General features: G+C 30.2%; 19 protein-coding genes across 25 annotated transcripts; 9 read left to right on the top strand and 10 right to left on the bottom strand.

The window, feature by feature from the left end:
• Positions 1 to 392: 392 nt before the first annotated feature.
• Positions 393 to 2,499, bottom strand: LOC135961075 (nitric oxide-associated protein 1). Its single transcript, XM_065512545.1, has 2 exons — positions 2,013 to 2,499; positions 393 to 1,962 (listed from the first exon to the last, which is right to left on the bottom strand). Exons 1-2 carry the CDS (start codon positions 2,482 to 2,484, stop codon positions 467 to 469), a joined length of 1,968 nt encoding a protein of 655 aa, XP_065368617.1. The 5' UTR covers positions 2,485 to 2,499; the 3' UTR covers positions 393 to 466.
• A 1,193-nt stretch (positions 2,500 to 3,692) lies between these two features.
• lolal (lola like) lies at positions 3,693 to 10,384 on the top strand. Of its 2 annotated transcripts, none has more exons than XM_065511623.1 (4): positions 3,693 to 4,099; positions 7,521 to 7,908; positions 8,927 to 9,013; positions 9,265 to 10,384. In XM_065511623.1, the coding sequence occupies exons 2-4, from the start codon at positions 7,807 to 7,809 to the stop codon at positions 9,457 to 9,459; spliced, it is 384 nt and encodes a 127-aa protein (XP_065367695.1). In that variant the 5' UTR covers positions 3,693 to 4,099; positions 7,521 to 7,806; the 3' UTR covers positions 9,460 to 10,384. The 2 variants fall into 2 exon arrangements, with proteins under 2 accessions (XP_065367695.1, XP_065367696.1); XM_065511624.1 differs by having other exon boundaries at positions 3,693 to 4,020.
• A 3,639-nt stretch (positions 10,385 to 14,023) lies between these two features.
• Dlip3 (Dorsal interacting protein 3) lies at positions 14,024 to 17,197 on the top strand. The gene is made up of 4 exons (XM_065512208.1): positions 14,024 to 14,426; positions 14,560 to 14,685; positions 14,819 to 15,005; positions 15,061 to 17,197. The coding sequence occupies exons 1-4, from the start codon at positions 14,396 to 14,398 to the stop codon at positions 15,740 to 15,742; spliced, it is 1,026 nt and encodes a 341-aa protein (XP_065368280.1). The 5' UTR covers positions 14,024 to 14,395; the 3' UTR covers positions 15,743 to 17,197.
• Positions 17,198 to 20,879: 3,682 nt separating this feature from the next.
• Hsf (Heat shock factor) lies at positions 20,880 to 31,002 on the bottom strand. Of its 3 annotated transcripts, none has more exons than XM_065511095.1 (10): positions 30,836 to 31,001; positions 29,670 to 29,891; positions 29,058 to 29,166; positions 27,612 to 28,975; positions 27,211 to 27,551; positions 26,993 to 27,098; positions 26,088 to 26,198; positions 25,585 to 25,663; positions 25,436 to 25,507; positions 20,880 to 24,139 (listed from the first exon to the last, which is right to left on the bottom strand). In XM_065511095.1, exons 2-10 carry the CDS (start codon positions 29,772 to 29,774, stop codon positions 24,039 to 24,041), a joined length of 2,388 nt encoding a protein of 795 aa, XP_065367167.1. In that variant the 5' UTR covers positions 29,775 to 29,891; positions 30,836 to 31,001; the 3' UTR covers positions 20,880 to 24,038. The 3 variants fall into 3 exon arrangements, with proteins under 3 accessions (XP_065367167.1, XP_065367169.1, XP_065367168.1); XM_065511096.1 differs by having other exon boundaries at positions 24,029 to 24,169; positions 30,836 to 31,002; XM_065511097.1 differs by lacking the exon at positions 26,088 to 26,198.
• A 1,159-nt stretch (positions 31,003 to 32,161) lies between these two features.
• LOC135959627 (coiled-coil domain-containing protein 25) lies at positions 32,162 to 33,082 on the top strand. Its single transcript, XM_065510613.1, has 3 exons — positions 32,162 to 32,320; positions 32,384 to 32,475; positions 32,536 to 33,082. Exons 1-3 carry the CDS (start codon positions 32,248 to 32,250, stop codon positions 32,995 to 32,997), a joined length of 627 nt encoding a protein of 208 aa, XP_065366685.1. The 5' UTR covers positions 32,162 to 32,247; the 3' UTR covers positions 32,998 to 33,082.
• Positions 33,056 to 41,215, bottom strand: LOC135959626 (G protein-coupled receptor kinase 1). Its single transcript, XM_065510612.1, has 16 exons — positions 41,061 to 41,215; positions 40,518 to 40,680; positions 38,273 to 38,349; positions 38,136 to 38,209; positions 37,972 to 38,073; positions 35,800 to 35,874; positions 35,643 to 35,704; positions 35,516 to 35,567; positions 35,249 to 35,440; positions 35,003 to 35,158; positions 34,607 to 34,933; positions 34,435 to 34,535; positions 34,142 to 34,360; positions 33,875 to 34,081; positions 33,653 to 33,815; positions 33,056 to 33,577 (listed from the first exon to the last, which is right to left on the bottom strand). Exons 2-16 carry the CDS (start codon positions 40,628 to 40,630, stop codon positions 33,392 to 33,394), a joined length of 2,106 nt encoding a protein of 701 aa, XP_065366684.1. The 5' UTR covers positions 40,631 to 40,680; positions 41,061 to 41,215; the 3' UTR covers positions 33,056 to 33,391.
• Positions 41,216 to 45,321: 4,106 nt separating this feature from the next.
• On the bottom strand, positions 45,322 to 59,302 carry gek (serine/threonine-protein kinase gek). Of its 3 annotated transcripts, XM_065513954.1 has the most exons (18): positions 59,166 to 59,302; positions 58,441 to 58,683; positions 58,106 to 58,377; positions 56,783 to 58,045; positions 55,991 to 56,598; positions 55,780 to 55,922; positions 55,276 to 55,453; positions 55,097 to 55,203; positions 53,168 to 53,280; positions 51,872 to 52,010; positions 51,306 to 51,814; positions 50,539 to 51,244; positions 48,498 to 48,701; positions 48,242 to 48,427; positions 46,863 to 46,956; positions 46,568 to 46,782; positions 46,291 to 46,403; positions 45,322 to 46,209 (listed from the first exon to the last, which is right to left on the bottom strand). In XM_065513954.1, exons 1-18 carry the CDS (start codon positions 59,179 to 59,181, stop codon positions 46,159 to 46,161), a joined length of 5,160 nt encoding a protein of 1,719 aa, XP_065370026.1. In that variant the 5' UTR covers positions 59,182 to 59,302; the 3' UTR covers positions 45,322 to 46,158. The 3 variants fall into 3 exon arrangements, with proteins under 3 accessions (XP_065370026.1, XP_065370025.1, XP_065370024.1); XM_065513953.1 differs by having other exon boundaries at positions 46,568 to 46,773; positions 51,306 to 52,010; XM_065513952.1 differs by having other exon boundaries at positions 51,306 to 52,010.
• Positions 59,303 to 59,869: 567 nt separating this feature from the next.
• On the top strand, positions 59,870 to 61,517 carry tsr (Cofilin/actin-depolymerizing factor homolog tsr). Of its 2 annotated transcripts, none has more exons than XM_065510545.1 (4): positions 59,870 to 60,024; positions 60,768 to 60,958; positions 61,026 to 61,131; positions 61,196 to 61,517. In XM_065510545.1, the coding sequence occupies exons 1-4, from the start codon at positions 60,022 to 60,024 to the stop codon at positions 61,340 to 61,342; spliced, it is 447 nt and encodes a 148-aa protein (XP_065366617.1). In that variant the 5' UTR covers positions 59,870 to 60,021; the 3' UTR covers positions 61,343 to 61,517. The 2 variants fall into 2 exon arrangements, with proteins under 2 accessions (XP_065366617.1, XP_065366618.1); XM_065510546.1 differs by lacking the exon at positions 59,870 to 60,024 and adding an exon at positions 60,657 to 60,680.
• Positions 61,257 to 63,176, bottom strand: Acsf3 (Acyl-CoA synthetase family member 3). Its single transcript, XM_065510543.1, has 2 exons — positions 62,901 to 63,176; positions 61,257 to 62,846 (listed from the first exon to the last, which is right to left on the bottom strand). Exons 1-2 carry the CDS (start codon positions 63,169 to 63,171, stop codon positions 61,723 to 61,725), a joined length of 1,395 nt encoding a protein of 464 aa, XP_065366615.1. The 5' UTR covers positions 63,172 to 63,176; the 3' UTR covers positions 61,257 to 61,722.
• Positions 63,177 to 64,112: 936 nt separating this feature from the next.
• On the bottom strand, positions 64,113 to 66,739 carry thoc5 (THO complex 5). The gene is made up of 5 exons (XM_065513356.1): positions 66,580 to 66,739; positions 65,794 to 66,501; positions 65,522 to 65,728; positions 64,655 to 65,191; positions 64,113 to 64,589 (listed from the first exon to the last, which is right to left on the bottom strand). Exons 1-5 carry the CDS (start codon positions 66,664 to 66,666, stop codon positions 64,350 to 64,352), a joined length of 1,779 nt encoding a protein of 592 aa, XP_065369428.1. The 5' UTR covers positions 66,667 to 66,739; the 3' UTR covers positions 64,113 to 64,349.
• A 720-nt stretch (positions 66,740 to 67,459) lies between these two features.
• Positions 67,460 to 70,768, top strand: Efr (ER GDP-fucose transporter). Its single transcript, XM_065510544.1, has 6 exons — positions 67,460 to 67,492; positions 68,307 to 68,402; positions 68,478 to 68,694; positions 69,007 to 69,138; positions 69,909 to 70,094; positions 70,167 to 70,768. The coding sequence occupies exons 2-6, from the start codon at positions 68,320 to 68,322 to the stop codon at positions 70,560 to 70,562; spliced, it is 1,014 nt and encodes a 337-aa protein (XP_065366616.1). The 5' UTR covers positions 67,460 to 67,492; positions 68,307 to 68,319; the 3' UTR covers positions 70,563 to 70,768.
• Positions 70,769 to 73,705: 2,937 nt separating this feature from the next.
• LOC135961099 (uncharacterized) lies at positions 73,706 to 75,030 on the top strand. The gene is made up of 4 exons (XM_065512588.1): positions 73,706 to 73,893; positions 73,984 to 74,063; positions 74,133 to 74,299; positions 74,956 to 75,030. Exons 1-4 carry the CDS (start codon positions 73,754 to 73,756, stop codon positions 75,016 to 75,018), a joined length of 450 nt encoding a protein of 149 aa, XP_065368660.1. The 5' UTR covers positions 73,706 to 73,753; the 3' UTR covers positions 75,019 to 75,030.
• Positions 75,031 to 75,147: 117 nt separating this feature from the next.
• snama (something that sticks like glue) lies at positions 75,148 to 86,380 on the bottom strand. Its single transcript, XM_065512587.1, has 13 exons — positions 86,077 to 86,380; positions 85,753 to 85,984; positions 85,499 to 85,675; positions 85,282 to 85,427; positions 85,040 to 85,201; positions 84,542 to 84,975; positions 83,992 to 84,425; positions 80,187 to 80,321; positions 79,749 to 80,105; positions 79,613 to 79,687; positions 79,490 to 79,552; positions 79,314 to 79,421; positions 75,148 to 79,237 (listed from the first exon to the last, which is right to left on the bottom strand). The coding sequence occupies exons 1-13, from the start codon at positions 86,240 to 86,242 to the stop codon at positions 77,095 to 77,097; spliced, it is 4,632 nt and encodes a 1,543-aa protein (XP_065368659.1). The 5' UTR covers positions 86,243 to 86,380; the 3' UTR covers positions 75,148 to 77,094.
• A 4,217-nt stretch (positions 86,381 to 90,597) lies between these two features.
• RpS26 (ribosomal protein S26) lies at positions 90,598 to 91,381 on the bottom strand. Its single transcript, XM_065513608.1, has 3 exons — positions 91,234 to 91,381; positions 90,878 to 91,055; positions 90,598 to 90,808 (listed from the first exon to the last, which is right to left on the bottom strand). Exons 1-3 carry the CDS (start codon positions 91,234 to 91,236, stop codon positions 90,648 to 90,650), a joined length of 342 nt encoding a protein of 113 aa, XP_065369680.1. The 5' UTR covers positions 91,237 to 91,381; the 3' UTR covers positions 90,598 to 90,647.
• Positions 91,382 to 91,929: 548 nt separating this feature from the next.
• Positions 91,930 to 99,022, top strand: TM4SF (Transmembrane 4 superfamily). The gene is made up of 5 exons (XM_065512002.1): positions 91,930 to 92,405; positions 93,327 to 93,515; positions 93,661 to 93,846; positions 97,351 to 97,551; positions 98,644 to 99,022. The coding sequence occupies exons 1-5, from the start codon at positions 92,340 to 92,342 to the stop codon at positions 98,857 to 98,859; spliced, it is 858 nt and encodes a 285-aa protein (XP_065368074.1). The 5' UTR covers positions 91,930 to 92,339; the 3' UTR covers positions 98,860 to 99,022.
• A 6,937-nt stretch (positions 99,023 to 105,959) lies between these two features.
• Positions 105,960 to 107,429, top strand: LOC135961027 (uncharacterized). Its single transcript, XM_065512488.1, has 5 exons — positions 105,960 to 106,098; positions 106,164 to 106,182; positions 106,267 to 106,404; positions 106,842 to 106,881; positions 107,018 to 107,429. The coding sequence occupies exons 1-5, from the start codon at positions 106,033 to 106,035 to the stop codon at positions 107,238 to 107,240; spliced, it is 486 nt and encodes a 161-aa protein (XP_065368560.1). The 5' UTR covers positions 105,960 to 106,032; the 3' UTR covers positions 107,241 to 107,429.
• A 1,784-nt stretch (positions 107,430 to 109,213) lies between these two features.
• LOC135961633 (heme A synthase COX15) lies at positions 109,214 to 110,998 on the top strand. Its single transcript, XM_065513160.1, has 3 exons — positions 109,214 to 109,392; positions 109,455 to 109,723; positions 109,801 to 110,998. Exons 1-3 carry the CDS (start codon positions 109,279 to 109,281, stop codon positions 110,651 to 110,653), a joined length of 1,236 nt encoding a protein of 411 aa, XP_065369232.1. The 5' UTR covers positions 109,214 to 109,278; the 3' UTR covers positions 110,654 to 110,998.
• A 1,728-nt stretch (positions 110,999 to 112,726) lies between these two features.
• LOC135960302 (mucin-2) lies at positions 112,727 to 117,272 on the bottom strand. Its single transcript, XM_065511561.1, has 5 exons — positions 117,167 to 117,272; positions 115,562 to 115,687; positions 114,740 to 115,460; positions 113,966 to 114,503; positions 112,727 to 113,892 (listed from the first exon to the last, which is right to left on the bottom strand). Exons 1-5 carry the CDS (start codon positions 117,204 to 117,206, stop codon positions 112,843 to 112,845), a joined length of 2,475 nt encoding a protein of 824 aa, XP_065367633.1. The 5' UTR covers positions 117,207 to 117,272; the 3' UTR covers positions 112,727 to 112,842.
• An 8,220-nt stretch (positions 117,273 to 125,492) lies between these two features.
• Fmo-1 (Flavin-containing monooxygenase 1) lies at positions 125,493 to 129,457 on the bottom strand. The gene is made up of 4 exons (XM_065511596.1): positions 128,969 to 129,457; positions 127,481 to 127,652; positions 126,409 to 126,944; positions 125,493 to 125,741 (listed from the first exon to the last, which is right to left on the bottom strand). The coding sequence occupies exons 1-4, from the start codon at positions 129,347 to 129,349 to the stop codon at positions 125,574 to 125,576; spliced, it is 1,257 nt and encodes a 418-aa protein (XP_065367668.1). The 5' UTR covers positions 129,350 to 129,457; the 3' UTR covers positions 125,493 to 125,573.
• Between the last annotated feature and the right edge of the window lie 2,959 nt (positions 129,458 to 132,416).

Consider the following 132,416-nt stretch of genomic DNA (forward strand, 5'->3'; position numbering starts at 1 on the left):
AATAATTGAAAATAACCGTTTCAACCAATTTTTCAGGAAATTTAAATTTTGACTGATTATAACTTTTTAGAACAATTCGTTTTAAAACCAGTTTCAACCAATTTTTCAGCAAATTTAAATTTTGACTGATTATAACTTTTTAGTGCAATTCGTTTTAAACGAACGACTTGTCAAAACTTAGTGATCAAAGTGTCCTTAAAGCAATAGTGTAAACATAATTTATTAAACTTCGCTAATTTAGAAATTATTTGATTTCCATTGATGTCAAAATATTTTGGAATTTAACTTACCACTCATGGTGAAGGGTATAATAAAATAAATACGATTTTTGTTTAAATCGACATATTCTCATAAACTATGCAAAAGACAATAAATTAATAGAATGTATACGATTTAAAATTATATAACAATTACTGCTATTTTATTAAAAAAAATTCTTAACAAACATCGTAATAATTTACTAATATCATTTTTTGAAAACAAACGGTTTTGACGTATTATAAGCTAAAGAATTTCGTATTCTTTTGCCAATTAATCGTTCGGCATATGGAACTAATGATGGCGTTCTTAGGTATATACCTTTTGCGAGTGGTGTCCAAGCTCGGAAAATACAATTAACATCTACTGGGATACGTAGGCCGACCCAACCAGACGACGAGAGTGTAATGTCTCCTGAACAATTAAGTTCTTTAGATTTTGATTTTAAAATGTATCCTTTTACAATTAAATCCTCAGTGTGACACTGTAAGCCTGGCCATTTTTGAAGGCGCTCCTCATTTCCCATTGGAACTTTTAAGAGTGGAGAATTTAAGTATTTCTTATAAATGTCCAAAGCATGATCGGTTTCAACAATCATTGTTGGAAGATCAAAGGAAGCAAATACAAATATTTGAACCCAATCCATGTCAGTTGAATCGCTTCTAATGAAGTCAAGTCTACCTAAGCCAGCTAGAAATAAACTCATTCCCGGCTTTAGGCGATAAGAACGAGGAGAAATCATTTGCTTTGGTTGTAACTCTCCTAACTCTTGCGGTGTTAGTAAATTGGTTATTTGTTCGGGATGCAAAACACCTGGTGTGTCATAGACCCATCTAGCCTTCTGATATTCTTTACTTCTCTCATTGAATGTTGTTATTGGTTGCGTTCCCTTACTCATAGCAAAGACGTCATCGACTTCGTCAGTGTTTTCAACAAAAGTGCGGCCAATCGTGCCTACTGGTACAGCATCAGTTACGTTTCCCGATTGACGTGCACTTTCTATTCGTAACTTTTCATTTTCGGCTTTTACAAATTTCTCAGAATTTAATCTTTTAAAACGTTCGTAAACTCGAATTTCCGATGGCCTGTGTATTGGAAATTTTATCATTTGCAGCGTTGTTCCAGGCCATGGACAGGTAGTAGCTTTTCGTATTAAGTCCGACGATTTGGGACGACTATAATCTGAATTCAATAAAACGTTAAACAACGAACTTTTACCCACATTTGTACACCCCAACAAATAAACGTCTCCTTTATATGCCCATATTTTCTGCAACTGTGTAATGAGTTCTTCAATTCCATACCCAGTTTTAGCTGAAATCAGACTCACATATTTCAAATTCAATCGATCGAAACCAGTTTTCAAGATTTCTTCCTTTAAACATTGCTTTATATGATCCAAATAGCTGTTACTATCTCGGGGCAAGAGATCAACTTTATTGCCGACAATAAAAACGGGCCTTTTAGGTCCCAATAATTCATGCAAGCCAGGCCATATTGAGCAAGGAAAATCGAGGAGGTCAACCATTACAATAGCCAAAGCGAATTTATCTCTAATACTAGATATTGTTTCGATGTAAGATTCTGGTGTGACTTCTAAATCTAAAGCTATATTGTAGTTTTTTAGAAAATGACATCTTTGACACGTTATGGTTTTAAGTTCATTTTCCGTTCTTCCCTTAAAAATTTCGGTTGGTAAAAATCCTATAAATAAAATTAGTATTGTTGTTTTTGTGTGAATATAATAATCTAACCTGGACTTGTCTGATAATTACAGTGTAAAATGGCACCACATCCATTGCAGGGTACATTTGAAGCAGGTATAGTTGGATCAGCTGTTCCAAACTTATTTTCCAGCTTTAATCCATTTATTTCTTCACTTGTCTCATTATAATATTCATAATCCTCCATCCAATCTTCTGGTCCTTCCGAACCATATGGATTTAAAGTTTTTTGTTCGTTTTGATATCGTTTTAAACTCTTTTTTACATTATTTTGAAGAGATCTTTTAAGTCCATAACTCATGTATTTCTCTTGAAGCTCTAAATGGGAACTGTAAAAAATGTGATGATGGTTTTCATATCTTTGCTGAAAATGCATCCATGTTTTTTGACGCAGACTTAATTTTGATGAATTTTCGCTTAAATCCGTAGATAGGAAACGAGTCACTTGTTTAGCATTTTGTATATTCTTGACATTACATAGAATTGAATTCAACTTAATCATTGTAATTTGACTTTTTCATTAATTATTATTTATATAAAAAAAATTAGCATCTGGTATAGAGTTGTGACTGTATTGGGTATTTGGGTAATCAGTACTTAATACTATTTATTTTGCCGGTACTCACAACTTCCATATCAAGGCGTATTCATATAAGGTATACTCGTCCCTAAAACAAATACAACTATACAAAAATAACATGCATTTTGTTTGTGTTAAACACCCCAACTATCCAAAAATAATGAATGAATAAAATATATAAAAAAAAATTTTACACGCATGTTTAAAATTTGCATTATTTTTTACTTTTTAATCTTTTTTACACATTCTTTAATTTTGTCACTTTCCAATGCAATCAAACATAAACACAAATTTTGACAGTCGGGGTGTAAACGGCTGATCTAACTAATACCTTATTAAATATACCTTGAACTAGTTCGTTTTTGTTTTGTATTGAAAAACTAAGAAATTTTAGTAGTTTTTTTTTAATAAAATCCGAAAGAGTACATCTTAGGGTTCTACAGTTGAAAGAAAAATTCGAATTTTCAACTCTGCTATTTATGAAAATTATAAAAAAAATGTCTTCGACTTTTTATCATGTTTTAATAAAAATTATATGATTACTAGATTTATTGATGACAAAAACGAATTTTTAAAATTTTCGATTATTCTACTTTTTTAGTTAGCCTTTTGTTTGACTTATAGACAGCATCTGGCGGTGTAATATTATTATTGTTGATGACGTTTATTTTAATTTCACGATGCTTTGACTAAAAGTCGGTGTTATCTCAAACACCACTATTGAATTTGACGTTTGCTTATATTTAAATCTTAGATATTATGTTACCCCCGTCTATACTTGACAAATATTTATCATAACAATTAATGACGTTTATTGTCAAGACAAAGTTGTCTGCAAAAGCACTAACAATTTTGTCATAACGAAGCAATAATACTAATAAATGGAGACTATACCAAATAAATTGTTATCTTGACAATTATTTTGAAGTTTATGATGGGGATTAGGTTAAAATAGCATGTTCAAAATATATTTAGGAACTAATAACTAATTTTAATTACTAATTTATTTATTTTTATCCAATGAAAATCGCTAGAATTCCCGCAATTAGATAAAACTTTGTTCCCTTCTAATCCGATTTTAAAATCGCTAGATCTGACGAAAGAATCGCTGGATATCATCACTGTACACGACTTTCATTTTGTTTTTCTCCTTCAATTTGAAAGAGCCGGAACGGATTATCGGAACAATTTACAGAAAAAAAATCTGAAAAGAATATAAAAAGAACTTGGACAAAAAAAGTACATAGAAAATATACATAATTATATAAAAAATAAACATCAAAAAAGTAACTTTGTTTTGCAAGTGTTAAGCCGAAATAAGTTTTCTTTTGAAAGGAAACAAAAGAAATTTCGAGTGAAAGAAGTGAAGAATATTGGAGCAGACTACAAACGGTGAAAAAAGTACAGTGAAATTTTTCTGAGAAAAAGAAAATTATTGATGTGTTAGTGTGCATTGAGGTAAACGAATGCAAGCGACAAAAAGTACATGTATATTTTTTTTACAAATAATTAAAATAAAGAAGTATATATTGAAAAGGTAAGAGTTATTTAATTGAGTAGCATGAATAGCCAACAAAAATATGTATGCAGCTAAAGTACACACTTTTATAGATATTGCGAAAGAAATGAACCGTTTTTGTATGACGATGTTTTATTTTTTATTGGTGTACTTTGTTGTTATTAACCAAAAAAATGAGTAAAACAAATGAGTTTGTATTGTGTATTAATGTGTGTGTGTATTTTGTAATTTGGAGTACGTACGCAAAAAAAGTATTTTCATTAGAAAAAGGGAGCCCCAAATAAGAGAGAAAGAGAACAAGAGATCATCTTTAAAGACAACCATCTTAAAGTTACCAGACTGTATATAGACAAAATTTTCTTTTTTCACATTATCGAAATAATTAATAAATTGTTTTAAAAAAACTATTATTTTTTCTCAAATGAATTTGAAATGCAAAACAGGACGCTATATGTATTATTTACCATTCCCGCAAATAGACTTTATCATTTATGTAGGCTTAAATAAATTAAATTTATGTAAACAAAGATATGGTAGCTCGTTTTTAACAAATACCTACAAAAACATATACAAATGAGCCCAAGGCGACCTAAAAAACATAATTTCTACTTTTGAATCAACAAAAAGAAGTTGTTTTTCTAGAAATGTAAGTTGGTTGATTAGTGTGAGCTTTATTTAACAAAAAAAAAAAAATCAACTAAAATAATATAATCAGGCAACTAACTATATTTGGAATGAAATTGCTTAATTTGTAGTTTAAAAACACCAATGTATTTAAAGGGGTACTTTGTTTTATTATAATTATTACTCTTTCTTTTTTTTACCTTCCACGTTTTCCTTTTTAATTTCTTACAATTTTATTTTCAATTGCAATTACATACGTAAGTTTACATACACTGTGTGGCAAACGTGTGTGTGTTTAAATGTGAAGTAATGCCATTTGGTATTTTACAGTCGCTGTTGCGAAATATACAGAATATAATATCAGTGAGTTTAAATTAAAGAGAACTGTAATTGTTTCCATATTTTCTTTCTTAAATCCTGTTTTTGTTGTTTTATGTTATTTTAATGCATCAATTCTCTTGTATGTGGGTGTTTTTCTTGTTGTTGTTTTCTTTTAATTTTAATATTGTGCAGCAATACCTAAATGAAGAAGTTAATATAGAATGCTGTAAAATATTCATACTCAGGTCCGTTAATTTGTTTAGTTACTTGAAACAATAGCAACAAAATATGTTTACATATAAAAACAAGAAAAAACACAACAAAGTTTTGTTTTTATTTGATACTAATTAACGTTTGTCCATGTAGATAGATACATATACATATGTAAGTGCATTTTAGAAGAAACAGAAAATATTCGAACAAAAATATTGATTTTTTTCTGCAAGTGCGCCTCCTCCTGCACATTAATCGCAAAAGAAAGAAGAAACACATAAAGTGCAAATAAAAAAAATTAACTATGAAAACTATGCCAAGACACACAAACATACATATATTATATGTATGTATGTACATAAATTTACCAACTGACGAAACAATTAAAATAGTTGTAAACAATATTTTCATCGTCATCATATTTGTTTTGAAAATAACTACCTATTACCTACAGCTATACTAAACTTTCATAACGTATGTAACATACTAATACATAAAGTCGTAAAAGTCTAAAAGACAACTAAATCTGTACCCATACAGATACGTATGTATACGTTCACATTTTTATATATTTCATTTCATGCAAAATCGTGACCACCGAAATTCGATATTTTAATTTCTTTAGAACAAATATATTGTCATATTTTATTAAACAAACCTTAATTTAGAAGAGATCAGACCAATGTTATATGATTTGACGTGGTTTGTTTTCTTACAAAAGACCATCACATCAAAAAAGGATATTTTGGTTTATTTCGGAAATGGTATTATGTATAGCATAAACGGTATTCGGTGTAAATTTGATAAAGCTATACATATTTGATTACAGAATCTATTAATTTATTAGAATGTAAAAGGTATTAATTAGTATTTTATTTTAATAATTTATTAATAGTAATTTAGAAATAACTTGAACAATTTTCAAATAAAAAAATGTGCTACTCATATTTATAAACCAAAGAAATTGTGTAAACTCGAATTAAAGATTTTGTTTAAATGTTATTAATGTCTGCATTGTATCATATCGACTCTATATAATAAAAAATATTCTTATTGATGTTTAATGTGTACATTTTCTCTTCGTACTCCCCTAATAAAGAAGAAAAATCAAACAAAACAAAAAAAAAAAAAAAAATGCCTTTCACTTTTCAAGGCAATTTCTGCACTTTTTAATAAAAAACATTTAAATGTATCTCACGCTACGAGAAATTTGATAGAAGCTCATACGATTAGGTATTAGGTATTTTAAAGAAGATATTATTTCAAACAAATAATACATATTACAATTACAATTGCAGCAAAAAATATATGTATTTAAACAAATTCTTATTAAATTGTAGTTTTAGTTAATTTAAACATGATGCATCAACAATACTTATATGAATTTATTTGTACATACAGTGGTGGCCTTATAATTATAAACAACTTTGCAGCGTGTTTCACCGTTTTTACAGTGTATCTGGGGTCTAACTATGGCTTTGTTTGGAGGACATCTTACATACATACGTTTTTTCATCAAATTGAAATTTGTTAAACTTGGAACTTAAACGTCGATCCAGGGAACTCTATTCCAGTAACGTGAATCTTTTCTAAGCATTTCCATTGCATTATTCCACGATACATATTTATTTTTTTGAGACGTGGTGTTTTTTGTACAATGCGTCTTATTTTTGTCCGTGTGGATATTTCTGCGTTTATTTGCTGTCCAACATCAGTTTAATTCGCGCGAAGACAAAAATTGGTTTCTCTTACTGACTTTACAAATAATTCTATCTTCTGCTGGAATAGTCTTTCTTGCCCAAGGATTCCTGGCTGGGGCTTCAAACTCCATTGCCCTATTGTACAAGTGAATTGCACCAAATATCATTTAGTTTGGAGTTGTTCTGTTCATTCTGATAACACTGTACAATTAACTCCATAATTTTTGGAGTACAGGAAAATTATTATTGAAAGTTAACCTATTGCTTTTCAAATTACACTCAGTTTGTCACTAGTAATAAGATAAGTTTTTCTTAATCTTGATTTTTTAATAAGTAAATTTTGAACTTTACGTTTTATGCTAGATAAATAGTAGATAAAAGAAATAGCACTGCGTATATACATATTTTTTAAAAACATCCTTTCAAATTATAATGCCACCACATATTTTTTTTTTTTTTTTTTGTGAATACATATTATGTTCAACAATAAAGATTTAAAATTTATCTAAAAATAATTACTATTTACTATTGAACCTACTTATTAATTCTACTAGTAATTTTTGATATATAACTCATTTCAGAAGCGTTTGTGGATTGTATGTAACCAAAGTATAACCAAAGATCATTGATTTCTGACTATCGATATTTACACAACATATTTCTATGAGACGTACATATATTGAACATATTTACAGTAAAATAACAACAACAACAATAAATCTTTGGTCTATTCTCCTAGCTGTGGCGCCAACCAATCGAATAACAGGAAAGATCTTGCTAAAAGTCTAAGATAAATAAAAAAGGAATTACTTTCATATAGAATTTACATAAAGATTTACATTTTAAAAACAAATAAACGGCCTTTTAATGATGTCGTCCGATCAACAGTTCTTTTTAAAATGGAACGATTTTCAAACGAATATGGTGACATCGTTTCGGCACTTAAGAGATGAAAAAAGCTTCACAGATGTAAGTATCTACATTAAATATGTATTAATGTTTGTTGTTCGTAATTAATAGATACAATAATTAATAACGATTTAATCACATGTTCTATGGAACGTGAGTGTTTCTTTGTAATGTGTGGACCTATAATTTTTATATTTTAGACATACATACATATATGTATATAAATATAAATCCACTGGTAAAAAGTGTATTTTTATTACAATATTTTATGTGTTATATTTACATTAAGGGTCCTCATGTAAACGCTTATATGCCTCGTAAACTGTGCAATCTGTGCATTTTTATACTCTCGCAAATGAACTGTCAAAAAATGTATGGAAATTCGTTTGCACAACTCGGATAAGTTTGCGCGACAATTTAGACTCGCAAACTTGAATTTATTGTGCATTTGATGAATCAGCTGCTTTTGTTTACTTTTATTAATAAGAAATAAAAATCAAATAAAATATAAAAATTTTGAGCATGTGAAAATTGTGTAACTTTAGAACAGAATGATTGTATTAAATGACATTGTATATGAAAGCATTAACCAACAGCTAGAACATAAATAAAATCTTACAAACTATGTATATCACCGTTTGTTCCAAAGATTTAACTTTCATTCAACATTTTTAAAATTAAAATTTATACAATTTGAAAATTTATTTTTTAAGGCTTTTGTTGAATTTATTTTTATTTGACATTTGTATCAAATAGAGAGAAATTTAATGTATAAACTTGCACAAAATTGAAAAGGTGGGTTCATGAAACACGTCGCGCAAATTTGCACAATTGAACAAATGGGAAACTTAAGCGTTTAAATGAGTACCCTTATTATATTTAAGTGAAATGACACGTTGACATAATTATTTAGCACCAGCAACGCATACCGGCCACAGTTATTCCTAAATACAAATTATGTACTATTATGAACACATTTCGATATTAAACTCTGTCGGTTACTGATCGAGTGCCTGAAATTATACATAATAATGCTACAAACATGAAACTTTCAATTAATTATGTTTATTTTTTTTAGGTAACTCTTGCCTGTGAAGGACAAACATGTAAAGCGCATAAAATGGTCTTATCGGCATGTAGTCCGTACTTTAAGGCATTGCTTGAGGTAATTATATATATATATATATATACAGTCATAACTCAAAATATTAAATTTTTAACATTTCCCAGACTAAAGACTTTATAATTTAAGTTACAAAATATGTTCTACAAAACATAAAAGCATGATATAAAACGATAACATTTTTGTAAAACCAAAGTACAGTTATGTATTTAATATTAATTTTTAAAATGTTCTTTTGAGTTGCGAAAGTGTTTCCGCAAATATGTATAACTTTTTATTATCTTTTTTTACAGGAAAATCCATCCAAACATCCTATTATCATACTCAAAGATGTTTCCTACATACATCTGCAAGCTATTTTAGAATTTATGTATGCTGGCGAAGTGAATGTGTCACAAGAACAGTTACCTGCATTCCTAAAGACAGCTGATCGCCTTAAGGTGAAAGGTCTAGCAGAAACACCCAGTTCTATAAAACGGGAGGGTTGATGGTGGTAAACATTCAATACTTTTGAGGTCCTTGAAAAAGATCTACCTTCCACAAAACCAACAAAACAAAAAATAAGCAACAATACATTTAAAATGCAGCAGCACACGTACACCCGCAAATTTTCTTCACTATGCAATGAAACACACATATAAATTTTATCATTGATCCTCCTTTAAAAACATCTCTTATAACTTGCTCTTCTCTTTCATTCTTTCTCTATCTCTATCCTGACTGTATAAGATTCATTTATCAAAACATCAATAACAAACACCAGCAAAATATTATTTAATTGGAATTTAAAAACTTCTAAAAAATATTAATACATAATTCTATATGATGCAACAACCAACCTACAACAATCTACAAAATTATTATTTATAAACATGAAACTGCAAAAAGTTGCTCTTAAAAAAAAACTTCATAAAAACAAAACATTTTATAAACATTCGATAAAAAAGAAAATATCTTAGGATTCTTATAAAAAAGTAAAAAAAACTCAAATCCATTGCATTCAATTTTAAGTTTTGCTTCTTCTCAAATCTGTGAAGTATTTAGTTTATTTTCTCTTATAATTTAATATTTAATTTGACATATACATAATATCTGTATGTTAATTTCGTATTATAAATATTTTTCATTTCCTTTTTTTAATTTAATTTATAATTTTTATAATATTCCGTGTTTTCAAAATGAAACGTTCTTTTTTACTAGTACTTTTTTATTTTCTCCAAAAAAAAAAAATTGTATTTCATTTCTCAAAAACTTAATCAAGTATATTTAACACTTGAATATTATCATTTAAATATTAATTAAAAGCATAAATATTAATTTTAATTACTATATATTATATATAAAAATGTGAAAAAAAAATAAAAATAATTTAATAATGGAAATAATACATACAAACTTAAATATAAAATAAAAGATTTAAGTCCACTCTTTCAAATCAAATTAAATTAATTTTTATGCTCAATAAATGTTTTCTTTTTTATGCATAAATCTTCAACAATTTCCAGGGTCTAATCCAAGACATCATGCGTTGCAATAAAACCAATATATCATCTGCAAAATTATGAAAAAAGTAGTGGTAACTTCACGTCTTTTTAATAAACCCAATCAATATAGTTAAATGTTAATGAATTTAAACCAAATGATTTTAAATTAGGTCCATAGTTCTGCTCATGGAATAAAATATACATAGAAGCGTTCAGTCAAAAACTATTGTTCACTGAAGACGTTTCTTTATTAATAGAACAGTAACTCAAAACACTTTTCGGTCAAATACAGTTTAATCATTATTCGTATCGTTCGATTGTTGTATTTAAGGAGTCCTTCTCAGGAGGCATTTATTATGGAATATTAGATCCAACCATAAAAAGAAAGAAAAATAACACACAATTATTGATTTCCCAACCATTCGAAACAACCCAATGATCAAAGTTTATTATACTAAAAATTCAAATCCCAGTGAAACTTCAACATATGTTCAGTATCGAAAGTACTGGAAGGTATCTCACGTGATCGAACTCTAAAAACAGCTTATCTTAACAAAATGTGAACCTCATGCAAATCGATTCCTAAAAGCAACCACGTTATCTGGTATTTATGCTTGTATCACCCATCACTAAACATTCACCCTTATCATGGTTGGTGTAAACGTCTTACGCCTACGACTGTTTCGTACTAGATTAAATGCAAACTGTTACTTTAATCTAGTACAAAACTGTCGTATGACGTTTACGCCAACCACGATAAGGGTGATTATAAAAGAGAGTCGTTTTCGCAAAATTACGAAATCACAAAGATGAAATCAAAACAAGTAAGATATATTCGGCTGTGCCAAATCTTATATACCCTTCACAAAATTATACTTCAAAATAAAAATTTTTAGGTAAACAAAATTTATTTTTTTTCTGTTGTTTTTTTCATTTTTTGTAAAAAAAAATTTTGGAATTTTTTTTTTTTAAATTTTAAATTTTTTTTTTTGGTTTTTAATTTTTTTTTAATATTTAGCGAAAAAAAAACTTTTGGTGACAAAAAAAATTCGGGTTAAAACATATTTTTCCGATTTTGACCCATTGTAGCTCCAACTTATTATGGTCTTATATACGTCGTTGTTATTAGATATCCATATTGTCTATATTAATGACTTAGTAATCCAGATATAGGTCAAAAATCGAGGTTGTCATGGTTTTTTCCTTATATCTCAGACATTTGTGGACCGATTTTCTCGATTTTAAATAGCAACCGAACCGGAAGAATTCAGGAGATATTGATGTATGAATCGTGTAAGTTATTTGGGGGCTTCGGAAAGTTGATTTCAACAGACAGGCGGACATGGCTTAATCGACTCCGCTATCTATAAGGATCCAAAATATATATACTTTATAGGGTCGGAAAATTATATTGTGGAAATTACAAACGGAATGACAATGTATGAAATTTTTTGTTTTCAATGGAATAGCTATATAAAGGTAAAAAAATACACATTTTTACTTGAAAAACTATATTCATATTTCATACGTTTTACAACCCACATACATATGCCGAAGTGGGTATTTTTATACCCAATCCACAAAATCTTACTTGTAGCTTAGGAAAGTGGGCCTAATGGTTATTTTTTTTTCTGATAGAGGACATCCAAGGCTACTAGACATAAGGAGGGCATTGGGGACTTCCACTCCCCTCGTTTTCTAGATCCATTTATTTTTGTATTATTATAATGATGTGGGGGCACCCCTATATATACGATCCACCAAATAAAATTTTTTGAGTATATTTAGGAGTTAAAAAAGCAACTTTTAACAGGTATTCTAAAACGATTACGAAAAAAATAAAAATCGCTCCACCCTAATATACATATATATTCTCACAAGGTGAAGGAGTAGAATCTACGGCTGTGGTTTGCACCATAGAATAAACGCATAGAACGGAAGGAGAGAGTAAAATATTACTCTCTTTTCACACATACGGGTGATACAAAAACAAAATACATGCAATACATTCTCATGAATTAGGTTTCTGACAACCGACTTAGGTTTTTGGCTCTCAGTTACCTATTTAGTTGTCTATGGTTTGCACTATTAGCCCTCAGGGCTAAATTTCATAAAAATTGGATAAAAAAAAAACTAAAGCACAAAACTAATTGCATCCTATATTGCAAAAGAGAAATATAGCACAGAATATACAGAAGTGTCAAATTTGACGTTTAAAAAACGCCAAATCAGATGTTAGGGCAGTTCTTATAAAAAGAGATAGCAATATATTTTGTACTACAATATCAGTGATGTGTTAAAGCAACACGTTATATACAACACGAATTTGGTAGACAAAGAAATGTGAACAAAACAAACAAATAAATTTGTAAGACAATTTTTTCGTAGTCTGTCTTACCTAGCGTTTACACATGCAAGTAACAGTTCGAAAAACACAATACATTCACACTTTTGCACTAACACAAGCACACATGCAGCCACTTACAGCTCACTGCCTAGTGAATTTCGATGGACAGTGATTTTTTGACACTTACTGCAATAAAGTGTCAAAAACACAAACAGAGTTGCCTAACTAAAAAAATTTAAAAAAAATTACTGGATTGTGGTAAAATAATTATTATATTTTTAACTTATTTTATGTATATTTGTAAAAAAAATTGTTTTTTCTCTTCAAATATGAATAAAGAACGCTATTAAATTAATTTAAGAGCACTAATCTCATTAAAGTAATAATAATAATTATTTATAACAATTATTTCCCTACAAATATATGTATGCGGTATCCTAGGCAACTCTTAATAATAATGTGTTTACGTTTTGACGACATTTTTAAAATGAACTTTTACTTGCATGTGTAAACGCTCAAGCAACTTGTAGACATTTCGATGTATTTTCGACATTTTCGATAATAATACGTATTCTCAACTTTCCTCAATCTACTTGCATGTGTAAACGCACCGTTAGTACAATGTACTTAGTATATTACATCTTATAATCCATGTTCACTGTTTTTTTATGCCGACCACTGATCGAAGGCACTACAAAGTACCGAATTTTCCATCACTGTTTTACTACTATATTTTCCATCACTATTGTGAATGCTTATTCTGAGTTTCTCTAAAGTTGCCATATTATTAACAGAAAAAAATGTAGTTTACTTGTTTTTATAAAAATTATGTTTTTCTTAATAATAACCTAATAAAAAAACAATTATATGACCGCAGGTGTATGTAATATATCAAAAATTGTTCTTTTTCGTTTCAAAGTAAAATTATTTTTGTATAAAAACATCGATTTTGTTCACAACGCAGTACAAACAGCTGAACTAAACAGCTGATTTTCCATAAAAAATAATTCGCCACTCATGCAAATATCAAACTCCACACATAAAAATGTAATATAATATAAAGTAGTCTAGCCAGTCGTGTTTTTTTTTAATATGTAATACTTTACCCTTTCGTGGGTGATATACATATCATGTCTGATATCAATATGTGAAAAGGATTTTATTTTCAAAACTAAATTTAAATATTAACGATTTATTGACAATGACGTGCGAAGCTAAAAATAGTCTTGCCAACACTGGAAACAATCTAAAAGATGCAAATATTTTATATATGAAAAGGACATGCGCGTATATGTCACAACAAAAATAACAACACGAAGATGAGTAAAATGTCACAATTGTAGAATACTTGTCAAACAAGAGCCAGAAGAAATACATAAAATACATTCATATGTGTGTATTTATGTATATGCATGCATATGCAGAAAAGATACATTCGAAGAAACATTAATTCTTTACCAGGATCAATCAATACTCGTACATAGTATAAAGTAATAGGTTTTTTTTGTGATTTGTATTGTTGTTTTATATCTTGCAAAAAAGTGCAACAAACTTAAAGGTGAATAGAATTAACTACTACAAGATTTATTACAAATGGATCGTGAAGGATACGGACCTGAATTTGGTAAGTTTGTCTGCAAATGTCGGTAAAAAAATTAAATTTTTCCCATAAGGGAGGAAATTTTATAATTAGGAGGGGATGGTCATTTTTAATTCTAATTAACTTACAGATAATTTATGATGGTTTTTAATTTTAGATGATCGTTTGATAAAATTGGTTAAAGAAAATGCTGCCATTTACGATGTCAGCCATCCTCATTATCGTCGAACTCCAGTCCGTATGGCAATATGGGATAATATTGCTAAGGAATTGGGAGCACCATGTAAGTGAACTTTACCATTTTGTTTGTTCTGACTACAAATGTTTAAGGGTTGTAAAAATGTTTGTGCCGGGTGCTTCTTTACTTTATTTGTTTCTTTGTATAATGGTTGTTTGTGTATATTCTTACAATTTAGCTCGATTTTTACAAACAAAGTGGAAAAATATACGATACAATTATCTACAGGAGCAAAAGTGCCTCGAAACAGGCACCGTTAACACAAACATAAGGAAAAGAAGGTTCACAGAAGATTTGTCGTTTCTAAAGTATACAGCTTATCGTAGAGATGGTATAACGCCAACAAAAACGAATTGCAACGGATCGTAAGTGAAATATAAAATTAATAAGGCAATATAAACGAAATCTTATTTGTTTTAGTGATGACAGCAACAGTTATATGTATCCCGACAATTTAGCATCAGCCAGTAACACATATGAGGTTATCGAACTGGACCAAAGTGAAGACGAAGCCGATGACTTTATGCCGGATGTTTCGGCATTTTTAGCTCCAATGAATGATATAACGCGAAACAGTCCACAGGATCCGTATGGTCAACCGGATAATCCAGAAGAGGCTAGTGGTATAACAACAAAGATTGAACCCAAACCAGAACTAGAAGTAACAATACAACAATACCAAAACAAATCAACGAAAAATTTAAAACGTTCCGTTTCACCGACGAATTCTCACTCTTCTTCACGATCATCACCACTGCTAACACCAATTTTAACAGCTCCAGCGATAATCAAAAATGGAAGCGACAAAAAAAGTATAAGTAATGGTAACAGTGAATTCTACAACGAGGTTACGATACAGCCATTACCACCAGCTTCACCATTGAAACGACAATTAACTTTGTCGCCCCACGATCAAATATCTATAAACAGTGGAAAGCGTAAAACAACTCCAACACTGGTACCAATAAATAACGATGCAATTGAATTATATTGCCTCTCATTGGTTGATTGTTTTCGGGCTATGCCACGTTCGGAAAGAGAGAGGGTTAAATTCGAATTTGCTAAAATCCTTAAAGACGCTGAATATAAAGACCAAATGTAAAATTCGACTTGACTCCGAGTATGAAATCTTTAGTGCAACAATTTTTATACTATAGCGGTATTCACAATGTAGAGTACTGGGCCTGGCCTGGTAATGTAGTAAAACAGAGAGCACATTAGCACATACCAAAAACAAACTTCTTTACACTTTTGTTTTACAAAATACATGAGTTACTTTTTGTTTGATATTTTATGATACTTTTTTTTAAAAAATTGTTAAAGTAATAAAATGTTTTAATGAAAGAAACAGCCAGGACAAATTATTTATAAATGCAGTAAATAGCATGAATACCATTTTATTGTTTGCAAAACAAACAGGTGCGTTCTCAAGTTTTTTACTAGAGCTCCACATCATGAATACCGCTTATGTATTTTTAAACCATTCACGTGTATCAATAATAAACCAGCTCTTTAAAAATAAATTTGTCTTTAGCATAAGATACCAAAGAACAGCATTATACCTATATAATATGAATTTATTTATAAGAGCATGTCATTAAATTTTAATTACATTCTTTAGCATTACAAATAACAATCGGCGGTGTTCTATAAACCGAGTGCTCTACAAATCGCACGATTGGAATACATACATATATATGTACATTAGGAGTTTAACTTATTTATTTTCAATAACCTAGACTAGATGCCATAATCGGTCACAAATTTCTACTTAAAATACACATGGAATAAACAAATACATTTACAATTTTTGAAAGTATATACTCTTATGTATTGAAACCGTATAGTAGAGCATAAACAAATTTGCGGTCGTTTTTGCGGTCGGGAACACATTGAAGTTCGGTATAAGCAATAATTTTAAATTTTCTGATATAAAATGGTTAAAGAAAGAAAGAGTCGAAGTTTACCCGTTTTACATTTTTTTACACTAAATATACATTCCATGTTTCAAAAAGTTTAATAGTATACTACATCAATGTCAACTGCGTAACGATAAAGACGAATTTTGGTTAAACCCCCCATGGGGAACACATTTAAGTTCGGTATAAGCAATAATTTTAAATTTACTGATATAAAATGGTTAAAGAAAGAAAGAGTCAAAGTTTACCCGTTTTGCATTTTTTTTACACTAAATATACATTCCATGTTTCAAAATGTTTAATAGTATACTACATCAATGTCAACTGCGTAACGATAAAGACGAATTTTGGTTATATACATCATAGCTGTAACTTGTGAATAAAATAAAAAATAGAAATATTTTTTATATTTTAGTTTTTGTTTCCAATTATAAATATTTATTTTCCAAATTATTTATTAGTTAAATAAAGTATTTGTCTAATTTATTAATAATATTTACAGTTAAATTTATGCATATTTGTATCTTTTAAACCAAATAAATTATGAATAAAATCATTTTATATTTTGACTAAATTATATTGAGATTTTTAAGAAAATAATAAAATTTAATATTTCATTTAGATACAAACAACTAATTTATTTACAATATTTATCAAACAAAATACAAAAAACTAAAATTATTCAAAAAAAAAATAATTGAATATAAATAATTGTAATAAAATTTTAAAAATATTTTTATTTCTCACAAATTTGAAAGAAAGAAATATATTTTTCCAAAAATTACTTGATTGAACAAATGATATTATTATGCAAAAATATTAAACCACTGGCGTTCTTTTATTTTCAAAACTATTCGATGTGTATAAAGAAATAAATACGCCGTAGGGTTCCAAATGGAAAACTTTCCGGGGAATTACGATATATGTTTCCTTATTAAAGTTTCAGTATTATTTCCTCATATATAAAACAGATTCGTTGAAATTTGTTGCCAACATTATATCTATAGAAGTTTTCGATACTAGCAACAGAAAAACAGTTAACTCCGAAGACTTACTATTTAAGTAACCAACGAAAATTTGTCAGTCGCAACAGAAAAATTTGGTCATATAAGATTGAATCATTTATTTATCAACAAACAAATGAAAAAAATTGTTTATTTAAACCAGGAAAATTAACATTTCTCACAAAGATCGTTTTCATAATCATCAGAAGAAAGATCTTCAGTGGCACACAAAAATATTTTTTTATAAAATTTTTCAAAAATTGTTTGTTAAATATTTACCCTCTTATTCATAATTAATTTTTAAAGTTAAAAATCGATTTTTGGTATGAAATATGAGCGATCATAGATTGAGCTTCTTTTCCTTAAAATCGAAGTATTTACAAAGTTATTAACGATTTAAGATACTTGAGTTTTTTTAAATAAATATCGATTTTTGGTATGAAATATGACTGATCACAGATTGAGCTTATTATCCTTAAAATCGCAGTATCTAACGAGTTAGTAATGATTTAAGATATTTGAGTATTTTAAACTAAAAATCGATTTTTGGTATGAAATATGAGTAGTGATAACAGATTGAGCTTATTTTCGCAGTACATATTTTCAAAGTTATTATCGATAAAAAATATTTAAGATTAGTAATCACAGATTGAGCTAATATTTAAAACTGATGATGAGGGATTGAAAGCATATTGGCGTAATGTTGAGCTAGATTGTTTTCTGACCATATTCTTGAAAAGGTTGGGTGAATTCCAAAATGTATGTATGCAAATGTAAAAAGTCGAGCGATTCTTAACGCAACCGTGTAAACTTTGATAATGTTTCATATCGCAAAATGTATCAAAAAGTAAAAAAGTAAATTTTAACTATGCGTTTGCATGCTTTGTCACCCGTTTTGTATGATACATTGCTCATTCTTCAATATACATATAGTTAAGGTTTATAAAACAAAATTTCCATACAAAATTAGCTTCATAAACTGTATTCAAAAATTTTTTGTTGAATTTTAAAATATTTCTCTTTTTTTGGAAAAATAAAATTATTCAAAGAAAACTGCTTTGAATAAAATCTATCAATAAATTTTCGAATAAGTAGAATAATATTTTATTCATAATTTATTGAATAAACTAATCTAAAATTAAATTTTTACTATAAAAATATAATTTGAAAATAATTACATGTTTATTGTTATGTGTTAACTAATAGTGACAATAATAATTTTAACAGACAGTGTAACTATTAGCCTTGGTTATGCCTTAACCAGACTTCGTGTTAATGGGGGTAAGTTAAATTTTTTTAATTTCGTATTCTATTGAAATCAAATAATATTTAATGTTTTGTATTGTAAATATATATTTGTTAATTAGTATCCTATTTTGAATCACATAAAATGATTTCAATATAAATTTATTTTTTCAAATACAACTAAAATTCAATAATAATTAAGTTTATGCAAATATTTGAAATTAAAATATTCAAAATATACAGCTATGATATAGGACATACATATGTAGCAATTAAGTAATTTATTACGCCCAATATTAAATAATTTATTTAAATATAAGATAGAATAATAAGAATAAACTGTGTGTTTGCTGGGACTTCATTTAAAAATAATAATTTTGTGGTGCCATAAATTTCGTTAGTTAGAATTAATTTATTTTGTTAAAATTCTTGTTCTTGGCAGAATTAAGCATATTGTGCGCTACGCTTTTAATGTTAGACGTATAATTCATATTTCTAACTATGTTATAAGATTTTTAGAATGCTCATTTAATAATTATATCGTTATTTATTATTCTTCTTAAGAATTATGACAAATGGACATTTGCAACTTTGATCAAGATTTTCCTTTACACTCTCAACAAGAAACCCTCAGATTATTATTCCGAATATTAGATATAGTATCTGTGAATGGTCTTTTGTTGTTGTAGCAGCAGTGATTGCTGAGTTGACAGCACTTGGCCGAGTGAACTCGGGTCATTCTGGTGCGTAGAACCGGCTGTCGTGGGAATGTCTTTTGTTGTTAGAGTAGCTTGGTATTAGAATTGTTTACCTATTGACCTTTGCATGTTTTCCCACTCGAATAACGAATTTAAACTTAAAATTTTGGCTTATTTTTATCTTCGTATTTAATATTTACATAATTCTGGAATCATCTCATTTAAAAAACAATAATTAATATTGTTTTTAAACTTTGTTATTAATCTTTTACATAATCCCTTATAGCTTTTTAGAATTCCTCCTATTACTTTGGGACACTATATCGTTTGGTATTTTCTTTTTATACCCTTCACTTTCGTGAGAAGGGTATATATAAGTTTGTCATTCCGTTTGTAATTTCTACATTTTTCATTTCCGACCCTATAATGTATATATATTGTAGATCCTTATAGATATCGGAGCCATGTCCGTTTGTCTGTTGAAATCAACTTTCAGAAGCCAAGAATTGCTTTTTAAAATTGAGAAAATCGAAAACCAAGAAAACCTCGATTTTTGAACTAAATCTGGATTACTAAGTCATTAATATAGACAATAGATATCTAATGATAGATATTTCAAATGACGCATATAAGACGTTATATAGTAAGTTGGATCTACAATGGGTCAAAATCGGAAAAAATATTTTTTAACCCGAATTTTTTTTCACCAAAATTTTTTTTTTTCACTAAATATTTTAAAAAATTAAAATACAAAAAAAAAATAAAAATTTAAAATTAAAAAAAAACAATTCGAAAAAAATTTATTTTCAAAAAAATGAAAAAAAAATTTTGTTTGCCTAAAAATATTTAAAATTTTTATTTTGAAGTATAATTTGGTGAAGGGTATACAAGATTCGGCACAGCCGAATTTAGCTCTCTTACTTGTTAATTAATCTTTTATTAGCTGGCTGGGGAGCCGTTTGTACAAGTTTTTGATTTTTTACATATGTATATAAATTTAAGAAAATATTATTATACACGGAGGATTATTCTTTGTAATATATATTTTATTGGGCGTGAAATTAAATCAATAAATTCCAACTTATACCCGCGCATGGGCATTTTTCAATATTTATTTTTTAAAAACAAGATATTTTTAAAGATCCAGGGAGGTATTCAAAAAATTGTATGTGTGAAAGTTCGTAATGTATAAAAATATTGAAGATCTCACGCGTATGAGTATTCAAATTTATTTCAAAATCAGCCCAATTATGAATAAAAATTCCCCGGGAGTTTTTCCCCTTTTCCTTATTCAAATTCAATGGGGAAAAAACTCCCGGGGAACAAACTCAACTATATACTTACTAGAAAAAAACTGCTAAAAATTAAACATCTTTATGTTAGGTTTTCATATAAAGTGATGTACATTAATCATACATTTTTATTTATTTTATTCAGTGTTTTATTAAAAAATACCTAATTATATATAATAATCTTATGATTAGTATTTATTTTAATTTTTTTGTGATTAATAATCAGTATGGTTTTGTTAGTTATAATTTTATTTAATAATATTTTCAATAGTATTAATTTTATTAACTTTTTAAACGTTTTAAAACTTTGTCATTAATTTTTAAAAGTATGTATTAAATAAAACATAAGGAAATATAAAAAAGCGTATAATTCTATAATTTGCAATTTATTTTTAAAATTTGCATCTCAAATGTATGTAACTCTAAACATATTTAAGCAATGTAGCAGTATTTTTATTCTTATTAAAAAATCAAATATTTCGTAAGCTTGTCCGTTCGTTTGCTATTTTTTACAATTTTCTTTCCAAAAAGTAGTAGTAAAACTACAGACAAACAAACAAATTAAATATTTTATTTAAAAATTAAATGAAAATAAATAAAATTGTTACCATATCTGCTGAACTCATTAAAATATTTCGTTTCTATTATTCAACCAGTAGCTATATTTGGTTGTGTGGAATCTTACATACCCTTCACTAAAATAAACTTCAAGATAAAGATTGAATTGTTTGGTGAAAAATAAGTCGAGTTAAAAGAGATTTTTCCTGATTTTGACCCATTGTAAGTCCAAAATACTATGACTCTGAAAAGGCCTTTCATTGTCTATCATAAAATATTCATATTGTCTATATAAATAATTTTGTAATCCGAATATAGATAAATAAAAAAAGTAGGTAAAATATCGAGGTAGTCGTGGTTTTTTGCTTATATCTCAGCCTTTTGTGGGCCGATTTTCCCGAATAATAGCAATCGAACCGGGACTATTGCGGATATACTGATATATGAATCATGTAAGTTATTTGGGGGCTTCGTGAAGTTGATTTCAACGTACATACGGACATGGCTATATCGACTCCGCTATCTATAACGATCCATAATAGATATACTTTATGGAATAGCAAATGAGAAATGTAGAAATTACAAACGCAATGATAAACTTATACATACCTTAAGAGTGCAAAAGAGATGTACCCCAAACTATTTATTTTATGGTATATTCAACTTACACCACTTTTGCTACATTCATTTGTTATATTATGTTCTGTGCAAAATATTTTTTCAGCTCCACCTACTTTTGAAGTTAGCTTACCTCACTTTTGTATTGATAATGATAATTTAAGGAAAGTACGTATGTAACACTAGAACAGCAACTAAAAAAATTGTGGGTTACACAATATTATTTTATACAAATTATTTTCGAAAATTGTGTTAAAATTCGTAATCACAAGCAATATCAACATCTAGAATTTGACGTCGGTTTTAAAATCACCAAAAATATTAGCTGTTCTTAAATCATCAGCAACAGCGATATGCGATGTTACGATTAAAATGTAAATGTCGTCACATTCATTTAGTTATTTACAAAAGTAAATTTATAAAATATTGGATATTATGCGCGAATATTGATTGAAATTTCGTTGATGGTCGGTCGAAACATTATATTAAAACCAAATATGTTGGTATAATAATTATGGGGTAATACTCGTGGTCTTAGTATATGTTTAGTTGAATTTCAATTCATAATTCTTTCCAAAAACACATACATAATATCGATGGCTTAATATAGAAAGGTCGTATCTCGTTTTTTTTTTACAAAATCGAGTTTTTTACATATTCTGGTAGACATAACTAAAATAGACCTCCCTTAAAAAATTCAGTTTCTTATGTTGACGAATAACAGATTTATAGTAATTATTAAAAAGCCCTAACTCATTTAAAAAATCGTTTGAAAGAAAAACCCCTAACTCATTTAAAGTTGAATGCATATTTTTGGTTTATATTAAAACAAACGACTTTTCTAAAAATATTTTTTTAGTTGTTTTTTTTTCAATTTCACTTTCTGATATTATTGAGTTTTTTTCCTTCTCCTGTAAAGTAACTAAAAGTTGAGATACGACCTTTCTATATTAAGCCATCGATATGTACTTAGTTAGTATATGGGCAAAAACACAATTATGTTTAAATTTGAGTAAATTTTGTTCAGAAACAAAAAGTAGTACTTCAGCGTTTAAATTCCGTTGACGTGAATTACTTTAGTAGGGCCCAAAAGTTATCGCGGTTTAAAATTTTTTTTTTAAAAAAAAATAATTTTTTAATTTAAAATTTAAGTGAAAAATTAATAGCATCAGCGTGAAAATATATTTTAAACTCTATTATAACAAACTCAAGAATGAAACTCAAAATGTTTAGTCTTCTATATTACATGCATTTTACAAATTTTAATCGCGAAAAACACGAATTTAACGTTTTTTTTCTCTTTTTTTCACCTTCTTGGATCCGCGCGTGGTCTTAGATATGCATTAGCAAAATGTGTTGGATTAAAATTATGAATCGTTTTCCGCTTATAAACACTTATTTAAATATATTTAAACTCTATCATTTTAGCTTAGTTTCAACCACCCATCCACGATGTTTTATATGTATGTACTATTTTGCAATTTTGTTGGAAAATTATTAGATATTTTGTCAAAATCATAAACACTTAAAAAAATGAACAGTAGAGGTCGGTTACATAGATTTTAAAAGAATAGTGTTTCTGCCCATATATATTTCGAATAAATGTTCATATTATTCATTAAAAAATAAAACTTAAAATAAACATAAACAACAAAAAACACTTAACGTACATTTCAACATATTTCCACCAAGTTATAGACTATAAATATTTTAAAACTTTGTATAAAAAGTTAAAGTTAATTTCAAAATTAATTATGAATATAACTGTAAATACATATGCATATACATATGTATGTGTCTGTCTGTGATGTATATGTGTGTGTGTATCCTATTTAGTTATTTAAACCTAATTATTAATCATCGTCTGAATAATAATATAATAATAATAAGTAGTAAAAAAATTTAACATTAGGGTTTTTGTGTGTATCCAGAATATAAATACATAGAATTCCTTTGTCTCATCAGTAATTTGTATGCTTCGTTATTGATTGATTATATTTTTGTTATTTTTGTAATATGTAACTGGCATTCATAACTTCGAAATATCCATTTATTTACAAGATTTTATTCATGATACGGTGTATTAAGGACAGAATTACTGCTATAGTCCAGGTTAGATTGTTGTTGTGATTGCAATGAAGAATTCGGGGACATGTTGACATCAGCTGGGGAAAAAAATTACAAGTTTTGTTTAGCTATAACAAAAGAACATTGTTGTTGTACATTAAAAAATATTCAAAAACAATAAAGAGATTCATAATTTATGATGCACTATGAATGAATGAGTGTATAAATTACCTAAAATGTTTGTAAGCAAAATCCCCTACCTTACTTAAAACTTATTGAAGATATGTTATTCAAATAAACTTTTCTTGTAATACAAAGTTGTTCCTACATTTGTAATATTTTCACCATAAAAAAATAAAAGTTCAAACCATAGAGAAATTCACATAGAGCAGAAACTAAAAAAAAAATTACTCAAAAAATTCACATATGTACGCCTATAGAGTGGAAATATAAGAGTATCTGAAAAATGATTTGATATTTATGTTCCATTCAGAGGGTACTATATTTAAAAAAAAATTATAAGTTTTTTCGAAACATCGTTGCCCAAAATATCGAACGAAATAAGGGTATATCGTACGTGATATAAAACGAAAGTAATTTTGAGGTACATGTAGAAATATGCGAAAATTTGCGAATCGTGAGAGGCGTTATGCTTTCTATTAATTTCTTACACAAAACCAAATATTTTTCCTTTACAATCCGGCATATTTAAATAAAAACAATCTTTGGATGATTTTATAATAAATAAAATCAGAGTCAAATTCATTTCATACTACCTGCTAATTGTGGGACCTTAGTTTTTGCCGCAATCTTAGATTAAAACATACCAATTTAATTAGAAAATTAAATATATTCAGTTCAAACTATTATTTTTGCCCTTAAAATGTTGTAATAAGCTCTAAATACTTTCACATAGCAAAATTTTAGTGTTTTCTGCTATTCAATTCATCTTGAAAAAAAGTTTGAATGGCTTTTGTGCTTTCAGTCGTGGTTGTCATTCTCGTGGAATAGCCCATATACGAGTTTTCATTTGATTTTTTACTAATCCATTCCTACCACTTAGGATTTTAACAACTGAGTGAGGTCTTTGACATGAGAGTTTCCGTCCATGTGCATTTACCTATAGTTGAAAACTTTTGCAAGTTTTTAATATCACAAGACTTTGAAAAAAATTAAACTGTTTACATATCCCGTTTGATAGAACCTTAAAAACAAACAACAAATTGTGGTGATAAAAATAATTACATAGATGAAGAATGTATTATGAAGAGTTTGACAGCAAAATCTCATTTTCGGAAATAATAAATAGTATGTGTTTACAAAATGTAAATAATGAAAACTTGACACATGCATACCTAGTATGCATATGTCAAGTTTTAATACATAGTACATACCATCTAAATCATTTTGATCATTTATAATATCGGATAAATCATACATTGGTTGGTATGTCATCAATTCCGATCCTAAGTAAAGTAAATAAAATATGTTTTATTTTAATGTAATTTAATTGTATATTTTATGATTGAGAATAAGTATTTACCTTTTTTATCATTGCTATAGCCACCGTCATTGGTTAAATGTAAACCATATGGTCCCAAAATATCCGAATCAGTAAAGAGCTAAATAATAAAAGATTGTACATAGATACATATGTATGTAAATAAATGTTGTTTATACGTTTATACATATATGTATGTATACAATTGTATGTATTTAGAAATGAAAAAACGTTTTATGTCTCTCAAAATGTTTTATCAATATCCGTATAGTAGGTTAAATATCAGAAATGATTATTAGATTGTAAACAAGAAAACAATGAATTATCTTCAAAGGAAAAAAGAAGAATAAGTAAGAAGAATAACAAAATGACATTTAACATTTAAAAATTTGGAAAACAACCGTTAGTTGTGAGAAAACAAAACAATTGATTGTAGCATCTGATTTAAAGTGATTACTTTGCGAATAACCGAATAGTACTGATTACTTTAATAAAGGGTTTCTTGATTTTTGTTTTAATTCATTGTTTTTTTTGTTAAGGCTGACCTTATTGAGAATATCCTCTTCCATAGCTGGCGGCAAAAATATTCGATGATTATTGTTCTCAAACGCATTGAGTTTTGAATTCTGTATAGAGTTGATTCCGTTTAAAGGCATCTTTATCATTTAATGAATTTTTTTTTTTATATTTATTGAAAAATATTTTTGATTTACATGGGTTTTTAAAGGATTAGTTTATAAAACATGTAACATTTTTTTTTGTAATTATCATAGGATACGTGTACCGTATCATTTGATTTTTATGTATTTATTGTATTTATTAAGTTGAGAAGCGGTCGTGTTAGAACAATAATGTGGAATCCATTTATAAATTACAGTTATATAAAATGAAAAAATGAACGATTTATAAAAAAAAAGAATGGAAACAAGTTGAACAAACAGCATGTGAAAACAACAAATTAAGCAAGGAAATTATTTTTGTTTTAACTTACTACAACAGTGTTATTCTTTCAAAGTTAACAATATGTAATATATATACATTTCTTTAAATACATACACAATTTTCTAAATTATATGTATGTACATAAATATATGTATGTTTTCAAAGGAATTTAAATTCTGTTTTAAAATATTTATAAGTAAAATAAAAGCGAAAAAAAAAATCAGAAAAATTTAATCCATATGTAGATCTTGGAAATTTCATAGCAAATCCCTAAAAACATTTGTAATTCTTCATTTGATTTTGTTTGGTTTAAACCTCTCTACTACTCTATATCATTAAATAACGAGTCGTTTAGGAATTGTAAAATTTTGTAACGAGTTTGTTCAATATCATCATCATTATCATTTTCATTTGAATTGGAAATTTGTTTACTGCCAGCAGTTAAATTGTTAGCATCCCCATAATTTGTTTCTTCATCATCTTGTGCATTTAAAATAGGTAAACTTACACCTAGCAACGTATTGTGATCCAAAGAGTAAACATCACTACGGAGTAAATCTTTCAAACCTTCCAGTTCGTCCTGCACAATGTCTATGTGTCCGCTGACTTCATTACTATAAATTGTAAAAAACGAAGAGGGAAAAAATAAACATGTTTAGTATTTTTTTTTTGTCGAATTCTAATGTGCAACTAAGATTCCTCTCAGTTACGAACTCAGTACTCAACCGCATAACATCTGGATTGTTCTTGTATTTGGTGAGAGCCATGTTAGTGCCATTGTCGTTTTTCAATGTAGACGGTGATGACGAACTGGCTACAGCCTTTTGAGAATTATTATTATTATTATTATTGTTGATGTTATTATTTGTCGATGAAATGGCTGCAGCAGCAGCGGCGGCAGAAGTAGATGGCTGTGATCCACAATTTCCTGATGATGATCCAGACAAATATGTTGAAAATTTGCCACTGTTAACAGTAGAATGACCAAACTGCTGTTGTTGAGTTTGTTTGAAATTGTCATTGGCCCCAATGTTACTATTCTCTTCGGCAGACATTAGGGAATTATCCTGAGAAAAGAAATTTAATTGGGCAATTCAAATGTTGGACTTTTTACTAAATTTACTTACTTCAAATATATCAGCCGGTATGTCGTTAGTAATGAAACTGTTTGGGTTATACAAGTCGGTACTGTTGCCTGACAGTATGTCGTTTTGTGCTGGCGATGTTGTGTTTGCAGATGAAGTTGGAGTATTGATAAAAAAGCTACCAGTGTTATTGGAATTTGACTGGCGTGAATCTTCGCTAAAATTGGGAGAAATCAAATTTGGATCCGGTTTTAGACCACGATTATCAGGATAGACATTTAAGAAAAGCATGGGATCAATAGCTGCATCTTGTTCTGATTTAATTTGAATCGGTTGTGGAAGCTGATGTGCTATTTGCTGTTGTTGTTGCTGTTCCTTTGTGGATGTTTGTGGTTGGCTGGCAACACGCTGTACTTTTGCACCAGAGGGACCAGCCACTTTAACGCGATTTTCTATTTCGTATTCATTTTTGATGCGCCTCTGGCGATTTTTCTGTTTTAACATTTGGCTGCGAGCCATCTCCTCACGCACCATCGGTGTTGTTAGCACATTATCTTCATTGTAGCTAACGGGACTTATTTTTGTTTCTTGAGGTTGTGCATCGGGCACCTCAGTTATGTGGTAAAATATTTTTGAACCGTCATTATTAATGGTATGTATAAGTCCATCATTGGCAGCTGCGACAGCCGCAGCGGCTGGGCTCAAATAGCCACTAGCATCTTCAGTACTTTGATTAGAGAAGTCATAATTTTGAGAGATCATACTAACACTTGACTGTGGACGTTCTATATTGTGTGGTGAATGCGCAGCGTCGGGATCTGTTGAGGGTGTTGCAGGTGTAGCAACTCGAGCAAAGGGGCTATTCGGCAACATTAATTCGGGTTCAACTTCAGATACTTCATCGAGCAGTTCTTCGCCTAACTCATGAATTACCGGTCCGCATTCCGATTCCGATTCACTACCCTTGCGCACTTTAGACTTGTCCGGTATGTCATTAATCATTAACTGCATGTGCCGCTTTACACTGGTCATATTACGCTGTGGCTGTACAATCGTTATTAAAAATTGTATTAATTTATTTACAATCTGCTGTTGCTTTGCGTGTTTCTGCCGCAAAGATGCAATTTCACGCCATAAAGCTTCATTTTCCTGTTTCATTACGGAGAAACGAGAATCCAATGAATCTTGTCGTCCACGCATGGCCTTCACATCTTGTAAAACTTTTGTTACAGCTTCAGGCTTTAAAGCAGACTTCTCATCAACAGATTTTGTAGAAGCAATCTTCCGTTTAATGTGTTCCAGTAAGTATGGGCAATTCCGTTTAAAACAGGGATGCGTAAATTCCATTTCATCTCGATCAAACTTTAAACCACCATTATCAATGGAAGTTATTTTATGAAAACCATCTGTAGTGTTTAAAGAATAAAAGAAATTAAAGTCTACCAATCTTCTAGAAATAGTTTAAAATATTATTGAAATTTTACTTACACATATTCAATTGTCTTATGAAGGAGGCCATATTATTGTGCTTGTAATTGAGAGGTAACAATTCGCGAGCAAATTGGGCCTGATTTTGGATAATGAAACTTCGTCCATCCTGAAATAAAAAAATGTAGAACATGTTGAATATAAATACATATTTCTAGTTTTATGTATATTTCTGTGGTTTCAACTTAAAATGTTATATTATTGTTAAATATACGATTACATGCAGTTAAATCAAACATTTTGAAATTATCTTATGGCATAGACCATGAACTGACATGTTTCTTTTATATAGTATGTATGTAGGTACATAGTATTATGTGTTATATGGTCTTGAATCCACGATTTATTTAATATTTCTGTGTGAACTTTGTTAACTCGCGTCTACCACATTAATTTTTTTAACAGCAAAAGTTTGCCGCTGTTGGGGTTTATTTAAGATAATATTGTCGTTTTACATTTTCAGGTTTTGCGGCAGGGGAGCCATAAATTGTACTTTATATATTTAATTATATGGGTGTTCATTTGTATTATTTCTTTCACAATTTTATTTTACCTCATTAGTATTACTGAAATAAATAAATAAATACATATTTAAAAAAAAAATATACATACCTTGCTCCAACAAATGAGATTATTAGTTTCCGGATCTTCAACCAATCGCCAAAGCTTGGCCAAAAAGGCCGGCACACCAGCGCCCGTCTCACTGAATGTATGCATCCCTTTTCCTTTTGGAGAATTATTTTCTAGATTTGGCTCTATTTTGAAAGTTTATTTCATAAATCTCTAGACACTATATGATTTCTTATATTTACGTTTGCCTCTAATAAATAACAGCTATAAAGGAAAATAGTAAATATGTAGTTATATATCAACATTTGCAATTTCATATATATATATATGCATTAGTATGCATATATATATATAGATATATATACGTGAATACATATATGCATGTATATAATTTTAAATTTCACAATATACACTTATGTACATTATATATGTAGTATATGTAAATCTCGCTCATTTACTTCAAGACTGCCATAAATAAAAATAAACGAATATTAATTTTTAGTTATTATTTTACATTGATATCATCTGAAGTGGTGAATATATGCATTTTTACACAAGATAAAACAAGATAGCTACAATGCATAATTCCCCACCATTAACAGAAAACTCTTTTTTGATTTATGACAGTCTTGAAGTAAATGAGCAAGCGATATGTGTGCACAAAGTATTGTGATGTGAGCAAATTCAATTAATGAATGGTAACTGTATACATTTGAATGAAGATATATACACGTAAAACCATGTATAAACGAAAAATAATAATTGTAATTGCCACTGTGTTTACATAAATACAAATCGAAGTAAATAAAATATTTTAAAATACAAACACAGAAAATGTAATACACATTTCTATATTTTATAAATAATTGGTCTAGTTATCATTTTTGCCTTGCATACTTCACAATAAAACATAAATAAATTATTTTCTTTTGAATATATACTTTAATTTTACTAAAAAATATAATTAACAAAAATTTAACGAAACTAAAAGAAGATTTATTAACGCACAATAAATATCCAAACGAAGCAGCACCTAAATTGATTTTGTTGCTGTCAACTTTGTAGTATTATAGTTATTAACAATATGCAATTTAATGGCTACTAAAAAAGTCGACAACATAAGGGGCGATGATAAATATGACGACGAAACGAACTAACGAAGGGAAAATTTTCTTATTTTTATCATGATAAATGGCTTAATTTCTTACAATTTTTAATATAACTTGATATAAAACAATCTGAATAGACTTTATTTAGCGGTTGTATAAAAAATTATTAATTTTATTAGCCTTGAATTAAAGAAATAATTTTTTTTTAACAGCGTAGTTAAAATTTTCACAAATTCGTTTTTCTTTACACACGTACTTTCAACAAATTAATATGGTTGATATATTCAGTACTAAGAAAAGGGAAAAAATCAATTAGCCTAATAAGGTACTTTTTACATAAATATGGTTGGTAAAGCGAATGAAGCCAGTAATGCCAACTTATTGCAAATCAATGGCAAATATCATATTTTACTTTAAATATGTATACAATCTATCTAAATATACATATATCTATCAATATATAACGTTACCGAGTGACTAACTCATCCAACATCGCCAAACCCTTTGTATTACAAATAAATGAAATAAAAATAAGGTAAAATTTCGATAAAATATACGACCCAAAATACACATCTAAGTAAACAATAAACTGAATTTTCATTTTTGTTATTTAAAATTTTTCTAACGTTATTTGCAATAATAATTTAAGTAGCGCCACCTAGTAGTAAGTAGGGAAGCAGCAAACTAACAAGAATTCGTAAAATTAACAGCAACCATGTAATAGCTGTTCACAGCTGTGTTATTAGTATTGAGTCGCAATTTCCTCTCCGTTGTAATTTTGAACCCTACAGTCACAGTCATTTGATGCATCATCTGATGGGTACTGCTCAGTATTTCCCATCATTTTATTGAGGGCAATATGACAAAACTGATGTAACCATTCCTGTACGTGTGACATGTTTTCTCTTTCTAACTATTGTTTTCTCTTTCCAACTTGTGCCGTGTTATGCATGTGTTGGTAAATGAATTTCTAGTGTATTAGTTTCCATCAGTCATTTCTTGTAGGGAAGTTACTCCCGTCGTGAAAGTGTGTAACTTAGTGCAAATTACGCGAAAATTAATTTTTTAAAAAAAATGTATATTTATATAGGTATTAATAATAATTTTGGAAATTGAAAAAATAATTTTAACGAATAATAAAAAAATAATTTTGAAAAATTATATTTTAGAATAATTTTAATGCAGTCGAATAAAATGCTACTAAAAACTTGAAAAACTCATAAAAAAAGTCCATCGTAATAATTTTGGAAAATTTAAAAAAGACTTGTTTTATTTTTAATGAATAATAAAAATAATAATCTTGAAAAAATAAAATCGCTAGAATTTCCCTAATAATAGCTAAAATACCTTTTCCCCCGCAAAATTGGTTTCACTGACGAAACAATGTCAACAAAAATTTTTGTTGAGGAGTTTCGGCGATTAGGACTGAATAAATAGTGACAACACTGTTACTTTGTGACATATTGTGATTCTTTCCTGAGCTGTTCAATTGAATACAAATTTAAGTAAAAATGGTTTTTTATTTTAAAAGTAATGTGGTTGATCCTCCAGCTGTCTTGTATATGGGCCGAGACAAACATGAAAGTATGTAAACAATTTTCTTGAGTAGAACTTGTACATTGTTTCTTATTTTACAAAAATTTACAGATGAAGACTTGATCAGATGGGGCTGGCCTGAAGATGTTTGGTTCCATGTACATAATTATTCATCCGCTCATGTGTATCTTCGATTGGAAGAGGTAACGTGTAAGAATTTTATGGATAAATGAAACATGTAAAATAAATAAAATATAACTTAGGGGCAGACCATCGATGACATCCCGACAGAAGTTGTAGAAGACGCCGTTCAGTTAGTCAAAGCCAATAGTATTCAGGGTAATAAATTGAATAACATAGATGTCGTATATACAATGTGGGAGAACCTTAAGAAAACTCCAGACATGGAAGCTGGTCAAGTGGCCTACCACAGTGAGAAGGCAGTCAAAAAGATACGGGTGGAAAAGCGGCGCAACGACATAGTTAATCGACTGAATAGAACCAAAACAGAGGAATATCCTGATCTTAGACAACAGCGAGAGAAACGCGATTCTTTGGAGCGACAAGCACAAAAGGCCCAGATTCGATCGCAGAGAGAAATCGAAAAAGAAATTGAAAAACAAAGACAACAAGAGCAGGAACTCAAAAATTACACATCTTTGCTAAAGTCTGAAAATATGACCACCAACTATGACAATGGAAACGATTCTGATGACTTTATGTAACTACTTACATATATAATATTTTGTGTTATTTTTCCCCCCAAATAAATAAATGTATGAATTCTGTTTTTTTTCATTTTGATTACTAGATATTTACTTTTATTACTTCTGACACAAATGCGTTTTTACGTGTTTTACAAGTTTTTGTTAGTGTACAGGATTTTTAAGGGATTATTTTGGTTTTCTATAACCGCACATTTAATTGGCATTAATTTAGTTTTTTTTTCTTCTAATATTTTTTATATAAATTTTGAGAGAAGCGGCATTATACCGCCATAATGATCATATTTCATTGTTGATTTGTGTGTACTATGATAATATATTTATATAATTTTTCTCGTTACGAACTTAAAAATATAATTTTCGGTTGTTGTTTGTTTTAATACTAAAGTTGATGCTAATTTGCACCATTTGCATTTTTTTGCATTGAATTGCCGCCACTTATTATGTACATCGCTTTGTTGCCATCACGTTCGCTTCCATAAATTTTTCCAGCTTTTTTCGCCATCGAACCTAAAAGTTCTTGAGACACTTTGTGCGCTGAACGTAAAGAATAGGCCCATTCTTTAAGACCGATTTCATCCTAAAAGTAAAATATATTATTAAATAGTTACACATAGTTACATATACTTAATATCTGAACTTGTGATGAACTTACGGAATTTGTTAATAAAATGCGACCATCACGCGAGCCATCGTTGACTCGTATTTGAATACATTGTTCTCCCTTGTATGTCACAAAGTCTGAGGATATGTCCTCAATTTGATCCATAAATATCAATTCGGGTTTGTTATTGCCACTCTCTGAATGCAATTCCAACCTTAAGAGATAAATTCATTACTTAATAGTTCATTTTAAACATGTGGTCTATATTCTCACCGATTGGGATACAGTTTGGCATATTTTGTTTGCCAAAGAGACGCAAAGGAGCCACCATATTTTTTTATGTAGCCGTGCAAAATACAATCCGATTCTTTTTCGTCGGCATCAAAATGCATTTTCTGCTTGGCTTTTTTCTTCTGTTCAATTTTGTCCGTTTCCTGGTTAATGGTTTCGTAAACAGTTTCTATCACTTCTTGCTGCCATCTATGAGTATATGACTCGTTGTTATCCATTTGCTTACAATTTTGTAATCATTTCGCTTACCTTTCTGATATTGTTAAATTGAAATTCTTATACAGTTCCTGATCAGATTCTGTGAGTTTGATGCCCTTGGTATCCTCTTCATCAAATGACCCAATATCAAAGGCGTCAGCTGCATTAACCTCCCCACGAGGTGGTATCAACGGCGGTGTATATTTATGCATGTACACCTGATGCCAATCAATGCCAGAAAAGAACGGGTGGGATTTTACTTCTTCAGCCCTGAAAACGAATAGTGAAACAATTAAATTAAATCCAATGGAATAGCGAAATCAATAGAATAGAACAAAGCATACCCATTCCCCATACAACCAAGACGTTTATCAACATCTCTCTGAAGCAGTAATTCTAATAAATTTTTCAGTTCTGGACTAAACGTATCGGGAAGTTCAACGTTCTAGGTCAATTAAAAGACAATGATATGTATAAATCGTTTAGCATTTTTCAATACTTTAATTAATAACTTACCATGGTGAGAGTCATTTTATCGATTTCATGCTTATCTTTGGTTTTGTGCTGTCTAAAAGGTGAATGACCTTTGAGCAATTTGTAAAGCATGCAACCGAAACTAAACCAATCAGCACAAGAGTCGTACGGAGTACCTTTTGACAAAACCTCGGGCGCCATATAGCCATGTGTACCCACCGAAGCATGAGGCTTTTTTCGCGAAAAATCACAAGCTAAACCCAAATCCGAAATACGTATATGACCATTTTCATCCAGCAAAATATTGGCTGGCTTCAAATCTCTATACACAATGAAACGTTTGTGCATATGTTCCAAGCCCAATATAACCTAAACAAAATTAAATACATTTCGTTTGATTTTGTTTTTTAATATTTAATACTTTTTAAAATAATTTACCTCTGCGGCGTAAAATTTCATTTCATCCTCATTAAAGACACCATGTTGAGACAAGTGATAATGTAAATCCCCGCCATTCATAAGATCCAATATAAAACACAATTTGTCCGGTGTATGAAAAGCATATGTCATGCATACAATAAAAGGGCAGTCATTCTATGAAAAATAAAATTATTTATTTTTAATTACAATTAAAAATAGCGATAGAGTGAAATATGCATAATTACATATTTGTTGTTTACTTACACCAGTACTAACAACCTGCAGCATTGAACGTTCATTCAATGCCAACATCTCTCCCTGTTTCATTTTAATTCGTTTTTTATCCAAACACTTCATGGCATACATTTTTCCCGTATCAGCTTTACGACATCCATATACCTCGCCAAAACCTCCTCGTCCTATAATTCTGTGAACACTAAAGTCATTCATGGTTAACTGGAAATAAAATAATAATAATTTAGAGTAGTTACTTCCCTACAATATTGTTTTACTAAAGGCACAAAATCGTACCTGTATATTAAGTTCCAAGTTCTTCCATTGACAAAAACGTGTAAATTTTTCACTGAAAAATTAGAATAAGAACAATTGTTATTACAATTGATATTAATACATGATGTACTCCTGTATTCATATATACCTTTCCAAGAATTTCTTAAATGGTTTGCCCTTTAAATAGCTAAATATTTCCTCAATATACGGCTAAAAAAAAAATACAATTGTAAAGAATTAATGTAATAAATTACAATAATTACGCATTTATGATCAAATGGAAATACAATTTTCTCAACAATTACCTCAAATAAATTTGTTGGAACTTCGTTCTTTAGCAAATATTTCTGTACGCTGCCAACAGCATCTTTAGAATAATCCTGCGAAAGAAACAATTGTTAATTTAATTTATGAGTAGGTTTTTATTGAAAACAAGAGTTTAAGTTAAATATGCATTTTAGCTGGAAGTACTTTTCATTCTAGCGAATAAACCTTTAATGGTGCCTCAAATATTGTTTGCATAGTATGTAGTGCTTATATTTTTTTCGACGTTTTTCCTTAACGAAACGTACTAGATGATCGATTTTATTATGTATAAATACTTAGAGTAGTTATAACGATAAAATGTTATTACTTGGAATAAATAAATAAAATTAAAATTGTAATTTGTATATCAAAATCGCGTAGCGTATACGATTCTAAAATTAGCATGGCTAAGTGTTGCTGTTGTTAAATACATATATAAGTTAGATGTTAAATTAAAATGATTAAGTTTGATGTCTGTATTTACTAGAATAATAAGTTTGATGTTATATTTGGTGTCTCAATTTATGAATAATACCCTACACACCCCCACATACTACATGATTTGTGAGTAGGGTTTTTAATTTCCCGGACTTTTTTGATTCCCGGGAATCGGGATTAATTAATAAAATTTGAGCTTAATTCACTAAAATCTTAATCCGTAATTAAAAAATCTGCCTTTCATTCCATAAAACCATTCCTAATATTTAGTTTTTAGATTCATTCCAAAGCCTTTAATTAATAACGAAACTTATTCAAATTCTGAATGATTAAATTTTTGTTAAATCAAATCATTTACAAAATTAATTGAAAAAATTGTCTTAAACTGAAAAAAAAACAGAGTTCTAACTTGTTTTCTATGTATTTTCGTCAGTTTTTAATTCCCGGGATTTTTAGTCGGGTAGTGAAAAATTGGCAAAATTCCCGGGAAATTTTTACCGGGAATTCCCGGGATAAAATCCCTATTTGTGAGTCACAATTCACAAAAAATATCAAATTAATACATTTTACTTTTTAAAATTCTATATTTCCATTAAATTCTTACATTAAGAAAACTGTCGGCTAACTCAGCCTTAAATCTACGCTATCTATTCCATCTAAAAATTAATACTTATCTAAAACAGAGATTATTTCGTCCTAAATTAAAATTTTAGCTATTTTTATTTTTATAACATTTTTGGAAAACTTCAAGAAAAAAAAATTATTTCTAAAAATCACATAATAAAATCGATCATCTACTTAGTTAGTTTCGTCGTTAAGGAAAAACTTCGAACACAATATAAGCACTACTATGCAAACAATATTTGAGGCACCATTAAAGGTTTAATTTTAAAATACATATGTATGTTCCAAAATTACAATTTAAATTCCAAATATTCAAGGTAATATTAATATTCAAGAAAATAATAAATTAATATCAAAAAACATTTTTAAAACAAGAAGAAAATATCCATTAAATTCAATCAAATAATTTATTAGTGTATCTTATTCTATTCTGTGGAAGATGTTTCTAAACTAAAGAGAATAGTTTCGTATGATAATGGGATAACTACTAGCTTTAATTGTAATTTTTAGCATGATTTTCGAGATTACAAAATATATTAACTACATTTTTTTTACAATTTACTGTTATTTGGGTTTGAGATGATGTACCGTAATTCGTATTATGTATAAAGTAATTCCTTGTAAATATTTATATTTACAATAATTTGACACTAAATTTTGTTCTCTCATACCTAAAAGTTAGTAGAAAATTAAGAAATATAAACATATGTATAATAAATTAATTGTAATCATTTGTAATTATGAGGAATATAAAGTTTGAACGGGTTTCGTCCAGTACATATTTGCTTATCGAGCTAAATTTCGAAGCTTTTATAAAGAAAAAAACAATATTATTGAATTTTAAAGGAGAAACAAGTTTAGAGTATCATTACTTAAACCCGAATACCTTTATCTTAGACATTTTATAATAATATATTCTACGATTTCGGTTGATAACGGTAACGGAAGTTTAAGTTATTTCGGTAATGCTAATTTAGAGTTAATTTTTTGAAAAATATTTGCTCTATGGCTTGAAAAGTCGGATTAAAAGCAGAAATTTAAAAAAGTGACAAATTTCTCCAAAGGCTACTCTTTTCTTAATATATAGATTTCCATATTGGTATACATACGTATGTGTGAGTTAGTAATTCTTCCATTATAAAATTATCATAGATTTCTCGAGCCATTTTCTTTCGCTCCTCATAGCATTCGGTTTTTTCGAATTGTTTTATCTAAAAAATTAAAATAGTTTTTTTTAACGTTTTTAATAAATTCCTAATTGTAGTGCATTTACCTGTTCATAAAATTTGAATTGTTGTATAGGTTCGTCAGAATCATTTTCGCAAAAATCTTTAAACAAGTTGTAACCTAAAAATAATATTAAAATTAAATCGTAATAAACACATTTAAAGTATTTCTTCATATGTTTACCTATAACTTGATTGAATATTTTGTAAAACTCCAGTTCATTTTCCTTTTCTAAATACTTATACATAACACTGCGAACACTGTAAAGATAATATGTAAGTAATGTGTTAATATTATTGTTATTAGTATTGTTAATACTATGTAGATACAAAGTCTAGCAATAAGAATCATATACATTTCAGATAACCAAAATTGGGTTTGAAATACTTCAGATAAGATGAATAGCAAGAAAAATGCTACTACTTTATACCAATCACAATTTTATATAAAAACATATTTTTTGTGGAAATGGCCAAGGCCTACAGTAAAAAAATTAACAAATAAAATCAGTTTTCGAATTCCGTTGACTTATAGATAGGTATACCGTAGCAATTTTACCAAATAAATTTAAATTTGTTTGTTTTTATACCCTTCACCTTGATTGGCAAGGGTATATATATATAAGTTTGTCTTTCTTTCAGTTTGTATATATAGGTATGTATTCTGGATCGTTATAGATAGATGAGTAGCTTTAGTGAAATGTGAAATCAACTTTCCGCAGCCTCCAAATAACTTACATAAATGATTCATACATCAATATATCCGCTATCGCTGAGATATAAGGAACAAACACGATAACCTCGATTTTTTACCCATTTTTGTCATATATGTTGTATCTGGATTAAGAAGTCATTAATATAGACAATACGGATATATAATGATCGATATTTCAAAGACCTTTGTAACGGCAATAGTATGTCGGGTCAAAATCGGGAAAAATATTTGTTTACCGAATTTTTTTCACCAACAAATTTTTTTGTCTTAAAATTCGTTTCACTAATTTAAAATTTTTATTTTAATTTACATAGTACCTATTATTTGGTGAATGATATCTAAGATTCGGCCAAGCCGAATATAACATACTTGTTTTTAATAATTTTCTTTTTCTAGACTTAAAAGGACGACAAGCATTTTGTTTTACAGATCTCAGTGAAGAAATATTTATTAAATTGTCATTACAGTAAAATATTAATATATGTCGTGATACATGATTTTTTAAATAATAAAATAATTTTATTATTCAACAGTTGACAGTGACCAAATATTCAAATATGAATGATAATGATAGGCTGGTAAATTTTTCAACGATTGATTTTTAATTAACTAAAATATATAGGTCATTCAGCTGATCTTTTGATAGATGATAAAATCATTATTTATAAAATAATAAGTATCTATGATCTTCATTTAAGTAATAAAAACCCTATTTTATTTTAAAACTCATACACTTCTTTAGTATGTTTATTACGCTATAATAATGAGTAGGTATTTTATGGATAAACAAGTAAGAGTGCTATATTCGGCTGTGCCGAATCTTATATACCCTTCACCAAATTATACTTCAAAATTTTAAATATTTTTAGGTAAACAAAATTTAATTTTTTTTCCAGTTGTTTTTTTTTTTAATTTTTTGGAAAAAAAAAATTTTCGATTGTTATTTTAAATTTTTTTTTTTTAAATTAAAATATTTTTTTTTTAAAATTTTAAAAATTTTTTTTTTTAAATTTAAAAAATTTTTTTTTTTTAAATTTTGAAAATTTTTTTTTTTTAAATTTTTTTTTAAAAAATTTTTTTTTTGTTTTTTCAATTTTTTTTTTTTTTAAAAATTCGGGTTAAAATTTTTTTCCCGATTTTGACCCATTGTAGGTCCAACTTACTATGGTCTTATATACGTCATTGCAAATGTCTTTGAAATATCTGTCATTAGATATCCATATTGTATATATTAATGTCTTAGTAATCCAGATATAGGTAAAAAATAGGTAAAAAATCGAGGTTGTCTTGGTTTTTTGCTCATATCTCAGCCATTTGTGGACCGATTTTGCTGATTTTAAATAGCAAAATTCTCGAAAGCATGTCTGACAGAATTATTGAAGATTTGGATCCCGAAGATATCTGGAGTCTTCAGAAAACTGATTTCAACAGACAGACAGACAGACAGACGGACAGACAGACAGACAGACGGACATGGCTTAATCGACTCCGCTATCTATAAGGATCCAGAATATATATACTTTATAGGGTCGGAAATGAAAAATGTAGAAATTACAAACGGAATGACAAACTTATATATACCCTTCTCACGAAGGTGAAGGGTATAAAAACCAACTGCGTCAATAAACTTTTGTTATTCAAATAGTCTATTATTATTTATTAATCAACTTTTACTTTGTTAGCTTTTAAGTAAACGATTTGTATCCATACATACCTTGGATCGGGCAAAATTAATTTCTTGCTGGCCCTAGCCGCTGGAGTACACTTGGACTTCTCCATGGCCATCAAGTAACTGACATCTGCCAAAACAGCCTCTAAATCTGCCATCTTGTATAGTATTGTATTGGTAGTTTCTTCTTGAATTTATTGTTTTACTTCTAAATTTTTAAGTATTTTTTTATAACGTCCATTGATACAAGTACAAAACAAAAAATAATTAAAAGAAAATACAATTTTTCATCGTGGATATTAGAATAAAAATTATGATGTTCATTCAATTGAATACAGTAAATGTATCATATAAATATTCACATATCCACACACACAATTGTTCAAAAAATCTCTTTTTCGTTCGCACTCTTTCTCCCATTCTCTTCATCAATATTGTTCATACAAATATTTATATTGTACATATATACATTCATATGTATATTCAATCAACACCTCTAATGCATCAAATAGATTTTTATGTATATATACATATGTATGTATGTACTTATATTCAATTGGGATATTTTTTCATTGTCACAAAACTTACACTTCTTACAAGCAATTCATGTAATTAATATTGTATTAACTATTATTATGTTATCAATGAGTTCTCTTTTATTTTAGTATTCATAATTAGAACATCCAATATATATTAATTTATCTATACTAAACCATGAATAATACACCACTTCAGAAATAATAATGTTGCGTTATAAATGAAATTGCTACTGAAAAATAAACATTTCGTTAACAGGGTGCCCCAGATAAAATAAAATGAAAACATTAGTCATCCTGTTACAAAAGTTCTTATAGGCGCAATGACATACAATACTTTTGACTGCTACTGACACCTGCAGTTGCAGTAAAAGTTAATTTGGTAAAATCTACATATCGAAAACTCCAATTTGACTCATGACTCAACCACATAGCCTTCATAAATGTAAATATTTTTTTTTTTAATTTCACTCATTGTTGAAGAACTATCAAAAAGAGCCTGAAATTATTAAAATTATTTATACACATACCAAACCCCATTATGGCTTCATTTCATCACTTCCTGCCTAGATTTTATAAAAGGGGTTTCAGAATCATTATGGGTAAAGGAAAATCTAAAACATAGTTGAGTTGGCAATCCTACCTACACAAACCAGGAAACAAAATATTTTGGCACGTTCGGCGCTTGAGTTGTTAAGTTGGACACCATAACATCCCAGCGAGAAAAATATGCCTCCTCTAAAGGGCTGATAGAAGGCATATTTGAAGCTCTTCCTCGAAGTTGTAAAGACCTGGCGCGTATGGCTCAGAGAATGTCTACATAGGAACATCTATTAAAACGCCTGAAAATGAAAGGCTAATTGAAGGTCTGATGAAGTTAAAAAGCGTTATTAGGGAAAATAAAACATCACACATACAATTTTATGAAATACTAAATTTGGTAGATTTTATTTTTTTTTATTTATTTATTCATGTAATATAGAGCCAAACAGGATTTGTGTTAGACCTTATTTTGTAATGAAGTTTTGAATGTGTCCGAAATTTTTTAGAAGGAGAAGCAACTTCCATATAGAACTCCTCCTGAAAGTAGTCTGAATTGAATGAGTTCGGATCTTATATAATGTGTAAAAGGCCTACAAAAAGAATACCTAGGAGGATTCTACATACTAAAGTAATCCACTGGACACATTATATGACAACCACAACCTTTATACCATGAAAAATTAGGTTTTTACTCAAGAACGGTACTCTCTTGAGATCGGTGTTCGACATCAATTTTGTTGAATTCAGAATATAATGTTAGCGATTTCAGATATTTTGAGTTTTTATATAAAAAATCGATTTTTGGTCAGAAATATAAGTGATCACAGATCGTGCTCCTTTTCTTGATTAAACGCTTATTGGCCACGTTATTAGCGATTTTAGATATTTTGAGTTTTTTTTTTATAAAAAATCGATTTTTGGTCAGAAATATGAGTGATCACAGATCGAGCTCTTTTTCTTGATTAAACGCTTATTGGCCAAGTTATTAGCGAAATTAGATATTTTGAGTTTTTATATAAAAAATCGAATTTTGGTCAGAAATATGAGTAATCACAGATCGAGCTCCTTTTCTTGATTAAACGCTTATTGGCCAAGTTATTAGCGATTTTAGATATTTTGAGTTTTTTTTATAAAAAATCGATTTTCGGTCAGAAATATGAGTGATCACAGATCGAGCTCTTTTTCTTGATTAAACGCTTATTGGCCATGTTATTAGCGATTTTAGATATTGTGAGTTTTTATATAAAAAAATCGATTTTTGGCCAGAAATATGGAGTGATCACAGATCGAGCTCTTTTTCTTGATTAAACGCTTATTGGCCAAGTTATTAGCAAATTTAGATATTTTGAGTTTTTATATAAAAAATCGATTTTTGTTCAGAAATGTGATCACAGATCGAGCTCCTTTTCTTGCTTAAACGCATATTGGCCAAGTTATTAGCGAATTTAGATATTTTGAGTTTTTATATAAAAAATAAATTTTTGTTCAGAAATATGATCACAGATCGAGCTCCCTTTTCTTGATTAAACGCTTATTGACCAAGTTATATAAACCCAAGTTATTTATAAAAAATCGAATTTTGGTCTGAAATATGATTGATCACAGACCGATGTATTTTGCAGGTGTATTTAATAATTGGTCGTATTAGTGGAAGTAGACAATTTTTATTTATGTAAAAACTTTTGCGGACATTAAAAAAAATTAGTTAAATCGGTCCAGGCGATTTTAGATACATATATCGAAAAAAATTGGCGTGGTCAATTATTCTTTCAGTAAAAACTTAAATTGGATTACTACTGTAGACGTTTTCCGATTTTAAATAAATCGAAAAAAGTGGGCGTGGTCAATTTTTCATTCCGTAAAAACCTAAATTGGGCTATGACCAACATTTGGTAAAAAATTTGTCTAAATCTCTACTAATGCAATTTATATAGAAGACATTAGTCATATAACTAATTTTGGCGAAATTTTTGGCATACCACCACGTGATGGCCAATGTTGTATAAGTAATGAAAATCATTTTTTTAGGTCACTTGGAATCAAAAACACCACGCACCAACACCAATATCTAAAATAAACCAAACTTTTTTTCTCTGAAAAATTATATACATAAATAATTTCATATTTTTTTTTAGCAAGTGAGGCATAGAGTAACTTCGGGTAATGTGGACTACCGTTTTGTTTTTCCTAAATTTTGGCCACAATATATATGGATATTAAAAAAGTTGTGAAGCAATAAATTAGCTAATGTATTCTCCAATTGTTTTTGCAGTTGAAAATTTTTTCCGTCAAAGGATAAAAAGTTTATGTGAAAATATTGTAAGGAACCCAAAAACCAGCATTAAAAAAATGGAGGGTAATATGGACCACTATATGAGGGTAATGTGGACTAGTATTTAATACATAAAATTCATGAACCAGCTAATCATGAATGATTAAAAAATTTAATTTCAATATATTTTTATTAATACAAAGTAAAAAGTCGCGTTCTTGGCTTAGACAGATTGCTTACAAAGTACATAGTTATTGTCGGGTAATATGGACCAGTAGTACATAATCAAGTAATTTAAGTGGTCCACATTACACGAACTTGGGTTACAGTGGTAAAAAATTATTTTTACCTAATAATCTAAATTTGTTTAAATTCTTACCAAATATATGCAAAACTACGTGTCCACTTTAATTATATAAAACAACCAAACATTAAATTCTACCAAGTAACTGTACCAAATTTTGTTTCTTACTTGAGCCGAAAAAAATGTTGAGCACGCGCATTAATTTCAATACAAGAATAAAAAGCCAACATATCAATTACTCATGAAAGCAAATGTGCAATTGTTGTTTCAAACTAATTGTAAAATGTACGACAAATCAGTTTTATCATACCTTCAATAGTTTCTGAAAAAAGACACTGGTCCACATTAGACGCATAGTCCACAATACCCGAAGTTACTCTACTTGCCTTATTTAAAAATTATCTTTTGAAGTATGTCCGCAGTTCGAAAATATTTCATGAAAAACTTTATTGCGTTTGGTGCGTGAACTTTTTTAACAACGGCGAAAAAATAATACCGTGGTTTTTTTTTTTATATATTTTAATGCTCTATTCTACTATGCTATGCCAATTTGCATATTTATTTTTTATATAAATAAGTAAAGCCCTCACTATACAATTATCTACACTACATTAAGTTTTAATACATATTCGTTCAATTCCTCATTTTTTTTTAACATTTGTTAAGACCAATTGTATTTGTAGAACTGATAGCACCTTGTATGAATTCGCCTTGCACTGGATGATTATTGTAAAACATTCGAGTGTATCTGATAGATAATACGGAAAATTGCTAGAAGATGCCGCTGATGTATAAATAGTGGTAGCAAGAACAAAAACTGGTTTGTGAATCTTGATTGAGTTAATATCGAACGGAAAAATAATTCAAACGTGTTCTCCAACCGTATTTAAGTGTGTTGATTGAAGTAAATTCTAAAAGTGTATTTGTATAAAAACGCAGTGACTATTTAAATTATTATGTATATTTGAATAAATAATAATATGCAAACTGTTTCTTTAATCTAGTACGAAACTGTCGTAGGCGTATGACGTTTACGCCAACCACGATAAGGGGGAATGAGTTGTTACAATTTGTAAACTATTTGGCGCTTTTATTTGAAATTTAAAGAATCCGGAAACCGGCATAAAAAACCCCACATATTAAATGTTGCCTATTGACGTGTTTTGAAGTTAAGACACATTTTAAACAACTAAATAAATTTGTAAATGTTAAGTTGTCTACTTTATTCTTCTTTTTAATTTTTTAGCATATTTTAAGCTGATCCGTTATAAAATAAAAAAAAAATAAAGTTTTAATTTAAATCTTAAAGGCATCACAAAGTAGTGGACATAGAAATTTATTATTTTTTTGCTACAACTGTATGATCTCCTTACAGTGATACAAATTAACACGTCTACATCCCTGTGAAACCGTAATAATCTAAATTAGTTAAAAAATAATACAATACTTAACAAAATAGAGTATGTATGTATGTATGAATACAAATATTTTTGCAATTAATAATTTAATCTAACATGTTTTTATGTATGGTAAGTATATAGATAGTATGTATGTATTATGTATGTATGTATGTAGTTATAATGTAAAGTATGTATATGCAAAATTATTAAACTCAATATCATACAATATTAATAAAAGTATTAGTTTGTGTGGATGTGTGTTTATATATAAATATAATTTTCGATCGATTTCAGTATCGTAAAATATGAAAAAAGTCAAATAAATGTATTATATTGGATTAGTATGTGTTTTATGCATGAATAGATATATGTATGTATGTATATATTTATGTTAATATGTAATTCGAATTATATAAGATTACGACGTTCCGTTCCGTTCCCTTCTAAATAAATAAATCAGTTTATTTGCCGATGAGATCAGTTTTAACAAGTTAATCTCTCTTTTTGTTTGTTTTAAGTGAAAGGAAGCTTTCTCGTGGCCTCACAATTTTCCTCTTTCTCTCTCTCACTGTATTGCACAAATCTAGGTATGTTGCTCAGAAAATATGGAAAATATCGAACGTAGTGAATGTCACTGCTGATTTCCATCATTCATAAGTTGAGCACTGAAAGATAGCTCATCCTAAAATTTAATAAATTTGAAATGTATTTACAATATGGTTGCTTGAATGTGTGGTGGGCGTACAATATAAGCTATACTTACCTCAAACATGTCTTTAAAAGATGATGATTCATTGCCAAATGGACTCGGCGACCGAGATTCTGAATAATTGTGTTCTGATTGCTGATCATGCATTGTGCTCTTTTGCATCATTCCTAAAAGAAATATACATAGATCATTGAATTGAGATATAATTCCGGAATTTTGAAAATGTAAATCCTGGGATCCCGGATTTTATGTAATCCCAAAAAAACCCGAGATTTTTTAATCGGGATTTCGGGTTTGAAATCTCTAATAATTTACAAGCGTGTGTACTTACCATTGTTGTGACCTATTTTAAGTTGCCTAAATTGTTTCAAAGATGCCATATCGGGCTGTATCATGCTTAACAATTGACTACGAGATTCATTAGGGCTCTCGATAGATGTTGGTAAATCCAAAAGGCGTTGATTTTGAATTCCATCCCCAGGACCCATATGCGATATATGATTAAAGTTTGTAGGCGCTGAAATCATTTTCGATCTTCTGTCGGTGCTAGTAGTTTATAAACAAACAAAAAAAACAAATAAGAAAATTGCACTTGATTTTAAAAAATAATGTAAAAAAATACATACTTTTTAATAGTTTTATTAATTTCTCTCATTGAGAAACGTCGTTTTGTGTTCACGCCACTAATGCGTTTTAAGTTTTTAGACTGGAATAAACCCTCTGCAAGATAATAAATAAGTAAATTGATAATAAAAAAACATCCACTCTAAAATGGCATTTTAGACTGGATGTTATTGTATAGAAATGCATATACAATAAATTGTGATTCGTTGTGTTTGATTAGGGTTCCTAATTTACCGGACTTTTTTCTTTCCCGGGAGTTAAATTCGAGTTAAAAAATTTTTTTTCCGATTTTGATCCATTGTAGGTCCAACTTATGGCTATATATGCGTCGTTGCAACAGACTTTGAAATATTTATCATTAGATATCCATATTGTCTCTTTAATGACTAGTAATCCAGATATAGATTAAAAATAAGCCAAAAATCGAGGTTGTTCTGGTTTTTTGCTTATATCTCAGCCGTTGGCCGATTTTTTTTATTTTAAATAGTAAACGAACCGAGCCTATAGCGGATATATTGATGTATGAATCATGTATACATATAAGTTATTTGGAGGCTACGGAAAGTTGATTTATACATACAGACAGACGGTTATGGCTATATCGAATCCGCTATCTATAACGATCCAGAATATATATGCTTTTTGTGGTCGCAAATGAAAAACAAGTAAGAATATATATGTTTAAAATTTCAATAATTCGTTATTAGTGAGTGATTTTCGGAAGTGGAACTTATTTATGTTATGACTAATTATGAAACTAAATCCCCTGATTTTCTTCTATATGAAACTAATTTGTGTTGAATTTGGACGTGAGCCTTGTATGGGAGCTATTGTCAGTTAGGATCGATCTGGAAAAAAATGTAAATATGATTTCTTTTTATATAAAACGTATTTGGACCGAAAAAAAACACAGGAGCCAAATCTAATCGAAATAGCTTCAAAATGTACATGGATGAGAATGTGATTCTGAGTCGATCGGTGAACTTTTAGGAGGGCGTTACAAACATCAGCACAAAAGCATTATACCATCCCCACTATTTTGGTGCAGGGTATAAACATGTCCCTCTATTTTATGACCTATTTTGTTCGCTTTGATGTAAGGTTAACCCAGGAAAGTGCAGTATCAATTGTATGTAAACCGACGATCAAAATATGTGAAAATGAGCTTAAAACATATTTCTATTAAATTTTATCTCATACATTGTTAAGTGTTAAAGTGATTTCTAGGGTAGTCCTCATTATATTTGATATTGCTATCTCTATTAATATGATGTACTGTATGTTCTTGAACATTTGATTGACATTGTTCTGATTGTCCTTTTCAGCCTGGGTAAATTCAAACATACTATATACATATTTTGTGTTTATGGTTGCAACTTACTTGTGTGAATATTGGCTAAATAAACAACATTTGGTGTATCATTGACATGTGTTAAAACTATATTTCCTTGTTGACTTAGTGGCGATGATCGCTTAAGACCAATAGATTGTACCCATTCGGCAGTCTGTGTATTGAATATATCCAGATGAGTTTCTGAAAATACCAACAAGTGTCCTTCCGAATATGCTAAAATAAATATGTAGGACAGTATGTTAAATCGTTTTCCAAAAAAAAAGTAGAACTTGTCTATCCTCACTTATATTTGAAGGTACAGCTGGATACATAATCTCACGGTCACGCGACTTGCGACCTTGTAAATCAACATATATGGCGAGAGTTTGGAAGACCAAGAGATATTCGCCATAACCTCCTCCCGCACATTGTATTTCTATAACACGTATAGCATCCACGCCAGAATAATTTAGAAAGGCACAAAGTTGATTTTCGGGATGAATTAACGCTAAATAACAAACAATTATAAAATATTTATATGTACATATGTATATGGGGGATTTCATGTCAAGTGAACCAACTTTTGAAATCGATGTCTTCCGATCGGGATGAAATTTGCACCAAGGTTAGCTCTATTGGATAGTAACTCAGACACAATTTTTCAACAACATCGGTCGAGAACTCTCTGAGTTATAGGGGGTAAAATTTTGACAATTTGGTCAAACAGGGGTTTTTTCTTATCCATGTAACTTATTACCTATTGTTCTTAGCAAAATGTGTTCCAAATAGTATAGATAGCTATTTCTTCGATCTTTCGAAAAAAAATATTTAAAAAAAAAAATAAAAAATTTTTAATATTTTTTTTCCGAAATCAAAAACTTTTTTGACTTTTTTTTAAAATACGCTATTTTTTTTTTTTCTTAAAATAAAGTTTAGATATTTTCCTTGAACACCTACTTGGTCGCTTAGTGGGATGCGAGTGGGATATCTATCAAAATAAATATTTTGTAACTCAAAACATAAAATTTTTGACTTTTTTTGCAAAATCAAAAACTTTGTTGACTTTTTTTTTTCAAAATGGACCCTTTTTTAATCTTTTTTTTTAGGTCAAACAAAAGCTTAGATATTATCCTTGAAGACTCTTTTGGTCGCTTAGTGGGATGCGAGTGGGATATCTATCAAAATAAATATTTTTTAACTCAAGACTTACAATTTTTGACTTTTTTTTTTGCAAATACGATTTTGCAAAAAAAAATTAAAAAATTGTATGTCTTGCGTTACAAAATATTTATTTTGATAGATATCCCACTCGCATCCCACTAAGGGACTAAAAATATCTTAAAGGAATGGACCTAGGCTTTCTTTTGAGCAAAAAAAAAAAATTAAAAAAGGGCCCATATTGGAAAAAAATTTTGATTTTGCAAAAAAAAATTAAAAAATTGTATGTCTTGCGTTACAAAATATTTATTTTGATAGATATCCTACTCGCATCCCACTAAGGGACTAAAAATATCTTAAAGGAATGGACCTAAGCTTTCTTTTGACTACAAAAAAAATTTTAAAAAAAGGGCCCATTTGGAAAAAAAATCGTATTTGCAAAAAAAAAAGTCAAAAATTGTAAGTCTTGAGTTAAAAAATATTTATTTTGATAGATATCCCACTCGCATCCCACTAAGCGACCAAAAGGGTCTTCAAGGATAATATCTAAGCTTTTGTTTGACCTAAAAAAAAAAATTAAAAAAGGGTCCATTTTGAAAAAAAAAGTCAACAAAGTTTTTGATTTTGCAAAAAAAGTCAAAAATTTTATGTTTTGAGTTACAAAATATTTATTTTGATAGATATCCCACTCGCATCCCACTAAGCGACCAAGTAGGTGTTCAAGGAAAATATCTAAACTTTATTTTAAGAAAAAAAAAAAAATAAAAAAAAATAGCGTATTTTAAAAAAAAGTCAAAAAAGTTTTTGATTTCGGAAAAAAAATATTAAAAATTTTTTATTTTTTTTTTTAAATATTTTTTTTCGAAAGATCGAAGAAATAGCTATCTATACTATTTGGAACACATTTTGCTAAGAACAATAGGTAATAAGTTACATGGATAAGAAAAAACCCCTGTTTGACCAAATTGTCAAAATTTTACCCCCTATAACTCAGAGAGTTCTCGACCGATGTTGTTGAAAAATTGTGTCTGAGTTACTATCCAATAGAGCTAACCTTGGTGCAAATTTCATCCCGATCGGAAGACATCGATTTCAAAAGTTGGTTCACTTGACATGAAATCCCCCATATGTATGTCTTGTCCAAAAAAAAAACAAAAGTAATAATAATTTGAATATAATTAGCTTACACATGGCTGTTGCTTCTCCTTGTAATAAGTAGGCGGTGAAACCGCTTTGATGACCTATAACCAATCTCATGTCGGAAAGTATTTGAACACATTGTACTGTATAGGCCACAGTGAATTCACACATTTTTTGGTGTCGCAAGCGATTACGATTGATTTCATAAACAATTATTTGGGTTTGATTGGTTGGTTTCTTCAAGGCAACCACAAAGCAATAAACTAACGTGGGCATACGTTTGATAATGCCCGTGCAAGCAGCAACGCAATTCTTAGAATCGACTACTTTGATCCATTCGACATCACTGCATTCCAGCGCGCGAATCGGAAGAAGACGTATGTGTCTCTGCTTGCCGCAGAGCAGTACTAGAATATGCTCCTCCTCAATATACCAAATTTGAATGATTTTCTTGCTATCGCCAATGCGTGCAATTTCATATTGCTCAAAGTTTATGCAATAGAGACCATCATCAGTACCCAGTAACAATTGATCGGGATACACGATAAGAGCACTTAGTGCGTTTCGCATTAGAGCCAGAGAACTATCTAAAATTTCATTAACTTTATATATTGCTGTGTTTGGAAGATTATTTCGCTTTAGAATTCGATGTAATTCGCTTAAGGCAACTACCCATTTGGTTTTCTCCGATTCATTATCCGCCAACATTAGAGTATTTAGGCATGGCCCGCCATCAATTAATGATGTTTTTATCTGAAATTAATATTTCTTAACATAAATGCTGCAATGGATGGGGTGTGTGTTGATATGATACCTTAAATATACATGGCACGTCCTTTTTAGCAGCATGAATGACGTCGCTTTCTCTTACGCTGGTAACTGCAAACTCCGTATCTCTCATATCCAGCACTTGTGAGACGTTCACACAAGGTAAAGCGCTGCGATCTGCCGAAATGTCGTATAGAAACAGCTTAAAATCACAAACTACCACAAATTGGCGTACCCAGCCGCGCTTAACAACACCCTGTTTTGGTACCTTTACATAGCCCTCATACGCAGTTCCAATTCCACGAGTTGGATCGATGCCTAACGGCCGTTTGGTTTGATCATTTGGTACAGGACATATAGTAGGAACCTTTTGACAGCAGTTTGTATGACAGGCAAACCCACAAATCTCACACACAACTCCCTGTCTCGTTAGGCCCACCATTAACGATGTGCAATGGTTACATTTCGTAGGGCTGCTAAAAGTACGAACCAAAAACTGATGAATCTTTTGCTTGTGTACGCCTGATGCTTGCTGCTGCTGTTGCTGATGAAGCTCTGTTGATTTACAACTCAAATTACTTTTTGAACTTGAATTACTAATACGAGTTTTACCCTCTTCCCCATAAGATAGATTGTGTTCAGGCGACAAATTCATTGGATAGCTAGTACCACTAAACATTGTTGACATTTGTTGCAACTGTTGCTGTCGTTGTTCATCATCCGAAAAGAATATATTCGACGAGGAATTCATCTAATACGCAAATAAAAATATATTCCATATATACATGTACCTTATTATTAGCGATATAAGTTTTGGTTACAATTAGTTACGATTAATATAAAATCGGACCTAACCATACTGCATGAAAAACTATGACAGAAAATGCTTTTAAATTTACCCTTGCAAACTGATTTGCAAGGGTAAAAATGCCAGGGTACGAAATATTCATTCATTTGTCACTCATGTTCATGAAAAGACAATTTTAATTTTTGTTGGGTTATGTTCTCTTCATGTATGATAGGATTTTTATTGTTTTTTTATTTTCACTCAAAAATGAGAAAATAATAGGAACTTTTTTATACACATGAGCATTTTTGAGAAGTAACATTTTTATAAATTGTTCACAAATGAAGAGCATCAAGTTTTATTTTGCACAAACGATCAAAAATGAAAAGCAAACAAGTGAAAAAAATTTGTTTATTTACGCTGCATACATGAAGATAATAAGAATGCGTGTAATTTTTGTTTTGCGTTGTTGAACAGAGGTTTAGAAAATATATTTTTTTTATCTCGCAAACTAGTTTTCTAGTTGATTTTCAGTTGTTCAGCTTCCTAGGGGTAATGGGGGCCAGTGCGTGCCCCCTCAAAGTTGGTCACCTCGTGTCTCACATTTAAAAAAAAAGCTAAAAATCCATTTATGATCCAAATGAGCTGTAATTTAAAATATAGGTAGACCTTGAGAAGATCTACAAAAATACGCTTGCTATGTAGGTTATCTCTTTTAGTTGAAGAGATATTTGGGTTTATTTATTTATTTATTTTTTTAATTTTCCCGATTTTGTTGGTTTTTTAGACATGGAGGGCCTACAAAGGGCCGAATTTTTTTTTTTAAATCTGCTGTATTGGCGATAAAATTCTAAATAAAATAAAAACAACTTGCCTATAAAAAGTTTCACGCATTCAAAGTTGGAACATGTAAAAATGGCCGTATTTTTTAATTTTTTTCATTGAATAGAAACAAAGAAAACAAACAACTCACACATGAATATAATTTTGAAAACCTTTCATAAATAACATTAATGTTCTTAAATGAGAGTAGACAATTTAAGGAAAAATGGATTCAAAAATGAATGCTCAGGTGTATGTATAAAAATAGTGTGCTAGTCAAAATGTGAAAGGATACTTACCATCGTATCACCTAGTGACATACCACAGATATTTGGATCTGATTCTTTGAAAATAGCTGCTGCTTCTTTATTGAAATAATTATAAGATACCTGTGAATTTGATCTCTCCAAAACTGCATCGTGGTGATGTTGGTGGATGGAAATGATTGTATTGCAAAAAAAAGAACACACACAACGTTATGTGCAAGCATATGATTTGTTATGTAGATAAATATATAAAGTAAAAAGAGAACAGACACTTAGTTACAACAAGAAAATAATTAAACAAAAAAAAATAAACAAATCAAGGGACTGCCACTCTTATATTTGAATAAATTATATTTTAAATGACATATCCCAATGAAGAATGGAATGACTTTCTATATATTTGTATTGAATAAGTATTTTCAGTTCGCAGTTGGAGGATAAAAATATGTAAATAAAATTAGGAACAATAGGAAATGATTATTAAAAAAGATATATAAACTTGCTTGATTTAAAATATAGCTCAACTTGCGGACATGCAACGGTCAATCGTCTGTTTCTTCTACATATATACATAATATATTTGTACATATTAGAGTGGGCCAACATTGTCAACCTATAAATCTGTAGATATTCATATGAGTCTTAACAGCATATTTGCATTTGTTAACGAAATAAAATCATTTGTTTTAATTAAAATAAGTTCACACAGAAGGAACACAGCATTGGTTATAGCGACAAAGTAGGAAATGTGTAACGTACAGATTTGAAATTAAGTGGAAATAAGTAATAAAAGCAAAGCAATAACAAACATTTGAATAATTAAATATGAAAAGAATCGAAACCGAACACAATGCCAAAATGGAAATTCCAATAGACATTAAAGAACAATGTTACAATTACAATTAGCAAACATAAATCTGTTGACGTTTCTGTGCAGGATAGCGAGGCTTGATGTAATACGTTCGGTTCGATTTCAACCCTTTAAATCCAAATACATTACCATATAAATATATTTATATTGAACCTATGAAAACATTTAAGTAAGACAGTAGACGTTGGTTTTTTTCAGCCCAAAATAAGATGAACGATTTGAACGATTGATATATAATTGACGACAAAACTATATTTCATTTAACATTTAAGTGTAGGTACATATATATATATATATATATAAAGATGTATGTATGTATGAGTATTCACTATTGTACTTAAGTGCCTTTCGCTCAATTGTCTATTGCATTGCGTTATTGCGGAAGAACAGATATAACATGCCCAGAAAACATGAAGTAAATCCAACCCAGGTGTAGACCTTATTTTGAGACTTTATTTCTTTCATGGTGCTTTTCAACGTCGTTGTCGTTAGTGATATATTCGAATCGTTCAAGACGACATCGTGTTTGTTATTACAGCCGGTACTTGTGTTGGCTCTGGAAGTGCTGCTGATGTTTTGGTTTTGACTAAAAAATTGTTGCTGATTTTCTGGCTCATTTTCTGATTTTAAAATGCTTTTAAATTGTTCACTAGTTCGCGTATACTGATTACATTTGGCACACCTAGTAAATTTTGAACGAGTTTGCTTTCTATCGGTTAAGGTGAAATTTTCCAAACCTTTAAACTCAGCATTTAATTCGTTGATATTAGCGTCTACAGGGGCTTTAAGTGAAGTTAAAAAAAATTAAATGCTATTTAATCTCTATAACGTAAGAATATAACCAATTGAAATTGTAAAAATCATGCAGCGTTTGACAAAGACAAAACAACAGAACAGAACAGATTATGAATATTACATGTTATTAAATTTTATGTTAAGCTGTGACGCTTTAAAAACTTCAATCAAGCAAGCCTTCTTTCTCATCATCTAATGCCAATTAATATTTCTTCATTGGGTTAAAATTAACGAAAACAAAATAAAAATAACTAGAAAAACTAAAAAATAAATACAAAATGAATTGAAATACTTACAGCCCTTTGATGATTCTAAACCCTTCTGAATATCTCTCAATTGATTCTCCTTATAATGTAGTTCGTAAATTGCCGATTCGCAACGTTTGCGACATTCATTTAAATCCCTGGTAATAAAATGTATTTATTATTTTATTAATTTGTTAGTTTAATTTAATGGTACTGGTAAGTGTACTTACTTTTGGGTGGCTATCAATTCGGCACGAGTTTTACTCAATTCATCAGATATAGCTGCTTTTGCTTGAATTTCGGACTGCAATGATGATTGTAAATTAAGTAATTCCATTTTATCCAATTTCTGTGATCTTCTATTTCGCCAATTCTTATTGTTATCATTGTTTTTCTTATAGAAGGGACCTAATAAACACGTTTGCAGAAGGTTAGAAAAATAATTAGAATATAATAATGAAATAAAAAAAATCTCCAGGCCGCTAAAGAATTTCGTTTGAAAATTATAAAATTCTTTCAATAAACTCGAATACAAAAATTCTTTCGTTATTGCGATTTAATTCTCTTATATCCTGAGAAACACCAAGGAAACATTATTTTTAAAAAAGTTTTTTATAAAATTATAAGAAAGAGGCTGCATCATATAGCTCACATTTTTCAGTGTCAAATTTCTTGATATTTTTTTTTTAAATTCACAAAAAATAAAGCTTACGTCAATAAATACAAATACTTACCAGAATGCTTCAAATACTCCAACTCCTCGGTCATCTTTGTTGCTAAAGCCTGCAAATAACTCCTGGCGTCTTTTTCATCCGATACCCACTGTATAATTTCAGACATTTGCTTCTCCCATTGACTTATTGCCTGACGTTTAGATCTAATAAAGCGAATGCAATTACATTACTGCCGAAAGAGACAATTTTGTTTTGGTAAAAAGGAACTTACTTTAGTTCTTCAAAGTTATCCTCGAATTCACTTTGTTTAGCTTGCATCTGAAGAGTTTTTTGATTTTGTAATTCAACTTCCATGAGAAGTCTCTGCTTTTCCTCCATCCATATATTTCTCTCCTTGTCGTAGTCTTCTTTGAGTTCAGAAATGGTATCTGTTGTGTCACTAAATGTATCTAGTTTGCTAGATTCATATTTCTCTCGATTGTGTTGTAATTCGTTGAGCAGTGTCTCTTGATACTTTTCGGCTTCCTTTAGTTGCTCCCTTAGAGCAGAGATTTCCAGATTATATCTGGCCTGTTGCTGGTTTAACTTTTCTGTACATTGTATCTCAATACGTTCGATTTCATAACGTGAAGCATCAGAGTTGAAATTGGATCCAGCATATGAGACGTCTGAATTCTTCTTTTTGTTCAATTCATCTTGTAATTGACGGCAAAATTCTTCTGTGCGTTCTCTTTGCTTTTTCTCCGTTGCTATGTCGGTCAACGCATCTTCAATGCGCATTTCAAGCTCTCTTCTACTTTTATCCGATTTTCTAAGATCCTGCCGCAGGCTATCTATCTTTTTCATAACAGTCTCGAGTTCTTCTTCCTTATCTCGTACCTGTTATATGTAAATGGTTAGATGTTTGGGGCGAATATTTTAAGTACATGCATTTCATTGCTTTGTTTCCGTACTAGTCAGATATGCAGGGTTTATTCTGACTAAATCCTACTAGTCTAACTAGTACGGGGAACAATACTTATGTATATTATAAAGTTTCATAGAATTTTTTGTTTTCACTTACCTGTCTTGACAGTTTTTGTTTTTGACTTCTAAGTTCAGAAAGTTTGTCAGTGACCTCTGAATACTCCATCATTGCTAGATTTCTTTGGCTTATTGCATCTTTTAATTCTGAATCTTGTTGTTTAATGCGTTCCATAGCATCATTGTACTCCTTTATTAACTCTAATTTTTCACGCTTTAGTTCGTTAATCTCCTTATCTAGTTCTTGCAATTGAGCTTTCGATGCCCCATCGAGCTCTAGAGATTCCGTATTTAATGATTGGGTTTCTTTATCCCCCACTGATCTAATGCCCTCAATTCCTTGTGAATTTTTGCTGAAGATTTTGATTTCGTTTAAAATTTGCCGTGTGATTTCTGGCGACAAATTCTTTTCGTTGAGTAGCTCATGTTTGAGAGTATTCAAGAATGAAATATCCATGCCATCCAAACTTTCCTTTCGAGTACTCACTATATTTATATCGAATTTGCCTAAATCGGATAAGCAGCTGTTCTGGGTAAATGTAAAACCAACAAAGGGGAGGTGAAAGCCAGAAAATGCTGGATTCGATGTTGGCGGTACGCTTTCAGAATGCCTTATTGTGTTATCATCAACATCGAAATTTGACGTGTCTGTTGGACTGGATACATCGGGTACATATGGAGCTGGGCCCAATCGCAAGTGATCCCAATCGACGCCTTCGAACCATGGATGTGATTTAAAATCTTCTAGACCATTTCGACCTAAGCGAAATTCGGGAGCACATATGAGTCGTTTAATGAGGTCCTTGGCAGAATCTGACACTTTGTGTGTACTCTCTTCCGGGGGGAAATCAAAGCAATTCTGGTGATTCATAATTTTTCCATAAGTCTCCACTAGACTTTCGGCATAAAAAGGCGTCTCACCGTATAGCATTTCATACATACACACCCCTAGCGACCACCAATCGCACTCAGCACCGTATCTACCCTGTCCATCCTCCATAGCTCGAAGAATTTCAGGAGATATATAATCGGGGGTACCAACTGCTACATTAGATTGAACTTTGCCGTCTGTGCCGAGGCGTAAGCATGACCCGAAATCGGCAAGACGTATATGTCCGTTAACATCAATTACAAGATTGTCTGGCTTAATGTCACGATGGACATATCGCAATTGATGGATGCTATGGATAGCAAGTATTATTTCAGCTATATAGAATTTTGCCATATCTTCTGGCAAACGATCTTCAAATTTGCTAAGTAGCGTCAACAGATCACCTCCACAGTAGTAATCCATGACTAAGTACTGAAAGATAGAGCATCATTTTAGTAGGCTATAGTATACTAGGAAAAATTATGTACTTACTAAATTTGTGTCATCCTGAAAGGCGTAGTGTAAATTCGTTATCCATTGGCGGTCGCCGTATACCAAAACATCACGCTCCTCGCGAAAACACGCTGTTTCTGCTCTTTTTAACATTTCCCACTTATTAAGAATTTTCATGGCATATATTTTTTGGGTACTGATCATACGAACTACGCACACTTCTCCAAAGGCACCTCGGCCAATAATTTTTATAATCTCAAAATCATCTCGAGACAGGCGTAATTTTTTTACTAATGATACCACAGGTTTGGCTGTTAAACATAAATGCGTATAAAATCAATTGAACAAATTTAATATTAGCAATTCATACACACCTATTTTTATAAAATCTGATACCGTCTTTTCTCTTCTTAGCGAAGAGTTTGAACATTCGTCATAGAGCAGGAGTAGTGCATCTAATAATGTTTCAACTGAAATCGCTTTGCCATGGGGTGGTAATATTTCATCTTCACTTTCCTTGTTGTCAGCCACCAAGAGCATGCCTTGGGACATGCCATGTTCCAATATGACAGATTCGAGTAACTTTAAGCGCCTGGTACACGATTCTTCAAGAGATTCTAGTTTAAAGAAATCAACATAAACAAAAACTTAATAGCAATAAGAAATAATGAACAAAAAACACAACGAGTTGGTGCTGGAGCATATTACTCATCAACTAATAATAAGACTAGCGGCTTTAGTTCATTCCACTAATGGTTACATGCCCATCATTTTGACAGGTGTACGCAGACACGCCTTTTACGAGTGAACGAATATAGAAAAGATCTAATAGAATCAGTCATACTCATCCAGTGTTCAGTTCTGACCACTTGGACAACAAACGTTTAATAGTAACACTCCATACGAAAGGCCAAAGCGGTGACCTCAATATAGTTCCAAATCGAAATCTTTCTCTTTGTATAGTATAAGTACGAGGGTGACAGGGGGTAAATTTCTTGCCAATAATAGACATATTTACATATGTAGGCGTTAATCTTTTTGGCCCTAGCCATCGTAGCCAAATATTGGGCATAATAAAAATAGCTTTAATGATATTTACCACAAAGTTCAGACATTTTTTCCTTATTTCACATTTGTCAACTTTTTTCTTTTTTGTCCAGATTTTTAACACCGAAGTACAAAGACTAACAAAATAAACATCGCCGTACGTGAATTGATAACAGAGTTGCTAAAAATGTTTTCTCTCAGATTCTAAACAAATATCAAGCTATTATGAACAATAAATACGGTAGATGGCACTAAAGTGTACTTAATTTTAAAAACTATTTTGTTCTCAATTACATATGTATTTATTTTTTAATTTCATTATTTTAACTTTAATAATAAAATACCCATTCAATGATATGAACTTCAAATTTGTTCTGAGGAAAGCTTCAAAGGAATTATTTGTATATTTCGGTTGTAACTAGAATTGTATATGAATATGCATTTTGGTAAAAAAACTTTTGTTTGTGAAAAAATAATTTTATTTGATGAAAAATAAATAAATATTTTTTGTAATTTTTTAATTTTTTGGATTGAAAATCAATTTAGATTAAATTAGATTATGGTTTTCTGATCAAATACCCTACCAGGAGTGTTAAAAGCTTATTGTAAACGTAAGCTTATACTTATTTACATTTTAAATATTATTCTATGCCGACTTTGGAAAAAACTGGCATCTCTGGAAACATGACACATTGAAAAAATGTATGCCAAGTCGTTTGTTTTGACGAACTTGTCAGCACTGTATGGTTTTCATCTTCCCTCTCGCTTTCTTTGCGGGGTTCAGTTTCACCTCTGTCAACTCTCTGTGTTCTGTGCGTCAGTCTGGTAGAAATTTTTTTAGCGTCTACACGCTGCAAGTTCGTCGCATTTTTTTTAATTCGTATCGTCTACACCCAAATTTTTTAAAAATGGTAAGGAAAAACTTTTGCTGGAATCAACAATTTTATAATTGTGTCCAAAAATCTCCCGAAATGTAAAAATTATCCAGCGAAGAAAACTAACTACCAATGGGGAAGTAATAAATCGGTAAAAATGGCAATGCATATAGACGGCAAAAATCACACACACATGCAAACAATATTGTTATACATACTGCCGACAGATGGAAAAAAGAGACATGTCTTTTAACAATGCTGCGGCCTCATCAAAAATTGATTGAAAAATTGTTTAAATTTAATTTTTAGAGGTTATACCGTCTAAAAATATATGTATATATCCATATATATTTTTATATGAAATTCATAAATTAGACGACCACACGCCGTTTAAAAATAGCCTTATAAGGTCAGAAATATATCGCATCAAATAGAGAGGGAGAGAATATGGTGAGAGGCGTCTCACCATTTTGCAATAAAAAATGGCGAAATTATCATCCACGGTTTTTGCAGAAAAGAAATTAAATTTTTATATATTTTTGGAACAAAAAATAAATATGATAAATACATTTTTTTTGGCTAGAAAGTTGAAAAGAATACGGCTTGTAAAAGTTTAAATTGACCTATGTCTTTGAAGAAATGTATATATATATAAAATACGTATGCGGTAGACGTGATCTCTTATGCGGCCGGTAAATTTTTTACATTTTGGGGTGTATATGTTGTTCAGCATTGGGCGTGGCTTAACATAGTATTCCAATATTTTTTTTTATCCATAGGCATCAGGAGTCACCGTATCTGACGTGTGCAAAACTACATACGAGGAAATTAAGAAGGACAAAAAACATAGATATGTTATCTTTTACATTCGTGATGAGAAACAAATCGATGTAGAGACTGTGGGTGAGCGTAATGCTGAATATGACCAATTCTTGGAAGATATTCAAAAGTGCGGACCCGGAGAGTGCCGGTAAGTGCAAATGCTGTCTATATTGCAGACATTTTGTAATTTCCATTATTTTCCGTATCTTCCAAAGCTATGGTCTCTTTGATTTTGAATACATGCACCAATGTCAAGGTACCTCAGAAAGTTCCAAAAAACAAAAGCTTTTCCTTATGTCCTGGTGCCCTGATACTGCCAAAGTAAGTAGAAAAATAAAAAATATGTACGTATGTATTTATATGTATGATGGTTTTCTGTCTGTAGGTTAAGAAGAAGATGTTGTACTCCAGCTCCTTCGATGCCTTGAAAAAGTCTCTTGTCGGTGTCCAAAAATACATACAAGCTACCGATTTATCTGAAGCTTCCCGCGAAGCGGTCGAGGAAAAATTGCGCGCCACTGACCGTCAGTAAGATGAATGCTTTTTTATTAACACCATTCTACCACCCAATCCAATAAAATTACATCAACCACAACACAATATTTGTATTTTGAAGCAGAAATAATGAAACATTGAATTTCAGCTTTTTATAAATAATAATAAAAATTAAACAAAAAAAAAAAAACACTAAAAATTACCCTTTATAATTTGCGAATTTTTTTTTTTATTTCTAAAATTTGGTTCTCTTAAAAAGAGAGATAAATATGTGTGTAAGTGAGAGTTGGTGACTCATTCGATAGTTAGTCATTTTTTGTTTTTCGTTCGTTCCCCTATTATCAGACAATTAGTCATTTTTATAATCAGAAAATGTAGACAAATAAAATTATAAAAGTGCACTTGATTGCAAATCAATCAATTTGAACAGTGATAACGGCCAATTTTTTTTAAAACTCCATTGCAGTAGGATACTATTTCACCAGTGCTGCAGAAAGTTTCATGATTAAATGTTATCATGAGACGTCCTACTACTACTCTATGCGAAGTTTGAAGCCTTTCCATTTGAATGTCATCTAGTTCCAACAAAACATTTTTATTTGCATCAACTATACGCAACCTTATATCTTTATTATCATGAATATCTCCTCCGCATGGTTTTGAATTTAAATAATCAATTCGGAAGTCAGTTTCAAGTAGAGAGTGTCCTGTGATCTTCAACCATGCTGAAAATATTGAAGGATTCAAGGGTAAAAAACAATATATCATTAGACGAATATTACGCAAACAATAATCCTTTATATACTCCATCATTCGATTGTCTCCTACAAACATTTTATCATATTCTTGAATTAGCAGTTGGTAAACTTTCGGTTCAGCAATTAATATATTGACGCGTTCCTTTAAAGGTATATTTATCCCCAATATAGTGCGCCAAGCAGACTTGGCGTCGAATGGTTCAAATAGAAATACGTGACTGCCCACACTTAAGGGGAATAACATGTTATAGATGTATTCATCATTATATCTATGGAATAATGGAGAAATAGAAAGAATTCTATCGGTTTCACATATATTCCACGTTTGCACTGTTTTTCTTATATGAGTGTTCAATTCTTTGTGACTCAGTAAAATAATCTTAGGAATTTCATCATTTTCATTGGTACATATATACAGAGCTCCCGAGGAGTTGTAGAACTCATTAAAAAGAACTCCTTCTAAAAACGTATTCTTCTGTGTAGCCATGACAATTTCAGGTTTTAAATCATTGTTAGCTTGATCCATATTGAGAAACTTGTGATCTATTTTTAACAATGCGATACTATTTTCAAAAGCTAGATTACGACTACAATTTTCATATTTATCAGAAGATATTAAAAGCCTTGTTTTATTTCTTTTGACTAAATTATCAAGTGCAGGATAGGTTTGATCACGTTTCAGTGCCATAGCTGTTTGTCCTGACATCCAAATGGACCATAGAATTAAAACCGTCAAAACATCATTGGAACTAAAAAATGCTATCGTTGAAGAGGATCCACTGCCTAGAATAATAATTGCTACAAGGAATTTAATTTTATAAAACACACACGTATTACCACATATATTGGATATTTGTCTTGATAGTATCTTGGAGTTATTATACAATTGCAGATAGGTGTATTGACCAGCAAAATCCTTTAAACAAATATTATCAGCGTACAATAATCCAATTTTAAATAGCGGAACTATCTTATTAACGCCATGAGTATATTCCTTATATTCTTGCAAATGTGACAAGCTTGTTGTGACCTTTAACAGTTTATCTATATTTACTTTGTCACAAAATAACCGCCTCAGAGTGCGATGTCCGAATAAAATTAATTGCATCTGTTTATAATATTTCATTATTTGTATCAATAAATATGAAATTGTGTGTGTTTTTCTCTATGATAGATATTACATACATATGTATGTAAATTTTATTTTGAAATTTCGTATATAAACTTTATAAAATATCCGTATTGTGTTTAACCCGTTGACGACCACGGGGACACCGGTGTCGCACCACAAAAATATTGAATAACGAAAAAAGAATGGGTTCCATTTTAATTTTAATTAGATCGTATACGTGTCTTTTATTCATGTGTTTAGATTAAAACAAGTTCGGTTAAAGCATATATTTTTTATTGTCTATGAAAACTGAGAGTATTATTAGTACTGTGTTCATGAATTAGTCTTACGGTCGTGAAAGGGTTAAGGTACAGTCCATAGAGCGGAAACTCGAAAAAAACTCAAACAAAAAAATTACTCAAAAAGTTACACATACGAGTGTTGTTTTTGTTTTCATATGGTTTTTTTACTAATACATTCTCACCACTTAGGTTTTTGACAACTGAGTTAGGTCTTTGACAGGAGAGTTTCCGCTCTATGTGTTTTCTCTATGGTACAGTCCATAGAGAATTATACATAGAGACGAGACACCCCGACTTGTCAAACAAAAATACAACAAATCACATGTCTGATACAAAAACAAAATACATTGACTAGCATGTATTTTGTTGTTGCCAGAGATAGGTTTTTGACAACAGACTTAGGTTTCTGACAATTACGTCTCGTCTCTATGTTACCCTATGGTACAGTCCATAGAGAATTATACATAGAAACGAGACACTCAGAACAAATCATATGTCTGATACAACAACAAAATACATTGACTAGTATGTATTTTGTTGGTTTTTGACAACAGACTTAGGTTTTTGACCATTACGTCTCGTCTCTATGTTACCCTATGGTACAGTCGTTTTTCATTCATTAATTCAAGATTTAAATGCGGATTAAACATTAGCTGTATTTTATTCAGTTATTCTTTAAACAATGAATTAAAAATTATTACCATAGAACAATATGACTACAAAGAATGATTCGATGAAAACATTGCGACATTTTGAATAAATGTTACATGTAGATGGGTAATAATAACAAAATAATATATTTTTTAAAGTTAGATTTTTTGCCTGCTGTGGTTTCCGATTCGAACCACCCTCTCTAGTTATTTTCTATGGCTATTATTGCTTAAAATAGTTAATAGATCCCTTTATAATTTTTTTATAAGGCCTTACACGTATACGTTTAGAAAATGATTTGATGAAACTCTTTTCTTTGTTGTACTCTAATGGCTGATAAAGCGGGCCCTCCGTTTCGAGAAATATATCAAAGCTGTACATAGTACGCAATAATTGCTTAGCCAAAAGGTTTAATGATGATGCCTTGGAATCATTTAAAGAGTTTGTGTAAAGTTCCATAATCTGAAAGGTAAAAATGGAATAATTTATTATGTATTACAAGTCCACATAACGTTAAGCATACATACTTTAATTGATGAATTATTCAATGCATTGTGATGACCATTCCAATGCACTGTGATTGTCCACAATGGTATGTTCATGGGATATTTGTTTGATATACTTATTAGACATTCCATTTTTGCGGAACTCAGTACTATAACCGCTCTAAAGAAACTGCAGGTTTCATCGGTCAGTTTCTGATTTATTAGTTGCGCGGTCGTTTCAGATCCTTCATATTCCTCCCAAGATATTGCCGACCACTGTACTAGTGCACAATTCGGCTTTGCACATCCCATTTTATTGTCAATGTATTCATCGAGGTTCTTATTCATAAACGACCGAATCTGTGTTATCAAAATTAGTCGAGAATGCCAATAACATTTTATTTTTTTGACACAATCGGATGTAAAATCTTTTAATTTGTGGATCTTATTGTGATCATTTTTAACACTGTTACACGATGTATTACCACATAAATGTTGAAGCCAGCGATATGGCTTTCCTAAATTATGCTTGGCAATTTTTTTTTGAAATTCCCCCAGGGATATGTTGTGATTTTGTAGCTAGATTAGTTTAAATAATTTAAAGTTATGATCAGGGCAAGTTTAAATATACACAATATTAGTTAGCAAAAAAGTTTAAAAAAAAACATGAAAATATCCACACCAATATGTTGAATAAAGTAAAGTACAATAAATAAAGTTTTTATTGCTTAAAATGGCTTATCCTATAAAATTTTGCAAACAGATAGAACACTTTGCAATTTACAGGAACACAGTATTTTCATGGAAATCTTTTATGGAACGCTTTATCCATATGTGTAAGATATTGACTTTCGGCTTTTTTATACATTTTATTAAATTATAGGTAGGTATATGGAAGTAAAAACTTACATTTAAACTAGCAGTGGTATATGGTACCGTATCGCCCATATCATCTTCGCCTATAAACTTTAGAAAATCTTGTAAAACATTACTTTCGGAATGATTTATTTGATTTTCATTTAAATGTATCTCGCAATGACCAGTAACAATTCCAAGTAATGGTAAATGATAGACTCTAACAGCGATGTAGTCATTTGGAAAATTCGCGTCAATAAACTGTAGACAATTCAAAATAAATTACAAATACAAATGTATGTAAATAAATAACATGCAAAAAATACCTTAATTTGAAGTGAAAGTGGATGTGGTAGAAGCAAGGATGATTGATCTAGGAGGTTACTTGTTTCATTCTTTTTCATTTCGTATATTTTTAATTCCTCTTCCGTTCCAAGTACGATTAGATCAAATCCTCCTTCTAGTTGCTCTATTGCGCGTAAATTTACGTAAGCCAAATATAAATGCTGTGGTAACATGTGTACTTTCTGCTCTAGTTTCCATTTCTGTTCTATTGGCATTTGTAAAGCTTCCTGTAGGGGGCGTGTGGCCTTCAGAAGCGTACGTAATGAAGGGGCAAACGTAGACAAGTTTTCCATCTTCACTATAATTTGGTTGAAAACCATATTTTTGTCATTCAAAAGCTTGTTGCAGTCGTCCGACAATTTTTTCCGCAAATTTAACTCTCTTTCTAAACGCTCAATGCGGTCTTTATGACTCAATTTCGATTCTGGAACGGTAGCAGTTCTTTGCTCATAGATATCAATGTCTTCATCCTGACTTTTAAACCTGTAGCAATGCTTTATTTCACGTTTCAAATAGTTTACTTCATATAAAAGATTTTGTAAATGTAAGCGATTGCAGTCAACTAATGTTTTCTGAGCTTGCAACTCCTCGCGACCAGAACGTACTTTATATTTAACCAAACGATTTATTTTTTTTATTACTACAAATTCCAAAGATCCTATTTTCAGTTTTTCATCCAGGTCAACTTTCTGTATAAAAGAATATCATGCATCTTAACATCACACATTTTCGTGGCGTTATTGGCCAAAATATAACATTTTACTAACCGTATCCTTTATGTTGTTTTTGGCATTTAAACAATCAGTAAATAACTGCTTTAATAATTCAAAATTTTCATTAAGCATATTAGCCATATTTTATTTACGTACTTTATTCAAACAATTTTACTTTGAGTTGTAATTATTTTAAACAAACATTATTTACGGCAACAATGTTTGACAACACTGTGTCAAGATGTCAATTAAACATTGATTTGCCAATTGGAATGTAATTGGCAACATACAATCATAAAGGCTAGTTGCCAACTATCCCATTTAATTATCATCTGGCAATGAAATTTTGTGGATCTTATTTTGTTTTACTCGTTCCCTTTTTTAAATTGAGTTTTTTAGTAATTCCAATACATTTCTACATGACACCACTTTGTGATGACACCAAAAATGTATGACTTGCTTCTAGACCAAAAAAAATATTTTCTATTTCTTAGCCATTGGAGTTGCTTCTTCTGATGATCGGACATTTATTTTTAATAATAATAGTTATATAGCATAGATAAATTCACATAGATCGGAAACTCTCCTGTCAAAGACCTAAATAAGTTGTGAGAATATATTAGTAAAAAAACTACGTTCAAATCATGCTAATTATGAAACATTTTTCTGTGTATGGATATAAATATCAAAACTATTTTTTCGGTATCCTTTACATATTTAATTAAAAAAAACTTAACTTGGGTAATATTTTTTTTAATATTTAATTTTTTGTAGATCTTCTCAAGGACTACTTATATTCAAATTTATTTATGTTTGAGTTACCAACTAACATTAAATTTGAATTGGAATGTATTACTTTTCTTCTAAATGAACAAGTAACCGGTAGTGTGTAGTTTATTATCACTAAAATAATTGTTTTTATTAGAGTAAAAACACTGTGACACTAAACATTTAATTAATTTGTACGGTAATCTGTTTAGATTAAAATTTAAATAACTTACAGTTTAATAAATAAAATTAAGAATTATCTGTTATTTCCAAGTCTCAACATTAAGTTAGTGCAACTCACAGAGTATTTTAGATTTTGTGGTTAATTACATTCCTTTATTTCACTTATAAGTAGCAAATTTGTTCATATTCATGTGGAGATGCACGAATAAATTAAATAATATGAATTTTCCAATTAAATAAGTGGTTATATTACCTACTTATTATAGCTTTTTGTTTGTAAATTTGTATAAATTACATAAGTCTGACGTGATTGTTATTTTTTATAAGATATTTTGAATCGTTATTTTGAATTATTTATTTATTGTTGTAAAGAAGACCGTTAAGATAAGCAACTAACTGACTGACTATCAGATAGACTGATTGACTATTTGTTTAAATTGTCAAAGTCATGTTCGGATTCAAGTTGATTACAATAAACAAACACAATGCTATCAGATATACTAATTAGGTTATTTGCTGAATCATGTTGGTCCTAAAGATACAGATAATTGAGAACTGTGTTTCTCTCAATTCAGTGATCCACATACAGTGAAGGAAATCTCAATCGTTTTCTAATTCTTTAGATGTGTGTTTGATGAGATAATGTTTGATGCCAAATAAGCTCTGAAAAAATCAAATTTATATTGTAGGTTATTTACAAATGCAACATACATACCTACATACATATGTAGTAAATATTGTGTATATTTTTTTCTGGACACATTTACTGTGTGTAATAGCTATTATTCTATCTTTATCATACTAATCAAATATTTTTTATGTATTTTCAGATCAACAAAAAATATGAATTTAAAGGCTTGGTCAGCGGTACTAGGTGTTTTCATTGGGTGTTGCAGTAATGTGATATTTTTGGAACTTTTAGTGAAGTAAGTATGAAAAGTGTGATAAGATTTCAATAATAATGCTGCTATATAATAAAAAATAACTTTTATTAATTTAAGACATGATGCAGGCGCTGGAAATCTTATTACTTTCTCACAGTTTTTGTTCATAGCTGTGGAGGGCTATGTATTTACTTCTAAGTTTGGCACGGTTAAGCCCGTGATTGGTTTTAAGGACTATGCCATTTTAGTGCTAATGTTTTTCGTAACCAGCGTTTGTAATAATTACGCTTTTAACTTCAATATTCCTATGCCTTTGCATATGATATTCAGAGCGGTAAAATTTAAGAAACAAATCAATAATTTGCAACAAGAATGTTATAAATCAAAACGATCGTTCAGTGATTCTAATACTATAAAATACTTCCATGGTTAAAGATTTTGAAACGTTTTAAAAACTTATACATAAATACTTGTACATTTGTATAATTTGTAGGTATGTATAAATATTTACAACATTCCAAACTCGTTAATTTCGGTAAAAGTAATTTGAAGAATAACATTATGACGATCTTGTTGCAAATGAGCGTTATACAGTTGCATTTGTACATAAATTCATTGTTTTACATTTGAAATTCTTTAATTTAAGGGCTCATTAATGGCGAATATGATAATGGGTATTTTGATACTCAAGAAACGTTATGGAATTTCCAAATATCTGTCTGTGATCTTAATTACAGTTGGTATAATTACCTGCACTTTAGTTTCAGCTACAAAAGTGGTAAGTGCATCATTTAGTGTTTATATATGTATATATAGTTTTTTAATTATTTCAATTTAAAGTAATAATAAAAAGGCAAAGAGATATTATTACAGATCTTACATCCAAAGTTACAAAATTACTTAGTAATCTGATTACTAAGAAAATATTTGATGTAACAATATAAAGATATATGTATAAACATAAATTTCTGTATACAAACATATCGCACTCGTTCAACACTGTATTAACTCAAAAACTTTGAAGTATTCAGGAGAGACAAACTGTATAACAACTGTATAAGAGAATTTGAAAATCCGAATATATCATTGTAAGCAAATTCCATTTGAAAAAATATTTACATTGTTTTGCTTTAAAATTTTTGCAATTATTGCAAAATAAATCTATTTTTTGAGTTAATAGAATTTTTCTTTTTTTTTATTATTATTTTATCAACAAAACAGTATCAACTCAAAGTACAATCAAATTTAAATAAAACAATTTGATTATTTTTAACTTGAATAAAGAAGGCATTTCTATTTCAACTTTTGTATTAACTCAAAATTATACCTTTTGTTGATATAGGAAAAGGGTCTCAAATGTGGTTTTCGAGATGAAAGAGTAATCGGAATACGTTGAAATTTATTTAGATAGATATTTACAGTAGATAGATGTTGATGTTCTTAATTGATTTCTTGCAAAAGTTAAATTTTAAAAATTTTGAGTTAACACAATATTGTTGAACGAGTGCGATATGTAAATTATATAACTCTTATCTATGTATATTTTAGGAGGATACTAGCAATCCGAAATTTAAAGATAATTCAGTTGATGACGAATATTCGGTGGTATTTTGGTGGTGTGTTGGCATAGGCATACTTACGGTTGCATTGTTAATATCGGCGTGTATGGGCATATATCAAGAAGTGTTATACAAGAAATTCGGAAAAAGATCAAGGGAAGCTTTGTTTTACACGGTAAACATTAAGTGGAATATAATTCATGAACATGTACATATAGTTTTCTAAATAATATGATTATTCTTGCAGCATTTATTACCTTTACCGGGCTTTATGTTATTGGGCAAAAACATTTGGGATCATCTAGCGATATGTGCTACCAGCGATGCCCTCGTCGTTGCCGGAATAAACACATATTTTCCAGAACAGATATTTTATTTAATATGCAACATGTTCACACAATATGTCTGCATTAGTTCAGTTTATGTGCTGACAGCTGAATGCAGTTCGTTGACAGTGACTTTGGTCGTAACGCTGCGCAAATTTGTTTCTCTGCTATTTTCAATACTTTACTTTAAAAATTCATTTACACTTTACCATTGGATTGGCACAATTTTAGTATTTACTGGTACAATCATATTTACAGAAGCTTATCCAAAATCATTGTTCACTGCAAAAGAAGCGAAGAAATCTAAAACATCGTAGATTTAATAGATTTTTAATATTTTAGTGAAAATTAAATTATACATATGTATATTAGTATTTGTATGAAATCAGTAAGTCCGTCCTAGTCATCACTTATTCAAAATAGCGATTCAATTGGTTCGCTTCGCAATAAAAATATGACTATGGCCCATCTTATTCTGTTATGATTATTATAGACAATAAAATGCTAATTTAAATTTGTTAAATCTTGTTGGTTGTTTAAATTATTAAAGTTGGATTCTTTACAGTAAGTAATCTTATCAATTTACAAGAACTAAAATAATATGCAATTCATTTTGAGTACTATGATAACTATGTATGTAGGTAGTATGTATTAACAATTGGTATCAATAGCACTTATAAATAAAATTTAGAAATAATCTTTAATTTTTAAGGTATTTTCAGACTGCTATACTGAGTGTTAATACTACTTGTTTAAAACGTACATATGTACGTATGTAATACAATTTCATCATCTAAGTTGTATTAGATTTTCAAATAATTTTCAGAAATTTTACAGGGGACACAAAAAACGTTTTAATATCTGTTAATCTGTTAATGCAGTTTTATTACTTATTTGATCTTATTTATAATGATAAATAATTATACAGCCCAATTATGAATAAAAAATTCCGCGGGAGTTTGTTCCCCGGGAGTTTTTTCCCATTGAATTTGAATAGGAAAAATGAGAAAAGGGAGAAAACTCCCGGGAAATTTTTATTCATAATTGGCCTGATAGTTTAGAAGAATTGCTAATTTTTTATTACGTACGTATTTTTTGCATTTTTAAGAGGAGTTAGCAACAATTTCATACCACTGTATAATGACGAATAAATAATTGTAAACATTTTTAAAGAAAATAGTAAATGTTTACTTATTATAACGTCTTGTATTAAAATCTAAATTTTTAAGTGGACGTAGCACGTTTGCACTCTATGTTATCGAAATGATTTTTTGATGTATGGTGGTCGGTATCATATATTTTTAAAACAATTCAAAAACAAAATAAAGTAAACAATAAATGTGAATGATGCAAATATAAACAATAAAATATCTTGAATATTATAATGAGTAAATAAGAGAAATATTGTTCAAAATGATTTCTTTACAAATGGAATATATTTAATATTTTAATTTTGAAATGTATTAAAATACAGCATTGTCTGAAAATATCTTTACTACCATAGTTAGCTCTTTTTGTGTTATATGAATGAGTCTTCAATTTGATTAAGCCCAACTTTAGTGAAAAAAAATTGATTTACAAAACCAAGATATATTGTTACTATCAATTTCATTTTAATGGTCTGTAACGACTGCTTGCAACATTCATCATGTTTATAAACATTTCCAGTGCTCGAAACTTCAACTTATAAACAATGTTGATAACACGCTGTTATTAACATCATTTATAAGTATAACAACATTAACTGTTAAAGCTGCTAATATTAACATTAAAACTATTAAAAGTTCTAGAAATAGAACCTGAAATTGAAAATAACTCCATATACATACATACCAAAAACCCCAAATTGTGATTAATACATATATATAATGTGATAAAAATAAATCAATCAAAATAACAGTTATAAAATGATTTTTATTTAAATGGTTTATTTGTTTTTGTTGTTTATCAATGGTTTAGTGTGAGGCAAACTATTCAATTGTTCTTGATCTTAATAACTGTACTTTATCTTTTATTTACATACAATAACATATTTTTAAAGAATATGATGAATATGAGTAAAAGAGTTTAGATTTTTTTTTAAATTGTGGTAAAACGTTCAAAACGTTTTCGTAAAATTGGTGAATTTTTAGATTTAAAAAAAAAAAATTTTTTCATTTCATTTAATTTATTGTAATATTTATGAACTTTTAAAATATTTTTGTAAAATTTAAAATTCAGTTTTACATATTTGTGTGTGTTTTTTAAGAAATTACTATTTTTTTGTAAAATTGCTGATTTTTGAAAAAAAAAATTGATTTTTTAAAACATTTATAATATTTTGTAAAACTGCAGATTTTCTTTAATCAGTATTGACTTTTTAATAAATCGGTTAATTTTTTTGAAAATATTAAGCGTTGATTTGCATCAAATGAATTTTTGTGAATTACTTTGCATGTTCGCAAATAAAATAGATTATTTATATTTATTTCTTTTCTGTTCAACGATATAACACAAAAAATATTTTTAAATGGCTGCGAATGAGAATTTAAATTGAAATTGAAGTTATTTTCGGTCTGTGAATAGAACATTATAGTTTTGTCTGTTAGATAATTCATTAAACTATTAGAAATGCCACTGTGTATATGTATAAATAGTAACAGCGAGTTGCAGTTAGTACATCTACTGTATTACCAGTGTGTAATATAAGTGTGTGTATTAACAGAGTGACTATTTGTTATGTTAATTTAAATTAATAAGAGTTGTTAAATTTTTTAAACTACTGATCACTTATATTTGCAATTAAAGTAATACGGTTAATTTAAAGGTAATAAACCGCCGTTTTTAAAAGGTAAAGGCTCGGATCACAAGTGGTAAGGAAATTTGAGACTATAGTATTTTTTTTAGAAATATTCAGCCTTATTGTGTTTCGTACTAGATTAAAGAAACAGGTTGCATGTTATCTTTAATCTAGTACGAAACTGTCGTTATAGTAAAACGCCAACGCCTTACACGGTAAGACTAATTTTGTTTACTTTTCTTTATTACCTTATTTAATAGAAATTAAAAAAATATGATTTTTTCGCTTGCAAACAATCTTGAGTGTATTAATGTATTTTACGCACACTTTTTATAAACCAAACACACCAACCCACACCCCTCCTTTGATTTGTTTTAACAAAAACGACAAAAATTTAATTTGTGGGAAAAAAATAACAATTGCATTAGAGAAAAGCTTAAACTTGCAAAGGTTTTGGGAACTAGTATTTCAGTATTTGTTTTCTTGTCTTAAAACTTTATTCATGTTTTATTTGATAGAACTTATTTAGTATAATTTGTTAGTCGAAATGAGTCAGTCTGGCAGAAATATAAGTTTTAAGATTTTACAACTAGTACGTACATACATACGTCTAGGAATAGAATAGTGCAACATACATACATATTTATTATCATATTCTTCATAATTTCTTCTTAGATCGTGTGTATAGGCGCAGTGATATATAAAAAAATTACAGACAATAAGGCGCACATGATTTTGAAAATAAACCAAAAAACTTCAAACGAATGGAATCTTCTGCAAAATGTTACATGGTCAGCAGAGGGTAATGACTTTAGTATTTTTGCTTATGCTGGCTACACCTTTATAATTGCGGTTTGTTTGTTGGACAGGTATGTACATACATACATACATACATCTGTATGATTGGTACATACATATGTACAAAATAATTATTTCACTAAATATACATAAATTTCCAGACTGATAAATTTTAAGAAAGCGTCTACTTCAACGGATACACTTTTCTTGCGTTTCGGTGTCATTATATTTGTCGTGCAAGGTTAGTTTATACAAGTTATGTACGCAAAATCAGTATATGCTGAGATTTTAATTTTCTTTTTATATATAGGCATTATGGTGTTCTATTCGGTAGAATATGTGCCAGACGACATTAGAATCAATGCAATTGTCTTAGGAACTCTATCATTTTTGGTAGCCATCTTGTTTTTCTTAGAGGATTGTCTTACCATCAAAGGATATGAAACATCAAATAAAATAATACAAACAGAAAAGATTGTAGGTTGATTGATATCAATTACATACCGAAAATGCAAAAGGTTCTATCAACACTTTTTTAAAATTTACAGGAGAGACAAAAAAAAAATCATTATAAAATTTAAAGTGTTGTGGTTACAAATCTGATTTTCTTTCTTCTATAAAGTCGTTATTATTAAAAATAGAAAGCTAAAAATTTGTGTGTGCATTTATACATTGTACCAAAACTCAATTTTAACGCCCTTTTGCATTGCAGGTGACGATATGTATGTACATATGTATATACATTAGGACTATAATTTGTTTACAAATATGAAAATGGCCCTAGTATAGTCGAATTAAAAATAATTAAGAAAAGTTTTTTATCGCGGTTGTTAAAAAAGTTCATCCACAATACGCGGTGAAGATTGGAATTCAGATCTTATTTTTTTCCATTTAACACTAACAATATGTATGTATTTTAACGTGATTCAAATTTCAGGTAGGATGCCAGATAACCGATATATAAATATTTCATATTTATACTTTTTTGGGCGTTTTGGAAAATGGGTTTTCTTCCTAATATATAACACAATCAATATTGACGATCGCGTGTCGCTAGGCCAAAATTATAGCCCTAATGTACATACATACATACAGTGTATAATATTTGTTTTGGTTCGATATTTTCATTTCAGAAACCGATATCATCGATCCCCTTAAAACAGACAGATGATAATATACTCCATACTTATGTATAATTATGTTATTATGTAATTAATTCAATATAAATTGTGACATATGTATGTGTATAAAGTGTTCGTTAAAAAATACATATAGTAAAATTAAGAAATCTGACTTTGAATAGAAAATAAATAAGATAAAGTAAATTTTTCTCATTAGTTGGGTTTTATTAAAAAGAAAATTAAATTTCCTTAATAGGTAATTTAAATATATATTTATTTAATTATATACAGTGATGGACTTAAGTATAGGCACAACAAACATCTTGTATTTAAAGATTGCATTAAAAGCAAAAAGAATATTTTTTTTATTAAAACTACTATTAATCTATTAAAGGTTGATGTATGTTTTAAGATACTAGCTGTTTTATTCATGTAGAAAGATGAGTTAGTCCGTTAGCAGATAAAATGTACAAAAAGTTCTAAAATACGATGGACAAAAGTATAGGCACACTTTTGTATGCATTTATCCAGTTATTTAAATTTTAATAATATGGCAACAATTTTACATTTGACACATGCTGTTATGTTCCGTTATTATTTTTCAGTCATTTAAATAAGTGAGAAGTTTCAAAAAGTTTGCAAAATACTTAATTTGTTTGTTATCTTTTTAAAATGAGCCCTAAACAGTGTGAAACTACTGAATCTCAGCGCAAAGTAATTTTACATTTGCATAACCAAGGAAAATCGTTTGCTGAAATCGGGGAATTAATGAATCGCAGTCGTTTTACCATACGGACTATTGTAAATAGGTTCAAAGGCAAAACAAACTTTGAAAATGCAAGCCGATGTGGTCGTCCTCGAAAATTAACTGAGAGAGAACGTGCTCAAATCGTACGAAAAGTAAGAGCTGATCCAAAAATAACATCTTCCCAGGTTGCCGCAGAGATTAACCAAGATTTTGGCAAAGATGTACACTCCAAAACTGTTCGGAGAACGTTGCATGAAGCTGGGTATAACTCACGTGTGGCTAGACGCAAACCCTTAACATCTACTATTAATCAAAAAAAGAGAGTGGAATATGCCAAACAGTTTGAAAATAAGCAATGCGATTTCTGGGATCAGGTACTCTTCACAGATGAAAGTAAATTTAATATTTTCCGGCCTGATGGACACGCTAGGGTCTGGCGAAAGCGTAACACTGCATATGAAGGCAAAAATCTTCTACCAACAGTAAAGTATGGTGGCGGAAGTGTTTTGGTATGGGGTTGTATGTCTTCTGCGGGTGTGGGAGAGCTCGTATTTATTGACCAGATAATGGATAAGACAGTTTACCTTAACATTCTGAAGGAGAATGTCAAAAAAAGCGCAGAAAAACTAAACCTACCTGAGTCATTTACATTCCAGCAAGACAACGACCCGAAGCACACAGCACATGACGTAAAGATGTGGCTTGCCTATAATACGGCTCATGTCTTACCACACCCCCCGCAGTCCCCAGACCTAAACCCCATTGAACATTTGTGGGAGGAGTTGGAGCGACGAATCCGAAAACGCCCAATTTCAAATAAGACTGAGCTTAAAACAGTTTTAATGGAAGAATGGCATAATATAGGCGAAAATATAACCAAAAAGTTAGTCCACTCCATGCCAAATAGACTTAAGGCCGTTATTAAGCAAAAAGGACTGCCAACTAAATATTAATTAACGTTTTTGTTATTGTAAAAATAGTTGTGCCTATACTTTTGTCCATTAAAGTAATGAATTTTTTTTATGTTTTTCTTAATAACGTTTTTTGCAAAGAAAATGTATTTAATTTTCATGCTTATTATTTTAATGTATAACCTCTACACCTATAATTTAATCATAAAATAAATATTTCGTGTCTTCTTATAAAAATAAAACAGCAGTTTCTTTTAAAATGCCTCTTGTGCCTATACTTAAGTCCATCACTGTATGTATATATTATGTACTTTATAAATTTCATTTGTATGTGTTTTTAAATGTAAATGCTGAATATGAGCATTTATGTGTAAGTATATGGATGTGTGTGTTGTTCTTGTTCTTGTTTAAAAAAAAACATGTTTATGTTTATTTTTGCATTTTTTGTTTGTTGTTGTTTCTTTACATTTAATTGATACATTACTACTCCTTTTATTTCTTGCTCTTCTTTTTCTTTTTCTTATCCGATTTATTTTTCTTTTTGCTTGACTTTTTGCCACTGTCGCTGTCCGGAGACTCTGAGCGTTTACGTGATTTCTTGTCACCTTTTGTATGTTTCCGCTTGCGATCTTCGTCATCGGATTCAGAGTTTGAGGAGGAAGGACTTCGTTTCCTTTGGACAACAGCGGGGGAATTTGATTGATGACGTTTGCGTGAAGTATTGTCATATTCGCGATGCTCCCGCTCAGAGCTAAGATGTGCCTTGTCAGTTTTCGAAGTTTTGTGATCCCTACTTTTGCTATGAAGTCTGGTGCGGTCGCTATCGGGTTCATGAGCATGACGGTCTCGAATACGCTCTCTATTTTTATCTTTATCATGATCTCTATCCTTGTCTACGTTATCTTTATCACGATGTCGCACGCGTTCTTTATCTTTGCCACGCTCCCTGTCCTTATCCTTATCTTTTTCCCGTTCTCTGTCTTTTTCTCTATCTTTCCCTCTTGGTTTTTCCTTATCATGGCTTCTTTCACGGTCCCTATCTCGTCCGTGGCGTTCACGATAATTTTTGTCGATTTCGCTTTTCTTGCTGCTGACTTTATTATCCGCACCGAATTTTTTTCGACGATCACTATCTGGATCTCGATCGGCGTTGGCGAAACTAGATTTGTAGGTATGATCTGGATCACGTCGAGTATCTGAAAGCTGCGAATAAATGGGTTGATTACTGACCTTACTGCCTAATCGATCCTTGATTGATTTCTTTTTTTCATTGTTCTCACTTTTCACCTCGATCGAACGATCTTTGTTGATATTTACAGGCAATGTTATTTGTATATTTCGAATGCTTTCATGTTCGTCACTGTAGCTTTTAGAGGATCTTTCTTTTGATACAGATTTTTTACGGACTTCTAGAGGTCGAATGGCGTTAATTGCTCGAGCAAAAATGGCTTTTTCGGCTCTTACAATAACGTCATTTGTCACTTTATTGTCTGTGTGGTTCTGTACATGAGCACTGACTGTGTTGGCTTCAACAAATTGGTTTGCTGCGCTAACCTGGTCATCCAATTCCCATTTAGATGCTTCGGGTACGAGTTTATTAGTGCTTTCCTGTAGCTTAAAACTGTTGTCATCGAAATCTGTTTCGTACTCGTGAATATCCAGAACAGCATCGAAACACTTTATTTCCGACGACGTTGGAGTTTTCTCTTCGTATTCCGTAGTCGGCTGCTGGTTCTTAGGAGTGCTAGGATGTGCCATGGAACCGTTTTGTTCAGTTTTTGGTGTAGAATTAGTGGCTAAATCCTTTTCCATGCTGTGATATTCACCCTCGTCTTCCAAGTCGTGTTTGTTTTCTTTGTTAAATTCCTTCTCTAATTTATTTTCCTGCTCAATTTCATTTTCAACACTGTTGGTGCTTGTATTAAGTTCGTCATTTTCTTCCTCTTTGTTTGTATATTCTTTTTCTTCCGACTTGAGCCTGTGACGTTCCTTTTTAGATTTCTTTTCTTTCTTAACCTTTTTACGTTCGCTCTTCTCTCTTCGTTTTTTCTTTCGATCCTTAAGTTTTTTGTCCGATTTTTTGCTTTCTGACTTATCTTTGTGGTCGGTTTCAGAAGAAGTTTGATGTTGGTCACTTAACATATCTTTTTGTCTGGGTGGTGTCATACTGCGTCGCTTTGACTCGCGGTCGTTTAGCTCCTTGTCCTTTTTACTATGTCGCTCTTCGCTTTTGCGTTTACCGTGCGAGTGACTTCTATTAGTCATTGCATTATCTTTGTCCCGTTTGGTGTGTCCGTCGCTTGGCTTTCCTTTTGGCGTCGTACTTCTATGAACCTTTCGGCGTTTTTCACTTAATCTTAAACTCGATCGCGAACGGGATCTTGACCGCGTGTGGGATCTGCTTCGCGATCTCTGATCAGTTTTCCCACCAATATTATATAATTTGTTTTCTTCCATATCTTGAGAGACACATTTTTCGTATAGATCTGGAGTGTTGTTACGCAGCGGCCGATCTCTTTCTCTGATAGCAGCCGGAGGTGAAGTATTATTGCTATGGAATGGATTACGTGATGATTGTATTTCAAAACCTGGTGGTGGCGGTTCCGAGTTTTCATCATTTATATTATAGGGCCTCCTTTTAAAATGATTTTACAAAAGAACACAATCAATCATTAATGCAAAAATTTAAGATATTTAAACATCAAACCTACCGTAGTTCCATATTCTTGTCTTCGTGCTCCATGTGTTGTCTACTTCCACCTCTAGGATCCAAAGACTTTGATGGGTTTGATAATAATCTACCAGAATCTCTTTTTTGCCTGAAATTGTATTAACCTCTTAGTAGCAACTAATTTCTAAACAAATCAAAAGTTTGAATTAAATGTACCTTTCAAATCCATCCTCTTGTTGTTCATCCAATCTAAAACGTTGGTGGTAGTGGTGCAGATGTCTAAATGTAGATTGGCATTGAAATAATTTGTTTAAACTTATAGAGAATGTATATACTTACTTTTCGTGACCACTATGTGCTTTAATGTTTTGTGGTGATCTATACCTTTTGATGGGAGGAGAATGAGATCTAGATCTAAAATGGGGGTTTGTTAATACTTAAAGTAACCGATATTGAAATATGTTTAAATATTAACCTTGAACTTCTATCTAAAGATTTTGAACGTCTAGTTCTGTAGCCTTGATCCTTTTCACGCTCTCGATCTCGCTCCCTTTCTCTATCTCTGTCTCTTTCCCTTTCTCGCTCTCTATCCTTATCAATGGGTTTGCCATAGCGAGGCCACCTGCGATCATTATCTCGATCACGCGAACGGCCTCGTTTATCGTGATAGCCATGATCTTTTGTGCGATTGTTATAGGGAGATGTTCGAAAATTACCTCTTACATGACGTTCTTTTGATCTTCTGCGACGGTCGGGAGAACGACGTTCATCTTTCTTTTTTTCTTTCTCCTTCATAATGCGGTTAAATGCTTCCAATGGATCATCAATTATCCTAAAGAATTGAATACATTCACATAGTTTACATAGTTTATTATTAATTATTTATTTATTTATTTAGCAAGGTGATTCTTACCCAACTCCAACTTTGGCGGCCACTTCTTCATAAACAGACGCAATGTTATTAAATGGACGCATTTGATTTGTGGCGTCGGCCTCTCTTATCGGATAGTTAAAGCGATTCGGCATAGCTGAGGGAAAACGTTGATATCTATGAATGAAAAAAAAAGAAAAAAAAACACCAACATTTAGCACAAAATATGTGTTTTTCAAACAAGTTATTAGCACGTTCACAGTTTAACCAGGTTCCAAGCTAAACTACCATCGTCAGATTATTCAACTTACAGTGTCAAAAATCGTGCACCTTTTGGACTGAATCAGCAAGAACTTACCGGAAAAGCGCATAATTTTAACCAAAAGATCACAAACGCAGTCCACAAACTTATGTCCAGTTACAATCCAGTTAATTAATATCAGCACTCGGCTAAACTATTACAACTGTATATATACATATGTATATTCATATGATTTATGTACAATAACTTAATTTTCTATTCGGTTGATCAATAACAAATAGTAGTAATTATTATTTATAATTCAATTAGACATTTTTTATTATATTTTTGGTTTAATTTGTATTGTATTCAGTTTTTTCATTGATTGTTGGTTGGTTATTCCATATAAACAATTTAATATTTTATTAGAAAAACTTAAATAACTCTTAGTCTTTTGTAATCATGTACATATTCGTAGTATATTGACTTACACATTATTTTTACATATATACTAACATATACATGTGTGTATGTATGCAAATATACATATATATATATATGTATGTATGGATATGTACTACATTATATAATATACATTTTACTATTAGATTTGCTTACAAGTTAATTGTTTTTTTTTTTACTTTCTTACAAACAAATATTTATGTCTGTTTAATCTAAGTATTTATCGATTGGGACGATACAGCATTCCATCCAAATCTCTTTATAATGCTAAATTTATTTTTTAAATACATATTATGTGCTTAAGTTAATTATAAAGTCAATGACAATACTTGGTTCCAAGGAAATCTAATTTAGAGCTTACAATAAAAATTTAAGGCAAATCCTCCAGATATCTAAGATATAGTAATTACAGATGAGCCTGATTATATATTTTAGTGCATGTATTAGTAATATCCCAATATCTATAAGTAGAAAACGCTAATCTAAGTGAGTATATGTTCATACATTTGGGTTTTACAGACACTTTTTCGTATGAGTTAAGGGAATACTACTGGAACAATTTGTATAATGGGTGATTTTGTAACTTATTCCTTTATGAACCAAAGATACTACAAATAAAAAAACAAGTAATTAAGCTAAATATTACGAAAATGCTTGCACTTTCTCTAACCGCGAAAATATCTTAAGTACATGACAATAAAAGTTATAGAAGCTTTTTTGCGATGCCAAATTTAATATTAAACTCTTTTTGCTTGAACGGTACACACTATTTCAAAAATAAAATTATGGTGAAAAAAATTAGTTTAAAAAAATGTCGGTGTCCCAAATGGCTGTAGTTTACTGAGGAGTGTCTTGGGAAGTACGAGATATGCGAACACCTGACCTCTGAAAAAACGGCCTTATCATGGTCCCCAGCCATCAACTAAGGATGAGTTTTGGTCTAATAAACCAAGCTTGTAAAAACACTTTATTAATGAAATGTCAACAAATTAAAATGAAACAACCACCCCACACGACGACTTTAAACAACGGATATAGATTGGAATCGGTAATGTACGAACTCTTTCCGAAACGTCAAAACTAAAACAAGTACGCAACGAGATGACATCATACAACCTCGATTAAATTATAAATTATATGCGAGTTGTTAAGTTTTCCCTAATTAATTTGCCACGTAAAAAGCATAAGGTAGACATGTTATATATCAATGGATAGAGGATTTTGTCTACTTTTCAATAATGTATATAACTTTTGACAATTAAAAAATTCATGGAAAAATATGACAAAAAATGCTTTTTATTGAGTTTTTGCATAGATATACATTTTTTAAATTATAATAACATTTTTATTTATGAATATTTTTTAATGAAATTTTACACTTATATAGATTTTTTATTGAAAATGGAAAAATAAAAACAAATTTTGAAATTTGTAATCACGAATCCCGCAATTCCCAAAAAAGGCCCAGATTCAAAACTTAAACTCGACAACACTTCCCCTTTGAGCATGTGAAATTTCATTCAAATCGAAGTAAGGGTTTAGAAAATACAGATTTATTTCCCTCTTTTTTTTCTCATACCACTGTGCGTTGCACTACCCCTGGCATGTAAGCAGGCACTTGAAAAGAAGATAAATTTATACTGGTACATCAAATTATGCGGAAGTACTGGTCCCGACGGCATACCTGCAGAGTCCATCGAAGGGCAAATGATATAACCATCACAACAAAGCTCAACATTTGTAATGTAGTGTACTGCTGCTGTATGGTTGCAGCACGCCGCAGAGTGTTCGATTTGAGAATTTAGGACAACAAAAAGCATAACTTTGTAAATAACAGAGATATAATGCTGGTTTTTTGTAAAAGTGCTTGTAATATGTAAGAGAAAAGTTAGGCAAAAAATTAGGCTATATGCGACTACTACCAGCCATCACTTAACATAACACTTAATTATAAACTTGCCTTTAATTTTTGTCTATATTTACTTTTAACTGTCAAAGTGCCGTTATAAGAATACAAAGTAAAAGGTATACAAGAATCACAAAAATTCAAGTTAAATTTTAAATAAACATTTTTTATGCACCGGAAGCTACAAGTCTTCTAATAATAAATGCTTAAAACAAATCCAAATATCGTCCCCTCAATAAAACAATAGTGTATAAGTTATTGCATAATAAAAATCTGCATAACTGATTCTATTAGTGGTCAAAAGATCAATTGAAATATTACATTTGTTCTAGATATCTACTAACACAAAAATTTTAAACTCAATTATTTTGAAATGGCAAAAAAATTATACACTATTGTTTTATTAAGGGGACGATATACTGGTGGTTAAGATATTTTCGCTGTTAGAACTCGAAATTATTTCCTAAAATGCAAACGGCGCTCACTAACAAACAATTAAAAATATTATATCATGTCCAAACTAAATTTCGGCCATTTGCGTTCGTAAATAGCGATTTTATGTTATCATATTTTTCTTTTAAGAGTTTTTCATTTCATGTAAAATAATTATCATTTGCCAAATTTCGGCCAAGTGCTACCGATGACGTCTCATTTTAGAGTCTGGCAATGTGAGTTTTTCAGAACGTAACCAATCATAATATGCGTCCTAATCCAAAACAAATGATGATGGTCTCTAAATACCCATTATTTTCATAGATATTTAATTTTTTTTTCGGATTTGAGTTATTTTCAATAAATGTTTCACATTTAAAATTCCATAATTTATGTTTTATTTTTATAAATGTTCTGATATTCAGTTAATTGTTTCCCTTTAAAATATGTATTTAAAAATGAATTCGCTGACCTGAAAAGGGTGGAACACTGTATGTTTGTTACATAACATAATAAGTTTATTCAATACGATAAAATACAATTTTTTTTTCATCTGATATATAATTCACTATCACTTTGTTTACTTCTGTTTTTGGCTTTACAGAGATATGAACTAAATATAGTCATAGTCTAGAACTCCATATTTAGGCTCTTACAAAATCTGAGACCCTCCATATTGATATACTTACATACATATGCATGTATAGGAATCTTCATTATTAAATGAATGCCATTTTCCGTTGCTCGGAAAAGTTTAAAGGAAATCAATCTGTTCTACAAAGAAGAAGAAGAGGAAGCTCACTTACCCTGGTGCCACATTGCCAATTGGATTATAAGATGGGTCGTATGAGTTTATAGGCGGCATAGGCAAACGCATTTGATGTGATGGATGATGCGGAGGCATATTTGGATGAGGATATAAAGGCGGTCGATGCATGTGGCTGTGAAATCCTGGATGCATATTCATGGGCCTTATTGGTCGTTGTTGTTGCATATCATATGATTGGTGAGAAGGGTATAAAGGAACTGGAACCGGATTAGACCCGGGCGGTTGCACGTTATCTATTGATTTAGACGATGACGGCATGTTTCTGCTCTTTTCATACATGTAATGTTCATTTTTGGCATTTTCGTGGTGTTCACGAATTTTCTCACGAGACGAATGTTCCCATTCTTTAGCAGAATGGCTAGAGGTCTCATTGGATCTATGAGAATTACTTTCCTGTTGATAGGGAGATACCTAAAATTATAACAAAATAATTAACAAAACTTAATATTCTCAACCACCATTCGAAAGGCAATAGTTAATATTTAATCAAGTATACATTAATATATGTTTGGTTAGACTGTAAGTACCTGATGATTAGTTTTCGGAGAACTTTGCTCAATACCCGGAGGTTTGGGATGTGAAGCATGACGTCGGCTTAGATATTTTTCTGTACGAGTATCCGATGCTGATGGAACTTTAACAACAATATTGTCTTCATAATCCGAATCTTCGTGAGTCGGACTGTTAATAACATTTGCTGTTTTATGTTTTAATTCAACATTTTCAATAATTGAATCATCGATAGTAGGTTCTTCCACTGGTTGTGCTGGTGCTGGTGTTGGTAATATTTTCATATCGATATCTTCTTTTTCTTTGATCTCAGATTCAATACAGACTTTCTCTTCTGCTTCGGCCTCTGGTTCTACTAATTTTGTAGTCGACAACTCATTATCAGACTCCTTATCATTGACATTCTCAGTTTGTTTTGTCTCTAACGCTTCCTTTGACTGATGATTTAGTTCTGAAAGAAATAAATGCACATACATAACTTTAACATGACAAGTATGTATTTAATAAATAATTACCTTTTTTCGCCTGACCACTGGCTTTGTAGCCGGTGCGATTTTTGAAAGCATTAACAGAATTTCTTAAAAATCTATTCGGTATCAGCGAACCAGGTGAACTACCGTTTTCTTTGCAATCCGGACATTCATTATCTTCAGATTCGAGTAATGCTGTGCGTACACCTATATTAGAAAATACGTATATGCATATTTAATATTACAGATACAAGAAATACATATACACAATATATTTGTAAACATACAGTCATCACAAAATGAACTCCCACAACATGGTATCATTACGGCATCTACAAACAAATCGTTGCAAATGCTACATATTAGGTCTTCGGGTATTTCCTGTTTCTTATCCTCTTCCACAACAGCTTCTTGACTTTCAATCATCAATGCCCTGCATATATTATGTATGTTTTGTGTTAATATTCAGATAATGAGGTTAACAAATTTATTTTGTTAATTTACCTATCATCCTTGTCCCTGAAAGATTTGGGAATTCCTGTCGTCCTCTTTTCCACGGTATGTTCCTTACTAATAATGTAGGGACAATTTTTAATCCAATGGCCTCCTTTTTTGCACTTGTTACACCGATAAGTGGAGGGAACCTCACCAGTTTGCGAGTAGCCTCTAATTTTCTGGTAGCTATAGAAAAATTGTGCCCACGTAAAAAGTGTATGTTGCCTGGATGATTCTTAATTTGATCATAAATAATAACTTACCTTTTGGGATCATATTCAGCAGTACTTTGTAACATCATAGCCTGAATTTTATCCTCCTCGCTACCTTCCATTTTCGATAAATCGAAGTCTGCTGATTCCACTTTAGATGGTATTCTTGGCTGTACTGGCCTAATCGCTGGATCCCATGATTTTTTTACTTGGTTGGCCACCGGCACACGCGATATTATCAATGAGGTATTTTTAGGTATCAAACTTGATTCATGTTGATATTCTGCAATAAAAAGCATATTGAATAGAATAAATATTTTACAAACTGCCACGCCATCAAAATTAATCTTTAATCATTCTTGTCTCATTCATTACCTTCCTTAGTTTGGGCATTAATAATTTGCAAATCAAAATCAGTAATTTTACTTAGACGCTTCTGTTGCAGAATGGCTTTTTTCAGGTCCGCCACCGATATATGCAGCCCATCAAAAGTTATGGTGTCATAATCGAGAGTGCTTTTGAATTTATAATGCACAGACATCGTGCCCGCACTTGTTTACAATATTGTATCTAGCACAAACTCAAAACTTTTCCGTAATTTTACAAAAATTTTGTGAAAAAGAAAATTATTATGTAGCAATTGTAGCTACATTAGCTATTTTCGCATTGTGTAAAATGAAATTAGTATCGAATAGAGATGTGGATATCAAAAGTACCAGATACCCGATGAAAGTGTCAACAATATCTGAATACCTGATTAAAGAACCAGTACCAATACAAATGTATACAAGATGGAGGCGATTTTACCACAAACAACAACTCGAACAAGGTGAATTTAAACATGGTGGCATCAGCTAAACAGCTGTTTTTGCATTCACTTGCTACATAAAATATAAACTATTATGAATATGCCAACTCCATTTTTAAATTTCTTGACACATTTTTGTTTTGCTTTGGAAATTTAATAAATATTTTTAAATAAATTTAAATAAATATAATCAAATTTTGAAATAACAGTTAAATTGAAGAAGCGGAAAACGGCTTTACAAATTCCAAAAATATTGGTATTTGAAAAATACTAATAAATATATAGATATAACACACCTGATAATTTTTTATCTTGATAACCACATTGACGTTTATCATGATAAAAATGTATTAAGTATAGATAGGGGGTGTTATATGTGCTTTTATAAAACAAATAATGTTTAAAGTAGTCATTTATTCGAATCACCCTATCAGTGTCAATAGAGGGTGATCAACGTGCATTTAATAAGGTGTCATCGGGAGCACATCTTATTATAGATATAGCACACATAAATGTCAAACTACACGTATAAAAAATATTCGTCCGAACGCATTTATGCCAAACTCCATATATAAAAAATAATTGAATCAGCCTGTATTTATTAGAATTCGCCACTGATGTCACTGTTAATACGCCTTGAACAGCAGAAAGCAAGGCGTATTTAACAAGGTGACAGCAGTGGCGAATTGAAATAAATACAGGCGAATTCATTTATTTTTTATATATGGAGTTTGACATAATGGCTAGTGCTAGTTCTGTAATCAGCTGTTCTCGTGAGGTCACCTTATTAGATTCGCCTTGGCAGAAAGCTAAAATCAAGGAGTATTAAACAAGGTGACAGCAGTGGCGAATTGAAATAAATACAGGCGAATTCACTTATTTTTTATATATAGAGTTTGACATACGGACGTACGGGCGAATATTTTTTATATATGTAGTTTGACATTTGTGCGTGCTATTTCTATAATCAGCTGTGCTGCCGATAGCACCTTATTAAATGCACCTTGGCTAAAATCAAAAACAGGTGTGAAAATAAATAGACCTGAAATTTACTTTCACGGAGCACATCAACGTACACAAGGCGAATTTATACAAGGTGGAGTCAGTCAATCAGCTGATTACTCTTTTTTCGCTTGTTTGGTTCTAACACCTGTCAAAGCTTGTTTTTATACTTCAATATCTACATATTCTAAGCTAATTAACAAAATATTTATATTTTGCATAAATAAGTAAAGCCCTCACTATTCAATTATCTACACTATATTTAGTTTTAATACATATTTGTTTAATTTTTAATTTCTGTTTTTTGACATTTGTTAAGACCATTTGTTGTTTTTGTAGAACTACCACCACCTTGTATAAATTCGCCTTGAACGTACATATCAAGGCGAATCTAATAAGGTGACCTCACTAGAACAGCTGATTACAGAACTAGCACGTGATTATGTCAAACTACATATATAAAAAATATTCGCCGGAACGCCATTATGTCAAACTCCATATATAAAAAATAAGTGAATTCGCCTGTATTTATTTCAATTCGCCACTGCTGTCACCTTGTTAAATACGCCTTGGTACATATTTTATTTATATATATTATATTGGGTATAAATCAAGATCAGCGAAACAGCTTGCATTTTTATAATTTTTTTGGTGTTGATAGCTCTCATAATTAGAAGCACAAAAACGTTAATATTTTTGCCTGCTCTCTCTTAGTTTAAGAGTTATAGGAATTTAAAGTCAATACATATAATAGTACATTTCTCATATATTTGGAAAACAAACTGATCGTTATGGGTATCATTGAATAGTGCTTCACTATACCTTTAATATGATATATAATATGGTACAGTTTATTAATATTGTGAACCAAAAATTCCTTTTTGAATTTATATGACAGTACTTCAGAAAATTTTGATATACAGAAAAAGTGATTTTAGCGAAGCCGGTGTTCGATACACCCCAGAGTTAAAAGTCCCTTCACCCGGCCGAAGACCGACAGAAAATGTGAATATTAACAGAAAAAAAATTATGAAAATATAAACTGTTACGGAGATCTTGATTTGTTCCGTTGATTGTTTAAAACGATCACTTTTATACTTTTTTATATTTTTTCTTAAAAGAAACAAATACGTTACATTTAAATTAACAAAGAAATATAAACAAAGTTTGATAGATTTTATACCAAAAATCTCGAATTTGAGGAAAATTTGGCCAAATGGCTACATGTACATATATATTACAATTGAATAAATAAAATAAAAAATAAGCTCAAAAATTCACTACATTTTTTTTTTCAAAAATGTGATTTTTAGTTTATTAAAAAAATAAATCAAATGCAATTAAGATAATTAATTCTAATGATCGATCGTATTAACTCTAAAAAAGGCCCTTCCATGATTTGTAAAGTTTTTTTTGCATAAGTTTTAATTCTAAAGATTTTAGATATGATTACATTTAATGTTTATATCAAAATCTAGGACACTTCTGAACCACACTAAAGTTCATACAGTTCAAAACATGAATATAGCATTACCACTAGTAATTTTTTTTGAAACAACTAACTTTGAAAATAACGTACTCTTATACATATATACATACATAACTATACATATGTATGTATTTTTATCATTTTATTAAAGAAGAATATAAATTTATTTAACAAGGTTGGCTACCGTTATCGGCAAGCTATCGTTACCCCTGAAATGCCCTTTCAGATGGACTACCGCTAAGATATCGTTACTGAAATAACTGCAATTACCGTTACCGAATAATAGTAAAAATCATGTCATTACCGATATTCTATAAATAATTTAAATTATAAAAAATACTATTTTTAGCAAACTTAATCTGCGTGTAAGGTTTGATAAAATTATCCCTAGTATCCAACATTTTCATGATATCTTGCTTAATTTCTTTTTATATTTTTGCAAGTTGTACAACACGGTTGCAACGTTAGTGGACATGTTGTAAACATTAATTGCAATCTTATATATAAATAGGCCACACGTTTTTTTGTGGTACACTTTCAAGTATGTTATTGTCAACCAATATTGATGAAACATATCTGGTTTAAAAGGTTTCCTTCTCTAGATATATAAATAATTCTTTTTTTCAAAATTCTCTCCATAAAAGTGGTCGAATTTCGGCCACCAGGAGATCCTAGAATAAATAAATACTCAAATAGTGATTATTTTGAGAATTCGGTTCTAAAATTTGTAAGGTTTCGGTAATTATTTACTTTTTTCCGAAAGATATGAAAATACATACATACTTAGAACAATAAAACAAAAACTACACTCAATCATATGTGATTATTGTTTTAAACTTTTTTTGCTAGAATACGATAATGGTATTAAAATCCATGTATGAAAATTTGAGTTGTAGCGAAAATGGATATGATATTTGAAAATACCTTTTCAAAAGGAATACATATTTAGTTTGACTTATGAGCATTGAAATATTATTAATGAATCTGCTTGATTTGATAAAATTTTTACCTAATTTTCAAATTATTTTTTCTAGACGTGTTCTGATGCAGTACGTCAGACTTGTATAAAAAAACTAAATTTTCTTTGTTTCAGAGCTTTAGTTACTCAATCAATGTTAGTTATCAGGTATCAAATTTAAGACGATTTTGAGATTGTCGAATTAATTTTACCACTCACTGTCTTGAACTTATAAACAAATTTCAGTTGTTATCCTACATTAATTTTGTAAAATAAAGTTATGGGTCGGTTATGAATTGCAACCAAATTTCAGTTGACTAAATGGTATTACAGATGACAACTGACTACTTTTAGGTGGCTGCCCTCTGGCAACGCAACTGAAGTTCGGTTGCCATCCATAATCGATCCATTATAAGTAAACTCCCGTTGCTTTTGTTTATATGCTAACTCGTTAAATATTTTTTAGTGGTAGGAAGAAGTTCGTAATTGAACGGGTACAAAATTTACTACCACCCCACTTACGTTCTCATTTGAATGTATATTTGCCTTGTAGGGCATAGAAAAACACTATCTATAATGTAGGGTTATGCCATGAAAAAACAAAATTATCTCAAACATCTCTTTAAATAATAACAAATATTTTTTTTACGCATTTAGCATTTATTGTTTAATATGCTTATACAGTAGATTTACTTTCTGGGTTGGTTACGTTGCATATCCTTAGGGAAAGTTCTGACTGGAGGAGTACGAATGCGACGTGCCTCCTTGGATCTGTTTCTTACGACCTTAGAGTGGATTGCGCATGACACACAGTAGTGCAACTTTGCGTACAATTTTGGTAGAATGTAAGCTGTAATAGATAGAAATTATGTCAATTAACCAAATACTTAGTATGATAAAATATGCAGTTATATCTTACAATCCCAAATGGAAGCTTCAGAGATGTCACGGACAGCAGCAGCTTCGACAATGTTACGGATTACAAACTTCTTGATTGCCTTATCCTTGGGGACACATCTGGCACAGTTTGTGCAACGGACAGCCTTAACGTGTCCTCTATTGTGCTTGCAACGTCCCCCATTACGGCGTTTTTTAGTCTTAAATGATAAAACAATTCCAATTAATACACTTTGATCAAACAATTGTTATGTAAATAAACACTGTAGAACAAAATATTGATTAAATTATTAATATAACAAACGATTAAGTTCAAAATTAAGATTTTGTTTACAATTTAAGTTTTAATTTTTTACACAATTTTTTAGCAAAACGCACCATTTTGATTTGTCTTCTTTGGCCGGAAGAACGAAAAAGAAAGAAATGTACGAAGCGAAGTTAGATGTAGTTGACAGAGTTGATATAACCCAACCAATTATTGTACTAAATTGCTTTTTAGCACGTGTCTGTCAAATTTGCTGGGCTGACACATTTGTATTGTAATAGATTAACTGGTAATTAAAAATAAATGAATGTTTAACTAATTATGATAGAATAATGTATATAACATTAAAATATATTGTTTAAAATTCATATGGTCTTGTAAAAAGAATTATAAGAAAAGTATTAAAAGAAACATTTAAATTTTTTTTTAATTTTTTCATAATTTGTTAAAATTGTAATAGATTTGTATTTTTTTTTAAACGATTTTATAATATAATGTTAGAAACCACTTATATGCATAGGTCATACAAAAAATATAAATTTATATATTCACGTGAAAGCCACATTAATTAAATAAGTTTCCTTAAAATCGAATATAAAATAATTTTTTGTTTTTGTTTCTTTTTTAAAAAGGAAACAAATAACTGCCGTTTATGATCCCTTGATGGGATAATATACCAAATACACATATCATTGTGACAAAAACAACCATGTACAAAGTGTTTCATTCATTTGCGTAAATATGGTTATAGATAATGCGTTCACTGTTCAAATTGAAAACAGTATAACAATGCCATGTAAGAAAAAGTCTGGTTACTGATTACCACAACTGATTTCTTATAATTTTTATTACTTGGTTCAATTGAATTGTTTTTATAATTTAATTTTCAAAATCTACTGCAACAAAAATTTTCCCAAAAAAGAAAAAAATCATTCCTTCATTGTTGAAAAGTGCTTCAAAACTTGTAAACATTATTAGTCAGTCAAATGAATGCATTATGTGAACAAGAAGGATAACGAAAACTCGAGAAGAAAAATAAAATAAAAGTGAATTTGCAAAACATAAACGGTAGATAAAATAATTAATTAACAACATCAAATAAGATTATAACCACCAATCAGCAACCCAACCAAAGGGGCGGGGAGTAATTATAAATATAAATAAATAAATAGACCAACACACACACACATATTGGTATTTTAAACCAAAAACCAATGAGATGGCATTAACAAAACGTATAAAATGTTTTAAATATATGGTTTACTGTTATATTGTCCTATTAGCGGTAAGTTTTTATTATTAATATTTTGCATCACTTTCTTCCAAATCAATTGCAACTTTGATGAATTAGTAAAATAATAAAACAATAAATAAATAACTAAATAAAAATCGAGTTGATGGTAAATAATAGAAAACATGGTTGCGCAACATACCAACATACATACATACATACATACTAATGTTTGTAGATGTGTTTGTGTATATAGTACACATTCATTCACATATTTAAATACATGCATGCATACATAGATACTACCCAGCATTTCTGGGTGACTGTACCGAACTAGTGATTTTACCTATAATTCACAAAACGTTACCTCACTAGCTACTTAACGGTTACTTGCTTATCTACATAACTAGTTATTTTAACACTTACGGGTGCTAATCTCAGGAAGCTAATTGATCTAAAATAATCAGTTTAAAAGACATTTCCTAGACAGTCAAATAATCGATTGCTTGTAAACAAATCTTCCTCCGACTACTCTCCAATATATTAAATATATAAACGTTTAAAGTGACTACACGCTAGATTACTTACAGATACTAAAGTGACAATTAACTTACGGCACGACAAAATATGTATATAAATTGGAGTCAACCAAATGATTAGACATTTGTAACAATTAAGGGATGGATACATTGACTACTTTTATAACTGCTGGGTAATGCATTATATTATGGAAATAAATAAACAATAATATGTATGTATGTATGTAGGGTAGGGTATGGATTTCAGAGCATGTTTTTGATACACATCTCTCGCAAATATAGGCAAATGACCTTAAATGCCATTTTCTATGACAAACAAAGCAAACTCTATGGAAACATCAATAAATAATTTATTAATTCAAACACATAATTAAATATTACATTGTATACATACATATATGTACATACTTATCATTCATTATATTTACATATGTAGGTAACAGGATGTGCTCAAATATTCTTGGGAACATCACTATTGTGGGGCCATTCGGGACACTATGGGGTAGTGCAAAATAGGCTATGGGCACCAGCAGCTCTGTTGTTGTGCTTAGGTCCTGGTACGTTTATTCTTTGCTGGATAGGCTGTCAGGCTACCAACCAAAAGAAACGATGTCTTTTGGGTATGGTAAGTACATTTTATACGAATACCACAAACATATGTACATACATACATATGTATATTATATACATTGAACTTTATTAATATTCCATGTACCTATCTATCTATCTATACATATATTTTTGTTTATTAAAAACTAAAAAAAAAACAGTTTGCAACATTCCTGGTGATTAACATCTTAATACAGTTCTTATTATGCGGCTGGTCGTTAGCCATGAGAGAGCATTTACCATCATCTGTAGAGATTTACATAGACGATTCATTCGTTGAGTTCTTGGACAAATTCTCCAGGACCAAGGTTGATAACCTACATTTGTGGAATAGAATGCAATCACAGGTAACCTTGAAAAAATTAGAAATACATATATATTATATACATAAATAGGGTATTTATATACATACATACATATATATGTATCTATGTATCTATGTATGTATACACAAAAACGCACTCAATCTACTACCATAGAATATTTCAGATTGAACTTTGTGTTCATAAAACTACAGTGAATGTCACTTAAAATCGTACACCATCGTAGTCAAATTTTATTCATTAGTTTTAGAAAGTAGATGTTTTGGAAATATTTTAAAATGCTATTTTTATATTGTGTGTGCTATTACCTATCAGAAAATTGGGTATAATTTTAATTGCCCTTATCCACAAATAAAAAAAATTGGGTAAAACTGTCAGTGCCCAGAATATCAACGCTTCATTTAAAATCGTAAAGGCATTAAAAAATAGCAAATGATACCCTACAAAATATTGGGATTATTTAATATTAACATTTTTTTTAATTTTTAAAGTTTTAATTATAATTTAATATAATTGTACGAATTTAAGTGAAATATGAATTTTGTGATGTTCTTTAATTTTCATCAATATTTTTTTTAACGAATTGAGGTTTTGTTAACATTTTTGTTGAAATACATATTTTTTGTTCCAATTAATAAAATGACTTTCAATTTTTTATATAATCACCTATTATTGCTTGTATAATTTCATAATATTACAAAAAAAATATTTTGTACGATTTTGAGTGACACTCACTGTATTGGTGTAAAGCCTTAAAAATACGAATTTTAACGTTTTAAATTGATGCCAATTATTTTGAGACAAAAATTAAAAACAATATTTTTTAGAAAATCTATTTAAGAACTTCAAATTTCTGTTTGTCTCGACCTACTGAATAAACATTTTCCTTATTAAGTCACACTGAGTAATTAGTTTAGGTTGTGATACTATCAACAGAAAATCAGTTGACACGAGTACGATTTATGCAACCGAAATTTTGTCAATCCAATTAAAATTGTTCAGTCACCAGAAAATATTTTCTTCATTTAGAGTGAATCATTTCATTATCAATAAATTCGGTTATCACAACCAAAACCATAGAGAACATAGAGCGGATACTAGAGAAACATAGAGCCATAGAGCGGAAACTCTGCTGTCAAAGACCTAACTCAGTTGTCAGAAACCTAAGTGGTGAGAATGTATTAGTAGAAAAAACTATGTGAAAACAAAAACAACATTCATATGTGTGATTATTTTGAGTAATTTTTTTGTTTGAGTTTTTTTCTAGTTTCCGCTCTATGCTTCTCTATGCATAGAGCGGAAACTAGAAAAAACTCAAACAAAAATTGTACTCAAAATAATCACGTTTTCACATAGTTTTTTCTACTAATACATTCTTACCACTTAGGTTTCTGACAACTGAGTTAGGTCTTTGACAGAAGAGTTTCCGCTCTATGTCTATTCTCTATGATTGTGTTTATTTCCTGTTTCTGCATCAGGTAATAACATTTCTAGTAGGTCGACTTAACACAAACTGATATTTCAAGTTCTTAAAGGAATTATTGAGATGCTTATTAAAACTTGTAAGGATATATAAAATAATGACATTAATATTGGTTTAAATTTGTGTATACATATTCTGATTTGAAAAAGTACTTCTTCGAAACGATTTACGCATTTTTTCAGATTCAGAACTTAATCAGATTTCAGATCAGACCAATTATTTGAAAATTTTTACTGGTTTTTGAAAATGAAATGAGATTAATGTACATATCAGTTATACGTTCGAGAATTACGCTATTGATAATCAGCAATATAAATATAGGTCCTTTATATTACTGAGATGAGCAAAAATCTACGACATATAAAAATCTGGAAAAATAAAATCCTTTAAAATGTTAAGTTTAAAGTAACCCACATAGAGATAGTGACATTAAGTTTAAATTTAACCCATTATACTTACTGTATAAAGGGGATCGTAATTTAAAATCAGTAGAAAATTATCATATTTGTGTATCCTTCACCATTTGTAATAACATAAAATGACCAATTTTTAAAATTTTCATTTGCAACACCAATTCATTAATCATTCATTTAAATAATTAATTACGACTTAATTCATATTGAGAATTGAGAATTTATTCTTTATTTAACCATTTAAGTTTTCTTTAATTCAAATCCATTATTGAAAAATGATTCAATTATTCTTCAATTCAAATCTATTACAAATAGGCTTAATCTTGTAAGAGCAAAATAAAAACAATTTGAATGAAGATAAGATATTTGTATTGAATTTGAATTTAACCATCCAAATGAATTAATTCCCATTATTAATTAATTCTACAATAAATGAATTCTAATCAAATAAAAGCCTCTGAATAAAGCTAAATAATTTCTTTTGTTGGGAATATTCTTATGGAAAGAAATTCCAGACACTTTTTATTCCGATCGTACTGGACCATAAATGGCTGAGATACATATATGCGAAAAAACATATAAATCGTTAAAAAACGATATTTTTATGAAAACAGTAACACGAAGTCTGGTTATTTATTAACTAATTTTAACCGACAGTATAACTATTAGTTAAGGCATAACCAGGCTTCGTGTTAATGGGGGTTAAAGTTATGAATATTCTGTTAAGGAAGTGAGTCCAACAATTAATCAAATTTAGTAAATATTAGATGTAAGTAAAAACATACAATATGATCAGAAAGTTATATGATAATTGTCTTACCCCCGTTAACACGAAGTCTGGTTATGCCTTAACTAATAGTTATACTGTCGGTTAAAATAATTTTCGTATGAAAACTGTCAGTATAACTATTAGTTAAAACATAACCAGACTTCGTGTTACTGGGGTAAGTCATATTTCTATCGTTTAGAGTTATTAAATTATGCATCATATTTATTATTTTATTGCCCAATTCACAATTGATGTCGTATTGTAGTAGCATTGTATGTCATAAATATTTTTCAAACTAATTTTTCGAAACAAAAACAACACATTAATAAAAAAATTACGACATACAACGATACAACGCTACGACACCAATTGTGAATTGGGCATATGATTTGTTTATTCTTACAAAATACTTTAAGATTGGATTTGTTTGCTAGTTTAAGCGGTAAATTATGACGTTTTGTGATTCTATGTGATTCCTTCTGGACCCTATCGTGATTTCAACATACAGACGGACATAACTAAATCATCTTGGAATTTTATAAGAATGCTGAATTCAATGTGTTACAAACGTAATGACAAAATTCTCTTTTTGGTGATGGATATAAAAATATATATTATTAGAAAACTAAGCTCTTTAAGAGAGTGATTAAATTAGTTTAATTTATTTATGTATATGTCAATATTTGTTTGGTTACTTTTGTCCAGCATTGATCATTGTATTAAGTTACTATGTGTATACGTAAACTTGATTCTTAAATTGAATAATATTTATAAATATGTGATATTATGTATGTACGTACTTACATTAAAATGTGTATGAAATTAAAATTTTTTTCAATTCTCATTTTTTCTTCTTCAAATAGTTGCAATGCTGTGGTGTGGATGGACCATTGGATTATCGCCGCTTGTCCTTGCCATGGTCATGTTGTTCCAGGCCAGAACACGCATATGAATCAGCTTGTGATACACATTACAAAAGGGGTTGTTTGGCTGTAGTTTCAGAACAAATCAAATACACACTGTTAATAACAGCATTCGGAGCTGCCATCATTGCCATTTTCCAGGTATTAACTCTTTCACAAACACACATTCGAATTTGATATGTTTCCATATGATTCTCAAAATATTTCGGCTGATTGTTCATGTTTTGCAGGGCACCCTCATATTAAATACATTCCTTTGAGAATTCATTCTTTATCGAATTAATTCCTTAGTGAATCATTCAAATCTTTCTGATTTCAAATCCATTATAAAATAGTTTTATTTATTTAAAATGTATATTAAGGGATTATATTATTCTTCAATTAAAAAGGCTTAAGTAAATTTGTTTTCAATTAATTAAATGTAAATGTTTAAAAGCTAAACAAAACTGAATGAATGAAGAAAAAATTATTTTAATTAAATTTGTATTAGACTTGAATTAACAAAACTTGAATCATTCAAAGGTTCAATAAATTCAGTTACGAATTAATTCCATTACGGATTTAGATAAAAGCCTTTGAATGGAGCTAAAGAATTGAATGTTGGCAATGGATTTATGGACTTAATATTTTAGTAAATTAAGCTCAAATTGAATTAAATTATTCGAACATCTAAGAGAATCCAACTGTAGAAATTTAAGATAATGCTTAAAGTAACATTGAGCTGAATTATTTCCGGAATCATTACAATTCCCATTTCTAGGGGACACATTTGAAATTCGAATGTACAATATGCATATGTATATAAAATAGAAAGGCCCTATAACTCGTGCTTTTTTAAGTCAAGAGCGGACCATTTATCGAAATAAACAAAAATCTGGACTTACAAAAAAAAAAGCATGAGTTAGGGCCTTTCTATATTAAGGTAACGATATGTAATGTAGTGCATATACATACAGTGAGCCTCAAAAGTGAGTAAACACTCGCGATTTTTTTGATTTTTTTAGGATCATGAAATTCATTATAGTCCGATTTAAATCTTTTTTTTTTACAACCGAAACTATTATTCAACTCAATCTCTAACAAACCGAAACATTAAAATTTTAATCGATGAATAAATTTTAGGATTTTCATTATCTTAAAAAAAATCAAATATTTTTTGGTGTATATTCACTTTTGAGGCTCACTGTATGTATATTTAAAATTACTACATATTTTGTTTATAATATTTTTCAGAGCCTTGGTCTTTTTTGTGTTGTTCATCTGGCAATTTTATATGGAAAACACGAACATGGTTACGAAAATAATAAGCTGAGCAAGAAACGTCAGCAACAATTTCTACCACTCTCCATTCAGGATAAGCGCCAGGACATTCCATCACCTTTAAGTTTGTCACCAACAGCACCGGGCCATCGTGTGCTAAAAACATCAGCTCCCGGTGGTAAAAAATGACAGACGATTAGCTTTTAAGTGTTCAATTGAATTAAAAACAAAAAAAAATATAAAATGTTTTAGATTACTATTCGTAATAATATCTACACTACCTATTACTAAACAAAAAAAATACTATTCTACTAATTTGAGATGGAAAATAATAAATGTGGCCCTCAATTTATGTTGTTGTTATTTTGTCATGTTCAATGTACAAACAAAATTCAATTAAAAAAAAAAAATAAAAGAAATTCTTAGAATTAGACATTTCAGTCAAAAGTATCTCAAAATCTCTATCTCTCTCTCTATTTGATATTGCAATAGTTGTTATATTTATGTATATTATATATACATATATGTACATGTATATAATATGGTAAATACATACATACATATGTATGTATGTATGCATGTATTATATAGTGTGCACTGGTGAAATGAGTTCAAGGATGAGGTGTTGACTTCTAGGACGTACATACAAAAATGCTTGCATTTAGCACAACATACTGAGAAGGTCATTTAAAAAATACACATACTTTGATTTGATTTGATAACACTGTTAAACTGTAAAAAAGAGGGTCCAAATAACCGCATTCGCGATCGTGTAAAATTTATCGTATTGCAATTTTCTTATTTGGGATTATAGCATGCACGAATGCAGTAAATCGGCCCCAGGTACACATGAAAATTTATCGATTTGAAAACGTGTGATGAATTTCGATTGATTTTAGGAATAATTGAACTGTGACACAAATTAAGTTAAAAGTATCAAAATGAATGATTAACTATTTACAAAGTTATTGTAAAATAATAAACAGGTATGCGATGGAAATCGACCAGTTTTAAAACGTTATTATTTCCTTACAAAATAAGCTCAGGCGACAAATATCAACTAATTTAAAATAAATTTTGTCATCAAAAAAGAGAAAAATTTATGGAAAAGTAAGAAATTGGAATTTTTAAAAGCACATTAACGAAAGTACTAATATTCATTACAGCCATTTTCGATTTCAAAACTATTCGTTTTCAAAATCGGTTTCAATCACATAATTTTATTTATTCGTTTGAGAATTCATTCTTTATAGAATTAATTCCTTATTGAATTATTCAAGTTTTCAAATTCATTACAAATTAGCTTCAATTGTTCTTCTATTCATATCTATAACAAAAATGCTTTTCAATTAATTTTGTAAATGATTAAAAACAAAACTGAATGTAGAAAAAAATAAGTATTTTCATACAATTTGTATTAGATTTGAATTCAAATAAGCGCCTTTCAATGAAGCTAAATAATTTTAAATAATTGGAATAAATTGTTGAAACTTTTATTTCTGAATTAAGATTTTAGTGAATTCACATCGTAATTGATTTTCCGGTTCGAAGGACCAAATGTTGAGTTGACAAGCTGGATGAATGGGGAAAGGGCTGGATAAATTGGAAGGTTGTTAAAACTCTCTGAGCCGAAACAAAATCGCTTAGATTTTGTACTCAGAATAATTTAATATACTTGGGGGTTAATTTTCGCATTATTATACGAGCAAATATGAATGTGCGTGTGTTTTATATTTTTGGGATTGTCTTATTCGATATCGAATAAAATATAGAGAAATTTATAATGATGACATTCGATAACGAGCGATCATTCGAGTGCAGTGTATGGTTTTGCTCACATCGGTCCAAAAGTGTTTATCATCAACAATTTTTAATTTTGTGATAAATCAATTTAAAAAGGAGACAGGAAGAGAACTTATCCGATTTCTGATAATTCCATATGCATTCAAAATACAGATGTTAATTTTTATACACTTCACCTTCGTGACCCTATAAAGTATATATATTCTGGATCCTTATAGATAGCGGAGTCGATTAAGCCGCCTGTCTGTTTGTTGAAATCAACTTTCCCCAAATAACTTACATACATCAATATCTCCGGAATTCTTCCGCCTAAGGTGCTATTTTTTACCTATATCTGGATTAATAAGTCATTAATATAGACAATATGGATATCTAATGATAGATATTTCAAAGACCTTTGCAATGACGTATATAAGACAATAGTCAAAATCGGAAAGAATATTTTTTAACCCGAATTTTTTTTTTCACCAAAAGTATTTTTTCGCTAAATAATAAAAAAAATTGAAAAACAAACCAAAAAATTTTTTAAAATTAAAAAAAAACAAGTAAGAGTGCTATATTCGGCTATGCCGAATCTTATATACCCTTCACCTTTGTTGTGGATGCATTATTATTTTTTATAATTAGTATATAGGTATGTATGTACATTGCCCACTTTCAGCGTACAGCATCCTAAATTTATCAAGAACACAAAAAACTACAACAACGCCAAACGAAACAAAACACCAAAAGAAAAAACAAAATACGCAAGCCAATGAAACCAACACACATCCAAACATACGTTTAATTGTATAAAAAACAACAACGCCAAAAGAAACAAAACACAAAAGAAAAACAAAATACGCAAAGCATGCCATCCAAACATACAATTTGTTGCTTTTTTGTCAAAAAAACCAACACACAACCAAACAAACGTTTAGTTGTATAAAAAACAACAACAACTCCAAAAGAAACAAAACACAAAAAAAAACAAAATACGCAAAGCATGTACATCCAAAAACATACGTTTTGTTGCTTTTTTGTCAAAGCATGCAATACATTGTGTTTTTTGATGAAATTTTCAGAGGTTGTCTCGGATTTTTGCTCATATCTCCGTTATTTATGGACGGATTTTGCTGATTTTAAATAGCAAAATTCTCGAAAGTATGTCTGACAGAATTGTTGAAGATTTGGATCCCGGAGATATCTGGGGCCTTCAGAAAATTGATTTCAACAGACAGACAGACGGACGGACAGACAGACAGACAGACAGACAGACAGACAGACAGACAGACAGACAGACAGACAGACAGACAGACAGACAGACAGACAGACAGACAGACAGACAGACAGACAGACAGACAGACAGACAGACAGACAGACAGACAGACAGACAGACAGACAGACAGACAGACAGACAGACAGACAGACAGACAGACAGACAGACAGACAGACAGACAGACAGACAGACAGACAGACAGACAGACAGACAGACAGACAGACAGACAGACAGACAGACAGACAGACAGACAGACAGACAGACAGACAGACAGACAGACAGACAGACAGACAGACAGACAGACAGACAGACAGACAGACAGACAGACAGACAGACAGACAGACAGACAGACAGACAGACAGACAGACAGACAGACAGACAGACAGACAGACAGACAGACAGACAGACAGACAGACAGACAGACAGACAGACAGACAGACAGACAGACAGACAGACAGACAGACAGACAGACAGACAGACAGACAGACAGACAGACAGACAGACAGACAGACAGACAGACAGACAGACAGACAGACAGACAGACAGACAGACAGACAGACAGACAGACAGACAGACAGACAGACAGACAGACAGACAGACAGACAGACAGACAGACAGACAGACAGACAGACAGACAGACAGACAGACAGACAGACAGACAGACAGACAGACAGACAGACAGACAGACAGACAGACAGACAGACAGACAGACAGACAGACAGACAGACAGACAGACAGACAGACAGACAGACAGACAGACAGACAGACAGACAGACAGACAGACAGACAGACAGACAGACAGACAGACAGACAGACAGACAGACAGACAGACAGACAGACAGACAGACAGACAGACAGACAGACAGACAGACAGACAGACAGACAGACAGACAGACAGACAGACAGACAGACAGACAGACAGACAGACAGACAGACAGACAGACAGACAGACAGACAGACAGACAGACAGACAGACAGACAGACAGACAGACAGACAGACAGACAGACAGACAGACAGACAGACAGACAGACAGACAGACAGACAGACAGACAGACAGACAGACAGACAGACAGACAGACAGACAGACAGACAGACAGACAGACAGACAGACAGACAGACAGACAGACAGACAGACAGACAGACAGACAGACAGACAGACAGACAGACAGACAGACAGACAGACAGACAGACAGACAGACAGACAGACAGACAGACAGACAGACAGACAGACAGACAGACAGACAGACAGACAGACAGACAGACAGACAGACAGACAGACAGACAGACAGACAGACAGACAGACAGACAGACAGACAGACAGACAGACAGACGGACATGGCTTAATCGACTCCGCTATCTATAAGGATCCAGAATATATATACTTTATAGGGTCGGAAATGAAAAATGTAGAAATTACAAACGGAATGACAAACTTATATATACCCTTCTCACGAAGCTGAAGGGTATAAAAATTAAATTTAAAAAATTAAAAAAACAATTCGAAAAATTTTTTTTTCCAAAAAATGAAAAAACAACTTTGGAAAAAAAATGAATTTTGTTTACCTAAAAATATTTAAAATTTTTATTTTGAAGTATAATTTGGTGAAGGGTATATAAGAATCGGCACAGCCGAATATAGCGACGATTTTGGGCAAATAGTCATGTTTTTGACGCCGTCTGAGCTTAAAACGTATACCACCAAAGATACACGTTTCAAATAAATCTGGTTTAAAAGTTACATGTTATCGGCCGCACTAGGCAAATAATCTCAATAAAAATATCAAATTGGTATTGTAATGCACTCTGGATATAAGAAATCCAGACATCTGACATGATCAACGAATTTAAAAAGGTATTTGGATAAAAGTTATTATAGAAACTGTATTCAGAAATTAGCTCAAAATTGAAAATCTCTTTATAAAGGGTCGTTCATTAAGCGCTTCCCATCTTTAATCGATATTTTTTATTATTTTGAAAGACCTATGATGACATTATATATGTAATATAACATTGTGCAAATGTCCGCGCCGCGGTTTAACTGGGTGGCGCACATCCGAAATGTACAATTTTCCATGACTCTGACGCATAAATCAGGCTGAATTCGACCGTAGGCTTTGATAGCCGTTGTGGTTTGTGGCTTATTTGCATAGACCTGCGACCCCACAAGAAAAAGTCCGATATCGGTGGCAAGTTCACATCACCTCCACGTGAGATGTCCATTCCCTCAAATCGCTCGTGCAGAATGTCAAATGTGCCATGAGTCGCGTGTCACGTAGCGCCATCCTGTTGAAACCACATGTTGTTGGGCTTCATTCATATCATCAAATTCATTCCAAAATAAGTTGGAAATCAAAAATCTAAAGTACTCGCCGTTGACGATGATGGCCTGGCCAACGTCGTTCTAAAGGAAATATGGTCCGATGATGCCATGCCGCCAGCCCAAAAATAAACACAAACAGTATTTTTTGCAATGCATTGGTGGCTACACAGTGGGGTAAATGAAAAAAAATATGGAAATAAATCTATAACTTCTAAACCGATAGTCCGATTTTAATAAAATCGGATAGAGTGAGACCAATCCACAACATACCACCCTACAGACTCCAATGCATCTAGAAAATGGCACCGTTAGATAAGGTTGATGGCATCATCAACCGTTCTTCAAAAATGAAGCCGGATCTCGCGTTACGATAAATGAAGACCGCATAATTTTTTTTTTGAAAATAGAATGACATTGATCCGGGCGATATGTGGTTTACGTGCCATACGGCGATCGCAACCGATTTATTGAAATCAAAATTTGGCAATAACTTAATTGGCAAAAATGACCTGTCAATTGGCCTCCAAGGTCGTCCGTGGGGACACCTGAAGTCACTGATTTATGCTGATAAACCAGCAACAATTGACGCATTGGAGGCAAGCATTGTTCTTGACATACGACCAGCAATGTTCGAAAAAGTGGCTCAACATTGGACATCCAGAATGGGCTTAGTTACGAACAGCCACGGTGGTCATACGCTTGAAATCATTTTCATTTTAATAAATTATTGTATTCAAAATTTACTTTTTTGTGTTATTTTAGTTTCAACATTCCTATTTCTTTGCGTGTTATCTATCGGACATTTAATCTCGTAAGCATCATGTTTCAAACATGGTCAATATGGGTATCAAAATTATTGTTTTGACAAGTATATACTAGTAGTTTTCATACATATGAGGAGCCGCAGAACAAAAGGTACTTTTTCGAATTTTTTTACAAATTGATTTTTTTGGTATTTTTATAATATTTGAGTTGAAATCTTCTAGAAAAAATCAATTTCCCAAAATTTTAAAAAAGTACCTTTCGTTATGCGACTCCAGCATATGTAAATAAATATTATAAAAATATAAGTACAAATAATTAATTACATATACATATATGTACATATGTAAGAGTATGTATAAATATGTATAAATAATACTTACAATTAATGCAACCAACAAGAAAGTGTGTAATGAAATTAAACCATTAGTTTTGGTTGATGACTGAATTAATGAATTGACATGACTTGACTTGACTGTTTGTTGGCTGTTTTGCTCTTTCTCCCGTTCGTTCGTGTATTCTACGAATATGTACATATGCATGGCAGCAATGTTATCTAATGTTAAGTGTCGTAGTCCGTCCGACCAACCAACCAACCAACCAGCCAACCATCGTCAACATCATATCATCTCCATCATAACATCTGTAAATTTATGGTTAAGTTGATTTTTACCGCACATTATATTATGGTTTAAACAAAAGCCACTAACAAATATTTGTATTGTTTTTACGCCAAATATGGTGTCTGCTGATGTTGTTTGATCATATGGCTTAGAACACTCTGTAACAAATCCTTAAAACAATAACATTTAGTTACTAAAATACAATTTAATACTAAAGTAAACCAAATACTTACTACTCGTACATTCATACCACTGAAATACATATGTAAGTACCTAAGTGTGTACGATGTTTAGTGGGAGGAATATGAGTGAGTACTATTCAGTAATTCAGTACTCTAGCAATTGAACTTACCACAACGACTGCGACGATGTTTGAGGATATAGAAATGTCATACATATGGACTAATGTTTTAAATATATTATACCGAACTACTACTACATATGAATGTGTACAATTTCTAATGCAAGTACGTGTAACAGATTTATATAAAAGGAGGAACATTCTGAAGATTGGCATACAGTGATTCGTTGAACGCAGCACAGTTAAATACTAAGTCACCAACTGTCATATAGAAAATAATATTTGAAACTCAAAATGAAATTATTGTATCTACTGTCAGTTTTCATATACATTGCGTCCGTGATGGGAATGCCTCAAAAGGTAATAAATTTTAATTAAATACAATTAAAAGATCAATTCATTAATTACATACAATTTTTTTAAAGGTTTCTTTAACTCCATTGTGTAAGTAATTGGATGCATTAATAATGTATTCAAAAAATCTATATTGAATTGAATTAATTTTTTATTTTTAATGTTTCTATGCAGCATCTGAGGAGGATTATGGTGCAATGCGTGGAGGCAATTTACAAAATATTGCTTCTATTCACGATCGCTATCCCATTTATGTGCTTGGACCCTATCACAGTGATGAGCGTCAGAGGCCTAGTTTAAATGCTTTACGAGGTTTGAATATCTATGAATTACCATATACATATCCCAAAAGATTTGTCGATAAGAAAAGCTTAGATAGTATCGGAGGCGGTCATTTAATCTAAAAAATCGACCCAAAGCATGGCCCAAAGCATGATGATGCATGACTACTAATAATCAAAAAATAAACCAAATGATTTAAATCTTTAAATTTAATTTATATTTAGATGAACGTGCATGAGTTCTTGTATATAGTATATAGTATGTAATATTAATATGTATTCTATTTATTTTGTATATTATATATATAGTATGTAGTACATATGTATGTATATGTTTTTATGGCATGTCAAACATATACATACAAACACATTGTATCTATCTATGGATGTTAACTAAGGACAATAATTAACATAATACTAAAACTTATTCTGGTACTTGTATTATTTCTATTTCAACTTATAAATTAGCTTACATTAATAACATGAATGCGGATTCCACAATGTTAAGGTAAAATTAAAACTGTTCCCGAAAATAAAACAGCAACAACTACATACATATGTATATGAAAATAAATTAAAACTAAATTAAACATTAACTACATTTAACTTCTATATTTTTTTTCTTAAAATTTCTTTATTTACAGAAAGCTCTTGTTGTCGAAATTAGTGGCTCAATGTGCGAATCAAACAAAATCACAGACACATTTATCTTATTTATGTAGTCATATTTTCGATAATGATAGTAATGTCTATTTTACAGTTTCCCCCGAACTCCAGTTATCGAATGAATCGCCCAAGATCAAGAAGAATTTCGATGAAATTGACAAAACCTCAGCCAGCTTTAGCACTCTCAATCAATTGGTATAAAAATTCACTGATGAATATGATTCAACAATTCTGATGCGGCAAATGGAACATACAACACTTGTATATTAAACGATTCAAATCTGGTGTATTGTAATATTACGAAATAATAATTTAATTTGATTTTCTTATGCAAATTACTATTTATTTATATTGTATTATGTACTTATTATAGACAAAATAAATTTAATACGACTTTTTAAAAAATATTCAAATACCTACTACAAAATTTTATTATTTTTTTAATTAAAATTAAAATAGCTTAAAACACTTAACTGATTCTAAAATTACTCTCCTCTTTACCAAGTGTAAGGACGTATAAGAATTTTTTTTTATCTGTAGCGATTCTACTTTTCAACATATTACATATGTATTTGTTTTTCATGAATTTCCATTCAACAAATCGATTTGTGGTGGATTTTACAATCACATGTTTTCATAATTTATTTATTTATTATTTTTGCAAAAAAAATTCTTAAAACAAATACCTCCGACATTTTGCATTAGACTTCGGTCTAATTTAATAATAACAAATATAATAACAAATATTCAATAATATACATATTTTGATAAAAAGAAAAAAATATTACATATGTATTTGTTTTTCATGAATTTCCATTCAACAAATCGATTTGTGGTGGATTTTACAATCACATGTTTTCATAATTTATTTATTTATTATTTTTGCAAAAAAAATTCTTAAAACAAATACCTCCGACATTTTGCATTAGACTTCGGTCTAATTTAATAATAACAAATATAATAACAAATATTCAATAATATACATATTTTGATAAAAAGAAAAAACCGAATATTTTATATTTTCGAATAATTTTTAAAATTAAGATTTTTTTAATTTGTGGCCAACAGACAGTCGTACGTGGTTATATCGCATAAACTATATATAATAATCCAGTATAATATATGCATGTATGTACATACATATGTATATTAGGCCGGGTCGAATTGTAAGGACGATCAAAAAAATCGCATAGCAGAAAAGCAAACTACGGATAATTCTAAGAAAATTTCCTCAAGAAACCATAGGTCTGAAATCAAATCCTATCTGGCGCATTTCGTCTTTTATCCAATAAAAAATCTATTAAAAACTAGCTATATCGGCTGTGCCGAATCTTATATACCCTTCACCAAATTATGCTTCAAAATAAAAATTTTTAGGTAAACAAAAATAATTTTTTTTCCAAAGTTGATTTTTTAATTTTAAGTTGATTTAAAAATTTTGTCCAATTGTTTTTTTTTAAATTTTAATTTTTTTTTATAATTTTTAAATTTTTTTTTAATATTTAGCGAAAAAAACTTTTGGTAAAACAAAAAAATTCGGTTTAAAATTTGTTTCCGATTTTGACCCATTGCAGGTCCAACTTACTATGGTCTTATATACGTCGTTACAAAGGTCTTTGAAATATCTATCATTATGTATCCATATTGTCTATATTAAAAATCGAGGTTGTCCTGCTTAAGCCACATTTGGCCAATTATACTAATATATGTACAATATCAATATGAAATGAATACTAAGTATTAAGTATTTGAATTTTTAGGGCTTTAGAACTTGTTGGGTGGAATGGTTAAATTTTTATCAATTCAAATCTAATCCATATGAATGAAAATATTTCTTCTTCATTCATTTGATTTTGTTTAATCAATTACAAAATAAATTGAAAAAAAAAATGTCTAAAGCTGATTTGTAATAGATTTGCATTTTACTGCTATTATATTATACTTTACTGTACGTCGTTTAATAAATAACAAGTGTTAGGAAAAGGAAATAAAGAAACAACCATACATACATATATACAGATTTATATATTTACTGTCGTCAAAAATTTAACGAAACATTTGTGCTTAATTTAAATATACATTGAACACCCTGTTCTACTTGTTTTGCTAATAACAGAGTGATGCAATAAAAGACAAAATAAAAAAAAAATAAAATAAAATAGTATTAAGTGCATGTGTTTTGTTATAACATAAATTCAGTTAAGTAATACACAGATTTTATAAATAAACGAAGAAAACAATGAACCGGCTTGTGAAATTTGCACATACAACTATAAATATTTCCTATAATCACTGCAATAAACATATTTTAAGTCAAGGTATTAGGAATTTTAGAACCCAAGGAATATCCAAGGTAAACAATATTTATTATTAATTAATTTTTGTAAATTACTTAACAAATTACATGTATTTCAGCCACTTCTTGAGTCTTTTCCTGTTAGGAAAACACCGGTAAGAATATGTCATAACCAACATGTTAAACCAAGTGATAAAATTGTCGGGAAATGGTTGATTGGCTGTGGCGGTATGGTTTACTTAGCCGTAGTACTTGGAGGTGTTACAAGACTGACAGAATCCGGTCTCTCCATGGTGAGTTGGAAGTTGTTGGGTGAGAAAGTACCACGTACAGAGTTGGATTGGAAAGAGGAATTCGCCAAGTATCAGGAATATCCAGAATTTAAAATGTGAGTTTTAATGAAAATAATCTATACCTACCTGTATGCATATTGTTTATTATAAGATAAATGTATTACAATCCCAGGAAAAATGCAAACATGACATTGGACGAATTTAAGACCATTTTCTGGATGGAATACATACATCGTATGTGGGGACGTGCTATAGGAGCAGTATTTTTGTTGCCTGCTGCGTATTTCTGGAAGAAGAACTATTTTAATAGTTCAACCAAAAAATTTGTGTTATTAATGGGCACATTAATAGGATGCCAGGGTTTGATGGGCTGGTATATGGTCAAGTCGGGACTTGAAAATAGATTCGAGGATGTTAACGATGTGCCACGAGTGTCTCAACATCGTTTGGCCATGCATTTGGGTGCTGCATTTGTTCTTTATACATTGTTTTTATCACAGGGCTTGAAACGACTCTTACCAGCCGAGTCAATCACTTCGGTAACCAGCAAAGCATTACGTTTCAAGAGACTAGCATACGCTGCCAAAGGCCTTATATTTCTAACTGCTTTCTCGGGTGCATTTGTAGCCGGTTTGGATGCTGGTTTGGTGTACAACTCTTTTCCCAAAATGGGAGACAAGTGGATACCAGACGATATATTAGCATTTGAACCAGTGAATAGAAATATAACTGAGAATCCCACAACAGTACAATTCAATCATCGTATTTTGGGTATTTCCACAGTGACATTGGTATCGGCCATGTGGTTACTATCAAAAACAACCAAACTTCCTCGACGAGCTTATTGGGCCATAAATGCTGCAGCTTTAGTTGGCTGCCTGCAAGTTACTCTGGGCATTACCACACTCCTTCATCACGTTCCCGTTTCATTGGCAGCTGCACATCAATCTGGATCATTGCTCTTGCTTTCATTTGCAGTTTGGTTAAGCCATGAGTTGAAATATTTGAAATACATACCAAAGTAATAAAAACAAAAAGGTAACAGACATGTATTTATTAATTTAGTTTTGTGATTTCACCATTTCTTTATTTATTAAAACAAATTAAAATATAATCAGATAATAAAAATTTAACATTAACGGAAAAGTACTTGAAATCCAACAATATGTGTATATAAAAACAAATAAACGTATGAATGAAGATTGTATTTATGTATGTACAACTAAAAGTTCATTTATATTCTAATAAATATGTACAAATATGTAGGCGGCAAAGTAAAATCGATCAAATTGCTTACTGGAATTTGTACGACGTGATCACGATTGGTTTCCGTAGATAATTATTACATACGAGTACTATTTTTTATTTTTTTTTATTATGTATAAAAGTATTATCATTATTATTATTATTAAAACTATGGGATGCCGAGTTTTTTACATTTTATTTTGAAATAAATTAAAATTTACATTTATGAATTTAGTAAATGAGTATTTTGTTTGTGAATATTGAGTATTTTAATGCAACAATGCTCAAATAACTTATAGAATACATCGAATGAATTGAATAGGACAGAGAAAAGAAAAAAGAAAAAAACAAAAACTAAAATACTGAGCGAATTAATGTTTAATGAAATGGGTAGGTTAGGGTAGGGGTAATAAATGTTGTTTGCATATATAAATGTGTCACCTTAGTGTAAATAAATACAGACATACATATTTTGTAACTCAAACATTTTTGTTGTCAATTTGTAAGGCACTATTAGACGATCAAACATATCTAATGACATGTCTAACTATAGATTATGTATTTTACTTAGTTTAAGGCCACCGTAAAAACTATTTTTCTTTTACTTTTTATATTATTCTAGCAACAAATGAAATGTTTATATGAAACTTTTGGGATAGAATTTGTAAAGTTAAATGCTAATTAAGAATGTAAAAATATATGTAATACATCAAAAATTTGCAAATCATTAAATATTAAACATATATGAACGTGTATTTCAAGTTCATTATTAGTCTAACATGACGTTAGATACATAGATGTATGTAGATTAGGTTGGCTCCGGTTGTAGGTACCAGTAATACTAAAGTTTAGTTTGTTTATTATATTTTGATATAAAAATTGTTTAAAGTAATTTATTAAATTAATACGTTACAAACTTCATGTAAATTCAACCAAACTGAATTTTCCGTTTTGCGAAATTCAATCTAGTTTGAATTTCTCGAAACCTATTTTCTTCCTCATCTATATATTAGCTATATATTCAAGATCATAAAATGTTAACTAGATTGAATTTCGAAAAATGGAAAATGAACTTTTCGATGAAATTAAATGAGATTTATATTGTTTTAATTTAAAGTAATTTGCCGGAAATATGAAAAAATCATAAAAACCTAAAAATGGACCTATTTATCTTTGATTGATATAGCCCACCAAAACAAACACTTTTTATGGAACATACACAACTTTTTCACGGAAGTCACCCTAATTTTCATACATATTTGATTGTCTAATAGTCCCTAAAGAAAGGGAAATAGTAGTAAGCAATAGCAGCGTTATTCACAATGAAAAATTCAATGTTAACTAAGGAGCTGCTAACTTTTTTGTGAGTTTCTATAAGATAAAGATAGCAGAATGGCGCACAATGAGTTAGAAAAGTTTTATTTTGGAAATAATTCGGTAGATCGTGAACGATTGCAGATATCTTAATGAAATTCCACACAGTAAGTGCTGAGGTGTTTTTGCGTTGATTTGTAATTTGTAAGCCCGATGTGAGTAATTTTGGTGGGCCAACCACTAGATCCCATTTCAATTATGATCCCATATTATATTACAAATCAACTCAAAAACATCTCAGCACTGACTATGTGAAATTTCATTAATATATCTCCTCCAGTCGTTCAAGAGTTATCGAATTATTTCCAAAATAAAACTTTTCTAAACCTCTGTGAAACGTTAGTTATCATAATAATTTTAATTATGAATAAGGCTGTATAACGGATGTTTATTCTCAAATTGAAGATTGAAGTATGAAGATTTGAAATTGAAATTACATTTAAAATCAAACGTTTGACTTTGTGTTTGTGTTTGTTGTTTACCGAATATCTATTACATTAAACAGATTGCAAAAATGTTGGTTACGCCATATGATATTTACGATAACGAGAAGGATGTGTGTGAGTGTGTGTATAATTTGAAAAAGATAGAGATGTTAACCTAAATAAGCAAAAGGATTGTAAGGTTGAGGGAAAAATCCTTGGAATGGATTTGCTGTAGGCTGGACAGGCACTGAGGTGGTCACATACATGGTCTGAAGAGTAGGTACTACTTGCGTAGAGTATAGAGTGGTGTAAGCGGTTTTAGCGCCGAAAGTTAATTTTAAAATTTTACTCTCTGTTTGTGTAACTATCGTTTGGTGGACAACGGGTGATGTAATCGTTTGGAATTGTTGAGGAAGGTTCAATAAGAAGGGATTTATTGTAGAGGGTGGTAGAATTGGAGGCGGCACCGAAAGTGTTGTGGTCTCAATAACATAGTCAGTTTTCTCTACAACACCCTTGGCCTTAGATAAGGTTCTAAAAGTGGTTGATTGACCATTGGTAATTGGCACCACATAGGACTCCCAGAGAGTCTCTAATTTGACGACTGGTCGTGAGTTTGTAATAACGTTTTGTGAAGGCAGATTTAGCACACCTGTGGAAAACGTTGGCTGAATTTGTTGAGTTGTCTTATTGAATCGTGCACCATCGAAGTCGTTTTTATGAGATTCACCACTACCGTTCTCCTGGTTGCCTTCGTCACCAAATTCCAAGTCCAGGTTTATTTCAGAACCCGCTTCATCTAAGTTGCCTACAAAGTCCTTAAATCCATTAAATTCCTTCGTTTCCAATTGGGGCGATGTCGTCTTCGTAACTGTGATGAGGCTAGTCAAGTCGATCGTTTGCACCAGTGTGTGATAAGTCGTTTCATTATCATTTTCATTGATAACCGGTAGAATTTGAGTTTTCAATTTTTTGTTTACAATACTAAACGATTCAGTTATAGTTTGTAAAATCGGTGTATCGCTCTCACCGTTCACATAAATGGGAGGTAAAGTTGTTATACTGCCTACAAGAACACCTTCCGCCTTGGTCGTTGCGGCTAGAATATTCTCAGTCAAAGGTTCGTCGTCATTCCGTGGCTCTATAGAAGGTTCTGGAGTTAGATATTTTTCAATGGTCGACGTCACTGTTATAAAACGAGTCTTTTTCAAAACTCCAGCCTGCAAATGAAAAATTAAATAATTTTTGGTAAAAATTATCAAAAAATTATCATTCCATCAATGGAAAAATTACCTGGAATATAAATGGTTTCTTAATAGTTGCAATTTCATAATAGGTGTCTTTAAAATCTGCTGGTGTGGATATTTCAACATTTATGGTTTCGGTAAAAACTTTTTGTTTTCCCTCTTGATCGATATTATTCAAGATGGGTCCATTTTGTGAACCGGATATCTCCAAATCGGTTTGATTGTAGATAACATTTTGGTTTAAGAAGTTACCATTGATATTTTCACTTAAAGCTGTATCAGCAAAAACGTTTGAATTGCTGTTGGCTGAAGAGGTAACATTGTTCAAACCCACCGGTCCATTGGCCTCAATCGCTGGCTTTCGTATGTTTATTCTGGGCTTGGGTGAAGTTTTGTATTGCCATCGGCCTGGTGTACGATTGAGTTTTGTTATATGTAAATTGTTATTGCTATCCAAATCCGAGTTAGTTACTTGCAACTTTGGTCTGAATGCTCTCCGAACCGCTTGTTCTGTAGTGGTAGAACTTGTTGTCGTAGAGTATCTGGGTTTGGATGTGGTCGATGAATTCTTGTGTTTGTTTTTTCTAAAATAGTAATTTTATATGGAGTAAAACTAAAGATTTATACATACATATCTCTCATTTGCGAAAAGAGAGATAAAACACCACTCGTAACACGTTTAAAATGAGTTTGAATCTTTAAAATCATGATGCCATTGTTCTGGTCAATAAATTTTATGAGCTCTTTTCGCAAATATGCGGCATGTACATTTATTAAATTAAAATATTAAATATAACTACATAGTAGCACATAATAATACCTTTTGGGTTTGTTTCTGGTAGTAGTCGATTTAACAATAACTACTTCTTCGGGTTGAGGGGTGGTGGATGTAGTTCCTCTATGACTTGAGCCCTTTTTACTGCTCTTTCGGGATGTCGATGTGGATGAAGTGGAAGACGACGATGTATTGCGTAGTGTCACTTTGTTACTAATGCTGTTTTTTTGAGGTGTCACAGGTGCGGCTGTTTTCAGTACTTGCAATGTGCTAGAAGGCCTTACCTTATTTTTTTTGTTCTTATGGGATCTCGATGGTGCCTTAGAGCTCAAAACAATACTGCTGGCAGTGTTTTTCTCAGGTGTTACAACAACGGGCGTCCGTGAATTTTTGCTATTCGATTTTAAATTTACAACACGATAAGTCTCTTCAATGAATTGCGGCGGTTGGCGTGAGAGTAAATCATATTCAGGATCTTGTACGTCGTTCTCAAGCGTCAGTGACGTTTTAACAATTTCATTTGGAATTGCAACATTTTGAGGGATAGGAACCGTAACTGGAACCGGAGCAGATGCAGGCGTAGAGGTGGTGGCAAGAGCATTAGGTGGTTTCAATTTATGTTCGCTGCCTTTCGAAGAACCTTGAGTTTTTGATTTCGTATTAACTGTTTTTAGTTTAGTAGGATTTATTGCATCATCCGTTATAATGGGGGCCACATTTTCTGGTTTTGTCTTTATAACAGGTGCTATTATTTCTGGTTTTAAGACTGTTACAAAAATATATACAGATATATGTATAAAACAAACAAATAAGAATCTGGTGTTACAACATTAGTTTCAAATAATTTATTGTTTGTATTGTAATTACCTAATGCTGGAGCACTTTGTGGCGAAAAAACCATTACCGTATTACCAATTGTAGTGGTAAAATCCAAAAATCCATAGATGGTCTGAGTCAACAGAGGACCATCATCGTTCGATAAACCAACTTGTGCTATTTAGTTTGGGATAATAATACAAACAAATAAAAAAGTATTAGTAGTGTTTTTGTATAAATATGTATTGTGTGTGTACCATTAAAATACTTTAAATACAATACAAAATTACGGCAGTTTCAAAATGAAGTTAAAATACTGGGTTTACAAAGAACGTATTCATTATAACATGGGATAATTAGAATTCTGATCTTAGAGTTTATGAAATCTGTTGTAGCATGATGAAATGTTCAAACATATTTTTTTTTTTAAATACCAAATAAATATTTGGTACTTTTTGGAAATTCGAAAACTTTATTTATAAATTTTGATAAAATTGTAAACATTTGTATCCTATAGTCATACAAAAATTAACTAACATGCTTTTACTTGGAACTCGATTGAGCACATGAACACAAATTTGAATTGTTTGAGACATATATTTCTTTAAGAACAACAATTTTAAACTTGTGGGATGTTCAAGAGGGTAACGTTCTTTAAATGGTACTTTTTAAATTTTGTATAATATTGAATCTAAAATTAGAAAATTACTTTAAAGTTTCAAACTTCAAGAGGGAAAATGAAAATTGGTACTTTTTCTTTAAATGGTACTTTTTGAATTTTCTATAATACTGATTTAGAATCTAAAATAAAGGTACTTACAGGTAGTTTTTACCTACTAATAGTGCCTTTTGAAAATTTTATAATAATCTACCTAAAAACAAGAAAATAAGCATTTATGGTTCTGAATAAATAAGAATTCAAAAATGTGACTTTAGTTTTACCTTTCTACCTCTTAGAAATATAAAATTAAGAATTCATAATGTTGATTGAGGAAAACAATTTAGGTCTTTATGTAACTTTTAGTTTATTCTAACGATAGCTTTACAAAGAGTGTGATTTCACAAAGGGATACTTAATGGTAATTTCTTTCTTCTAATAGTACTAAATCTTACAGGTTCGTAGTGTTGTGAAAACATACGGAATTATAGCGTACCGAACGTAGGAGAAAATCATTACAATGTCGATGGCATCAATTAGTGTGGCGAAGCCAACCGGGTCAGCTAGTATTACATATTTTAGTTAATTTTTGGTTCTAAGAAGACTAATGCGAAATTTATAAAGTATAGATTACTGTTGTTACACTTAGATATCTCTGATTCAAATCTTTTGAAATACAATTGAAAATCATGTATGTTATACATATTATGTATGTATGTATGTCGGTATAACATATTTATTTTGTTAAAGAAATTAACTTAATTTCGATATTATAAAACAAACTTCGTATGTATGTATTATGAAAAAAAAGTAACTTAAATTGTTTTTATTTCTGCTAAAGTCCCATTGATTTTTGTCGGGTTAATTAATTATTACTTTTACATACATATTTATTAAGTTGTATGTCTATATTATTTAACATTTGCAAATAACTGTTATCATAACAAAAGATTTGTTTTAATTATGCATGTATGTATAAACTTTCGATTTTAACTTACCATTTATGAATAAAAACAAGATTATGGTCCAAATATTCATTTTGTTTATAAAAGGCCGTGTGAAGATTAGTTAATATAACTTGATTGCTTGATGCTGATTATGTTTGTTTTTTTAATACATTAGTAACAAAAACAATACATATAAACGTATAATTTGCTAAAAGTAAACAGAAATAAACAAAAAAAAAATCAATTAACAAATTAAAGAACTATAGCAATATGTATTTACAGATTGAATAGATCAATGTCAAAAACGAGTTCAATTGTTTTCAGCCATTTAATTGATGATAGATACATACATACATACATATGTACATTAGAGCAACTTAAGTTGTTTTTTAGAGAAAAAAACGTTATTGTTAATCTCCTCATAATAATCCTATTTTTTTATAATGTTTCCCAAAATATTTTATAAAAGCATTTTTTTTTGAAAATATTTTTTTTCAACAATTTCCGATACATCATAGGCTAGGATTCCTAATTTCCCGGACTTTTTTCATTTTTGGTAGGAAATTTTAAAATCGTTTCAAAAATCGAATTCCCGGGAATTTTTTAACGCTAAATTAAACCAAAAACCAGACAAATTTTTTCGAATAATTTTACCAGGGTTTTAAAAGAAGTATAAAATAACTATATTTGGTTGTTGGTCCAGACTTTATAAGGGTTTATGATTTAATAGTGGCATTTGATCGGTATTGTAACAGTCGTAGTTTTAATCAGTATGAAATCAATAAATTCATTGTTTAATTAAAAAACTTAAGACCATGTTAGAGAAATTTTTTCAAATCTGATTGTAGACAAACAAATTTGAACCACTACATGAAAAAAATTTCAAGCGGGTTAACTAATTCGGGTACGATGAATTCAGTGGTGCCAGCCGTTTTTTTTAGGTTAGCTCGTATTTTTGAGATATACCGTTATTTCGAAAATGGAGGAGGTTGCACAATATATATTCGCGTAACTCTAAAACGGTTTAGCTTATTGAATAAACTAAATTTCGGTTTTTTCAGTTTATTTCATAAACTAAACCAGTTTTGAGTTACGCCAATATATGTTATGCAACCTCCTCCATTTTTGAAATAACGGTATATCTCGAAAATACAAGCTAACGTTTAGCACCACTGAATTAGTTTAAGCCGATGGGTGTCTCTCTTGAGAGAAAAATGTGTCAATTTCATGCACTGTGCTATTATTGTTATTATTTTCTCTAAATATGAATAATAATCATTGAATATCCCTAAAAGATTTAATGTTAGGTATCTTAAAAATTCGATTCTTAATAACCAAATTTTACTGCTGTGGCTTGAGTTGAGTGAAACAAATTCGGTTATTTCAATAGTAATACTTCTTTGCCGAAAAATCTATGGATATAATAGAATAATTCAATTAGCAACAAATTTGGCCATCGAAACGTATCTGAATATTTTAACTTTTAGAAGAAAACTTATGAAGAAATTCCTGAAAATTCCCGACATACAAAAAAATATTCCCTGGAATTCCCGAGAAATTTTTCCCGTGTAGGAACCCTAATCAGAGCTCATGAATGGTTATCTCTAGATCGAAAATATTTTTCGAAATATCATTATACAAAACCCATGTTTATTATGAGGGTAATAGTGTTACCGAAATAACTGCAATTAACGTTACCTTTTAATACCGTTACCGATATTCTATTTATACAAATGTTTGATTTCTATAATTGAGATTTCAATTATCCTAGCAGGAGATAAATTGACATATTTTAGGCATTCTGTGACAGGTCAGGGTACTAACGCAAAATTTAAATTTAATTAAAACTAATTTCTTATGTTTATATGTATGTTTTATCAGATTTGTCAGATTATCAGATTTGTTGGGAAAGGTACGTTTTTGATTTTCTCCTACAAATGGAGCTATTTAAGTTATCAGCACTGTATCTATTGTAATCTACTGGACTGAACTAATCGAGTACACACATTTAGCTGAATCTAGGTACTCGTACATATGTATGTGAATTTTAGTTTTGTTTTTTTCCTTGTACCACCAGAATTACTTACTGTTTTTATTTCTTTAAGTTCATTTTAACTCAAGGTTATATACTTTCAAACATTTTTTTCTAAGATTTTTTTTGTTTCATTTTTTTTTTTATTATTTTAAACTTAATTGTGTATTAACGTCAACTAACAACAACAAAAGTTATCACAACACAATAACTATACATATGTATGTAAATATATGTATGTGAATAACGTTAACATTACGAATAGTTATAGGTAACGGACATTTTACTGAGTACCTACATACATATATACATACATACATATGTATGTATGTACGTTCATATAATGCTAGAAGCACAATCAAACATTCTTATAGATGTGAATAAGTAGATACTATATATTCATAGATACATACATACATATACATACATACATACAGTCAATCACTAAAATAATTATACAGTAGTATTGCACATTAATTTTGTTTAAAAAAAGATGGTAATTTCTTTAAATATAATGAAGTATCATAACAATTTTATAAAAAAAGCATGGTATTAATTATTTACTAACCAAATTTTAGATATTTTAGTTATTAGCGTAATTTATTAAAAATAAAGTTGAAAAGTTGTTAAACTTTAAAAAAAAATTCTTATAAAAAAATTGCAAAAGATTTGAAGACACTGTTTCAAAAGCCATTAAACATTATAAGGAAGTCTTGAACATTCGGTTAAATATCAAAAACGAAAAATTTTATAAAACCAAAACACCTGTTGTGTGATGGCAGACTTTTCATAACTTCCGGGTCAAGATTTTTATGTGGGTGATGGGCGGTATTATTCATGAATGTTCATGAATAATACCGGACAAAACAAACAAAATTCCAATTTTTCAAAGAAGTTTCTTATGTGGCAAGGCATTTGCAGTTGTGGCAAAAGAATCCAATCATTTGAGACATTAGTCACGATAAACAAAGAAATATATGTTACGGAGTGTCTACAAAAACGGTTTTTTCTTAAAACAGCACAGAGTGCCTTCATATTTCTGGACCGATTTGGCATCATGCTACTATGGAATAAAATTTTGTGCCACGGGAGACAAATCCACCCAACTATATAGGAATTCGACCTGTGGAATGGTATGGGGCTCTTGTAAAAAAATAAATGTATCCCAGGACATGTCCGTTTTTAAGCCAAAGTGGACCACCTCGTTCAAAGAGGTAACGGAAGCAACTATAAAATATTTAATAATTGGAATATTTCCGGAAAAAGTTATTAAATTTATAAAGACGGATTAATATGGCAATATTTTAGGGCCTAATTCTCATTTAAAATTTTTGTATGAAAATCACTCAGTTTTCAAAAAATTGTAAAATTGTTATTCTTTCGTTTTTCCGAATTATATTTTTTTATTGAATTGTTATGATGCTTCATTATATTTAAAGAAATTACCATCTTTTTTTAAACAAAATTAATTTGCAATACTACTGTCTACTTAATTTAGTGATTGACTGTATATGGACATACATATGTATTTACGAGTATGTTTGTTCTGTTTTAAGAATGAAATAAATTTTTTTTTGTCTATACATTCGTATGTACACGTAAAATAGATATTCAAATTTACAATATTTTGTTTCTACTTTTTTGATTTTGGTGTAAATGGAAGTAAAAGTACATACTTTGCTAAGAGTTGTTGTATAATCAATTAAATTTTTGCAAAAAGAAAAAACGCCTCAAGAAATTCTGCATTAACATTAATAACTATAAACATATACATATGTATGTAGTTGTGTAAGTATATTTGTATATACAAATGTTCTGAATACCTAACGTTGTTAAATTACCGTTAATATTGTTGCTATTGTTGCTATTATTGCTACTATTTATATTCCAATGTTGCTGCTGCTATTGTTATGAATATTTATTTACATACATTCATAATATTGCTCAGTCAGTACGAGACTGATAGATACAACTCATAAAATATAGTTTCGAGTAAAATGACTTTCAATGTCGTTTTTTTTTATTCTTTAAATAAGTTTAATCCAAACTATGCGTATAGAAGAAGCAACTCTCTAACTTCGAAATTAACATAAATAAAGTTTAAATTATCTAAAAGAGTTCAAACATTTTTTATTTTTTAAATTTGAAGTTGTGGCTGTCTCGCACTTTACTCTTTTTATATAAACATCTTGCGTTATATTCAGAGTGTATGAAATATTTATATGCAAGTTTGTGTGAATGTATGCAATTATCTATCCATGTAAGGAGTGCGCAAGAAAAAAATGGTGCACACGTTTAGGTTTATAACTTCTTTTTTTTACACACAAGCGAAATTTGTACCGTTTTAGTTTTTTTAAATTTGTCTTATGCTTAGTTTTTCTAAAAATGAAGAATTGGTAAAAAGAAAAAAAAAATTTAAATGAATAACAATGCTGCAAATATGTTGTTTTTAGAGTTGAAAAATGTAAAGGGATTCAGTGAGCATCAGTAGAAATCGTTGGTGGCATAGAAAGTATATTTTTAGACTGTAAGAATACTGAATAATTGGTGATATTTAAAAACAAATTCACAAATCGCTTTGAATCAGGTAATAAAGGGTGTTGTTTTTAGCCCGATAGAACTTACGAAAGGATTAACTGTCATACTGCGCTCACATTTTGACATTTATGATCAGTATACCTCAAATTATAGACGATGACTTTGTGATTTTATGGTACACATAATCGTGTACTTGGAGTTCATTTCTTGTACACTTCGTACACTACTCGAAAAAGTTGCCCAAATATGCAAAAGTTTACTACTTTTCAAGCAAAAAGATTGAAAAATTTGCCCTGTTTATTACGATGAACCATTTAAGCAGCATTTTTTTCGTGCGCACTCCTTATCTATAGCAGTGTTCGTGTAACGTAAACGTGGGATCAAAATCAAACCAAAGCGGTGGTAACATTCGAAAAGTAGTAACAACAACAATCACTGACTGAATGACTTGACTCGACTGTTCGAAACAAGTTACAACATAAACAACAAATTGCACTACTATTGTATAAGTGTGGACGACGGTGGGTCGACGCGTCGAGACGGTATTGTTGCTATTGCTAAAATAAGTTTTGTATGTTTGTAGTTGTTTTTGGCTTCTGTATATATGTACATAAGTACATGGTTCAATATGTACCTATATTTAACTAAGTGAACGATATTTTTATAAATGTATGTACATATGCATGTATGGTTTTTGAAGTATCTATTGGATTTTAAACTATTTTTTTTTGGTAGTAAATACTTATTTATTTATTTGTTTGTTTTATATTCGGAGTAGTTTAAAAACTTTAAAACTTTAAATGTTGTAAGAAACTTGTTTATCAACAGATACACAACAGTATTGTTGCACGTATTTTTTTATATTTTTTTTTTATTTTTTTAATTATTATTTTTATTTTGTAATTTGTAAATTTCACTTGATTTGGTTAAAAATAATGAAACTTCTTTGTGATTTATTTTTTCGTTACTCACTTTTATAAATTGCACTCACTTTTAATTTGAATTTTATTTAATTTCTAGTTAGCATTTATGTTCCTCTATATTCTAATAAATAAAAAGTTGTATTAAATTTACAAGTACTAACTAACAACTAACTAAACTAAGTAAAACGAATAATATTTCTTTAAAGCCGTAAGAAATTATTTCTTAAAATAGTTACACTATGTAGTACACACAATAATAATAATAATATTAAAACAAAAAGCGACTTTGCTGCAACGAAGCTAAGAAAACAATAAAACTGGTTATGTTAAATACGTTTTAAAAGCTGGCTTTTTAATTATGAAGTTGTTGCTGCTGCTGGTTGTCGGGCTGGCTGGCTTTCTGGCTAACTGAGTGGCTGGCTAGCTGGCTTACTTACTGGCATTGTAAACAAAATTTTACATAACTTTGTTTCTTTTACCACACCACACTACATGGATGCTCGCTCTATTTGCTCTTTCGGTTTTTCATTGGTCATGTTTTTTTTGTTTTAAGAAAAAAAATCAGACAATGTTCAGCCCCCCAAGCGGGTACCTAAATTGTATATATCTTTATCTTATATTACGCTCCTGCTGTATTTAAGCTTTTTGAGCTTCTTACACACAAAAGAAACTTGGAGTTGAATGTGTCATAAACTTAAGTCTTCGGCTATTTCTTATTCACACTGCCTGCTCACCATCAATCAGCACCATTCATTTTTATTCATTAGCACACGATTACTAATACATACATAATTGTAAAAAAGTTTTGTTTGAAAAATTTCTTATAAAAACAGAATTATCTACAAATAATTATTTTGAAAGACCATCAAATATCAAACAAAGCTTTTTCAATAATTTTAACCAATTATTGCAATTTCAATAATCTTATAAACAATAGAATACTGCCCAAATATGGGATACATATTCAAATTGTATTTTGGAATAGTTTGGCAAATATGGTACAGTACAATTGTACTTTTTGTTTGGTACATTTTAGACTCATTTGGTACAATTTCAAAATATGTAGTCAAATTTTATATTTACAGAGATCCTCAAAAGTGAGTAAACACCACAAATTATTAGATTTTTTTTTTATTTTTTAAGATACTGAAAATCTTAAAACCTAGCCATCGATTAAAATTTTAAGGTTTCGGCGGTTTGTTGCAGATTATTCTGAATAATAGATTCGGTTCTGAAAAAAGACTTAAACAGACTATAATGATTTTCATGATCTTAAAAAAATTCACTGGTGTTTACTCACTTTTGAGGCTCTCTGTATATCGTATCTGCAACTTAGTTAATGTTCTTTGTTTTGTCATTTCAATTTGCCTGAACTTGAAATTGTAAAAAATAACACAAAAACGTAAATTTTATTCCGAAAGATCAATATAGTAAAGTAAATAAAAGATCGACCAATCTTGTCACTCTTAGGGAGGGTTTGTGACTTGAAGATTGAATTAAGTTTAATCAACGAATTTTGTTTTTGGGTCATCGATTATTTTATTTTATTTGCTAGCGGGCTAACTCTGCAATAAATCCGAAAGTACAAATTGATGAATTTTTAAAAAAAAAAATTTTGGAAAATTTTAACTATTTTATGATTTTTTGAAAAAAAAAATATTTGTATTTTTTTTTAAATTGATGAATTTTTTAAAAACTTATTTTTGAATTTTTTTATATAATTGGGGATTTTTAAAATTTTTGCAAAAATTATGATTTTTTTTTTATAAAATTTTAGATTTTTTGTGAAATTGAAAATCAAAGGCTAAATCGAAAATTAGACCCTTTGATTTGCATCAAATGATTTTTTGCCATTTATTTTTCAATGTTGATTACTATTTTTTTATCTTTTCTATTTCTGTCAACCACTAACCTGAAATTTTATCTTAAAAATCACTCTTTTCTTAAATGGTTAACACGAACAAAAGAAAATTAAATATGCAATAAAATGGAAAAATATGCTAAATATATGCATTTAAAAGAAAAATATGGAAAATATGTATTTATAACAAAATATGCAAAAACAAATCGATGCCATTTTGTTGCAAATTCTTCGATTCGGAAAGATAAATTGTCAAAAGTGATTTTGAGTTACTGACTACAAACATGCATTTGCATAGAAATCCTTGCCCTGATAAAAAATATCCATTTTTCGTATATATTTGCATTTATTTACGGAATTCTTTTTTCTTTTTGATTTATTATTTTTTATAAATATTAAAATACATTTAATTTTTTATACATAATTTGACTTTCAAGTTTCAATCATTATTCACAATAATACTAACTGAAAGTTAAATAACGTTTGCTTACTGTTAATGATAGTTCCTAACTTGCTGTTAAGGATTCTTGTTACATTAATTGGAAGTTAGGTAACTACTTGTTAAATTTAACCTTATTTTGTGTTAACGGCCATAAGTCTGTGAATTTCAGAAATAATAATGTTATTTATAAATAAACTTATAAAGTAATTCTCTATATTTTCCTCGAACTTTAAAAAAAAAAGTATTCCTGATCAAACCTACCAAAAACAAATTCAGACTACCATCCTACCAAACTGAAAAAATCCTACCAAAGCCCAAAACCGCACCGCTGATTGTATCACTCATACTTATGTATCTATGTATGTGTGAAAAGAGAAAAATATTCGTTTACTTTTATCCTTTCCAACAACAAACATAAGCTATTGTATTATAATACAATAATACACTCGATACAACAGGGGGTTTTGTGAATTGAACATCTATGTACAATGTACATACCTATTTACATATATTTACATTTATGTACATACATATATTTAAACAAAATGTTAAAGTCCCTTATTTATTTGAATTAAAAAACATTTACATACATAAATTTGATTTAATAATGATTTTGAAATTAGAATGTTTAAATTTTAACATACAATGATGATATTACATATTTAGTTTAATTTGATAAATTCTTTATCATCTACAATCCGAAATACGTCATCACGAAAATGTAGCAAATCGTCTAAAAATCTTCTACTGCTTTCGTTGTGCAAGGCAGTCATCACTGGTTTAATATTTTCGATATGCGCTGTTTCTGCCAAATCGTTGTAGTAAAAACCCTAAGTAAATAGTGAGAAATATAAATAAATAAATAAAATTAGTTTACACCAATAAAATTATTTTAAATCTACATACATTTATTAATGCATTTTTTTAAATGAGAGGTAAAGATGCAAAGGCGGCTGCAATGTCCATTTACTGAAGTCAATATGCCATAAAAATGCAATATAAATCAGTGGTCAAAAACTATCGATTGAAGCTTTTGATTTGCTCTCATTATGAGAATTGACTTTATGAAAACTATTTTTACTGATTATTTTTTATTAAGTGTTTTGAAAAATGTTTTGTTTTCAATTTAAAAGAGTTTGAATTTAGCCATAGTAAAATATGTACTTTTTATTCAAAAATTATATGATTAATATTTTTCTATTTGGATAAAGCAAACACAGCAATATCTAAAACCTCTATATGAATTTGGTTCAAATACTGAAATACTGAGTTACAAAACATATAATATAATAAATATTAGAATCTTTAGAGATATTGGTTTTTCACTTTTATAGCAGAAACTAAAAAAATGTGGCCATTGCAGCCTTTGCTTCTACACCACTCACATGATATTTTACATCCCGATATAGTTTTGACATGAAAAAGGCCAAACATTTTTTTTTTTTACGAAAAAAGCCTAAATTTGCATTATATACGAAACATTCCCATTCAACATACCTGCTCTTCGCCCATCATATGAGCTTGACGTTTTTTTAAGCCTTTAGCAAAACGCTGCTTCATTTTATCTTTTGTATCCTCTAGCATTTCATTTTGGCTGGGTAGATTTTGACGATCCGTCCAATATGTTAAAACGAATCTAGCTTGCAAATCACACATTTGAGCCGCACACACATAATACGGTATACCAATAAACGCCATTGAGGGATGGCGTATATTGAGACAGTGTTTATACAGGTGTTTCACATAATTATCATCCACATAAATACCACAGTCTGCAGATAAGAATGGAAACGCATATTTGTAGCCAGTGCAATAAAACAGTATCGAATATTTATCACATGAATTGTCTTTGAAATAAATTGTGTCGCCTTCGATATGGGATACATCAGGTTTCTGATTTACATTTGATTTGAATATTGTCTTGGGTGCTTCTGGCATGTGATGGCTGAGTGTAACTTTTTTAGCTACTTTCGATATTTCATTGCATAAATCCATGCCACTTGGTCCGGCACCAATAATCAGTACGGTTTGATCTATATAAGAAAATGGTAGTAATACGAGTATGAATATAAAAAATTAACAGTTGAAAATATCGCTCATAAGCATCAATCAATAACGGCATAAACTGACATTGAAAAAAATATTTTAAAACAGTATACATTTCAAATATGTATTGCTATTTTGAGTTATGACACGGTATTGTCGTTAAAAAGCGTTATGTACATTAGGATGGCCCTAAAAATTATTAACTAAACAAATTTATTTGAAGTTTCGTGTTTCTTTAAAAAAATTTTAAAAATTAATTTCCATATTCATAATAAAATTTTAAAGTTGTAAAACAAAATTTTCATACAAAATTAGTTTTATAAACCTTTGATAAATTAAAAAATTTATTACGAATTCCAATTAAAAATAGTTTTTGTATTTCATAATATTAAAATTTTCTGAATTTCGCAATGGCACAAAAAAAGAAATCGATTTCATTATCCAAAAAGTTAATAGTTAGTTTTAGTTACTAATGAACAATAAAAGAACCATCCAAATCAAATCTAGGGCATTTCTAATTTACCTTTAAACCTGTTTGCATTTTTATAATCATGGCTGTGGATTTGTAATCCTGTAAAAGTATCCGATCCCTCGACCCTGGGATATGAAGGAGTATGATAGTGACCATTGCATACCATTACATAATCGTAGGATAGAAAATCTACACTCTGATTTTCTAAATTTTTCACAATCACCTAAAATGAAAAACGGAAAAAGTGTTAACTATAAATCTACCTAGTAAAGGGTAAAGGGTGTTTTTTAAAGCCCGACAGAACTTGAAATTGTAAAAAATAATACAAAAAAGTAAACTTTAATAAAAAAAAAATTCAAAATTTATTTGAAATGTCAACATATGGATGGCATTATCATTGGAGTTGATTAATTAATTGACCAATCGTCTTGTAAGTAGCCAACAAGTTTTATTTATCCATTCCCCATGTGCTCTCGGCTAGAACTTTGAGAACTTTGTTTCTACTTCGCAATTTATGCGTCTTTGCAGTGGCATGAGCTGAGAAGGTAAATAGGCTGTCAAAGGTGACCGACCGACAACATTTTTGGGTGGTGCACAGTCGAAATTTGAATTTACCTCGTTCGTCCAGGTGCTAAAGAGTACTGCTGATGATATCTGCAGGTTACTTGCAGTAAATAAATTATGTATTTTGCCTAGATAACTATTCACTCGATCACATAGATCATCATTATGCTGCAGTCGTCCGCTTATGATATCACTTCAACTCCTTGTGTAGGTGCGGGGAGTTAAGAGTTTATCAGGAGTGGCGACAGTGGTCCTGAGAAACTCCTTGTTTAACTCGACGTGGTGGTGAGTGTTTGTGTCTAAACTCTACAAACGACTGGCCACCACTAAGATAATAATAAAATATGTTGCTTTTGGAAAAGACCTTATAATATAATAATCATTTTGTTTTTCCTCTCTAAATTTTGAATTGTTCTGCTGAAAATAGTACAATAAGAAAAAAAAACGAAGAATAATTATCCGTTTTCGGTTTTGGGCCTTGATAACAACATTCCATCCATCCTAATGGACTTTAAAGAGCAAGAGAAATGCGAGAAAAAAATGTGTACGTTCATATTTGATTCGTGTGTGTTTTTTTGTTTAATTAAGCATTCAGAACTCGTATTAAATGTATTTCAGATTTATTTCTTAAGCTTTAGAAATGTTTTTAAGATTGCTTTGAAATACATACATACATATTTACATGTGTATTTTAGTATGTATGAATCCGTATTAAACATGAACCTCAAATTGTGGAGCCAATGGAAACCTCTACAAGATATGAATTAAAACTTACGAAATTGAAGCAAATTTACTATTTTTTTTTTAATTCAACAATAGATAGGGATAGAAATATATTTGTTTGATATACATATTTCCAGTTCATATATTCACATTATCGGATTGGCTACAAATTCTGCATTAGTTTTATTTACTAAAGGTCTTATATACAAAAATAAATAAATGATAAGGAAAATATTATAAACAAAAGCATACCTGCCATGTATTGTTTCTAGCTGGCGTTATTCTTATAACATAATGCAACAATTTGATGTATTGTAGCAAATTGTGTTCACTACAGTAATCGTTTAAAAATGTCTCTATGACCCGCGATGGCACATACGACTCTTCTGTGCGTTCAATGGAAAAGTCAGGATAGCCCATAACCTCTTTTGGCAGATTGGTTCGGAGGCCCTGATACATGCTGCTGTGAACATCAATGCCATATTCATCGGTTCCTATCTTATCCGTATATACCCATGTGCCTCCTACGCTATTTGTCTGCTCGTAAAGGGTTACACTAAACCCGTCCTCTAATGCTCTACGGGCAGCGCAGAGACCCGCGGTACCAGCTCCAACTATGCAGACTCGTTTCATTTTTACAACTAATTCATTTAAAAAGATTCTTATTTAATTGATGACATGCTAACTACTTAATCTTGCAAATAAAACTAATGATAACAGAAGAAAAACAATAATCATAAATTTCAAGTGTTTTTTTTTTTTGAAATAATCATAATAAAAACAAAACAATTGGAGGATTCAAACGGTCTGCTATTAGGTCATAGTGTCCTAATATATGTTTAAACAAATTTATGTTGTGTTTCAAACAAATAAGTTCTAAACTTTTTGAACTATGTATTTTAATGTTTTGTCAACAAATTTTTTAAAATATAATATATTAGGACATTATGACCAAATAGCAGACCGTTTGAATCTCCCAAATATATATACTCGTACATTTGTTTGAACACAACCATTATCTTTCTCTATTAGAGGTTATGCTTTGAGATAGTAACCCAATACCCTGATTATTTAAAAGCAACAAACTACTACAACTACATACATATGTATAATACAAGTCACCTAGGGCGGGTTTTTTACTTGAAGATTATAGATTAAATTAAGTTTAATTTACGAATGTTGTTTTTGGATCATCGATTATTTTGTTTTATTTGCTAGTTTAAGCGGCCAATGTTGGCGGGTTAATCTCTATAATAAATTCAAAATTCCAAACTGAAGAAAAAATATTTGTGTAGGATAACACAAAGAATGGATCATTCTGGAGCTATGGAACATTTAAGGGAAAACGCTCATTTTAGTTCATAGTTCAAAAAAGAATTAAGTAGCTCATCTAGTTCAATTCTTTTTTTATACCCCTCACCATGAGTGGCAATGGTATATATGTATAAGTTTGTCATTCCGTTTGTAATTTCTACACTTTTCATTTGCGACCCCACAAATAATATATATTATGGATCATTGTAAATAGCGGAGTCGATGTAGCCATGTCCGTCTGTATATTGAAATCAACTTTCCGTAGGTCCCAAATAACTTACATAATTGATTCATACATCAGTATGTCGGGAATTCTCGAGACAATCTGCCCACAAATGGCTAAGATACAAGATATAACTAGAACAACCCCGATTTTTTTTACCTATTTTTGGACTATATCTGGATTACTAAGTCATTAATATAGACTATATGGATATCCAATAATATATATTTCAAAGACCTTTGCAATGGCTTATATAAGGCCAAAGTAAGTCGGACCTACAATGGGTAACAATCGGGAAAAATATTTTTTGTTATACAATTTTTTTCATTAATATAATATTTAAAATTTTTTCAAAAATTAAAAAAAAAAATTTATCCCATAACATTTTTTTTCGCTAATAAATTAAAAAAATTTCGAAGCTCACCTTTTTAAGCTAGTAATATACATATATAATAACTTTGAAAGTAGTATACAAAGTATCACATATACACACATGGACAAAAGTGATCGTCACCTAACATATTTTATGTTTGGAGGTCCACCACGTGCAGAAAAATATTCGAACACAAAATTTAAGAACTGGGAATGATTTTAGAACATATTTATTTCATTTTAATTGAATAAAAACTTAAAATAAATGATTATGGCGATTAAAAATAACTAAAAACAAAAAATAGTTGCATTTCATGGGGACAAAAGTGTTCGTCAATTGCAGTTATGCATAAAAAAACATTAGAGTTAATATCTTGTTTGCTTTCCTTTCGATTTAATCACTTCTCGTAGACGGTTTTGCATTGAATGTACTAATTTTTTAGTAACTTGTGGTGCAATTTTTACCCATTCTTCTTTTAGTACTTCTTTAAGTCTATTCTTTGATGTTATATGGTGTTCTCTTATTCGTTTGTCTAAATGGTCCCAAAGGTGTTCAATCGGATTAAGGTCCGGTGACTGAGGAGGCGTTTTTAAGGTGTGAGGGGTATTGTATAAGATCCACAAGCGAACTATATCGGCAGTGTGCTTCGGATCATTATCTTGCTGGAAATAATAATCTGATTCAATGCCAAGTTTACGTGCGCTTTTTGCCAAATTTTCTTTTAAAATATTTAAATAGACATGTTTGTCCATTATATTTTCTATGAACACAAGTTCACCGACCCCACCCGAAGACATACAGCCCCATACCATTACTCCAGCACCCCCATGTTTGACTGTAGTTTGAATATTTTTATCTTGAAGAGCAGTTCCTTCCCGTCTCCAGACTAAAGAGCGACCATCCGACCGATATACACAGAATTTGCTTTCATCAGAAAATATCACTTTGTCCCAAAACTCGTTTTTCTTATTTAAATATTCTTTAGCAAAAGAAAGTCGCTTTTCTTGATTCACCTTGCTTATTAAAGGCTTTTTTCGACAAACTCTGGCATTGTAACCCTCCACATTAAGCGCTCTGCGTATAGTACGAGGATGTACCTCGTTTCCTGAGGACTCCTTTAATATTGCTGCAATTTCCGAAGATGGTGTTTTAGGTTCTTTTTTTATAATTTTTATTATTTCACGTTTTTCACGAACTGACAACTTTTGAGGTCTGCCGCTTCTTGGACGATTCTCACACTCCGGATCATTTTTGTGGCGACTTATAATGCTACAAATGGTAGTTCGGGGCCGACCCACTAATTCGCATATTTCTTTAATTGATTTGTGCTGCTTGTGGGCATTTATTATAATTTTCCGCTCTTCGATTGATGTTTCTTTTCTTTTTTGGCTCATTTTTGACTTAAAGCTCTTTTTTACGATCAATCTAACGAAACTTAAAAGTTAGAAGACTAATTTTGAATTTGACAAACAAGCCTACTTATAAAAGCGTTTAAAATATCACTAACAAGTGAAGTGACGAACACTTTTGTCCCCACTAAATGCAACCTACATTTGATTTTAGCTATTTATTTAGTAGTATATAAACATTTTGCAAATTTAGTTTTTACTAAAATTAAATAAATGTGTCGTAAAATGAAGGACTATTTATGATTAATTTTTTCTGACTTTTTTCTGAACGTGGTAGTTCATCGAACGAAAAATAAGTGATATGACGATAACTTTTGTCCATGTGTGTACGTGTAGCGTGTGAATTCAACACCCTTGTGAGAGAATTAAACACATCAAAAT

This window comes from Calliphora vicina, chromosome 5 (genome assembly GCF_958450345.1).
Source record: "Calliphora vicina chromosome 5, idCalVici1.1, whole genome shotgun sequence".
Lineage (NCBI taxonomy): Eukaryota > Metazoa > Arthropoda > Insecta > Diptera > Calliphoridae > Calliphora > Calliphora vicina.

What these genes read in the sequence shown, in the direction of transcription:
- LOC135961075 (XM_065512545.1), bottom strand. Translation starts at nt 2,484, where the DNA reads ATGATTAAGTTGAATTCAATTCTATGTAATGTCAAGAATATACAAAAT. An exon ending in TAATTATCAGACAAGTCCAG is followed by an intron (nt 1,963 to 2,012) that starts GTTAGATTATTA and finishes TTTTATTTATAG; the next exon opens with GATTTTTACCAACCGAAATT.
- lolal (XM_065511623.1), top strand. Translation starts at nt 7,807, where the DNA reads ATGATGTCGTCCGATCAACAGTTCTTTTTAAAATGGAACGATTTTCAA. An exon ending in ATGAAAAAAGCTTCACAGAT is followed by an intron (nt 7,909 to 8,926) that starts GTAAGTATCTAC and finishes TATTTTTTTTAG; the next exon opens with GTAACTCTTGCCTGTGAAGG. An exon ending in ACTTTAAGGCATTGCTTGAG is followed by an intron (nt 9,014 to 9,264) that starts GTAATTATATAT and finishes CTTTTTTTACAG; the next exon opens with GAAAATCCATCCAAACATCC.
- Dlip3 (XM_065512208.1), top strand. Translation starts at nt 14,396, where the DNA reads ATGGATCGTGAAGGATACGGACCTGAATTTG. An exon ending in TAAGGAATTGGGAGCACCAT is followed by an intron (nt 14,686 to 14,818) that starts GTAAGTGAACTT and finishes CTTACAATTTAG; the next exon opens with CTCGATTTTTACAAACAAAG. An exon ending in AAAACGAATTGCAACGGATC is followed by an intron (nt 15,006 to 15,060) that starts GTAAGTGAAATA and finishes TATTTGTTTTAG; the next exon opens with TGATGACAGCAACAGTTATA.
- Hsf (XM_065511095.1), bottom strand. Translation starts at nt 29,774, where the DNA reads ATGCATACATTCAGTGAGACGGGCGCTGGTGTGCCGGCCTTTTTGGCC. An exon ending in ATCTCATTTGTTGGAGCAAG is followed by an intron (nt 29,167 to 29,669) that starts GTATGTATATTT and finishes TTTTTATTTCAG; the next exon opens with GATGGACGAAGTTTCATTAT. An exon ending in CATAAGACAATTGAATATGT is followed by an intron (nt 28,976 to 29,057) that starts GTAAGTAAAATT and finishes TAAACACTACAG; the next exon opens with ATGGTTTTCATAAAATAACT.
- LOC135959627 (XM_065510613.1), top strand. Translation starts at nt 32,248, where the DNA reads ATGGTTTTTTATTTTAAAAGTAATGTGGTTGATCCTCCAGCTGTCTTG. An exon ending in GGGCCGAGACAAACATGAAA is followed by an intron (nt 32,321 to 32,383) that starts GTATGTAAACAA and finishes AAAAATTTACAG; the next exon opens with ATGAAGACTTGATCAGATGG. An exon ending in TGTATCTTCGATTGGAAGAG is followed by an intron (nt 32,476 to 32,535) that starts GTAACGTGTAAG and finishes AATATAACTTAG; the next exon opens with GGGCAGACCATCGATGACAT.
- LOC135959626 (XM_065510612.1), bottom strand. Translation starts at nt 40,630, where the DNA reads ATGGCAGATTTAGAGGCTGTTTTGGCAGATGTCAGTTACTTGATGGCC. An exon ending in AATATTCAATCAAGTTATAG is followed by an intron (nt 38,210 to 38,272) that starts GTAAACATATGA and finishes TATTATTTTTAG; the next exon opens with GTTACAACTTGTTTAAAGAT. An exon ending in TGCAGGTTGTTAGTACTGGT is followed by an intron (nt 35,159 to 35,248) that starts GTAAGTAAACAA and finishes TATTTTTCATAG; the next exon opens with AATGACTGCCCTTTTATTGT.
- gek (XM_065513952.1), bottom strand. An exon ending in ATCAGATTTTATAAAAATAG is followed by an intron (nt 58,378 to 58,440) that starts GTGTGTATGAAT and finishes TATGTTTAACAG; the next exon opens with CCAAACCTGTGGTATCATTA. An exon ending in TTCAGGATGACACAAATTTA is followed by an intron (nt 58,046 to 58,105) that starts GTAAGTACATAA and finishes TCTATCTTTCAG; the next exon opens with TACTTAGTCATGGATTACTA.
- tsr (XM_065510546.1), top strand. An exon ending in TGCGGACCCGGAGAGTGCCG is followed by an intron (nt 60,959 to 61,025) that starts GTAAGTGCAAAT and finishes TATCTTCCAAAG; the next exon opens with CTATGGTCTCTTTGATTTTG. An exon ending in GGTGCCCTGATACTGCCAAA is followed by an intron (nt 61,132 to 61,195) that starts GTAAGTAGAAAA and finishes TTCTGTCTGTAG; the next exon opens with GTTAAGAAGAAGATGTTGTA.
- Acsf3 (XM_065510543.1), bottom strand. Translation starts at nt 63,171, where the DNA reads ATGCAATTAATTTTATTCGGACATCGCACTCTGAGGCGGTTATTTTGT. An exon ending in ACAAATATCCAATATATGTG is followed by an intron (nt 62,847 to 62,900) that starts GTAATACGTGTG and finishes TTATTATTCTAG; the next exon opens with GCAGTGGATCCTCTTCAACG.
- thoc5 (XM_065513356.1), bottom strand. Translation starts at nt 66,666, where the DNA reads ATGGCTAATATGCTTAATGAAAATTTTGAATTATTAAAGCAGTTATTT. An exon ending in AAAACAACATAAAGGATACG is followed by an intron (nt 66,502 to 66,579) that starts GTTAGTAAAATG and finishes TCTTTTATACAG; the next exon opens with AAAGTTGACCTGGATGAAAA. An exon ending in CACTTTCACTTCAAATTAAG is followed by an intron (nt 65,729 to 65,793) that starts GTATTTTTTGCA and finishes AATTGTCTACAG; the next exon opens with TTTATTGACGCGAATTTTCC.
- Efr (XM_065510544.1), top strand. Translation starts at nt 68,320, where the DNA reads ATGAATTTAAAGGCTTGGTCAGCGGTACTAGGTGTTTTCATTGGGTGT. An exon ending in TAGTTTCAGCTACAAAAGTG is followed by an intron (nt 69,139 to 69,908) that starts GTAAGTGCATCA and finishes TGTATATTTTAG; the next exon opens with GAGGATACTAGCAATCCGAA. An exon ending in GGGAAGCTTTGTTTTACACG is followed by an intron (nt 70,095 to 70,166) that starts GTAAACATTAAG and finishes TTATTCTTGCAG; the next exon opens with CATTTATTACCTTTACCGGG.
- LOC135961099 (XM_065512588.1), top strand. Translation starts at nt 73,754, where the DNA reads ATGATTTTGAAAATAAACCAAAAAACTTCAAACGAATGGAATCTTCTG. An exon ending in GCGGTTTGTTTGTTGGACAG is followed by an intron (nt 73,894 to 73,983) that starts GTATGTACATAC and finishes ATAAATTTCCAG; the next exon opens with ACTGATAAATTTTAAGAAAG. An exon ending in TAATACAAACAGAAAAGATT is followed by an intron (nt 74,300 to 74,955) that starts GTAGGTTGATTG and finishes TTTTCATTTCAG; the next exon opens with AAACCGATATCATCGATCCC.
- snama (XM_065512587.1), bottom strand. Translation starts at nt 86,242, where the DNA reads ATGTCTGTGCATTATAAATTCAAAAGCACTCTCGATTATGACACCATA. An exon ending in TAATGCCCAAACTAAGGAAG is followed by an intron (nt 85,985 to 86,076) that starts GTAATGAATGAG and finishes TTTTTATTGCAG; the next exon opens with AATATCAACATGAATCAAGT. An exon ending in GCTGAATATGATCCCAAAAG is followed by an intron (nt 85,676 to 85,752) that starts GTAAGTTATTAT and finishes ATTTTTCTATAG; the next exon opens with CTACCAGAAAATTAGAGGCT.
- RpS26 (XM_065513608.1), bottom strand. An exon ending in TGAAGCTTCCATTTGGGATT is followed by an intron (nt 90,809 to 90,877) that starts GTAAGATATAAC and finishes TATCTATTACAG; the next exon opens with CTTACATTCTACCAAAATTG.
- TM4SF (XM_065512002.1), top strand. Translation starts at nt 92,340, where the DNA reads ATGGCATTAACAAAACGTATAAAATGTTTTAAATATATGGTTTACTGT. An exon ending in GTTATATTGTCCTATTAGCG is followed by an intron (nt 92,406 to 93,326) that starts GTAAGTTTTTAT and finishes TTACATATGTAG; the next exon opens with GTAACAGGATGTGCTCAAAT. An exon ending in GGAATAGAATGCAATCACAG is followed by an intron (nt 93,847 to 97,350) that starts GTAACCTTGAAA and finishes TTCTTCAAATAG; the next exon opens with TTGCAATGCTGTGGTGTGGA.
- LOC135961027 (XM_065512488.1), top strand. Translation starts at nt 106,033, where the DNA reads ATGAAATTATTGTATCTACTGTCAGTTTTCATATACATTGCGTCCGTG. An exon ending in TAGTTTAAATGCTTTACGAG is followed by an intron (nt 106,405 to 106,841) that starts GTTTGAATATCT and finishes CTTATAAATTAG; the next exon opens with CTTACATTAATAACATGAAT. An exon ending in GCGGATTCCACAATGTTAAG is followed by an intron (nt 106,882 to 107,017) that starts GTAAAATTAAAA and finishes CTTTATTTACAG; the next exon opens with AAAGCTCTTGTTGTCGAAAT.
- LOC135961633 (XM_065513160.1), top strand. Translation starts at nt 109,279, where the DNA reads ATGAACCGGCTTGTGAAATTTGCACATACAACTATAAATATTTCCTAT. An exon ending in GAACCCAAGGAATATCCAAG is followed by an intron (nt 109,393 to 109,454) that starts GTAAACAATATT and finishes CATGTATTTCAG; the next exon opens with CCACTTCTTGAGTCTTTTCC. An exon ending in GAATATCCAGAATTTAAAAT is followed by an intron (nt 109,724 to 109,800) that starts GTGAGTTTTAAT and finishes TTACAATCCCAG; the next exon opens with GAAAAATGCAAACATGACAT.
- LOC135960302 (XM_065511561.1), bottom strand. Translation starts at nt 117,206, where the DNA reads ATGAATATTTGGACCATAATCTTGTTTTTATTCATAAATG. An exon ending in ACCAGAAACAAACCCAAAAG is followed by an intron (nt 114,504 to 114,739) that starts GTATTATTATGT and finishes TTACTATTTTAG; the next exon opens with AAAAAACAAACACAAGAATT. An exon ending in AGAAACCATTTATATTCCAG is followed by an intron (nt 113,893 to 113,965) that starts GTAATTTTTCCA and finishes TTTCATTTGCAG; the next exon opens with GCTGGAGTTTTGAAAAAGAC.
- Fmo-1 (XM_065511596.1), bottom strand. Translation starts at nt 129,349, where the DNA reads ATGAAACGAGTCTGCATAGTTGGAGCTGGTACCGCGGGTCTCTGCGCT. An exon ending in CTAGAAACAATACATGGCAG is followed by an intron (nt 127,653 to 128,968) that starts GTATGCTTTTGT and finishes TTTTCATTTTAG; the next exon opens with GTGATTGTGAAAAATTTAGA. An exon ending in ATATGATGGGCGAAGAGCAG is followed by an intron (nt 125,742 to 126,408) that starts GTATGTTGAATG and finishes CTATTTACTTAG; the next exon opens with GGTTTTTACTACAACGATTT.